At 37.3% G+C, this 143,160-nt stretch overlaps 9 protein-coding genes and 1 long non-coding RNA gene across 16 annotated transcripts in view; 3 read left to right on the top strand and 7 right to left on the bottom strand.

The window, feature by feature from the left end:
• Window positions 1-13,173, bottom strand: part of c23h12orf56 (chromosome 23 C12orf56 homolog) — a 21,686-nt gene extending 8,513 nt beyond the window's left edge. The window contains exons 1-7 of the mRNA XM_044344122.1: window positions 12,733-13,173; window positions 8,157-8,352; window positions 7,903-7,918; window positions 3,794-4,001; window positions 2,486-2,641; window positions 1,298-1,386; window positions 321-465 (exon numbers count right to left, since the gene is read on the bottom strand). Of these exons, the coding sequence (XP_044200057.1) occupies window positions 321-465; window positions 1,298-1,386; window positions 2,486-2,641; window positions 3,794-4,001; window positions 7,903-7,918; window positions 8,157-8,352; window positions 12,733-12,984 (1,062 nt within the window). The 5' untranslated portion in view covers window positions 12,985-13,173. The remainder of the gene's footprint in view (window positions 1-320; window positions 466-1,297; window positions 1,387-2,485; window positions 2,642-3,793; window positions 4,002-7,902; window positions 7,919-8,156; window positions 8,353-12,732) is intronic.
• A 3,264-nt stretch (window positions 13,174-16,437) lies between these two features.
• Window positions 16,438-25,882, bottom strand: LOC122975113. Its single transcript, XR_006400570.1, has 3 exons — window positions 25,735-25,882; window positions 23,467-23,639; window positions 16,438-17,129 (listed from the first exon to the last, which is right to left on the bottom strand). It is a non-coding gene; the product is annotated as an uncharacterized LOC122975113 (long non-coding RNA).
• LOC122975112 (CD9 antigen-like) lies at window positions 19,190-40,489 on the top strand. Of its 3 annotated transcripts, none has more exons than XM_044343330.1 (8): window positions 19,190-19,447; window positions 34,781-34,883; window positions 36,770-36,867; window positions 37,320-37,394; window positions 37,660-37,761; window positions 38,074-38,163; window positions 38,306-38,389; window positions 39,722-40,489. In XM_044343330.1, the coding sequence occupies exons 1-8, from the start codon at window positions 19,379-19,381 to the stop codon at window positions 39,785-39,787; spliced, it is 687 nt and encodes a 228-aa protein (XP_044199265.1). In that variant the 5' UTR covers window positions 19,190-19,378; the 3' UTR covers window positions 39,788-40,489. The 3 variants fall into 3 exon arrangements, with proteins under 3 accessions (XP_044199265.1, XP_044199267.1, XP_044199266.1); XM_044343332.1 differs by lacking the exon at window positions 19,190-19,447 and adding an exon at window positions 26,419-26,478; XM_044343331.1 differs by lacking the exon at window positions 19,190-19,447 and adding an exon at window positions 26,489-26,726.
• Window positions 40,490-41,895: 1,406 nt separating this feature from the next.
• cwf19l1 (CWF19 like cell cycle control factor 1) lies at window positions 41,896-52,080 on the bottom strand. The gene is made up of 14 exons (XM_044343328.1): window positions 51,972-52,080; window positions 50,770-50,854; window positions 50,535-50,619; window positions 48,610-48,711; window positions 48,312-48,526; window positions 47,128-47,243; window positions 46,590-46,674; window positions 46,324-46,476; window positions 46,044-46,227; window positions 45,800-45,879; window positions 44,591-44,800; window positions 43,957-44,076; window positions 43,229-43,326; window positions 41,896-43,094 (listed from the first exon to the last, which is right to left on the bottom strand). Exons 1-14 carry the CDS (start codon window positions 51,992-51,994, stop codon window positions 42,950-42,952), a joined length of 1,701 nt encoding a protein of 566 aa, XP_044199263.1. The 5' UTR covers window positions 51,995-52,080; the 3' UTR covers window positions 41,896-42,949.
• Window positions 52,081-53,306: 1,226 nt separating this feature from the next.
• Window positions 53,307-68,179, top strand: dmtf1 (cyclin D binding myb-like transcription factor 1). 2 transcript variants are annotated; one of them, XM_044343040.1, is made up of 17 exons: window positions 53,307-53,405; window positions 56,094-56,209; window positions 56,386-56,481; window positions 58,555-58,640; window positions 60,596-60,707; window positions 61,623-61,699; window positions 62,443-62,600; window positions 62,712-62,744; window positions 62,872-62,981; window positions 64,874-65,102; window positions 65,179-65,330; window positions 65,421-65,621; window positions 65,723-65,805; window positions 66,551-66,739; window positions 66,852-67,061; window positions 67,198-67,303; window positions 67,544-68,179. In XM_044343040.1, exons 2-17 carry the CDS (start codon window positions 56,101-56,103, stop codon window positions 67,576-67,578), a joined length of 1,986 nt encoding a protein of 661 aa, XP_044198975.1. In that variant the 5' UTR covers window positions 53,307-53,405; window positions 56,094-56,100; the 3' UTR covers window positions 67,579-68,179. The 2 variants fall into 2 exon arrangements, with proteins under 2 accessions (XP_044198975.1, XP_044198976.1); XM_044343041.1 differs by having other exon boundaries at window positions 65,729-65,805.
• A 2,490-nt stretch (window positions 68,180-70,669) lies between these two features.
• On the bottom strand, window positions 70,670-77,337 carry tmem243b (transmembrane protein 243, mitochondrial b). The gene is made up of 4 exons (XM_044343042.1): window positions 77,059-77,337; window positions 76,493-76,543; window positions 74,482-74,586; window positions 70,670-73,067 (listed from the first exon to the last, which is right to left on the bottom strand). Exons 1-4 carry the CDS (start codon window positions 77,134-77,136, stop codon window positions 72,948-72,950), a joined length of 354 nt encoding a protein of 117 aa, XP_044198977.1. The 5' UTR covers window positions 77,137-77,337; the 3' UTR covers window positions 70,670-72,947.
• Window positions 77,338-87,912: 10,575 nt separating this feature from the next.
• meig1 (meiosis/spermiogenesis associated 1) lies at window positions 87,913-90,704 on the bottom strand. Its single transcript, XM_044343950.1, has 3 exons — window positions 90,604-90,704; window positions 89,827-89,983; window positions 87,913-88,278 (listed from the first exon to the last, which is right to left on the bottom strand). The coding sequence occupies exons 2-3, from the start codon at window positions 89,971-89,973 to the stop codon at window positions 88,150-88,152; spliced, it is 276 nt and encodes a 91-aa protein (XP_044199885.1). The 5' UTR covers window positions 89,974-89,983; window positions 90,604-90,704; the 3' UTR covers window positions 87,913-88,149.
• Window positions 90,705-90,807: 103 nt separating this feature from the next.
• Window positions 90,808-99,336, top strand: dclre1c (DNA cross-link repair 1C, PSO2 homolog (S. cerevisiae)). The gene is made up of 15 exons (XM_044343949.1): window positions 90,808-91,214; window positions 91,369-91,420; window positions 91,969-92,053; window positions 92,219-92,278; window positions 92,417-92,472; window positions 92,789-92,890; window positions 93,901-93,973; window positions 94,300-94,440; window positions 94,569-94,670; window positions 95,504-95,640; window positions 95,951-96,005; window positions 96,312-96,400; window positions 96,822-96,919; window positions 97,857-97,943; window positions 98,063-99,336. The coding sequence occupies exons 1-15, from the start codon at window positions 91,106-91,108 to the stop codon at window positions 98,851-98,853; spliced, it is 2,037 nt and encodes a 678-aa protein (XP_044199884.1). The 5' UTR covers window positions 90,808-91,105; the 3' UTR covers window positions 98,854-99,336.
• Window positions 99,337-103,489: 4,153 nt separating this feature from the next.
• si:dkey-261e22.4 (overexpressed in colon carcinoma 1 protein homolog) lies at window positions 103,490-112,041 on the bottom strand. Of its 2 annotated transcripts, XM_044342611.1 has the most exons (6): window positions 111,279-112,041; window positions 108,226-108,250; window positions 108,012-108,047; window positions 107,835-107,911; window positions 105,321-105,387; window positions 103,490-104,129 (listed from the first exon to the last, which is right to left on the bottom strand). In XM_044342611.1, exons 1-5 carry the CDS (start codon window positions 111,346-111,348, stop codon window positions 105,338-105,340), a joined length of 258 nt encoding a protein of 85 aa, XP_044198546.1. In that variant the 5' UTR covers window positions 111,349-112,041; the 3' UTR covers window positions 103,490-104,129; window positions 105,321-105,337. The 2 variants fall into 2 exon arrangements, 1 of the variants encoding a protein (XP_044198546.1); XR_006400422.1 differs by lacking the exons at window positions 105,321-105,387; window positions 107,835-107,911; window positions 108,012-108,047; window positions 108,226-108,250; window positions 111,279-112,041 and adding an exon at window positions 104,960-105,314.
• A 9,045-nt stretch (window positions 112,042-121,086) lies between these two features.
• LOC122975494 (plexin-B2-like) overlaps window positions 121,087-143,160 on the bottom strand; it is a 212,901-nt gene continuing 190,827 nt past the window's right edge. For all 3 annotated transcript variants that reach the window (XM_044343944.1, XM_044343945.1, XM_044343946.1), the window contains 14 exons: window positions 141,905-142,086; window positions 141,624-141,690; window positions 140,133-140,279; window positions 139,832-139,909; window positions 139,398-139,476; window positions 138,334-138,434; window positions 136,610-136,691; window positions 135,386-135,537; window positions 134,080-134,240; window positions 132,376-132,523; window positions 130,786-130,850; window positions 130,384-130,459; window positions 128,750-128,824; window positions 121,087-127,828 (listed from right to left, as the gene is read on the bottom strand). In XM_044343944.1, the coding sequence (XP_044199879.1) occupies window positions 127,724-127,828; window positions 128,750-128,824; window positions 130,384-130,459; window positions 130,786-130,850; window positions 132,376-132,523; window positions 134,080-134,240; window positions 135,386-135,537; window positions 136,610-136,691; window positions 138,334-138,434; window positions 139,398-139,476; window positions 139,832-139,909; window positions 140,133-140,279; window positions 141,624-141,690; window positions 141,905-142,086 (1,518 nt within the window). In that variant the 3' untranslated portion in view covers window positions 121,087-127,723. The remainder of the gene's footprint in view (window positions 127,829-128,749; window positions 128,825-130,383; window positions 130,460-130,785; window positions 130,851-132,375; window positions 132,524-134,079; window positions 134,241-135,385; window positions 135,538-136,609; window positions 136,692-138,333; window positions 138,435-139,397; window positions 139,477-139,831; window positions 139,910-140,132; window positions 140,280-141,623; window positions 141,691-141,904; window positions 142,087-143,160) is intronic.

The following is a 143,160-nucleotide window of genomic DNA, read 5'->3' on the forward strand; positions in this document are numbered from 1 at the left end:
TCCTAAAAAAAAAAAAAAAAAAAAAGTCGTGATTCAAATGATTCATTTTCTGCCAATCAACTAATCAATTCATCTACTAATTGTTATAGCTTGACAGAAGTGTCTCAGGTTTACTGTCAGTATACCAGGAGAGTCTTGTGTCTTTAGTGCTTCTACTTCCAAAACTAATGAGTTGATGAGTTTTTGGCTTGAACAGGGTTCGCCAGGCAGAGGTAAAGGTTAGGTCAGGCATGTAGTGATGATGGGTAGGGGTTAGGGGCGGGGAATGTATGATGTCAGGAGGGTCCACAGAGGTACAAATGTGTTTTTAAACATCTCACCCTCCAGAAGACTCTGCGTAGCGCGATGTTGCGGTGAGCAGCAGTTCTCAGCTCCTGCAGCAGCAGATAGAGACTCTCCATACTGATCCCGTCCTCCAGGAGCTCAGAGCTCAGCTGACCAAACAGGTGAGCCGTCCGCTCCCAGCTGCTCATAAACACACAAACACACAGAGTTGTGTTTCCATCACTTCAGAGGACATTACATAAGGCTCTTTTATACAAAGATCATGCATTATATCCATAAAGAAGATCCAGCATTTGCTTTTTTACACTGAACCAAAAAAAGCTGTCATACAACAAATTAGCTTCCGGTCAGCTTCCTGTCCCGCCGTGCCAACTGTCCCTTTTACAAAAACGTCAATCTGACTCTGTGACTACCTCCGTAGCCGCCTTATTGGCAGAGCTAATAAGCCAACTCTGCCCCACAACTCCATGTCTGTACCTTTTATACAGAATGGCAAGCAATAAAAGCACAGCATCCCTGCCTTGAACAGGCTGTGTAAAAGGGACTATTGACTCACATTCATCTCCTGGAGACTTACTTTAACTTTACCTAAACCTTAAACCAAGTCTTCACCCTAACATTTGATGATTATCTTAATGAAATGATGCTTTTTTTGTCCCCAAAAATGGCAGCAAGTCCCCACAACGTGTGTAAATATGTGTAAATAATAATAATCTTTATTTAAGGAGCACTTTTCAGAGTTACAAAATGCTTCACACAAGGCAGAAAATTAAACTTGACAAATTATAGAAAATTTTTATTGATTATAAAAAGAGCAGAAAATCCAGTTTCGGTAAGATTGATCTCATCTCATCAACATGAATCATGTTCTTATGGATGAATAAACTGAACCTTTGATCTCAAAATAGCAGAATGAGAGGAAGGGCTTTAAAAGTCATCAGTAAGATCTTAAATCATCATTATGATACTGCCTCTGTTCCAGTACTGTTCTGTGTTACAGTAGTTTTGTTACCTGATGGCAGGAAGTTGCTTTCCAGGAGACGAGTCAGACAAAGCGCTGCACCTCCTTCTGTAGAGCGGGTCTAACAGCAAAGTGGACCTCTGAACACACACACACACACACACACACACACACACACACACACTCTTAACATCCTAATATGATAAAACAGGACAGCTGAGCATCTATTCTTAAACAAACTATAGGAGATGCATATTGTTTTCCATCATTAAGGCAGGTCATAAACTACTTTTATCTGTCAAAAAATCAATAAAAAGACCAAAACTAACAATAAGTTGATCCAAAGCCTGTTATATCTTATTCCTCTGTTTCTGTTCCTCAGTTGTTGTCCAAAAACTAGTAAAAACACGTCAATGAGTCACATCGCGTCACTGTTACGGTTACTTCATCACCATGAACACACACACACTGTAGTTTATTTTGACTTAATCCCAAACACACCGTCCTGCTGCTAGAAATACTCACTAGAGCACCAAATGTAGATTAATCCGCAGCTGAAAATAGTCCCCAATAAATGCACTATTTACACTTGTTTTAGTAACTTATGTTAAAAACTACAATGACCAGCTGTTTTAGGAAATTACTGAGCCTTTTTTAAAAATGAAACTATATATTTGTGCTGTTTTTTAATCCTGCAATAAATCATTTTTGAGGGAGGCAGCAGAAACAAGTAGTGAGCACAACAATGACATATCATTACCATTTAAGTTGATTATTATCACTCATGTGGAGTCGTGTTTCTGTTCACCTGGTGCATATAAGTCCAATATTCACTCTCTTTTAGCTCTGTTTTTGGTCTCCACCAACTCCTGAAGGAAATATCTGACTCTTTAGCTGCTAAATGCTCCACTATGTTCAGCAGCTAGTCTACAGCTAACTGTGTCTGTCTGCCGTTTGGTGCTGAGCAGGTAGTGTACAGTGGCTTTTTACATCTTTTTCTCTGAAAACAGCTGCCTGCTGCAACCGAAAACTACACTATGAGAGCCCTGAGAGTGAACCAAAACAGTAAAGATGCAGCCAGACAGATAAACAATGAGCTGAAACTCACTATAAAGCTCCATAAAGCCGAGAGGAGCTGCAGAGTCTCTGATAATTCTCTGTAGGTTCAGAATCTCAGTATAAAATCACAAAAAAAACCAAGCCAACTTATTCTTCATGTGTGTCTCCATCATCACTCACAATAATGTAACTGTTCCATGAGCTCTGCAGATGGAAGTAAAGTCTGGACGTCTGTGATACGGCGTAAAGATGCAGCTCGGCCTCCTTCTCCTCTCTGCTGTCCACACAGTCTCTTCTCAACAGACGAGAGAGAACTGAACCGATCCTCCTCGGTACCTGGAACATCACATCAACACATAAACACACACACACAGGCTTTCATCTTCAGTGCCATTTTGTTCAATGGCAACAAATGATTTGAACCAAAATGTACAAAGAGCTTTCAGGATGTGTAACACAGTCTCTGAAAGGAAGAACAATACTTTTTTGGCACTAAACTTTAGGAATACAAACATATTTTAACACTGTTTTTTTCCATTTAAGAAAATGTGCAAGTTTGTCTTAAAACAACAGTCAGGAGCCCAAATGAACAGTGAAGCATGTGTTTCTTGCTGTAATCATTCCTCCTGTTCATACTGACCATTAGAAGATGAATATCTTTCAACGTTACAGTCTTTTTAGTGCCAAAGTTCCTCTTTTTGTTACTATACTTCCACCGCAGCTCAACAGGGAAACACAAAGAGGGAATTTGATGCTAAAAAGACTGTAAATGTGTCAGATATCCACTTGATATGACTAACTCAGACTGCTGAAGACTCATATAAGCTTCACATCAACTTTTAAATGCATTTTGCACAAAACGACAGGAGGAAAACCTCTTTCACTGCTCATACGTCCTTTAAAATAAAGAACTTTGCCTAAATAAAAAATAGGCTTAAGTTTGAAAATTTTGATGAGGAAATGTTTGATTAAAGAATATGTTTACAAGCCTAACACAGTGAGGAAGTATTTGATGCTAACTTTTTCTTCTTGTTCCTTCAGTTGGATGTTTGAGTTTGTTTTCACATTCATCTGCTGAAAGTGGAAAGTTTCTCTGTGCTCACCTCAAATCTGAGTTTAAGTCGTGTACCTACAAGCAGGATTTGTGACATCACAACTAGTTTGGAGCCAAACGAGGGTCAGTAAACAACTTAAACAAGTGTGATGTGGAAACTTGAAACCTCCAGTACACAAACACTGAGAATGGACTTCACAGTGAAGGAGGAGACGTCTTGTGTCCAGCAAGAAAACTTTAGACTTTACATCTTGTGTTCAGCAGTTAAAGAATATTTTTTCATGCCCTAAAATATGTCCAGAGGGGATCTTTAATGAAAAACAGTCTTTTGGGCTTTATAAATATCATACTTAAGTCTGATGTGTTTGCTGGTAATTAAGATCTCACTTTAAACAGTGTTGATGTCAGTTAACAACCCGTCCATCCATGTGTACCTGGCCAGGCTCAGTCTTCCAGTCCAGCCTATGATCCGAGGGTGACAGAGGAGAGGTGGGGGAGCTGGCGGGGGAGTAGAGGGAGGGAGGTGTGGAGGGAGGCTGGGTGGGAGGGTGCGGGACCTTCAGGAGACCCAGCGTTTCGGAGTTCGGACAGGAGGCGGAACGTGTGGGCTTTGATACGTGAACCTCCTCTGTGACCTCTTCGCTGTAAAACAGGGAGAGGTGGAAGAGGGTAAAGAATAGGAAGGAGATGGATAAGATTAACATTCTTTTGTCATCAAATTACTTATTAATTCATCCAACAGTTGTGTTATCTGGTGTGTACCGAGCACAAAGCCTCACGTAGACTTCTAGTGTTGCTGACAGTGAACCTACAGGCTGCTCAGTCATTTGAACATAATGATTCAACAACTGTAAACTGCTTTCTTTGTCCCCAAAGATCATCCATTACTAGTTTGAATGTGTGTGTACGTGTCTTTAATGATGTCCCAGCGGTGAGCCAGATAAGCATGAGACGCTTTCCGCTGTTTACATCACACATACACATCAGTTTTACGGCGTTGTGGCCTTTGTTGTAACCAGGCAACAATTCAGTGTTCAGTGACAGTAAATCTGTTCCTCTCGTCTCTTCACAGCCCACAAACTGTTTCCTGATTGACAACACGGAGGAATTAAAGGAAGAATATAATCCCCACTAGACATGACAGTGTTTACAGAAGCACAACCCACTCTGCAGTACTAAAGAACTATGTATGAAGTCTAATGGTGCTTCTGGTTTTGCATTTTTAAAAGGTTCCATTTCTTAAATAAATAAATACTTTTGGTTGTTGATGCTTCTTTAACCCCTTCCTATTTCCACCTATTTAATCCTTAATAACATCTCTTGTAAACATCATGGTACTGTTGTTATTGGTATTAAACTGAAGACGACACTTGTACCATTATATTTTCCAGCATAAATTACTGAATCTATTCATCTCCATGAAAATTTTAGGACACTGAATAAACATTTTTTTCTAAAAAAAAATTAAAACCGTAAATTTTTTACTACTAAAATGACCTACTAAAATTAACAGAAAACAATTGACAGAAAATTAATCAGCGATTTAGATAATCAAATAATCATTTTTAGTCACTGCAGCTTCTCAAAACGGGAAGATTTGAAGCGTTTCTGTGTGATAATAAACCAAAAGTGACTGTTGATCACATAACACAAGACGTCACCATGGGCTCTAAGAAATTATAATATTCGTGCATTTTCAACAATTTTCTGACATTTTATGGACAAAACAATAAATCAGCAGATTCATCAATAATTAAATAGTTGCAGCTCTAATGGAAGACTTGGGGATGATGCGATGGCCATTTTCAAACATTTCGCAGATGCAACAATCAACCAATAAATTGAGAAAAATAATAAAACTTAATTGAAAATGAAAACTATTGTAAGTTGCAGCTGTAAAGATATAATATATTCTGTGTTTTAAGTCGATTTCTGTAATAAACAAATACATTTGGATCTCAGTCTAAAGACACAAACATGTAGAAGTTTGGTTTTGGATCACAGTACTTCTTTAAATTCCTCAGAGTTCACTGATAATAAACAGCAGGTAAATTGAGGTGAAACTTGTCTCTCTTTATTAAATAAGTCATGAGCTACTTGAGACACTGAAGAGGACGTTTATACAGTCTGGCAGAGTGAGGCCGCTTTCACTTAATGCATCATTTAGTTGTTTCCCAACTGAAAACAGAAGATGAGAATCTTCTGTTTCTTCTGTGAGGATCCTTTCTCCTCACACACACACACACACATAAAATGCTGGTATGTACATTTGTAAGCTCCTAAAGTTTAACCCTCAACCATCTTTCTCCTTCCCTCTTGTAGCCGTATGACAACAACAGCTGTAAAGGTTTTATAGATGAGAGTTTGTCTGTCTCCATGACTCCCAGACAGAAACTCTGCAGCACATTTTTGACAAACAGGAAAGGAAAAAAAAAAAAAAAATCAGACACATAAAGATCCACCATGAAGGGCAACTGGAAGTCTAAAGTGTCAAAAAAAACATCCTTTAGTTCTGAATAAAAACAGAGATTGATGGAATAATTTAGCATTTATTTCAAAATAGAGTTCAAGCAAGCAAGAATTCAGTCTTTAGATTGGACTCGTGAAACTTTTGACCTGTTGGTGGCGCTACAGGAAAAGTCGAAGGATCGGCAACGTCGTTAGGATTTAAAAACTGTTACACTTTTCGTAATTTATTTTTAATAAAAGTGCTGTGTAGTCTTTGTGACAGGTGCGTTGGTGGAGTAGCCACATACTCAATAAAAGATACTTTAATATATATACACGTTTCAGTCGACTTTCTTCAGGTATAATAAATAATAAAAGAAAAAATGAAAATAAAAAAATAAAAAATAAAAAGGGTTGATGTCTGTAACCATTGTCAATAAACAAATTGATCCATCTATAGAGGATCTGGGTCAATGGGTAGTTAGTAGTGAAGATGGTGGTAATCATACACTCACCGAGCACTTTATTAGGAACAGCTCTTCCATAAATTCTACTTTTATGAAGTTTTAAAAAAGGGACAAAATATTAGGGACACTTTTCAATATAATGCACTCCAGCACACCACCGATCCAAGATGAAAAAAACTGAGATTTGATTGGGGGGGGGTTTTTTGGCCATAAAATATGATAAAACTACAGATATTCAACTTACAGCAGCAGCTGATAAAGTTGAACACTGGAGCTAATTTGGACTTTATAGTTCAAAAGTAAAAGTGGAGCTTGAAGAGTTAAAGCCTTTTGTCATGTAGGAGCATCACCTACAGAAACTTCACTGTTCGACAGTAATCATTGGTTTTTCCCAAAATGAACTTCTTCTCTGTATTTTGTTTCAGTTGTGCTTTGGAGCAACAAACAAGTGATAGCATGACACAGAGGTCGTGTATTTAGCTATGTTGTCTTAAATCACATACTTCTGTACTTACACTTAACATTTTGAGTGCATAAGTGCGTTCACACTGAGAAGTATGGAAAAATGCACTGTGAGAACCCGGATGGTGCACTCAAAACGGTCAAAAAGTTGAGTGTGGAACTATGGACACTTCTCGCCCTCGATGGTCGCCATCTTGGCTACATAGCGGAAGGGGAGGGACCGCTTTTCAAACTGGAAATGGCGGCAAAGTACGTTGTAACTACGGTGAACATCGCCACATTATACAAATGTAAGTTATACATGTGTTTTTTAGCACTAAACACCACTATACTGTTGTCGGATATAAGCCATCAGTATGTTTTTTGGGTTAGTTTAGCAGTCTGTGATGATTTGGTAGCGATAACGATAATGCGAATGCTAACGCTAGCTAATGCTAATTTGTGATCGTCATTTTCGGTAAGTGCACAACGGCTGTGTTTGATTTGAGACAACACTATCCTGTCAAAATTTGCGCACTACGTCAGTAAGTACATAGTGTACACAGTGTACTACATGAAAGTGTACTAACAGAAGTATGTGATTTGAGACACAGCTAGAGTGTTTGGAATAGGGCTGGAACTAACAATGATTTTCATCATCGATAATTCGGTCGATTAGTTGTTTAGTCTATAAAATGTCAGAAAATGGTAAAACATGTTGATCAAGCCTCAAATGTCTTGTTTTGTCCCGAACAACAGTCAACAACCCAAAGATATTCAGTTTACTGTCATAGAGGACTAGAGAAACCAGAAATACTCACATTTGAGAAGCTGGAATCAGAGAATTTGGACATTTTCTTCTTAAAAAAATGACTCCAAAGGATTAATCAATTATCAAAATAGTTGGTAAATAATGTAATAGTTGACAACTAATCAGTTATCATCAGTAGAGACAGTGGCTGCAGCTGTAGTTTGAAAAGTTTCTATATGAACATTTTGACCCACCTTCATCCACAGAAGGAGCAAGATACAAACTTTCAGAGCATTTTTTTGGCGGAGTGTTCCTTTAAGAAGGTTAAAAAGTGAAAGCAACCACAGCAAGTCTCAGCTTCCATACATGGATATCATCTGACAAACCAGAGACCTGTGTGTGTGTGTGTATGTGTGTGTGTGAGTGTGATGCTCACCTGAGTGCAGGGTATCCTGTGGGGAAGATAAAGTTACAGTTAAAGATATCAAAGGAAAGAAACAAACAAATAAAGGACACACAAGCTTCAGTGCTGCAGATTTTCACTAAAAATAATCCAAGTAGGGGCTTTTTTTTTTATTACTGTCACATCTGATACTTCAACTAACTACTTCTAACTTCAACTGTTTTCTTACATTTCAACTGACAGTTTAACTGCTTTTTCCTGCTCATTGGACGACATTTGGTCTTTACCTTCTGAAGTGTGTGTTATTGTTGGGTAGTGGCTGTTCCTGCGAGACTGTGGAGATACGGGAGGGAGTCCCGCCCTCCCGTCTCTCCTCAGCCAATCACGGCCCTTCGCGGCAGGCTTTTCAGTGACGTAGGTGATTCGTATGTGCTGGCAGCGTTCCCTGTCCTTCCCGCTGAGGAAATCTGGGAGGTCATTGACCTGTACAGATGAAACAGAGAGAAACGATCTGGAGTCTGAACAGTTTTCACTCCAGTTTCATTGAGTTTGAAGATATGTTTTTTAAATTTCACTCTTTTTTTGCATCAACCTATACAGAATATGCAAGTACAGGATAGTACAGTATTAGTGCTAAAGCAATTCATTAAAGCAGCTATAATCAATATTTTTAATGTATGCAATGTCGATGTGTGAGAGGTTGTCGCTCATAGTGAATTATCAGCAACTCTGCAGCTCCTCTCGGCTTTATGGAGCTTTATAGTGAGTTTCAGCTCATTGTTTATCTGTCCGGCTGCAACTTTACTGTTCTGGTTCACTCTCAGCGTCTCATAGCGTCGTTTTCGGCCACAGCAGGCAGCTGCTTTCAAAGAAAAAGCTCTAAAAAGCCACTGTACACTACCTGCTTAGCAGCAACAGGCAAACAGACACAGTTAGCTGTAGACTAGCTGGTGAACATAGTGGAGCATTTAGCAGCTAGAGAGCCAGATATTTCCCTCAGGAGTCAGTAGAGAGCAAGAACAGAGCTTAAAGAGAGTGAATATTGGACTTACATTCACCAGGTGGACAGAAACACGACTCCAAATGAATGATAATGTTGCTCCGTAACTGCTGCTGTTTGCTAACAAGTTCGACATATCAACTTAAAAGCTGACGATATGTCAGAGTTGTGTTCACTACTTGTTTTCTGCTGAAAGCTTGTGGACAAAACATCATTTAATGCAGGTTTAAATAAATAAATTGTTGTTTGTTTTAAAAATGTCTTCATATATTTATCAGTTTCCTCTCTTATGTGTTTTTCTATTTATTTCAACATTTGTTTTCTTTCTCCTACGTGATAATTGGGCTTTCCTTTTTTCTTTACATTTCATAGACTGAACGAATTAACAGATTTTTAAAATAGTAATTAGCTGTAACTTTAAGTATAATGTAAGTATAATGATTTAAAAAAAAAAAAAAACAAAAAAAAAAAAACATTACAGGCAAAAATTTTAACTCTTTCCTCTATTTTGAGTATCTGCCAGAAGTGGATAACTCTAGAGGTGTTAGAGGAGGAGCAGAGCTGCAACGATTAGTTGATTAATCAATTAGTTGTCAGCTATTAAATTAATCACCGATTATTTTGATGATCAATTCATCATTTGGAGTCATTCTTTAAGAAACAAATGTCCAAATTCCCTGGTTCCAGCTTCTCAAATGTGAATATTTCCTGTTTTTTTTATTCCTCTCTATGACAGTAAATTAAATATCTTTGGGTTGTGAACTGTTGACATTTGAGGACATCATCTTGGGTTTTGGGAAACAGTGATCATCACTTTTTACCATAACAACTAATCAATTAATTGAGAAAGTAATTGACAGATTAATCAATAATGAAAATAAATCAATAGTTGCAGCCCTGATGAGGTTTTAGTGCAATTTTAATTAAGAGTTTTTCCACCCTGATAAGAAGAAAATCCGAGGGGAAGTCCTGATCCTCGTCTCTATATAAAAACGTAACACCTGCTGAAGCCACAGTTCAACACAGGCAGTAATCTGACAGTTTAAATGCAGGCAGGATTAACTCTGTGAGGAGGAAGTTAAACTTTTGACCCCTGACTTAAGTGACATAACATGAGACTAGATGGTAATTAGAGGCTTATGCCGCCACTCACAGACTCAGCTTCACTTTCAGATACTGCATGTTATGCAGGGTTAAATATTACGTAGCATTAAGCCATTTTAAGCCACTGGTAGTCTAGACTGGGTGATTCATTTGAAGTATAACCTAAAAATAGTGGTTTCCTGAGGAGTTAATTAAAGGTTAAAGGTTTTTATTTGTCTTAATTTGCAGAGATATGCAAACGGATTCCTTGTTCCTCGTCCACTTTTAACCTTAGAGGTCTGCAGGAGTCGTTTCTGTTGAGTAGGGCTGCAACTAACGATTACTACCGATTATTTTTCTCTTTTTTAGTTCATAAAATGTCAGAAAATGGTGACAATTATCTGTTAAAGTTTCTCCACAACCTATGTAAATGTTTTCAAATGTCTTGTTTTGTCTGACTAAAAGTCCAAAACCCAAATATATTCAGTTTAACATCATGTTCGACAAAGAAAAGCATCAAATCATCACATTTGAGAAACTCAAACTAGCTTATTTTTGCTTTTAAAAAAAAATGACTAATCAATTATCAAAATTGCTGCAGATTAATTGCTTAAAATCAACTACTTGTTTAGCTTTTCTGACATTCGACATTGACATCAGGAATATATTTAATTAGTTGAGAAATGAGAGCAAAGCGTCATGAAGTCCTGAAAAATTATAGGTATTTTAAAGTCACATCACCTGAACAGCTGGAAGATATTTAGACTTTTAGGTTTTTAAACAGGCAAAATAAAAACAATAAAAATAAGAATTACTGAAAGGAAGGTCAGGTCATCAAACTAATATAAAAGATAATAATCATACCAATGTGAAGAACAATGATATGCCGACTTTAAGGATCATTAAAATGTCCTGCAGGTAGTGCTAAAAAACACAATCGATGAACTTAAGTTCTTTGAGAAATTCACAATGTAGCACAAAGAAGTCGTAATATGTAACACATCAAGCTAGTTAAGCTGTAAAACCGAACACGTTCCTGCACGTGCTCAGTAGCGTCTGCCTTGCACAGAAGTACCCTCCGGAGACTGAAAACGTGATATTTATCAATGTGTTATTAATCTTTGGAGCCGTTTCTAAACGAACAAACGTGACCAAACTCTTCTTAATGAAGGAACATGTCACCCAGCGTAGCGGCGTGGCTCACGGACGTATTTTTAATAGTTTTTGGACAACAACGGAGGAATAAGATATATCAGGCTTTGATACACACACAATACTTTTTGGTTGAGCTCCAAACATGAGATTTGTTGACAACAAGAAAAATGTAGAAAATCACCAGACATGTCCCTTTAAAAAGTGAGAATAAAGCAGAGGAATGTCGCCTTTATCAATATCAAAGTAGGCGACTGAACTCCGGCTCACTGAGGGTCAGTTTCTTTATTTAAGTGATTTCAGTAAAGAACAATATCAGCTGAAACGATAAGAACATTTAATTATCTGATGCTAATAAGAGATCATTTTTTACACGTGTGATTTTGAACCTGTAAGTGATTGATCTGTAATCTAAAGAGTTTAACACGATCAAACAGCAGGAGACTGTTAGTACGTAAGCAGACGGCGTTACGTACAGCTAATTTGATTTGCTTCCGTCACAGTTAGAGCTTCAAAAACATTAATCTAAGAATTATGTTCTCGATGACTTGTTTTAATCTACAAAATGTCAGAAAAAATATATATATCTGCTAAATTAAGAAGCTGGAAGTAGAGAAGGTTTGCCATTTGTGTTTGAAAAATGTCTTGAACGATAATTAGTTAGATAATCAATTAGTAGTTGATCAACAGAATATTAATCAGCTACTATTTTGATAACTGATTCATCTTATAAATCTATAACAAAATGCCTGAAGGTCAATTACTGTCATTGGAAAATTCAGCTTTTACAAAAAAATTCTCAGAATATAGATCCACTTACTATCTCCATGACAACTGAGAAAAAAAACTCCCTGCTGAGGAAGCCCATGAGATGTGGTTGAAAGCTCTGGAAACATCAAATAAGCGGACCTTGTGCTGAGAATGTTTTGGCATAAAAGCTATTTGAAAACATCACCTTGGGATCTGGGAAACTGTGACAGACGTTTTTCACTATTTTTTTGACACTTTTAATGATTAATCAATTATTCAAGAAACTAATCAGTAGTTGCAGCCTTATTGATTATTTTTCTGGCAACCAACTTACAAGTTGGCATCAGTAAATTGTCTGTTTACCCCCAAAAGACTCCACAAAACTTAAAAATATCCAGTTCACCACTGAATTAGACAAAGAACATTTTTCAAGCAGCCATTTTTGCTTGAAAAATTAGTTAAACGATTAATCAATTGTCAAACCAGTTGCCGATAATTAGTCAGTTATTCAATTGGTTGACAGAAAATTAATTCATTAGCTATTTTGAGAGCCGATTGATGTTATATGTTTGTTTGTTTTTCAAATATAAAGCCAAAAGGTCAGTTTTTGACGTTGGAAAATGCAATTTGACAAAAAAAAAAAATCCTCAGCATAAAGATCCACTTACTATCTCCATGACAACTGAGCTACTCTCCCTGCTGAGGAAGACCATGAGAGGCAGCTGAAAGCTCTGGAAACATCAAGTAAGTGGAGCTTGTGCTGAGAAAATTTTGTCAAGAAGAATCTTTTCGACTTATTGATTATCGATTAAATTGTTTTATCTCTACAGTGCTCAATTAAGCAGCTTTAACTGTAAACTGACAAAGTAGAAACTCACCAGCTCGATGTCACGCACGCGCCTGAAGGTAACGGCCGTAGTGAGCGTGCGTGGCGGGTACTCGGCCAGGTACACGCGCTCGTCGCTCAGCACCACGTGCATGTACACCTTGTTGACGGTCTCCGAGATCACCACGCACGGTTCGTAGGCTCGGATCCGCTCGTACACCGTCCGCTCCGTGTTCCGCTTCAGGAAGGAGTCCAGTCTGATGTTCCTGCGGCAGAGGAGCACACCGGAGCCGGTCCGAGCCATGACGGTACCGGCCGGGGCACTGACGTTAACTTCCACTTCTGCACGAGGAGGCGGGTGATCCCCTGTCGCTTTCCATCAGCTGAGTTTAAACTTCAGATAGAGAAAAGCCACCGGGCAGGTGACGGTGCTCGTGGAGTCCCGTCAGCGCAAACAGCTCCCTGATTGGTCCGCGCAGAGGGACGCTGCTGATTGGCCAGAAGATAAAGGCTTATTTCATCATTTATAGGCAGCTCTGTGGTTGAGCAGGTGTCTTAGCGGTTTATTTAATGGATTGACATAGTTATATACTTGATTTTGAACATTTCTGTGTCTAATTTTGGCTTTTGCGCACAGTTGTCAGCTGTTAAATTAATTGACAACTATTCTGATAATTGATTAATCATTCAGAGTATTTTTTTTTAAAGAAAAAAAAGTCTAAATTCTCTGGTTCCAGCTCCCTAAATGTGAATATTTTCAGGTTTCTTAAGTCTTCTATGATGAACATGGTTATATACTTGATTTTGAACGTTTCGGTGCCTAATATGAGCTTTTCTGCACACATGCTCAGTCTGATTCAGTTAGAAAATCATTACCTAGAGTTTGTAACACTAAAAACATCCACTGTACTAGAGCTGCAACAATTAGTTGCTTAATTGATTAGTTGTCAACAACAAAAATTAATCACCAACTATTTTGATAAGAGATTAATCATTTGGAGTCATTTTTAAGAAAAAAATGTCCAAATTCTCTGATTCCAGCCTCTAAAATGTGAATATTTTCTGGTTTCTTCAGTCTTCTGTGACAGAAAACCGAATATCTTTGGGTTGTGGGCTGTTGGTCAGGATAAAAAAAGACATTTGAGGACGTCGCCTTGGTGTTTGGGAAACACAGATCAACATTTTTTACAATTTCCTGATTTTATAGACCAAATGACTGATCAGTGAATCAAGAAAATAATAGACAGATTAATTGATAATGTAAATAGTCATTAGATGCAGCCCTACACTTTACCTACAAATTAAACATAATAAAAATAATATAATGATACTTCTTTTTTTTTCAATATTTATTCAGCACTCTCACACACATTTCACTACTTGTATCCTGTTTACAATTTACAAAAGACAGTTTTACCTGGTTATAGACGTTGTTTGTTGTTGTCTCTATATGAATGTATCTATAATAGTGATATGTTTATGTTTAAGCTTCATTTGTCCTTGTTGTGGCTGTGTGTCTCAGTATATTTTCCTGAACGGTGTTGAGTGTATGTTGACGTGTGAGGCAGATAATAGTGTAGACATCGCCATCCAGTGGTGCTTTAAAGAACTGCAGAAATAAAACACAAGTAAATCTTTATCCTAACTTTCTGGATAATTCACTTTAAAGAACGGGTTCACCGCTTTTCAAGTCTGAGGGAGAAGGAGAAGATGCTATTTCAGGGATTCTAACAAGGTGAACTTGGCGAAAAGGTGTTTTTATTTATCTTAAAACATGTCAGGAGGGGATCTTTATTTTCATTAATGTGTCAAAAATGTTCTCAGTCACAGATTATCTTTTAGTAAAACAGCATCCCCACAATTCCCAGTTGTATTAACAAATGTACGTGTTATACGTGTTATTTTCAGCCCTAAAATTCAGAGTGAAGTCGAGGAAATGTTGTAGAATTTAAATTAAAAATGTATGCACGTGTGTGAGAACCCTGTATATGCATTTGTTTTTGATCATAAAAGTTAAAAGTTGCAGTTGAATAATATTAGTTTTCCCTTTTCTCTTCAAATTTGGGTCGCTAGAGGAGAACTTTTAAGAAGAGTATGTCTTTTGAATAAAGTCTGACAAGTCAATGTTGTTGCAGTTCCCAGTGTTTATCACTAGAGGGCCTCTTTACCCTCAGATGTCTCAAATCAATCAATCAATCAAACTATAGTTGCACGGCACCAGGTTAGAGCAATCACATGATCAGCCAATTTCATTTTCCCCTTTTCATTTAAAATAACCAACAAATCGATCCTCAAACCGCCTTCAAAGACCCAAATTAGCTGGATGAGAATTAACAGGATTATTTTAGCCTGATAACAGCATGTTAGCTTGAATTAGTTACGCAGCATTTGAAGAACTGCACTTTGGAACAACTGAAAGACTCCACAGGGGGCCGTCTTGGTTCTTATGGTGGACAAATAGGCTGCTGCAAGACCATAAAGTGCTCCAAAAACAGATAAAAGAGGTAAAAATCAATACAGAAACTGACAGGCAGCCAATGTAAGGATGTTAAAACAGGTGTTTGTCCTCTCCTGCAGTGCTCATCAGCATTTAGGCAGCAGAGTTCTGGATCAAATCCAACTGGTTTATATCTTTTTTTGGGTAGAATAAATAGGAAAGCTTAACAGTTGTCCATCCTGCTGGATATAAAAGCATAAATCGGACGTTTATTTGTATGTTATCAACATTATTCAGGCACCTTTCTGTTTGTTACTGAAATGAATAAATCATTGTGTCACTCTGAGACATTTTGGGTTGATGTGAAAACTGCAAAAATGTTGGAACATGTGATGCCATCTCCTTCGTCCTTCATCCTCCTTCACTGCCTCATCTTCCTCTCGATGACCCTTTCTGACACACACACAAACACACACACAAACACACGCACACACACACACACACACACATACACAGAGGCGGTGGCTGGAGCTTTGAAGGGGAGCTTTGTAAAGGGGTGCAGAGATGAACGCCGAGTTGTTTTGGAGACCAAAACACACAACACACACACACACAAACACCTACCCACAAACACACCCCAAACACACACACAAAAACACACACACACACACACACACACACACACACACACCATTGCAGGCGATGAAGGCAGTGTTGTTTTACACACTCAGTCTTTTATCCGCTCAGTAAGAAGACTGAGACACTATAGACACACAAACTAGGCTCCGACTAATCTGGGTTTCTGGGTTGAAGCTGCTGTTATTGCTGATATATTAAAAAATTGGCCTCAACAAAACTTCCTCTTCTTCTACACACTCATAAAAAAACTCATGATCAGAGTTTTTTTTAAATGCCTCTGAAATAGCTTTTGAGATTTGACACACAGGATGAAAAAGAAAAGGGATAAGATAATAACTCGAACATGAACTTTGAATCATAACATTTGTCACAGTTCGTTCTTGGTCTTGTAAACAGCAGCTTGACAAAGACAATACTCAACACAACTTACTTGCTTTTTCTGGAAGCTTTCAACCACATCTGGAGCTGCTCAGTTTTGAATAAATAAGCAAAATACAGATTATTGCTTTTGCTGTTAAGGCCTTACTGTGGGGTGTGTAATTTTGTGTACTTTACTTGACAAATGGTCATTGTTGTAAATATATATTTACTACATGCACAGCACATGGAGGCAATAATTATCTAACTTTACCCATATACCCATAAGATCAGGGGTTGTTTTGACCCAGTGATAGTGTTACTTTTATATTGCTGCTGGATTATTTACTCAGGTTAAACTATAGTATGGTTGCAAACTGTTTTAAACTCACATGTCACAATTTTTTACTGATTGTTAATAATAATTTTATCTTTTGCAGTTTTTAATGTCACTTACACATCATTTAGTTTAACTAAGAAAATCTGCAGCAGTGTGTTTAACATTGGGTCAAAAGAACCATGTTTTAGTTCTAACTTGGCTCAATTTTCAAACCCAGTGGGTTTTTAGTGTTTACATTTCTGGTTTTCAATATTATTTTTTTCAAATAGGTACAATTTTGAGCTTTGAAATTTGAACTTACTGGACATGAAATATGTGCCAAAGTAATGAAAACACTTTAAAGAGTACATATAGATGTGTACCATGTGGTGCAACACTAAAAAAGTGCTGCTCCACTATATAATCTGGGGGTTCTCGATCAATAATTAGATCAAATATCTACATCCCAACACTGTTCAGGCCAATATCAATCCCTTATATGTATCTCTGGATGCTTTTGGATATTTTTACTCTGTTTGGTTAAAACTGTCAGCGATATATTATTCCCATGGCTGTGGTGGTTCTGGTCAGCCTGGTCACACTGTACTCCTTCATCATCCTCATCATCACCAGTGTGTGTTTGTGTGCAGCTGCGAACAACAGTCGTGGGCTGACCGGTCACACTGTCGTCTTTGTTCTGCAGAAGAAAAACAGTCACATTTCCAACCAGAGAGGCAGAGAGAGAAAGAGAAAGAGAGAGAGAGAGAGAGAGAGAGAGAGAGAGAGAGAGAGAGAGAGAGAGAGAGAGAGAGAGAGAGAGAGAGAGAGAGAGAGAGAGAATATAGCCTCATCACACACACACACACACACACACAGACACACACTGGTTATAGTTGCTGTTGACTCTTGTGGTATTTTGAAGGCTGTTAAAATACAAAGATGTGACCATACCGTAACATTTTCCTGTCTTTTGCCTTCATTGTTTGCACTGAGAGGCATTATCCTTGGTGGAATTATATATATATTTACATCAAAGTGTACTTAAACACATTTAAAACCAACAGAAAGTGGGTAAGTAAGTTTATAAATGTGTAAAATAATGAATAAAATAAGATCAATTATAAAATAAATAAGAGAACCCACAACAACCACATACAAAACAGATGTCTATATCTATGTTCTGCAACAGAAGAGTGTCAAAATCTACTTTTTAGACATTAATAGTTTTATTTTATATTGAGTTCATTTGTTGTAAAGTTGTGTTTTATCAAACTGCACACATAATCTTAAGGTAGTAGGAGTACCCATTATCAATAGGTAATTGGTAATTATTTTCTCTGATATTCTTATTGTTAAATCTAGCCAATAAAATGCCAGTAAATAGAAAAAAAATTAGTCCTGAAACATAAGTGAATATATTCAGAGTTTACTAATTTGCAAATAGTCATATTTGAGAGGCTGATACCAGTAAATATTTAGCATTTTTGCTTCAAAATGGACTTAAATAATTCATCAGATATCAAAGTTGCTGCAGGTTAACTATCTGCAATCGGTTAACCATCTAATCATTTCATGTCTAGAGTATTAACCTGTACAGCAGGAATACTCAAATATAAGTCTAAGTCCATTTAATACATTTCCACTACATCAGAGGTCCAGTTAGGTTCATTGAATGATGAAATTTCAGTTCAAAAACTCCAGAACTCATGAAGAGCATCTCTGTATTATGTATTGTTATGTATTGAGGTGTGATGTCTCACTGGTGTAAATGTTTATTAGTGAGCTCTTCACTGTATTCATTGTTGAAACTGTTTGATTTTACATTTATCCTGCTGGAGTCTTGATATCAAGACTTCAACTGATTCAGTTTTGTGGTTCTTCTTCGTGTTTCTGGGATAGTTTTGTTTAAAACAGGCATGTTTGGTGTCGTAGTGGCGTTTTGTGTTCCTACTCTTCATTATGGACACTGTTTCATTACAAATGAAGCACAAAGGTCTTTCCTTGAGCAAAATGAACATGTATTTCTCAGTCCAGTTAACCTTAAATGCATTTTTTCAGTTTTTCACTGTCAACCTTCCTTTTTTTGTATCTGCTAGTTTTGAACAAGCCAATTTACCTCATCGACTGGAGCTCCTACACTCAACAACAACCTTACTAACTGTGGCGACTAGCAGGTGGCTGAATGATGACAGCTGAGTTGACATGAAAGTGGCATGTAACTCAAAAGCAGTGCAGGTCAGATTGTGGTTAAATTCTGTTCCTGGTCCAACTTAAATTGTAATCCAGTCCAGATCCAGACTGGAGTCTGCCTGTTGAGTATGTATGATGTACAGTATATGCTAGCTGGGGCCAACAGGGGCCCAAAAACAAACTTTTACCCCAGGGCCTCATTGAGGGTTGATCCGGACATGTTTATAGCCTTGGCTAACTGAAATATAAATTATATATATTATGGATAAATAATATTAGATGTATTTTAGTCAGCCTACTATATTTTTACACCGTTATAATCACATGATGTAGCTCATAGTGTCTTTCCTTTCCCTTTTCACTTTCTTTCTTTCACAATAGCCCACATTTTTGGACATTTTTCTCAATCAAAGAACATGTGCTTGGCTGTAAGAAGGACAAAAGAAGCAAAGAAACGCAAGAAAGAAAGCAAAAGGACAAAGTGGAGGACAGAAATCTCTCTATTTCTGTCTCTATTTGAGTGGGAGTTGAGCAGTCGATCGTCTCTGTTTTGCTCCCCAGCGGATCAGGCGCTCCTGCTCCGACTGACCCGAACACTGACGGAACCGACCGAGCGTAGCCGAGACGAGCGGAGCCGAACAAACCCGAGGCGAGCCGAGCCGAACAAACATCTAAAAAACCGGGCGAACAGGGAGCGATATACAGATATTTAACCCGTTTAAATTAATACAAAACACGTTAAAACACACAGCAGGAATGACGGCGCTCAGCAGCTGGGAGTTGTGCGTCAAGTACTCCCTCTTTATCTTTAATTTCTTCTTCTGGGTAAGTTACAAAATTAAAAAATATGTGTATGAGAACGTTTTTGTCACAATATTTTTACACGAATCCAGTCAAGTTACAAGGTTTGCTAGCTACTGTCTTTTTTTAAAATGAGTTAAAGAAAATCCACCTCAAATTATTTATTTTAATAGCTTTAGTTTGAGTCAAAATAACTAGATATCTTTAAACGTTACAGTCTTTTTAATGCCAAAGTCTCTCTTTTTTGTTACAATAGCTTAAGTAACCGTTAGCTTAGTTTAATCTGATTTTAGCTAACATTAATTTAACGCACGGTAAAAACTCGACAGACCTTTCTTTCTTTTTTTCAATCAAATCTAAACTTTTAAAGTTAATAATTGTTCCTATAGGGCACAACTGTATTTCTTCTTGGCTCTAAAACTGACAGTTTCATTAAAAATAGCACAATTTCATCTATGTGATTGATGCCGAATTGCACAACAACTTGCTGTTAGTTCAATGTGCTCTTTAGCTTGTAGTTAATGCTGAATGTACTTATACTAATAAGCAAAGAAACATTAAATTGACAGATTTCTGGACGGAGTTTGGCGTTTGAGACCTGTCAGTTCAGTTTATTCTCACATGTGAAATGGGACACTCTGATAAGCTATCTGAAGCTTAAGAACAGAGGCCCAGACACTAAGCAGATAGTATTTAAAATATGTGTTTGCTAACACGTTGTCTAAATTTAAAAACGTGCAGGTATTTTACAGTAACATTTACAACCTACAAAACACATAAGACTAACCTAAGATCCTAGAAAATACTACTAAATGGTCCCAAGACATTTATTCTATCAGTCTAAACATTGATTAGTAAGATACATTAAATAAATTATAAATTAAATTGACAGATTTCTGGATTGAGTTTGGTTTTTGAGACCTTTCAGTTAGTAGGTTTGGTGCAACAGAACAGAAGTATTTATTTTAAGATTTTCTGCAGATACACTACAACGTATGTGCAGTTTTCTGACACAAATCTGAACTTTTAAAGGCAATAACTGTTCCTACGTCAGGATTTAAGCCTCTTAACAGTACGTGCAGTTCTCTGACATGTACTAACACAATATGTGTCTTTATTCATATTATGTCAAAGTGAATGTATTACAAATGTGTATTGTTTCTATGGCTGGGTATCGGTACTGGGTATATAACCCACTACTCCAGTCAAGTGATACCTGCATTTGATCCTTTTTGCACCCAGATCTAGAAAAAAAATGACTATTTGTATGCTTTTGCTTGCAGCCAATCACCGCAGGCGTTCTTTGATTCAATGCGACGTGTGATTGGCTCACTACTGCAGCAGCCACATCCCGTACAGTCTGTTGTGATAATACTTCACTGCACAGCTTTGCAAAGTTATTTAATTAATATTTCAATAACTTGAACACTTTCAAAATGTATTAGTGTAAAAATCATTTGGATGGGGAGGAGTGGTGGCGTTTTACACAACTGACTGCTTCCATCCACACAATGGGTATCGAATCAAGTACTCTATTGGTATCACTTTAAGGATACTGGTATTGTTATTGGTTTTGGCTACCCAGCCCAACTGTTTCTGACTTATAGTCCAGAATTATTTAGTAATAAATTAGGTTGTAATTGCATTTGGCACGATTATGTTGTGAGAATGTTATCACTGTATAAAGCACAGCCTCACAATTGGACCTAAATCTTAAGTGGGGTTTTTGTTGTTGTTTTTTTGCATATAAATCACTCTTAATAAGGATAGTTATGTCCTTTGGTGGATTATTGGCTTGACAGGGTCGGTCTGTCTGGTATTCAGTGCAGCCATCTATTGTTGACATTTTCAGATAGAGGACTTTTCCACTAGGAAATACCGTGACCAAGCTAGGCTCACTGACAACATGCAGTCTAGTAGTTAGAAGTTGTCACAGGACTGCAGGCTCCTGTTCTGGTGCTTATTTGTTTTTTTTTGAAGGAAAACAAAAGAAAGAGAAGGTTAAAATCACAGTCAAGACCTCAGATACACAGAAAAAACATGTGTGAGTGATGTTGGACAGTGATGGAAGTACATTTACTCAAGTGCTGTACTTAAGTAGAATTTTTTCTTTTACAGTTTTGTACTTGTACTTTACTTGAGTATTTCCATTCCATGCTTTATACTTTAATTCCACTGTGTTTCAGAGGGTAATATTGTACTTTTATCTGCACTACATTGATTTCACAGCTACAGTTACTTTAGATCTGACATGTAAACAAGAGAATGGATGTTATATATACACATATTTAAATATTTATATTTTATATTTGTGATTAACATTGTTCATTCTTTTTCTGTTAATCAGTGTCAAAAAGTCACAAAAAATCCCCTTTGATTCAATGTTGTAACTTTTCACAGTTACTGTATATCAGTATATATATAATACTAATAACACTAAGTGTGGACAGTTTGCATAATAAGTACTTTTACTTTTGATACTTTGAGTAAATTTTACAATACTTTTTCTTGAGTAGGATCTTAAATGCAGGACTTTTCTGTGTAAAATGAGTAGTTTTATACTGTAGTTTTGCTACTTTTCCTTAAGTAAAAGATCTCAGTACATCTTCCACCACTGATGTTGGAAAACAATGTTTATTTTATTTTAATATTCTAGAGATAATTGCTCTATACCTCCTGGTGTCCGCCCTCCTACTGGCTTGTCCTTCAGTTTTTAGTGTCCCCCAAAAACTTAATCATGTTGTGAAGTGGTTCTTTGCTTGTGTGTTTACAGTGTTTCTGTATAGCTCAGAAGTGGTGCGTATGTTTTCCTCATTTGCTTGTATTTTCTTAAGTTGTAATGTGTTGAGCTCTCTCGGCCATCTTACGATTATAGCGTGCAATTTATTTATCTTTTTAGATACAATATAATTCACATGTGCACTGGGCTAAAAATAAAACATTAATCTGGATCATGAGGAATAAAATGTGATTGGTGCTCTGAAGTGGTGTGAGCTGCCTGCAGTCAGGACAAAGTTCAGTCTCTGTAGAGTACAACTTCACACCAGCGTTTGCTTGGTGTGAGATGTTTGCTGAAGTGCTAAACTTGAGTAGCGTAAACGTCTTTTTCAAACACTCTCTCCACTGTGGATAAAATTTCAAAAGTCATGGTATCAACTGTCATTTCTCCATTATGTGTTTATTGTCATATCTAAATGTTTATGCTGTCAGACGACATGTTTGCTTTGTTAGCCTTGGTTAGTGTTCATGAACTGTAGTTAAGTCTCTATTTTATGCTTTTACAGTCAGCTGACAGCAGAAACGGAAAGACGTGTCAATTAAGGCTGCAACTAACGATTATTTCATTAACCATTAATCTGCTGATTCTTTTCTCAATTCATTATTATTAATTGTTTTTTTTCTAGAAACTGTCTGAAAATAATGAAAAACATCCGTTATAATTTCTTAGAGCCTGAGCTGATGTCTTCAAATGTCTTGTTTTGTTGGATCAACAGTCCAGAACCCGTCTCTATCATGTATGACACATAATAGCTTTAAATCCTCCAAATTTTGGGGGCATTCTTCCTTTAAAAATGACTAAAACGATGATTCGATTATCAAAATAGTTGCAGATTAATCTAATTGTTGCAGCTGTATCAACACCTGCATTATATGTTTGGCAGCCGATCTATTCGCCATCCAGATGATAATGCAAAGTTTTGTTGTTTGCCAACTAAAAGAAGGCGAAGAGGAAGATATTTAACTGTTTTACTATTGTAGTTTTTGCTGTGAATGGCAAACTTTAGCAAAATTATAACCTATGATTTGTTGCTTGTGCTATTTATGGCAAAATGAAAGATTTCCATCTACAAAGTATCTTGAGTAAATGATTGGACTTTTTTGGGCTTGTGGTGGTTCAGATTAAGTACAACAGGGGGCGAGATTGAGGCCAATCTGTGATGAAGAGAAGTTGTGCAATCAGTGCTTCTCGTCTCTTTCTCCCTTTTCTAGATTTTCTTCAGTACTCTCTTGTGCCTCTGTTTTCTCCTTTGTCTTGAGCTCACCTTCCTCCTCTTGTTTTACTCCTTTTGTGTCGTCTTCCCTCTCCAACAATCTCCTCTCACTTTTCTCTTTATCTCCTCGTTTTTAAATGATTTTTAACACAAAGATACAGGTAGCAGGGTGACAGCATCCCATCATACTGACAGATGTAATAGATCATCACTCGTGGCATTTTCTAAAACAAACAGAGAGAAAGAAGGGAGGAAGCAGTGAAAGTGAGCGAGAGATGTGGGAGGCTTCAGCGGCTTGGAAACAAAGCTAGTGTTGTTGGTTTCACTGGGTCTACTGGGAGACGAGGGCAGCTCCAGTTACCTCAGCAAACAACACTGAACTCCTGTCCCAGGAGGAGTGTGTGTGTACGTGTGTGAACACACTTGTGAAGCTTTCAGTTCTCTCTTCTGCTTCTTGTTTGGTCTTAAATGATTCAAAACGAGGCAGAATGTCTGTCATTCATACTTCCTGTCTCTTTCTCTGTTATTGTCTCTTGTTACTGTCTGTCAGTATGCCTGTCAGACTTCCCAGAAACATACTCGATTGCCGGAAAATTCATTTGGATAACTGAGTCGTGGAAAAATTCTAATTATTCACTGTTTCCTGCCTCTCGAAACATGAGGATTTGCTGCCTTTCTCTGTTTTATATCATTGTAAATTAATATCTTTTGAGTTTTTAATTGCTGGTCAGACAGAAAAAGTTGTTCGAAGAGCATTTCTTATTATTTTCAGCAATTTTTTTTAGACTAAACACAGTTAATCGATTAATTATAAATGTTGTGGATATTTTGAGCTCCTCAGTGGAGAAGAGCGGACATGAGCCTTTGATGTCTTAAAGCTGAAAATGTTTATTGAAGCACTTGATCAAGCGAAGAACTGAAAACAGCGAACATCAAGGTGTTCTAGCCAAGATGCTGTCTCTTTCCATTCTGCTCTCTGAAAATCTGATCCTTGGTGATTAGATCAGTTGTTAGATCCCTGGTGATCCTGTTAGCATGTTAGCATGTTAGCATAGTGCTAACCAGCTGTACTGTTGTTAGATCCCTGATGATCCTGTTATCATGTTAGCATAGTGCTAACCAGCTGTACTGTTGTTAGATCCCTGATGATCCTGTTAGCATGTTAGCATAGTGCTAACCAGCTGTACTGTTGTTAGATCCCTGGTGATCCTGTTATCATGTTAGCATAGTGCTAACCAGCTGTACTGTTGTTAGAACCCTGATGATTCTGTTAGCATGTTAGCATAGTGCTAACCAGCTGTTTCTCAACATCTGACCACCAATCATCTGACCCTCAGCAGATCAGCCTACAATATGAGAAATTAGTCTAATTGGTTCACTAGTTTCTAAACAAGGAACTGCATTTTACCCGTGTTAGTTCAGGTCGCGTTGTGTGGAACTTCAGGTCACCGTCAGCACATTCTGGTTTGAATGTCTGACTGCGTCAATAGAATCTACGCATCCACCCATCTGTGTTGTCTAGGAAAGCCCTCTCCGACCTTGGTAACCATGGCAATGCTGATTCACCCTTTATCAGAGAGGTTTCTGCTTTCCCCAAAAACAGACAGAGAGGGTTCTGAATCACAGTGTGACCTCAAGGCCCAGACTTGACCCTATGTAACCCCTAAAGATGGAAAATTCCATAACAATAAAGATATCCAACAATGAAAATAATCGTTAATCACAGCCTTGCTCTAAGTAACAAAATGAAGAACAAAACTTTGATGAACTAGTAAATATGATAACACAAGATGTTTTACCTTTTGGCAAAAGCTAGTATTTATTAGCACATATTAGGTTAAATAAAGTGGAACTGCAACAGTTTGTTGATTTATCAATCAAAAGAGAATTAATTGGCAACTATTCTAATAATCAAACAATCGTTTTAGATATTTTTCAAGAAAATATAACAAACATTGATGGTTTCAGCTTCTCAGATGTGAAGATTTGCTGTTTTTCCTTCTTGTATATGACAATAAATTAAATATAATGGCCTCTGCAAAACTGTGAATGCCATTTTTTCACCATTTATTATCATTTCATAGATTAAACAGTTAAACGATTAAGGCAGAATAATCAATAATGAAATAATAATGTGATGTGTGTTGTGCAAGAATATCATTTTAATTCCAGTGTTGTCATTTTTCACCACATTGATGCTGCATGTTTTTAGGGCTCAGATTTCATTCTGTTCTTACAAAAAGACGTATCAGGACAAAGTTATCAGTGCATATTGACGTACTGATGTTATTATTCTTATTAGAAATTAAAAATGTTTACCAGATGTTGCATTCAAGTCCAGTTCAGAAGTTTGCTGTAGTGGTTTGAGTTTAATGATGATCAGACAGTATGTAGTAAATAGTAGTGATCGATGGGTACGGCAGTGATCAGACAGAGTAGTGATCAGTGGGCAGTGATCAGACGGGATGCAAATACAGCTGGGAACAAAAGGTAGGGGTGGGGGTGGGGAGAGACTTTAGGGTGTGACACACACACAGACAACGGGGCAGGAAGCTGCTCCCAGATGTCAGTAGATTAGCGAGTCTGCGCTGCTCCAAATGTTCTTCATCACAGATTAGTATTTAAATACATTTAGATCAATGAACAAAGTGTTCACATTTTATTTTAATGAAAGAATTGGTCACAGCTCTGTAGTTTACTGTAATTAAGATGTAGAAGAGACCCAAAATAAAGTCAGTAGTAGGATCTTGTAAAGTTTGTTGTATTGGGAAAGCAGTTTATATCCAAAGAAATGTGATGGTCACTGTATTTATTTATTATTTCCCATTATAAACCAGTGGTTCTCAGGTTTAATTCTTCAGAGCAGTGGTTGGTTTTCTAATTCACCTGCTTGTTAATTGTTTTCACCTGGTGTCCAAGGTGTAAAATCAGCAGAGCTCTGATTTACAGCCTCAGCCTCTTGGTGTTTGAACTTCACTGGAACAGACAGTACCGAGCACCTCCTTCCTCTCTCTCTCTCCACACACACAAGTCCCTCCCCTCTCACTTCCTAAGTATACCCAGGTGAGCCCAGCAAAGGGTGTGGCTCACACACACACACACACACACAAAAAAATCCTCCAGTTACCTCTACCTCTTTACTTCCCCACGGTTGTCACAGAGGACGGTTTAACTCTTCAACAGACAACACTTACATTTGGATTTCTCTCTCTCTTTAAAAAAAAACAAAACACCTAAATCTTGAACTTGGAGCCATGGGGGCACTGCAATGCATCAAATACCTGGTGTTTGTCTTCAACTTTCTCTTCTGGGTATGTAAGAGTCACTCAAACAGTGTTAGTTGTGGTTGATATGTGAGACTCTGGTTCACATTGTGAGCTGGTGTTTGAGGGATTTGGTTTGGTTTCGGTGATTGCGCAAGAAAGGAGCTCAGTGAGGAATGAAGATAAGATTGAAATGCTTGTTTGTTTCTCGTGTTGTTTGATAGCTCAGAGGCTGGATTGTTAACTGTTTGTATTGAATGTGACTGGAGGATAAATTCAGGTAAAAAAGCAGAAGTTAAAGCAAACTACTTTGAGAAAGTTTTAAGCTTTAGTTTTAGGTGGGACTCTTCGTTTAATCACTTTTCTAACATATAAACAACTTTTTTTTGGCACATTCTGCTCTTAAATGCCTGAATTGTTTCCTCCAGGTGAAAACTAGAGAATAATTAGTGAAGTTAATTCACCTGGTGTCGTCTGAGGAAATGGTGTCACTGGAAAAAGATATATATGTATTAATTAAAACACATGTAGTGTTCCTATTGTGAGGCTGCAGTTACAAAACATTTTCCTACAAAGTATTAATATTAAAAAGAGGAATTAAAGTAGCTCTGATCATTAGATTTAACAGTGAAGGAAAATAACAATTGGACATGGTGGATGAGTCAGTTTAATAACCTCTAAGAGCTGCTTTATCTTATTTGTCTCATTTATTATTTAATCAGGTGAAAAAGTTGCATCAAACACTGAATTATCAGTTTGTCTCCTGATAAATCTTTATGAAAGGCGACCTTAGAGCTGAAACAATCAATCAATCAATAGAAAATGACCTCTGGTTCCAGCTTCTCAGATGTGGTGATTTGCCTGCTTTTCTCTTGATGATGTCATTGGTCGGACAACACAGAGCACTTTGAAGATGTTGATTTGGCCTTTTGGGAAATTGTGAAAGGCATTTTCTGACATTTTTATAGACTTTAAAAATAAAAGAAAATAGTCGTTTGTTGCAGCGATAATTTGTCTAGTTTGTCTCTTTGCTTTTTTGTTAACTGTAATAATTCATAAAATCTGACTTAAGGATGTTTCTTGACCATCAGGCTTCACTGCTACATGTTACATGCTCCATGTAATCTACCACACAGCGTGATACTTGTTAAATATTGGCTTTATCTTAAAGGAATTTCCCCTCTGGTGATTCAGGGTGGCTCAACAGCGTGGTAGGCGGTCCATGCAGTATTGGCGCCTTTTTCTTTTTTTTTAAATACATTTTTTTATGAAAATCAAGAAGATTATGTGTCAGCCAAATGTAGCAGCAGTACCTGAAGAACAGCTTAAATGGCAAAATAGACAAAACATATTCATGTGTTTTTTTTAACTACCAAGCATCACCACTGAACATTGACTGTATAAAGATGGACGACGTGTCTCCACTTCCCTCCTCTATGCATAAGTGTAGCCAAAATATCTCCTTTTTCGGGAGCGGCTATTTCGCTTGTGCGACATCATTTGGAGCCAGAGTCTGGCATCACTCACGTCCATATTTATATATACAGTCAGTGGTGGCGGTTGGGATCCTCCGGAGCTGCTGGACAGGACCGGGAGTACCGCCAAACATTCAGTACACAGGCATTGAAATGTAAAACAAGAAGGGCTTACTTGCCATCCACCACACTAAACCTTGACAAAAAATTTTTTTGCCAAGCTAGCATAATTAGCTTAGCATAATAGGATGTTTCCCTCTCACTGTAACCCGCATACGTCTCCAGGTGTTGCAGATACAAAGAAAGCAATGTCACACCTGCATTCACAGAGGATTGGCAGTCAAACAAAGCAAACTGAAACTGTTATTTTTGGAAGTTATGTTACAGTTGCTTCCTGTTTTTCACATATGTGTCGTTAGATGATTTCAAAAGTGATTACTAGATAAGACATTTAGGTTTTTAATGGTGTTACTTGATTGTGTGAATCACTTGTTTGAGTTATTAGTTACTAAGAACTTTAACACACATAATTAGTGATGGATTTACTGGTGAAACACAGTCCTGATCACCATATTTAATACATTTCCTCTACAGATTGTAACTTTGGGTACATGCATATCAGTTTGAAGAGTCAGCTTTTTGTTGGTGCAGCTTTATGGAATCATATTTCCAATAAATAGAGATCTAATGTTAATGTGTGTTTATATTACGGGGGGATTAGGTCTGCCAAATCTAACTGTATATAACTGATTGCAAAAATGTCAAAGTCCTCAATGCCCCTCCTGTTTCAAAGACACACCTATCTACCTAAAAATCTGATCACACTGGAATAACCGGAGCCTTTTTTTACAATGTGTTGCCTGTATTTGAACATCTCGTCAGTCAAAGTCTGAGCCTAAAAGATAAACTGGGGTGTGACGTTCGCTGTAGAGAAAGTGGAAATTGTTGTTGGAAAATGTTAAAGTTGTGTTTTCTTATTGTGTGTGAAGTAATTTTGCTGTTTCACTCACAGATTTACTCCCAAATAATCCGCACTGCCTGCTGTATAATTACTGTGATTACCTGTTTCAGGGTATTGCTTAATGACTGTTTTGACATTTTGAGTCAGCGTGTGTGGACAAATGAGATGACAACAGTACAACTGAAGGATTAGTCTGATTTTTAGGGAGAAGTCTTTCCTCCAGAAACATAAACATGAGATTAGATGAGTTTATTTATTCCAAAACTTAATGACTTAGCTGTTGGTAGAAGAACTCGTTTTGTGAACCAACTTGGCTCCAAATGAAGATATATTTCCCAAGAGGATATTTCCTTTACCTGGAACTATTATAAGTTTTAGCTCTGTTTGTGTTGTAATGTCTTGTGCTCTTAAGGCGTTTTTTGACAACTTGCCAATCTACTGAAGCCTGCAAAAGCTGCTAAACCTCTCAGCAATAATTCATGTCTTTACTGTAGTTGCCTCTGTACTGCTAATGGTACTGCAGAGGTGCCTTTTTAGTGTGTTTTAATGAGAGCTAATGTGAACCTCAAGGGAGAAGAGTTGTTTTTCTTCCAGGATTTCTTAAGACGGTTCACTGCTGCCTTGACACAAACACCGTGACTCTCCTGAGTGTGTTTACTGCACGTTAACATCTACATCCTGTCTTTGGAGAGTAGGTAAAGCAAAAAGTAGCTGCTTTAAATAGATTGTTTTTCATGGCTTCAAAGTCAAAATACTGCTCTGTGCAATACCAGATAGAAGGATCTTTGTGCTAAGTTGGGCTAAAACGTCATTTACCTATTTCTGTAGTGATTTTAAATTGATTTTGATGTTCACGTTTGACTGGGTTTGATGGGAAATAAGTCCCAAAATGTGGCTTCCAAATGTAGTTTGGTGGTGGGTATATGATGGGGGTATAAGGGGTTGGGTTGGTACAGGCTGCTTTAGTTTGAGTTATTTTAGTAACGTAAAAACCCTGAACAGAGATGTTGATACATCTTGTTTCTGATTCACGTGGAGTCTCTGTTCTTTGTATGACAATTACTTATGTGCCCTGTAGCCTTACCAAACTACAGGGGAAAAATGACTTTTTAAAAAAATGATCAATCAATAGATTAGCTGTTTGATCTATAAATGTCCAAAAATGGTGAAAAATGTCAATCACTGTTGACCGAAGCCCAAGATGACGTCCTCAAATGTCTTATTTAGTCCTGAGCAACAGTCCACAACCCAAAGATACTCAGTTTCCTGTCATAGAGGACTAAAGAAACCAGAAAATATTCACATTTCAGAAGCTGGAATCAGAGAATTTCAATTTTTCACTTTTAAAAAAATGACTCAAAACGATTAATCAATTATCAAAATAGTCGTCGGTTAATTTTCTGTCAATTGACTAATCATCGCAGCTCGTTGCAGAAGCAATTAAATGATTGTTGAATTATTAATGTAGTAACAGAAGGACGATCTCTTTGTATTGTACTTCACACCTGATCTCTTACATTACTCACTTCTTAATGATGCTACATCCAAACTACTTCAGTGTTTTCGAACCCCTAAAACGGTGACGGACACCAACGTTTACTTCCTGATTGGCTCTTATCACTCATGACTTGTACTGTTACTTCCAGTAGGAGTTCCACTTTGTCATTGGTCCAAGCAAAGAAATCTTGTACTTTTCGCCATTGCTGTTCTTCCTCTGTGGTATTTTCTGCAAATAAGCAACCAACCACATAGTCAACAATCTGCTTCCTGTTTACACAGTATGCACAGTGTACGAACGGTCATGTGATGATGTGTTTTCAGGCATGTTAGTATGGACGGATATTATTTTAGTTTTTTAAAATGCCGTTTTAAAATGAAAACACATTAGCCTTAGTCTGTGTTCCATCAGTAGCGTCCTTCTCTCCCATTTTACCTGAATGCTGCACATGGCGTAAAAAGTCATAGTGTTTAGTTGTGCTGGTGCGATCGAACAAAGTGATGAGTTTAGTGTGAAACTAAATATTTAAAACACGATTCAACTGTCACTCAGCAGCTGCATCTGATAAAAACCAATGGCATATTGTTGAGGGAGTGAACTATAAATAAACTTATCACATTCATTGTAAAGCTCACAATAACTTTGACAAACATCATCCCGAGTTCAGCCACGGTTTCAGCTCGAGGCTACACGTGAAGGTCTCGACAGATGATGATGATGATGATGTGTGTCACCTTGACTGAACTATGACTCACTGACAAATCAGTCCTGTGTGTTTAGTCACAGTTTGTTTTCATGTTATGTGCAAAGGTGTGACAGTGAATAATCTGTCTTTCTGAAGCAGTTTATTAGATAATAGTGTGTTGAATGTGACTCACACTTAGTTGGAAACATTTGCCTTTAACTGCCAAAAGCGGCACTTTGGATCTAAAGCCAAGTGAAGAGTTGCTACTGGTGTTTTTCCCTCATTCTGCATCACCATTTAAATGTCTTGTTTATCATCCAAAATGAACCTAGTACCTTTTAAATTTAATTATGAAGTTTTTATTAAGAATAGTTGCATGTAATTACATCAAACACTGATAAAACAATGACATCTAACATATATTTTCTCTCCAGATACAAATTTTGATTATGTAGTACCTGTCTGATACGTGGAATACAGCTGTAAAGGCTATATTTAGGAGTTTAGTGTACTTGTGGTCATAGTATAAAATAGATTCTTTAAGACCTGATTTGTTCCTCTTTTGTTGAAGTTGCATCCTCCTCTTCTCTGATGTAGTGCAGACATCACTTTTAGGATATTATGCAGAAAAAGTCTTGTTTTATTCAACCAACAGTCTAAAACCCAAAGACATTCAGTTTATATATTACAGAGGACTAAGAAAACCAGAAAATATTCAAATTTCAGAGGCTTGAATCAGAGAATTTTAGCTATTTTTGCTTTTAATAAAATGACATTAACTATTAATTGTTTTCAAATAACTTTTAAACTAGTTTAAAATGATGTATAAGAAAGAAAAGCAATACATTTCCACATTTTCAAAAGCTGGAACAAGGGAACAAAGTTTCAAAATGGTTGCATCTCATTTTTCTGTTAATCAATAACTGACTCAGCTTTAGTTAAAGTCAAATAAAGTGTTACCTCAACATTTTATCTGAAAATCCCATATATCAATAAATCCCGTGTCTCCTAACTTGATTTTTGCTGTATTTCAGTGTTGCATGTTGTTTTGTGTGTTGTGCAGCTTTCAGATGAACATGTTTAGTCTTTTAAAATCTATATAACACAGACAGGAAGTGATCTTTGCCCCGCAGGGATCATTAAAGTTTGATGAAAGTTCAGGAGCATTGTGAACACTGTTAAGTGCTCGTCATGCTGTGAGCACGAATGTTTAACAATGGAGTTGTCGCTTTGTGGTTTCATCCGTGTCAAAGAAAGGTTTCCGTAAACTTCATACTGTGAAATTATTACAGCGTCGTCATGGTTTGAATACAAAGCAGAATATTGAAGATTGAAGGGCCGCAGCTAATGGTTATTTTCATTATCGAAAATAATCGTAATAATTACTTAAAGGTGACGTCTTCAAATTGCTTGTTTTGCCCAAACACGAGTCCACAACCCAGTTTGTTTGTTTTGTTTTTCAAATTCAAATTCAAATAAACTTTATTGGCATGACAGATCAGAAACCTATATTGCTAAAGCAGTACAGATGTTTTTTTTACAGATGTAATCACACAAACATTTACTACAGAGCTTGTTTCTCTCAGATTATGACAAGATTTAACATATTTTGCAGCTTTTACTGCACATTGACTTTTCTCCCCACATAGACAGTTTCTGAGGATCAGGGAGGTGGATAAGATCAGGATATATATATGATTTTATTTTTTTTTTTTAAAGAAAATCTCTCTACTGTCATGACAAAGAAAAGCATTAAAACATATTTTAGAAGCTAAAAGCAGCAAATAGTTTTACATATTTGCTTAGAAAATGACTGAAACGCTTACCTATCCCTTACTTTTCTATAGATGGACTAATTGTTGCAGCTCTAGATGATTGCTCATTACTTCCACTTCATGTCTGTGTAGGTGGTGTCTGGAAGGATTACGTCAACACTGAGTGTTTTTTACAAAAAAGTCATTAGTCATTTTTACGCTTCATGTCTGACTGAACTCACAACTCTCCCCTGATGCAGACACCAGTTCGAGGAAGGTATGCAGGAACAGTTGCTGGTTTGTCTGGAGAAGGTGGGAGCACATTGTTGTGATGGGACAGATATGTGTGTTTTTCTGTGTGTGTGTGTGTGTGTCCTCTGAGTCACGGTCAGCGGAGTGTAACGGGAAGGATCCTGAGGACATGTTGAGGCATAACGCTGCCAGTTAGCACCAACGCTAAACCCCCCTGTTGCACAACAACACAAATATCCGTATCACACTGCGGGACATTATGGAAGATGTTTGGGTAGCAACAAAGAGTTGATGTAAACTGTTTAGTGGTTGCTTAGGAGATACTGAGTCACTGTAGTGGATTGTCACCGTGGCGAACGCCAAGGGAGACGCACATAAACACACTATCACTAAACCTTCTGTCTGCTTTCATGCTTATTTTTGCCTTGTTTAACTTTTAAGTGTTTATACGTTCTGTGGTTTGTAAGCCTGGAGAATGTAAGGAACACCTAAACATACAACATCCATCATCTTTTAATGTTGTCTTGTTAAAACTGGAGGAGCTGCTGGTCGGTCAGGTTCCTGGGTGGGTCGGTCTGGTGTTGGGGGAGTGTAAGGCAGCGTGTTTGGCTTCATTCCTCAACACTAATCCATCCCAGGATGTTACATATTAACAGTTTTTAGCCGCACCTACGGATCGGCATGTCAGTCAGTTGGTCCACCACTTTTGTTACAGACTGAAATATTTAAAAAAATATATATATATAATAAATGTTGTACAGAGGATGAATCCTACTGATTTATCTTCTAGCGCCACCAGCAGGTTTGTGGATTTGAATAAAATGTGAAGTGTAATGACTTTGATCTCCAGACCTGATTAACATGCTCTGTACTTTGTTTTCATGTGTTGTCTATATGTAACGTGTACTACCCTCGTGTAAAGTGTACTGAGACTCTCTGTAACCTCTATTAGCAATCCATGATCTGTCAGTGTGTAATGTGTTGGTTGTGGCTCGTAGTGATGAATCTACAGAGACTCTGCAGCTCCTCTTGGCTTTACGGAGCTTTATAGTGAGTTTCAGCTCATTGTTTATCTGTCCGGCTGCAACTTTACTGTTCTGGTTCACTCTCAGTGCTCTCATAGTGTCGTTTTGGGCTGCAGCGGGCAGCTGTTTTCAGAGAAAAAGTTCTAAAAAGCTCCACCATACACCACACCTGCTCAGCACTAAACAGCAAACAGACACAGTTAGCTGTAGACTAGCTGGTGAACATTGTGGAGCATTTAGCAGCTAAAGAGTCAGATATTTCCCTCAGGAGTTGGTGGAGAGCAAAAACAGAGCTAAAAGAGAGAGAATATTGGACTTACATTCACCAGGTGGACAGAAACACGACTCCAAATGAATGATAATGTTGCTCCGTAACTTTCTGCTGAAAAGTAGTTGACAAAAACTGTGAAAAACTGAGTCTTTCATACGTGTTTTCTCTCTTTCTGTTTCAGCTGGCGGGTACAGGAGTGCTGGCTGTGGGTCTTTGGCTGCGTTTTGACTCCAGGACAGCAGGACTGTTTGAAGGAGAGGACTCACCTTCAGTCTTCTTCACTGGTAAAGACCTTTTTTGGATATTATGTCTTTACAGTTACACTGTTAGCATCATCCTATGACTTGCATCACACTGAGACACTGTGGAGTCCTGTTAGGTCAGCAGTGGAATAACTTACAGCTGTAAAGATGAGCTTCATTCATTGTTGTTGTTGTTGTTGTTGTTTTGTTTATTTAAATTCTAATCTGATTTCATTCGTTTACATCTTTCCTTTTTTCTTCTCAAATCTGAATATTTTCTCAGTCTTCTGTAGTTTTTGACCACTGGATGAACAAAACAAGACATTTAAAGATGAAGTCATGTTTTGTCTCTTGTGGGCATTTTTTGCTATTTACTGACTTTCTATTGACAACATAACAGTAATCGATGATGGAAACAATCATTAGTTGCATCTCTAATTGTTATGTCGTATTTTATTTTGGCAAATATATATATATTATAATTTTTCAATATTTACTGACATTTTAATTAATTAAAAAAAATCAAAAAAAATAAAGTTAGCTAATAGTTAGCTGCATTTTATGGACCAAACAAGCAATCGCAGCCCTAATAGGATCCAAAATAACCCTTATTATTTAGTTTTTTTAAATAACTTTATTGATAACACTCAGTATTTAACAGCACAGACGGACTTGGACGTTTGATTTGTCGTCTCATGTATTCGTCAGACGTCTGGATGTTGCTCCGGTATCAGTATCAGCAGGAACAATCTTGATTTTTTTTGAGAGACGGGTCTGCGGGGCGTTCACAGGGCAGCTGAGGCCACAGTTAGTCCCCAGCGAGGCGGCGGCGGCTCCTCCGGGCCGGGGACGAGCCCCTCCACACATAGCGTTCATTCTTCACTGGTAGACAGGGGACGTCTTTGTCTCTCGACTCGACTCTTGTGTTCTCCGAGGGGGAAAACTGTCACAGAAAGAAAGAGAGACTCGCTTCCTACCTTCTCTGTTTGTTTCGCTTCCATCACGCTGATAAGTGAAGCGGGGCAGTCGGAGGACAAACATCTTGATAACAGCTTGTGTGCGGTTCTTGTTATCCAACATTCATACTTTAAAAAAAACACATCAGGACAATAAAAATGTCGAGCCTGTAATGATGTATGATAGATTTTTATTGCTTTTACAGATGTTTCGTAACCATATCCAGACGGATTATCTGTGTTAGAGCTGCAACGATTAATCAATCAACAGTTGCTGCTTCCAGCTTCTCACATGGGAGGTTTTCTATGTTTTCTTTGCCTTCTGTGACAGTAACTGAATGTCTTTGGACTGTCGGTCAGACAAAACAAGACATTTAAAGACGTCATATTGAGCTGTTGGAGATTATAACGGGCATTTTTCACTTTAATGGCATTTTATAGGCAAAATGATTGATGTATTTAATAAATATAATGGTTAGTTGCAGCCGTTATCTGTGTGAATTGACGTTGTTTACAGGAGTAGAGTAACATCAGTAGCTGCATGCAAATATCTGATGCAAATGAACACATACGGGAAGCAAACAAGGTTGAACTGTAGGCAAATTATAAGAGCTGTGTGTGTGTTTGGGATGTTCATGATAATATGGAATAATTAATTAAAATATGAAGAACTTAATGACAGCAGCGACGAGCTTGGCTGAAGGTGACTATAACTCTAAAAGAAGCTGCATCACACAACAAAGAACGACGTCCGCTGTCGTCTTTTCATGTCTTTAAACGTTTGGAGGGAATCTTAAGTTACATAGTGAGCAGCTGCGCGCATTTTAGCATCAGTGGGGTCGTATTGATCACATCAATGACTCTGATTGGTTCATTTTTAAAGAGAACAGCAGCATCCTCAACACCTGCAGTATCATCACATTTTATCACCTGTCCCTAATGTGTGTGTGTGTGTGTGTGTGTGTGTTGTAGGTGTGTACATCCTGATCGCGGCAGGTGCTCTGATGATGGTCGTGGGCTTCCTGGGATGCTGCGGAGCCATCAAAGAGTCACCGTGCATGCTGGGATTGGTGAGTCGTTCCTTTCGCTTCAATGTAACGTAGATGTAGGTTGAACTCAACCTGAAGGAAGATTTTAACCCCTTCAATGAAACCCATGTGTGTGATGAAGATGATGTGCAGATTGAGCAGCGTAATGACAGAAATGTGTTGATTTTTAAATATGTGATGACGTAAAAAAGCAACAGAAGAACACAGAAAGAAAATGAATATAATGAACGATATAAAATATTCACCCAAAACAAAAATAAAGAAGTCAGTTATAACAAAACAGAAGATCTTTCATTCAACATTGTGTGACTGTGCAGGTGCTGCAGCTTTCTAGGCCTAAATATCCTTTTTTTTTATAACATCTTATCAAATATATTTAATCTTCAGCTTGTTTTAATGTTTTTAACCAATGAGTTGATCACCTGAAGCTCCACAAACATGCTGATAAAACTGCCTCTTTTCTTTTCTTTTAGTTCTTCCTCTTCCTGCTCATCATCTTCGCTGTGGAAGTGGCTGCTGGGATCTGGGGTCTCTCCAACAAGGACAGGGTACACACACACACACACACACACACACACACACACACGCGCAGCATCAGCCTCATTTCAATCTGAACAGTTACTGTATGTGAGCGCTAATGACTCGAATTAAAGAGTTTTTAATCAGACTTATTTTGATTAAATTGATCATACACACACACATTTTGGTTTTGTTGCTGGTTGGCAGAATCAATCAGTCAATCAATCAATCAGTAATTTTAATGGAGTTTGATTGTGTTTTTGTTTGTTTGTTTGTTTTTCCGTGTGTCTTCAGGTGGTGGAGGACATTACAGAGTTTTATAAGCAGACCTACAACAACTACAAAGACACCAAACAGGAAGCACTGAAGGAGACCCTCCGCCTCATCCACTTTGGGGTGAGAACACACGCACGCACACACACACACACACACACACACACACACACACACACACACACACACACACACACACCTGAGTGCCATACCTCCCCAACTCAAAACTAGGAACATTAAGAGGGATCAGTCATGTAGTAACGAGTGATCTGCTGCTTGTTGTTTTATTATATACTTGTCTTTATACAAATAAACATTAAAATAATAAGCAGAAGCTATAAGAACACATCTGATAATCAACCTTACGATTTGTGTGACGTCAGTATTTTTTCTCGGAGGAAGTAAAGTCGTGTCGGTCTCGTTTCCTCTTCACAGCTGGACTGCTGCGGCCCCACGGGGACGGTGATCGACGCCGCCAAAGATATCTGCCCCAAGAAGGAGGGTCTGGAGGTCCTCATCACCAAGGTAACACAACATACATACAGACAGGCTTAGACGGGGTTAAAGGTCACATGGAGACGTCAGATGTCGATATTCTGCACAGTTAAGCTTCAATATAAAAACACCTCTTTCCTTTTCCGGCTGTTTTTTTTTTTTTTTTTATCAGAGCTGTCCGACCGCCATCGACGAGATGTTCAACAACAGACTGCACATCATCGGCGGGGTCGGCATCGGTATCGGTGTCGTCATGGTGAGTCTGAGGACGATGCCAGACACAAATGGACACTTTCAGAACCTTAAAACGACTTTATCTTAATAACTTCCTGAATCCGTCTTTATATTACTGAATGATAAAAGTCACATTCAGCTCATGTTTCATTTCAGCTTTAAACAGAAACACTCAGGATGATCATCATCAATTAATCTGGAGATTATTTTGATCGTCATGTCTATAAAGTGTCAGAAAATAACAAAAACTGCCTGTTATAGAGTCAACAACGTCTTAATCATGTAAACTAGCAAACATTTGTTTTAAAAACTTACTAAAATGACTATTCAGTAATCAAAATAGTTGCAGATTGATCTTCTATCAACTAATCATTGCAGCTCTGGACACACTTTTAGTCATTTTTTTAAGGCAAAAATATTATTATAGTGTCAGAGAAGGAAAAGCAGCAAATTCTCCAATTTTAGGAGCTGCAACCATCAAAAGTTTCACATTTTTATTTAAATTACTGCACATGACATCACCACATTTATCAAACAAGAGCTGCAATCAATTAGTCGATCCAAAGAAAATCTGCAACTATTTTGATTATTATAATAAACTTTATCACCTTTCATACAAGAAATGCAGCTCAACATTTAAAGAAATTACAAAAATAGACATAAAACAAACATAAAAACAGATATAGAACGCTTTAATTAATGTGACATAAGATGGAAAGTAAAACCCATTTATTTATTTTTATGTTTTTATGTCAGTGAGACTATTATTTTATTTATTTATAATAAATGAAGCTGGAATTTTCAGACTCTCTCAGCGCCTGCAACCCTGCCAGAAAGATTTTGATAATTGATTTAAAGTCACGACATCATTCATGAAGCAAAAATGTGAAACATTTGATGGTTGCAGCTCCTAAAACTTCCTTCTCTTACAGCGAGATGAATCGAATATCTTTGGGTTCTTGACTAGAGCTGCAAAGATTTATTGATTTATTGTCAATAGACAATTAATCGTCAACTATTTAGAGAATTGCTTAATTGTTATTAGTAATTTGTAATTTAAAAAGCCTCTCAAATGAATATAATACAATACAAATGACTAGTTTCTGGTTTCTTTAGTCCTCTATGACAATAAACTGAAAATCTTTGGGTTGAAGACGTCATCTTGGGGTTTTGGGAAACATTAATCAACCTTTTTTTTCACCATTTTCTGACATTTTATTGACCAAACAACCAATAATTGACAGATTAATTGATAATGAAAATGATCTTTAGTTGCAGCTCTATAGATTAATGACTAATTGAAGTCTGCAGCATCTCTCGGTGATTAACGTGATCTTTCTCCTCTTCCTCACAGATCTTCGGGATGATCTTCAGCATGATGCTCTGCTGTGCCATTAAGAGGTCCAGAGACTATGTCTAGAAAAAAAAACAAAAAAAAACCTTCCATCTTTAACTTATATGTCCTCACTTTTACAACCTCTGCTTTAGAGTTTATATCACATAATAATCCACAACAGTCACCCTTTAGTCGGCTGCTTGGATCCATACAGGATGGCCACATCGACCTGTGACAGTATGGAGCCCGTGCAGAGACTCGTGTTAAATTGTTTTGGCTGTTTTCCACTCTGTATGGAGGTTTTATTTGTACCCAAAGTAAATTGAACAAAGGGCTGTCAATATAATGAATTTACATCCTACTTTTCATCACATCAGCACAGAACAGGTCGATCATCTGCAGGAAAAAAAAGACATTTATGACTCTGCTGCCCTCCGGAGGAGGAACGTCGCTCCTATTAACTCTCTTCTGTCGGCTCTTCACTGTCGGATAAAATCAACTTCAGTTCATTTTATGTAAAATGTGTTAAGGTTTTTTTTGCCCGTGGTGAGATGTGACTAACAGGCTCTTTGCAGCTAACTTAATTTTACTGTGCAACTTTTTTTTTCTTTTTTTTAATTTGTTTCCCTGAAGTTACATTTTAGATGCTTTTGATTTTTTTTTTTGTTTGTTTTTTTTATATATATATATAAAAGCAGAACTGTGGAGTTTTATGCAAATATTTTGACGAATGCAGTTCGCAAATATATCTTTAAAATGCCAAATAAATGAACTAATAAACACTGATTTGTGTTAGTGTTACTTTATAAAAGTTTTGGTGATTTTTCTCCTTAACTTAGTTTTCAAAAAGACACTTTTACACTGATGTCTTCACTCAGTGACTGATTTTTGATGCTTATTTTTTTTAATCAAATTTTTAAAGTTGAAAGTCGGTTGATGTTACTTGTAGCTGCTAAAAGTGTTTTGGTTTTACTGTGCAGGGAAAGTTTTGTGTTAATGGCTTAAAATCATAAGTTTTTCCTTTAAAGGGTTTAACAATCTGTACAAGATCTTTGATTATCTACAGTCCACAATTTACTCACAATCTATAGTTTTATCTTAAACCATCGTGGTTCTGTGGAGGAATGATGGTCGGTCCCGACTTTAAACATCTCAACTATCATTAAATTATATACAAACATTCATGACTCCAGAGGAAGAATCCTAAAAACGTTTGGTCCTCTGACTTCTGCTCCAGCGACAGACAGCATGAGACCGACGTTTGGTTTTGAGTGAAACGTCTCCACAGCTGGCGGACGGATCGACAAGAAATTAGGTCCAGATGTTCACGTTCCCGTCAGGACGGATCAGAATAATAACTTTTCATTTAGTGCCGATGTTCGGTTGGAGGCTTGTATCTGATTGAAAATGGATCTGAGAGTTAGATTCAAAATAATTGTATCTATATATAGAAGTACATATTTGTACTGGACTAAAATCCACAGACCTCATGGATTACAAGAACCCTTTATTGATAATTTATTAACATTTATTGTAACAGGTGACTGAAAGTTTTTTTGACTGTTTGTTAGAAATTGAGAAACTCGTGATTAATGACTTTTGAGGTTCTTCCTGATGAACTAAAGAGCTAAAAAAGAAAGTTTGATGCTGGAGGATTTTCCACAACCTGGCAACCCAAAATGTGTTAACACCCTATGAACGATCTATTAATCATGAATAAATTAACCATTAATAAACGCATATAATCATTTTATAAAGAATGATTCACCAGACTCATCGACTTGTACCAAAATATGTTTGTTTTTACGTTTTATATAAAAAATAATCTGATCTTTATAAAACCTAATAGCAGCGCTAACAACATGTGACATGTTGTTGGGTACATTTCTTTGACGTCGTAACGGCGGGAAACGAAAACTACGGCTGAAGTTTCTGAACGTCAACTTTTTGTTTTTGATCTTGTACCAAAACAGAAATATTTAGACTCTGATAGGACAAAGAAACTCACCGACCTATAAAACAAATACAATTTTACATTTTTAGAAGCAAATATTCAGAGAACTAAATGGTTCAAATGAGTAAAATATACAAATAAATGTTGGATTTTGGATATTTTGTTTCATGGTTCAAACTCCACTGTGGACAAGATGATGTTTCCTTCGTGGTTTTAATGAATAATTGGACACAAGAAACCCAAAATAAGAATTTAATTGTAGTTCATTTACAAAAACATTTAGAAAACAACTTTCTCTGGAGGGGGTGAAAACAAAAAAACCTCTATAGAAATGTATAGAAAAGGTTTCTAAGCTGCTGTACAGTAAATCTGTTTACAGTGTTTTTTTCTGTTCTTATCAAAAGTCTTTCTAAAGCCTCCGTATGTGTTGATTTAAACTTTATTTATCCATCGATTTTGTCACTTTTTAGACTTTCTGCAGAGACGTCTTGTTGTTAAATACTGGAAGTAATGATCACTTGAGCAGGAAAAATATAAAAAAAACTTTGAAAATTAAAACCAACAGTGAGATTTTTGGCTTCTTGTGAATTTCAACTTCACTTTGATGAACAAAAAGACTGAAAAGTGACAAGTTTGTTACATCATAAAGCGACAGGAAACCAAATTCGTATGTTTTGAAGTCATTTTTTTGTAGAATCAGAAACGTTTAAACGGAGACTTTCATGACTGTTTGCTGCAAAGATCTCAGTCAAGAAAAAAAACACTGGTATAAAACACCAGCACCTCATTTTAAAAGGAGACAGTTCCACATTTTGGGAAATACACTTTATCGCTAAAAGTGTAAAAACTCGACATTTTACGGGAGCTTACGTGACGGATTGTTGCGACATTTTTTGTCGATAAAATGTCAGAAAATAGAGAAAAACGCCTGTTATCATTTCTTACAGCACAAGGTGACATCCTGAAAAATCCAAAATCCAAACAGTTTAATATCAAGCAGTGTGTCTACATGCAGCTAAATAACCAGGTTACTCGTTTCCATGACAACTAAGAAAACAACTAACACGGTTACTCAAGTGCATGTAAACACACTGATGTAACGCTTCAAATCCTTTCATTTGGAAGAGAAATCAAATTAGTGTATTTCCCAAACTGTTTTAGGGATGAAAAAACAAAAAAACAGCATTCATTACAACAACAACAACGATCCTGCCTGTGTGTGTTTGTGTGTGTGTGTGTGTGTGTGTGTGTGTGTGTGTGTGTGTGTGTGTGTGTGTGTGTGTGTGTGCTCGTCAGTCGTCCCAGGCGAAGTCAAACGGCTGGAAGTCGTCTCTCAGCTTCCTGCAGCACTCCTCCTCTTCCTCTCGGGTCTGTTTACACTCCTTCCAGTCCGCTCGAGTCGGGATGTTCAGCAACGCCTCGCTGGCCAGAACCTCCCTACACACACACACACGCGCACACACACACACACACACACACACACACGCGCGCACACACACACAAACTTATTTATTACAGCTGAAGACATGAGGGTGTGTGTCTTCAGCGTTTAGTGTGAGATCTGTTCTCACCGTCCAAACTGCAGAGGAAAATGTTTCTGGATGCGGTAGAAGAGTTTCTCCCCCGAGTCCAACTCCACGTAGAAGTACGGTGTCCCAGGAGGAGCAATCTGAACACAAACAGACGGATGTTTTGAGCTTTTGTATTCACTAGAGGGGTGTGCACAAATACAAATACGTTATTAGGCAAAGCACAAATAGTGTTGTTGTTTTTTTTTTTTTAATGAATATTTGTTTAATGCAAATATTCTAAAAATTATTTGTTTTCGGGAAGAAAAAAAAAAAAACGTCAAATACCAGCGCACATGTCGGTCAGCAGGTCTCAATGAGGGGAGACACATCCACTTGCTAGGTTGTTTATTCATGAACACTTTAATTTTCTAAACTTAAAAGCCTAATAAAAACAAAAACAGGATTTTTAAGCCTCTTTCGACTTTTATTCAAATACAAATACAAATATTTTTGCTGCCTCAACAAATACAGATACAGATACTGGGCTCTCTGCACATCCCTAGTATTCACTATATTGTAAAAACTGGAAAAAAGCTGTAAACTTTTGGATTATGAGGGGAAAAAAAACAACCTTGTGAAGATAAATCAACTCTGATGTGTGTTTTTAGACCTGTGTTGTGTCCAGGTGTGTGTTTCTGTATATGTGTGTGTGTTTCTGTATACGTCTGTGTGTGTGTGTGTGTGTGTGTTTGTGTGTGTGTTTCTGTGTGTGTGTGTGTGTGTTTCACCTGTTTGAGGTCGGTGTGTTCAGGAATCTCCATCAGCTCCATCTGTTGCTCCTGAGCCTGAACCATGAACGCCTCCTTGATGTCCTCCGTGGTGCAGCGGTCCAACGGCACCGGAACCACCTGGAAAAAAAAAACCAAAACATGGACGCTCGTTAGATCCTGAAGGACCAGAATCTCTCTGACGAAGACATCAGTCACCCCAAACATTAATCTAAAATCCTAAAATGAGACAATTTGCTGCTTTTCTCTGTTTTATTTGATTATAAACTGAATATTTTTTGGTTTAGAACTGATGATCAGAAAAAGCAAAACGTTGTGAAAGGAACTTTTCACCCTCTTTACTTAATCGAAAATATTAATAAATAATGAAAATAATCAGTTGCAACCTTAGATGGCATTTAGTTTTATTTATTTGCACGTGTAAAATCAAATAAATTAAATAAAAAATAAAAATGCAGATTAGTGTGAGAAGGAAAAAGTACTTAATCATTACTTCCATTACTTTTACCTTAATATAAAATGATATTACGACTGTTAAAGAGACAGTACACAATATGTTATGATGAATAATAAACAAAAGAAATGCTAGATATCATTTTAATCCACATCCATAAGATACGACATGAATCTGTACCTGCAGCTGCAGATGTTGGCTCCTGTAGTTCCTCTCAAACAGCACGCAGCGCTCTCCTTTGCTCTTGTAGAAGCTCTTCAGGGCCGACTTGTACTTCTCCATCTCCTCCACCACCTCCGAGCTCAGCTCCACCACAGACTGGTAGTGACCGATGGGGAGGATCAGCACGTGGCGAGACGTCAGGCCGCCTTTAGCCAGAGCCAAGTAACACTGCAGAGAAATAATACTCTGGTTATACTGAGTTTATGATTATAGTCTCAACTACTATATGATTGTTATTATTCAACCAATCAACCAATCTGTGTTGATTCTTTAATGATAGCAGTTGTTCATCAGGATTAGTAGCCGTTTACTGACCACCAGATGGCGCCAAAGTAAGACGTTTTCAAACACTTTCTAGCTCCAAGTTATTAAATGTGATGATATAAATATTAAAACATAGACTTGAAGACAACACTCACATGTATTTTTCACATTTTTCCTGAACTAAAAACTTCCACTTTAACATTTTAATACTTTCATTCATATATATACTTTTCCATCTTTACAATGTTTTCCTTTTTTTCTCTCTTATTGTGATTATTATTGTTATTGCACATTAGATATTTAACTCCTCTAGAGCAGTGGTTCTCAAAGTGGGGTCCAGGGACCCTCAGAGGGCCTTGAGGGGGTTCCAGGGGGTCCTCAGCAACAAGGGGAATCATTTATTTTCACTATAATTCCATCCGTAAGTAATACAACGACACAATGTGTGACTATTTCAGTCATGGGTTTCTGTAATAAGACATCTGAAAGCAAAAATCTTATCAGATGGGGGTCCGTGGTCTAATTTGTGTCAGTTTAGGGGTCCTTGATGTAAAAAAGTTTGAGAACCTTTGGTCTCGAGTACGCCAACCCTGCATTTCACTGCATATGTTGAAAATATGTAAAGAGAACAGATGGTTCTGTCCTGAGAGAACCAGGAATCTCCAAAACATAACAAAACTTTTCAGCTAAGAAAAATAGATTTGTAGCATTTTTAGGCTAATCTGTTGTTTTGTTTTGTTTTGTTTTGTTTGTTTGTTTATTTTTAAGTTTATTTAGCTTCGGAAGCAGAGACATGTTCTCGACCCATAAAGGAACATTTGATCCTTCAGTTTATCTCATTGAATTCCAGTGTTTTTAATATATTTGACTGTGTATTCATTATTATCTGAGTGATGGACTCACATGTGATCCGATGCTGATGACGAGGTGTTTCTCCACCTGAGGACTGGCCAGACAGAACCAGCAGGGACCAGGAGGCTGAGCTGAACACGAGAAAAACACTAAATATTAAAATACTTTTCATTCTTCATTCACTTGTACCATTTTAACCCTTTAAACACCAGCAGCCCTTTTAGTTAGACTTTAATCTTCTGCTTCTTCTTTACAAACAGAAGTTCATCATGTTTTCCAGTCTGGTCGGACTCACGGTGCCGGCGAGGTTGTTTATGCTGATGCCCGTCTCCGTCCTGCTGCTGCTGGTCCCGGCCTCGTCCATCTCCCTCCCAGCGTCTCCCCTGCTGGTCTCCGTCTGAAGGTCTCTTCCTGCCGCGACCCCGAGGACCCCCGCCCTGCTTCTTGCTCAGGTCAAAGAAGAACTGATTGGTCGGCTCCTGAAGACAGAGAGAAGGTTTCAAACTCTTCAAAATGAAAAAAACACAGTTGATATAAAAACCCTTTTCACAGGAGAGGAAAAATAAGTATTTCACCTCCTCGGCTGCGGTGCCGAAGCCCGTCTTGTGCATCTCCGTCTTGTCTTTTCCGGAGCGTCTGTAGGGGTTTTCCGTCACGTCCTGCGGCTGCTTCACCAGCTCGGATGGATCCATGGTCTTCATGGGGATGATGTTGAAGGCGTACAGATACTGCAGAGACAGACAGACAGACGGCTCAGGATCTGACGGCTGTTCTACGATCCGTTCATCAAACTCTGACAACGCAAAACGAAAACTCTTTGCGATACAGACGACACACGAACCTTCTTCTTTGCGGGGTTGTTGACGGTTGCCAAGGCGATGAAGCGGCTGACATGCTGAGCGTTTTCCTGGAGAACAACATGATTCCTGAGAAGGGAAACGAAAACACATGTAGTAATACTGTTAAGGCTGACACAAAGTTTTATTGCAACTAACAATTATTTTCATTATTGATTAACCAGCCGACTATTTTCTCAGTTAATCAATTAGCTGTTTGGTCTATAAATGTCTTAAAATATCTTATTTTGTCCCGACCAACAGTTCAAAACCAAAAGATATTCAGTTTACTGTCATAGAGGACTAAAAAAACAGGAAAAAAAAAATCACATTTAGTAGAATTTGGGCATTATTTTCCATACAAATGACTGTTAATCAATTATCAAAACAGTTGGTGATTAATTAAGCTCTTAAAAAACAAAAAACCCACATTTTTGTAATTTATAAATGCGCATTTACTCCTAAATATCACATACACATGTTATGACTGCAGCAGGGAATCAGTTCTAGTGTACGAACATCTAAAAGTAAACACAGGTGCACCTGTATGGAAGTCTCTCGTAGTGAGCGCCCTCTAGTGCTGCGAAGTGGTAGCGCGGCTTCAGTTTGTCTGCAAGGTTGGCGACGGCGCCGCTCCCGCAGAACTTTGTGTTCACTTCCTGCAACAGATGAGACGAGACGAGACGAGACGAGAGTGAGGAAACACGTCCGGATCGAAGAGATACTGACGTGAGCTGCACAAACGGTTTCATTCATGTGATAAAAAGCAACTTTTAGAAACTTAAAAACACGTCTAGATTTTCAAATAAACTGTGGATCAGTATTAATGAGAATAGTGATTTTGTTCCGTTTCTCAATCATTTACGTCCAAAAGTGAAATGTTTTAAACCAAAATTAGGATGACTTAAAAAATATGAGGTTTTCCTCGCTGTAATCATTCCTCCTGTTCATACTGGCTGTTAAAAGATCCTTCAAATGTGATTTCAATGGAAGTGATGGAGGCCAAAATCCACAGTGTGTCCACACAGTCATTTAAAAGTGATGATGATGTGAAGCTTATATGAGGCTTCATCAGTCTGAGTTAGTCATATCAAGTGGATATCTGACACATTTACAGTCTTTTTAGCATCAAATTCCCTCTTTGTGTTTTCTCGGACAGTGTTTCCCTGTTGAGCTGCAGGTGGAAGTATAGTAACAAAAAGAGGAACTTTGGCACTAAAAAGACTGTAACGTTGAAAGATATCTACTTGATTTGACTCATTTGGACACTGAAGCTTCATATTAGCTTCAGATAAACTTTTAAATACATTTTTGCACAGAAGGAGGACTGTGGGTTTTGTCCTCCATCACTTACATTGTAAGGTCATTATGAAGGGATCTTCTAATGGTCAGTATGAACAGGAGGAATGATTACAGCAAGAAAAACATGTTTCATTGTTCATTTGGGATCGTGACTGTTGTTTTATGACACACTTGAAAAATTGTGAACTCGTCCTTTAAAGTAAAACATAAATTCAATCTTCCTTAGTGTGTAAAGTAGGTTTTTCATACAAAAAACGTTTTAATTAACTGTAATTAAATCCAGTTTTTGATCTTGTCTGTAATGAATCAGAAGAATTGCAAATGGCATCAGTTACAATAAACTGACTTAAAAACTCCACGCGTGAAACTTCGTCCATCCTTTTAAAAATAACTTTTAGATATTCTGGATTCTGACTCTAAGTTACCGGGTTGTTTCCGTAGTTCCACACCCCTCGAGGCCACTGTGACGTCAGCAGGATGTCGACTCCTCTGAACTTGGAGCTGCTGGTCAGCGGGGCGACGAGGGCCGACAGATCTTTGGACGTGAAGCAGTGAGCAGGGGCCGGCTCCTGAAGGGCCTCCCGACCGCTGACGTAGGCGATCTGTAAGCCCGACACGCCCGTGAACACGCCCCGCCGACCTGAAACACACACACACACACACGCGTTCAATAACGGGAACTTAAATGAACAAATCAAACCCTCCTGTGCAGCGGTGTCCTACCCAGGTACGTGATGTTTTCAGCCAGCTCGCAGCCGTCAGCGCTGGAGAAATTCTTCGCCGTGTCCTGGCTCGCTGCTCCGAGGATGTACGTGTGGATGGGAGCTGAAGGAGGACAAAAGAAGCAAAAACTGAAAACTTGTGATTTCTTCATCCAGAATCCAAAATTGATCAGTGTGTTTATGACTGTTGGACCGAGATATCTTTGTTTTCATAAAAATAAATCATTCTTCTTAGTTTTGCTGAACAAACTAATCTGTCTTAACAAAAAAATCTACCAACTGTAACTGCAATTCTTTTGATTCAAGTCCAAATTCTCTGATTGCAGAGAATTTGTATCTGGAGAGAAAATATATTTTAGATGTCATTGTTTTATCAGTGTTTGATGTAATTACATGCAACTATTCTTAATAAAAACTTCATAATAATTAAATTTAAAAGGTACTAGGTTCATTTTGGATGATAAACAAGATATTTAAATGGTGATGCAGAATGAGGGAAAAACACCAGTAGCAACTCTTCACTTGGCTTTAGATCCAAAGTGCCGCTTTTGGCAGTTAAAGGCAAATGTTTCCAACTAAGTGTGAGTCACATTCAACACACTATTGTCTAATAAACTGCTTCAAAAAGACAGATTATTCACTGTCACACCTTTGCACATAACATGAAAACATAATCTGTGACTAAACACACAGGACTGATTTGTCAGTGAGTCATAGTTCAGTCAAGGTGACACACATCATCATCATCATCATCATCATCATCATCATCATCATCATCATCTGTCGAGACCTTCACGTGTAGCCTCGAGCTGAAACCGCGGCTGAACTCGGGATGATGTTTGTCAAAGTTATTGTGAGCTTTACAATGAATGTGATAAGTTTATTTATAGTTCACTCCCTCGACAATATGCCATTGGTTTTTATCAGATGCAGCTGCTGAGTGACAGTTGAATCGTGTTTTAAATATTTAGTTTCACACTAAACTCATCACTTTGTTCGATCGCACCAGCACAACTAAACACTACGACTTTTTACGCCATGTGCAGCATTCAAGTAAAATGGGAGAGAAGGACGCTACTGATGGAACACAGACTAAGGCTAATGTGTTTTCATTTTAAAACGGCATTTTAAAAAACTAAAATAATATCCGTCCATACTGACATGCCTGAAAACACATCATCACATGACCGTTCGTACACTGTGCATACTGTGTAAACAGGAAGCAGATTGTTGACTATGTGGTTGGTTGCTTAGTTGCAGAAAATACCACAGAGGAAGAACAGCAATGGCGAAAAGTACAAGATTTCTTTGCTTGGACCAATGACAAAGTGGAACTCCGACTGGAAGTAACAGAACAAGTCATGAGTGATAAGAGCCAATCAGGAAGCAAACGTTGGTGTCCGTCACCGTTTTAGGGGTTCGAAAACGCTGAAGTAGTTTGGATGTAGCATCATTAAGAAGTGAGTAATGTAAGAGATCAGGTGTGAAGTACAATACAAAGAGATCGTCCTTCTGTTACTACATTAATAATTCAACAATCATTTAATTGCTTCTGCAACGAGCTGCGATGATTAGTCAATCGACAGAAAATTAACCGACGACTATTTTGATAATTGATTAATCGTTTTGAGTCATTTTTTTAAAAATGAAAAATTGAAATTCTCTGATTCCAGCTTCTGAAATGTGAATATTTTCTGGTTTCTTTAGTCCTCTATGACAGTAAACTGAGTATCTTTGGGGTTGTGGATAAAACAAGACATTTGAAGACGTCATCTTGAACGCTGTGATCAACATCTTTCACCATTTTCTGACATTTTATGGAACAAACAACTAATCAAGAGAATAATCGACAGGTTAATCGATAATGAAAATAACGGTTAGTTGCAGCCCTACATCTATGGCTACTTTTCTAGCAGTTGTTCGTACCTTTCTTGGCTCCAGTCTTGTACTGCTGCCACTCGGCTTCGGCCTCCGGCGTCGTTCCAAAAAACTCTCCGACACACAGCAGCAGCTGCAGAGAAACAACAACAACAAACTGGACGGTAGATAACGTGATAACTACTGAACATTTCACCGACTCCAGGCTGAGTCGTGTCTGTAAAAAGGACACAGAGATATTTCAGATTCAGGGCGTGATGCTGCGGCTTTATGACCGACTCACGTCAAACTGTCCGGTCTTCTTCTGGATGGTCTGGACTCGGTTGAACAGAGCGTTCAGTCTGCCTTCAACATCCCCACATGCCAGGCTGGAAACAAACACGCACTTTAATGCTTTTATATCAACTTATATCAACAATACCTCATAGGATATTAACAACAATGACACTAAATACATATACAGGCACTCTACTCATCAGCATAATATAATAACATTCGTTTGAAGAAGTATTCAAGAGTCCAAATAACTTGTGGCTGGTTTCTTTCTCTCCCTTATGTTTTTCTCACAGCCTAAATAAAACTTTAATGGTGCTTTACTCCTCATTAAAGATGTACATTTGGGTGTTTTAAACCAAAATGTGCCTTTCATCAATAACATTTAAAACAACTGTAACAGACCCGGTTGTCAGTCCAACAGCTTGTTAGTGAATCAGACTAAAAGTTTCTTAAGATTAATGAAATTTGGTGGATTAAATGTGTGCCGAGTTTTTCAGTCCCATCTACTAATATTGATTACGTACTGACATTACGTCCTACCTTGTTTATAAATGTGCTGATAATTTATTTAATCTTAATTTAGCACATTTTTGAATGAGGTTCGGTGCGTCCTACCATGTTTATAAAATGGGCAGATTATTAATTTAATCTTAATTGATCACATTTTGAGCCCTACATAGTTTATAAACGTGCAGACGACTCATTTAATCGTAATTAAGCAAACAACAGCAAAATAGCAAATACTCCCACGTTGTTTACTAATGTGCCGATGCATAATTTAATCTCAGTTTCACACATTTTCGAGTCCTAGCTTGTTTATAAACGTGCAAGTTATTAATTAAATCTTAATCTAACACAGTTGAGTCGTACCTTGTTTATAAATGTGCAGGTTAATTTAATCTAAATTTAGCATATTTTTGAATGAGGTTTGGTGCGTCGTGTGTCGGTTGTTGTTGGATCTTTGCTGCAATTAAAACAACTGGTTCTGTATTTCAAACACGAGCTGAAACGGTTAAGAAACTCTACCTATTGAGGTTTATTTACATTTTTTTAAAGAAATAATGTGTTTTATTAGACAACCAAATCTAAAATGCAGCCAGTCGCATCAAGCTTTAAGATAAAATAGAAATAAAAACCGCCACAGATTAAACCACAACGATATTAAAGCGATTAAAGCCACAGGTGAAGTATTAGTAAAGTATAACTTACACTCTCACTGGCTGTTCTCCCATTTCTTTTGGCTAAATTACAGCAGACAAATGTTAAAATGTGTAATTTGTACTTTTCGAGCTTGAAGGTTCAGTACGTCGCTAATAAAGGTCCGACAGAAATGACAGTGGAACCTTTGACAAAGTGTCCGTCTCCCCATAATCAGGCTTCGTTTACTCATAAAACGTCGCTGCTGAATAAACACCACAAATATGTGTAATTAATTTATTTTTTTAGCATCTATTTATCATTATTTAAGTTAATAAAAATATAGTGAAGTCAGGTTGCTACCAGGAGAGATTTTAGAGCGGACAGCGTGGTTGCCAGGTTTGATTCTTTATACGCAAATTTAATTGTTTTGGATTAAAGACAAATAATTAAACACTAAAACAACATAATCTTAACTCATGATATCCTTACCAGCTTTTTAAGGAGCTTTCATCTCAGTCTTCATCAGTAATCTTAGATTATTTTGTCAAACTTCTATTTCCGAGGTCAAGAACGACTTTGATACTAAATAAAACACATTTCTTAAAAATATATATTATTATTGTTATTATTTCTTTAAATAGTGCTTCTGAAAATGTATTTTTACCTTATTCCCTTTATTCAGTTTGAATCAATCTGTCTGCATGTGGTTGGATGTTTTATTATTTTCTATTCAATTCTGGCAGGCGAGCAGGTTTTCAAATAGGCTCAAAAAATAAGTCAGTAAGAATGCAAGCTAAATTCATTTTGAAATACATGAATGATGTTTTATAAAATTAAAAATAAAATAGAATATCTGGACCGCAGCCAATGAAAAGTCAGAATATCTATAGACCTATCTCAAGACCAGTTTCTATTTTCAGACTTTATATTTTATTGTATTTGATTGTTTATTATTCAAATTAAACTTTAGGAAGCACGTACTCATACTTTTTCTGTTGTAGCTCCTAAAGTAAAAATAAAACTCAATTGCATAAGTTGAATGTTATCAAATTAAATAAAACATGTATTTTCAAATAATAATGACACCAGTGGTTGAAGAAGTACTCAGATCCTTTATTTAAGTAAAATTACCAATACAGCAACGTAAAAATACTCCATTACAAGTAGAAGTCCTGCATAAAAAATCCAACTACAGTAAAAGTACATAAGTATTATGAGCTTGATGTAGTTACAGTATTGCAGTAAAAGTAGTGGTTGTGTCAATCTGATTGATATATTATTATATGGAACAGAAATACTCAAGTAAAATACAAGTACCTCAAAATTGTACTTAAGTACAGCACTTGAGCAAATGTACTTAGTTACTTTCCACCACTAACTGCCGTTTTACGGATAATTCTGTTACCTGGCAACCGGCCGGGCCTCTCGCGCACGGCCGTTGCTGCATCCTGGCACTTTACCTCCATCCTGGTAACTCACAAGTCCCCGGACCAAAAACAGGAAGTAAGTATCCAAATCATTGGTAAAATTCACTTTCTGTTTGGTAGTCGAAGCGCGCGGGGGGCTCAGGGTGGCAAAAAATCGCCACAAAACCGAGAATAAAGCGTCAGATCAGCGTCAAACCCGCACAGACGCCATAAGCTTCACCTTGTCGACTTAACATGGCGCCGGAGATTTTTCGTCTTTCGTTGAGCTGGCGAGCTCGCTGGATGCTAACAGTTAGCATTGTTGTGCATTCAAAACAAGTAGTCATCAAGACTTAAACATCATGAAACTAAAGGGGTTTTTTTGGTCTTAACATCACGTAAAGTGACGCATCCATCTTTGCGCTGAATCCAAATGTTTTCAATAGCTGCATTGCACCTTTACGCCAAACTGCATTTATAAATATAACAATTTAACATATATCTTGATAACTGGCAGAAATGCATTCACCATCTATTGTTACTCGACTTTACACCTGTAATAGATCATCCATCTTCTCGTTCGGGATGCCAGTGGTGGAAATTAACTAAGTACATTTACTCAAGTACTGTTCTTAAGTACAATTTTGTGGTATTTGTACTTTACTTGAGTATTTCCATGTGATGCTACTTTATACTTCCACTCCACTACATTACGGCAGTACTTAAACTACATCAAGCTCATAATACTGATGTACTTTTACTGCAATACTTTAACTATGTCAAGCTCATAATACTTATGTACTTTTATTTAAGTAGGATTTTTCATGCAGGACTTTTACTTGTAATGCAGTATTTTTACATTGCTGTATTTGTACTGTAGTAAAGGATCTGAGTACTTCCTCCTCCACTGCTGGATACATACTGTACCAACAAGCACAACATATTTCAAGGTTTTTTATCCAAACTTCTGGCTGTAGCGACTATATTTTGTTTCCACTGAACAACACAGTAGTTTTATTTAGATTCTATTGAAATGACTTGTTTGTGGATCATTTCTAACCCTAATGTACCAGTCCCATCTATCAATATGTGATCATTAGATACATTATATTATCAACTTGTCTGTTTTTTGTTTGTTTTGTTATTTCCAAATAAACATTTCTCATAGTTTTGTATTACTGCCCTGAAACTAGAATATATTAGTGTTTGTGTATCTTTTACTCTTGTCAGCACAGAAACATTTTGATATACTGAAGAATGAGACGAAAATAAGCATCATCACAAACAAAAATCAGGACAAACTACAGGGTTTATTTTTCTGCTGTATATCAGACAGTGTTGGTGGTGGTTATCCAACAAGGTTAATGATGATGTTAAAGATGATAATCAGCCCCAATTTAACAAATAGCAGAAACAAACCATCTAACTCTCTTTCTTTTGAAATGGAGAACTGTAGAAAAGCAGCCAGCTGTTCTGTCGACGCCCTAAAATTTAGGACCTCCAATATGGCCGCCGGAGAAATATCAAATAATATAGAACTGTGGTTCCCAACACCTTAAAGCAAAATACTTCGGCCTCTTCATTAGGGCTGCAACTAATGATTATTTTCATTATTGATTAATTGATTAGTTGTTTGGTCGATAAAATGTCAGAAGATGTTGAAAAATGTCGATCGCTGTTTCCCAAAGCCCAAGGTGACGTCTTCAAATGTCTTGTTTTGTCCACAACTAAAAAAAAATTCAGTTTACTGTCACAGACGACAAAATAAACCAGAAAATATTCATATTTTGAGAAGCTGGAATCAGAGAATTTGGACATTTTCTTTCTAATAAAATGACTCCAAATGAATAATCGATTGCAGCTCTACTCCTCATCATTTTTTTACCATTTGTGACCAATTCAATCAAAGACAAATTATGTCTCCTTATTTATCAGAATAATATGGAGAGTCCCAAACAAGTACAATTATTCAATAATAATTTACAAGAAAATAAACAAAGATTTAAAGAGGAAGTCTGAAAAAATTAAGCATAAATTTATGAAGCATAAGTATTTTTTTTTTTCTATAAATAATCTTGTAACCTTTCAAATGTGTCTTGAGACCCGAACCAGTGATACAGAATTAATCTTATAGAAAAGATATTTGTAAAAAAAAAAAACTATTACAAGAAACTGGTGTAAAGCTGATCCTCCAGATAAAGATCAGTGGTTTGAGATTGTCCAGGATATCTGTTCAATGGAAACGTTGACCCACCTCAAGAGTTAAAGGAAGTATTTTTGACATGAACTGTGAAGTGAATCATTTACATGAAACATGAAGTATTTACAAGTTATTATATGGAATAAATGGAAAAGAGAACGTCTGTCATGTTTAGTCTGTTTAGTGTTATATTGTATGTATATAACTCATGCTGTTAAATTATCATAATGGTCAAAATCATCAGAATGTATAAAATAGTTTCAATAAACATTTATTCAACACTTACAGTAAATATGTTAAGTTGTAAATAATTTTTTAAAACTATTTTTCCACAAAATTATGTATATTTTAATTTTAAAAAAAACTTGAGATTTTCCAACCACATAAACAGTGTCATGACTTTTGCTGACATTCTGTAATTCAGGTGTATCAGATTTTTGTTTCTGCCAGTTCTGCTTTTCCTCTCATTGACCATGTGTTCATTGAACGAGTGGAGAAACGTTAATGTTCTTCCCTTCCTGTTAGTGCACAGAGCCGCGGCTGTGAAATGAGACCCAGCAGTTCATCCGTTGTATTTATTTCCAGGTGAACGATGAGCTCGGCAGCAGAGGACGAGGACGCTGCGGCGCTGGAAACCGTCAACTCCGTCACGCTCACTCAGGACAGCGATGGAAGCATCATACTGCACTGTCCTCCCAACGGTGGGTTAACACACACACACACACACACACCTTTCAGTGTCTCTTTGCCTGCCTAATTTATCCTTTTTACACTCCTGCTGCTGTTACAGACATTTTTTTACTTTTTTAAGCCAGTTTTTCTCCAGTATTTTATGTAAACAAACATAAGTATGTATTAAGAACCTGTGTGTGTGTAGATGAGGACTCTGAGCCCCTTCAGAAGAAACTTCGTCTCTCCACGGACGAACAGGAAGACTCAGAAACACCACAGTTCTCTGTGGTCACCTTACCAAGTAAGACACACACATTTTGTACTTGTATACTTGTAAGAAGCCTCACTAACATAATGCCCACCTCAACCTTAAACCTGCTGACTGATTTTTTTTGGCCACTTGGGGGCAGCAGAAACACAAAACTGACATATCATCAGCTTTTAAGTAGATATGTTGAACTTGTTAGCAAACAGTTGCTTATTTCCACATCCAGCAGTTACGGAGCAACATTATCATTCATGTGGAGTCGTGTTTCTGTCCACCTGGTGAATGTAAGTCCAATATTCACTCTCTTTTAGCTCTGTTTTTGCTCTCTACCAACTCCTGAGGGAAATATCTGGTTCTTTAGCTGCTAAATGCTCCACTATGTTCACCAGCTAGTCTACAGCTAACTGTGTCTGTTTGGTGCTGAGCAGGTAGTGTACAGTGGCTTTTTAGCTTTCTGCCTGCTGCGGCCCAAAACGATGCTATGAGAGCGCTGAGAGTGAACCAGAACAGTAAAGTTGCAGCCGGACAGATAAACAATGAGTTCAAACTCAATATAAAGCTCCGTAAAGCTGACAGGAGCTGCAGAGTCTCTGATAATTCTCTGTAGGTTCATCACTATGAGCTACGACCAACATATTACACACTGACAGATCATGCAGTGTTATTAGAAAAAATATTGATTATATATTGATATATATTGATTTAAGTAAACCTATTTTCTAACCAAGTTTTAACCCTCAAACAGCTCTTTTAAGAAGTGATGACCAGACAAATTATTAATATAAGTAAAATTAAAACTACAGACGTTCTTCTTCTCAATATTCACCACCTCACTTGGTGCAATAATCCGGTCCCATGGTTCCTCATACCACTGCTATGCTGATGATACCCAGCTCTTCCTGTCTTTTCTGCCAGAAGACCACGCAGTCTCGGCTTGGATCTCGTCATGCCTTGCTGATATATCGGCATTGATGAAAGAACGCAACCTTCAACTTAACCCCCTAAAGACTGAGCTCCTTGTCATCCCAGCCAGTCCCTCTATACAACAAAACATCAGCATCCTGCTCGAATCAGCCCAACTCATTCCCACAAAGTCTTCCTGAAACTTGGGTGTCATGATCGATGACCAACTAACCTTTAAGGTTCACGTGGCCTTAATTTCTCGGTCTTGCCCTGTACAACATCAGGAAGATCAGACCCTACCTGTCTGAGCATGCAGCACAACTCCTGGTACAGACTCTCGTAATATCACACATCGACTACTACAACTCTTTACTGGCAGGCCTCCCCGCGTGTACGTTCAAACCTCTGCAGATGATCCAGAACAACTAAAACACCTCCCGTCCACCTGAACTCCCTCATTCAGGTCTACACTCCCTCCCGCTCACTACGCTCTACCAATGAAAGGCACCTGGTACCACAACAGGGCCCTAAGTCGCTAGTCAGACTCTTCTCTTCTGTAGATTCCTGGTGGTGGAACGAGTTACCAAACTCTGTTGGATCTGCAGAGTCTCTCTCAATCTTTAAGAAAAGACTTAAGACCCAGCTCTATCACAAACACCTCTGCACTTGATGGACTGAAGAAAACAAACAAACAAACAAAAAAAAACTAAGCTTCTGTGCATTCTATGTATTGTCTCTGTGCACCGCCTGTCGGCACCTACGTCCTACTGGACTTGGACTTAGCTTTATGGCACTTACTCGCATTGTTCTCTCCTGACTAGATCCTTGCTTGTGTTGTTTCAGCTCTCAGATGTACGTTGCTTTGGATAAAGCATCTGCTAAATGAAACTGTAAAATGTAAATTGTATTTGTAGATGTGTACCAGACTTAATTTTAGTAATAAAATAATAAGTTTATACATACATATTGGTGATTATAATTAGTTTTGAGTGTTAGTTTTCTCAAATTGTGTTGTCTAATTTCTAATTCATAAATAAAACAACTAAACATCATGTTTTATAGTCTAAATTCAGTTTAATAGATCTGAAGATATTTACTTTTAGGGCTGGAGCCACTTATCAGTTTCTTGATAATTGTTTAATGGGTAAATAAACACAACATACTCTCAATGTAACTGTTTCTTCTCTCTCTCTGTCTTCTCAGTGTCGGAGAACGATGAGAGCTTCGAGGTGACGATGACGGCCACAGCAGACGGAGATCTTTCTGAGGAGGGTGTTGCTCAGATTCAGGTACAGTTTTTTCCTTCTTCTCCTTCTTCTTCTTCTTCTTCTTTTTCTACCTCTGTCTTTGTCTGTACACTTTCATTTTGATTTTACCTCCCAAAAAACTTAATGTCACTGAATAAAGCAACATTTCGACCCTCCTGGTGGTCAACATGACAAAGAGCAAAGAACATACAGACACCAAAATAGTTACTTCGAGCTGACATTATATACACTATACAATTAATGATAGGACTCGATACATAATAGATAAGATAAAATTCATTATCTGTAACTGAAAACTCAAAAAGAAAAATTCTTGTAATAAAAAAAACAACAACAAAATATATCCTGAATTAGTGAAATACAGCATAACAAGATAAACTTGTCACAAACAAATGCAACTTTATACAGAACCAGTCACAGTGTTTGTTTATAATAACTCTTTAATGGTGCGGCGCAGAAATAAATGTCAGTTTAAGCAAGTAAACAAAGAAGTTTAGGCTTTTTAAGTAAGCATAAGTAAGTATAAGCATGAAGTAGTGAAAGTAATTAAAAGTAAGTATAAGCATGGAGTAGTAAAAGTAATTAAAAGTAAGTTTAAGTAAGTATAAGCATAAAGTAGTAAAAGTAATTAAAAACATAAGTATAAGCATTAAGTAGTAAAAGTAATTAAAAGTAAGTATAAGTAAGTATAAGCATTAAGTAGTAAAAGTAATTAAAAGTAAGTTTAAGTAAGTATAAGCATTAAGTAGTAAAAGTACTTTAAAGTAAGTATAAGTAAGTATAAGCATGAAGTAGTAAAAGTAATTAAAAGCATAAGTATAAGCATGAAGTAGTAAAAGTAATTAAAAGTAAGTTTAAGTAAGTATAAACATGAAGTAGTAAAAGTAATTAAAAGTAAGCATAAGTAAGTATAAGCATGAAGTAGTAAAAGTAATTAAAAGTAAGTTTAAGTAAGTATGAGCATGAAGTAGTAAAAGTAATTAAAAGTAAGCATAAGTAAGTATAAGCATGAAGTAGTAAAAGTAATTAAAAGCATAAGTATAAGCATGAAGTAGTAAAAGTAATTAAAAGTAAGTTTAAGTAAGTATAAGCATTAAGTAGTAAAAGTACTTTAAAGTAAGTATAAGTAAGTATAAGCATGAAGTAGTAAAAGTAATTAAAAGCATAAGTATAAGCATGAAGTAGTAAAAGTAATTAAAAGTAAGTTTAAGTAAGTATAAGCATGAAGTAGTAAAAGTAATTAAAAGTAAGCATAAGTAAGTATAAGCATGAAGTAGTAAAAGTAATTAAAAGTAAGTTTAAGTAAGTATAAGCATGAAGTAGTAAAAGTAATTAAAAGTAAGCATAAGTAAGTATAAGCATGAAGTAGTAAAAGTAATTAAAAGTAAGCATAAGTAAGTATAAGCATGAAGTAGTAAAAGTAATTAAAAGTAAGTTTAAGTAAGTATAAGCATGAAGTAGTAAAAGTAATTAAAAGTAAGTTTAAGTAAGTATAAGCATGAAGTAGTAAAAGTAATTAAAAATAAGTATAAATGTAAATCAGTGATAAGGCAGTTTCCTGCTACAACAAAGGCAGCCACCAGTTAGTCCGACTGGCGGTGAGATGTCAAAGACATAAGCAAAGCACAGTACATAATATAAACAGCAGAAACGTCAGATAGGTCGGACCGCCTTGTTTAACTATATATCTAATAAATGTTACAGTTACGGCTGAAAACGACAACAGAAATAAACAAGTTTGCTGATTTCTCATTTCTCCGCAATTCAAATCAACTGCCAGCTGTTTACCTGAAAGTGACTGTTGTTGTTGTTAGCGAGACGTCACAGTGATTCGGTCTATAAAGACTAAAGGGCTACTTCACATTACTAGAAAACATTTTATTCTGAAAAGTACCTCTTTGTGTGTTTATGTGTGTGTGTGTGTGTGTGTGTGTGTGTGTGTGTGTGTGTTTATGTGTGTGTGTGTGTGTGTGTAGATCCTGCAGGAGGAGGAGGAGTCGCTCTCCCCCGGTGAGAAGACAGAGGTTTCACCCGTCAGTCAGGCCTGGTTTACGACTAAAGAAGACAAAGATACGCTGGCTAACAAGGGTACAAACTCACACACTACATACTCACACTAGGTCCTGATCATTACATCATCATGGCCGATGTTATCAGCAGAGTATAGATAGATATATTATATATATAGATATATTAGTATCAGCATGAGTTTCCTCTTTGCCACGATGTCATGAAAGCATAAAGAACATTTTCAGTATTAAGAATAAAGCAACTGTCAACTAGAGGTGACGCTTTGTATGTGACGCTCATCCACATGTCCCACTTTAATGAACAATCAGTAACGCTACATACGTAGTTAACGTAGCCTGTGTGTGTCCCAAACCATCAACTACATACACTGACTCCATTTACACATCCTTCTCAATGAAAATAATGTTGAAAAATGAGTCGATACTTTAAATAAACGTTCCTGTAACTTGGAAAACAGATACGCAAAAACAGTCTGTTTAAGCAAAAACTTTGGCAAAGTTTTACTGAAGTAGAAAAAAAACATCTCAAAGGTAAAAAGTGTCTAATTAACCTCTGACAGAGATGTTACAGATGTGTATCTAGTGACAGTTTAGTGTTGTAAAAACATTATTTTTTCATAGATTCTTGTCTCTTGCTGCTCTGTGTTAGTTTTCTCCACATGCTGGTGCAGGTTTGGTTCAGCTGTAACCTTAATTACGTGAGTTATCTACAAAATCTGTAACAGAAAGCATTTGAAATTTAGTGATGTTCAATACTTTAACTTAAAAAAAAAAGTAGTTCTGCTTAAACGTATTCCTGCAGCACGGAGAGACGGAGCGATACAGGAGGAAAAAGTAAGAAGATAAATGACAGATTTCAACAGAAAAGACAAAAACAACAGCTGATGAAGATGTTAACAGGCAGGTCAGAGAAACAGAAACATTCTGCAGAGTTTAATCATTTCTTTAAAAAAAAACATTTCTTCCTCTTTAGGTCATAAGTGGAAGCAGGGAATGTGGTCTAAAGAGGAGATCGATATTCTCATGAGCAACATCGATCGATATGTGAAGGTAAGTTTTTTTCACCATCTTGGTTTTTACTTTTCTCTCTTTCTTTTTTTTTTAACCTTTGTTTTTTCAGGAGAGTGTTGCTGAGAGGAAGCATCACTTTTTACCCTCACACACTTACACATATTAACGGTTTTTATGCATATTTTCATTTTGCATGAAAAAAAACAGTGGAAACGTCAGAAATTAGAAAGTAAAAGTTGTAAAAGATCTGTGTGGAGCGATGAGGAGTTTCTCAAATTAATACATGAAACAAACAGAAATGTCGTATTTCCGTCACGTTTTTCCATCGTTTGATATTTGTCTACCGCTCTTTTAATGACTCCTAATATTCACACAACAGTATTGGATGTTAATTCGCATTTTCTTTTGCAGATTTTGTGAAAAATTTGGTAAATATTTAATAATAATAATAATGATAATAATACATTTTATTTGGAGGCGCCTTTCATGTCACCCAAGGTCACCTTACAAGAAATAAAAGCATAAAAGAATTAAAAAAAACATCAATTAAAACAAAACATTAGCATAAAAACAGGTGATGTGCATAGTGTCCAGTTATAGAGAGTATGCCAGTTTGAACAGGTGAGCTTTGAGGTGGGACTTAAATGAGGTGATGGAGTCTGACTGTCTTATATGTGGGGGGAGAGAGTTCATTTGTGCTACATGTGGATGTAAACCTGACATGTGTGTGTGCGTGCGTGCGTGCGTGTGTGTGTGTGTGTGTGTGTGTGTGTGTGTGTCAGGGCAGAGGCATCGAGGACCCAGCAGAGATCATTTTTGAGATGTCTAAAGAGGAGAGGAAGGATTTTTACCGCTCAGTGGCGTGGGGGTTAAACAGGCCGCTGTTCGCCGTCTACAGACGAGTTCTACGTATGTACGACAACCGAAACCACGTCGGCAAGTGAGTGCAGGAGGGGATGATGATGATGATGAGGAGGAGATGAAGAAGAGGGGGAGAGACGTCTGTGTTGTCTAATGGTAACAGAATCCATTATTCTCTCGTTTTTTTCAGGTACACTCCAGACGAGATAGAGAAACTAAAAACGTGAGTAAAACTTCAACGTGTCTTTAATGCAAAAAAAGTCATCTATAATCTCTCTATATATATAACATATATCTATATATGTTTTTAATATTTATCAGTTTATTGTTTATTTCTGATGTGTGTTCAGGCTGAGAGAGAAACACGGCAACGACTGGGCAACTATCGGAGCAGCTCTGGGTCGCAGCGCCTCCTCTGTTAAAGACCGCTGCCGACTGATGAAGGACACGTGCAACACAGGTACGAATCCTTAATGAACAGTCTGAAAGTTTGGGAACAAACATCCTGTTCCAATCTGTAGAGGAAACTGATGAGCAGTGAAGTAACTAAGTACTCAAGTACTGTACTTAAGTATAATTTTGAGGTACTTGTATTTTACTTGAGTATTTCCATGTGATGCTACTTTATACTTCCACTCCACTACATTTATTTGACACAATGGATAATATAACAAGCTTTTAAAATACAACACCTTGTTAAAGATGAAACCAGTGGTTTCCAACCTTTTTGTCTTTTGACGTCTTACAAAAAGCAGTGTGTAGTCGGGGTCACATTTCACATGTCTATGAGTTGTTAACAGCTCCACCAAATAGTGATTTTTCCCTCTAAACTTCTCACATGCTTTCATTTCAATAAATGTTCAAATGATCCAATATTTCAGCAAAAATCAAAGATTAGAGAAAAAGTCCAAAAACTGAAAACAGATTTGTGTATCAGAACTTTGTTTTTTCTTCTTTCCTCTCCCATTAATCATCTCACGACCCCTCAGATTTATCTGCTGACCCTTTGGAGGGGCCCAACCCCTAGGTTGGGAACCACTGGACTAAACTAGCTAACTGTATATAAAGTAGTGTAAACTAGCTCCACCTCCAGCAGCTACAACAGTAACATGCTGCTCTAACACTGATGCTTCACTATTAATAATCTAATGATGTCATATATAATAATATATCAGTTAGAGGGACCAAACCACTACTTTTACTGCAATACTTTAACTACATCAAGCTCATAATACTTATGTACTTTTACTGCAATACTTTAACTACATCAAGCTCATAATACTTATGTACTTTTACTGCAATACTTTAACTACATCAAGCTCATAATACTTATGTACTTTTACTGCAATACTTTAACTACATCAAGCTCATAATACTTATGTACTTTTACTGCAATACTTTAACTACATCAAGCTCATAATACTTATGTACTTTTACTGTAGGAGGATTTTTCATGCAGGACTTTTACTTTTTGTGGAGTATTTTCAACAACATTTTCCTGCACAGTCGCTACTTTGTCTACACTTTACTGCAGTGCCAGTTACTTTATATCATGTACATTAATCTGTATGTTTCCATTGATTGTGCATCCAGTGAACTGAGAGTCTGTTGACAGTCGCTTTGGTTGACGTGTGATTCTGATGCACATCCTGGGTAACATCTGTGACAGCTGCTTTACTCTCAGGGGAACGGCGGTTAAAACAGAAGCTGTCTGTCGGAGTTTGTTACAATCTGATCTCAGTAACGACTGTTAATGTATTTAACAGTTATTATAACACCTGTAAAGCAGAGTGATACATGTAATAGTTAAAAGTCCCAGCGCTCTATATCAGCATCCCTAAAATATCAGACTGTTCCTTTAACTGAAATCAAAATATTCCATTTGTGGATTGTAAAACAAAACAAATTAATAAATGATCATAAACTCAGGCTGTTTAACTGTAATATGAAGTTATAAAAGAGACAATATGACCAGATTTCATCCAAGTATTACTTTAAGTAATATTTGGATTTTTTGGGATCTTAATGACATGATAAGCACATATAGAAAGTATACAGGTGGATTTTACAGTTTAACCTCCGAGTTTCACTTCCTCATGTTCTTAAAAGCTGTTAGAAAAACTGACAGACTGTAACCGTAGTAAAATTTTAGGGAAAATCTCTGCATGTTTGTAATTTTCTTGTTCTTTCTTTTTATTGTTTTCTGGTTTCAGTACAAAATGATTTTATTAATATATATTTATAGATACTGAATGTTGTAAACTCATTGACTTTTAATTGAATCCTTGTATGTTTGTTTGTTTTTCACATATAATTCACTCGTTTTTGTTTGTGTGTGTTTCTTTCTATCAGGTAAGTGGAGCGAGGAAGAGGAGAGACGGCTGGCTGAGGTGGTGTACGAGATGGCGGGCGTGACGCCGGGCTCTGCGGTCACGGGCGGCGTCTCCTGGGCGTCGGTCGCCGACCAGGTTCGCACGCGCTCAGAGAAACAGTGTCGGTCGAAATGGCTGAACTACCTGAACTGGAAACACAGCGGAGGGACGGAGTGGACGAAGGAGGACGACCTGAACCTCACACGCAGGTACGGAGTGTGCGTGCGTGCGTGTGTGTGTTATGATTCCACTCTATAAGCTACATGAACGACTGTGTGTTTTTAGGATTTTGGAGCTGCAGGTGGAGGATGAGAATGAAATCAAGTGGGAGGATCTTGCAGGCGGGTGGAGCAGCGTCCGATCGCCCCAGTGGCTGCGATCCAAGTGGTGGAGCATCAAGAGACAAGTAGCCAATCACAAGGAGATTCCCTTCGGCGGTAAACACACACACACACACACACACAAGGATCCAGTCTGCTGTGGAAACAAAAACAAGTTGTCAACTGTGTGTGTGTGTCAATGTTCAGTCCTCCTGAAGGCTCTCCACGAGGTGATGGCGTCCTCGCAGACGGCAGCCGGACCAGGAAGTCCCTCCTCGTCCTCGCTGCAGATCCGACTCACCCGGTTGGAGGAGAGCGGCGGCGGCGGCGGCGGCGGCAGCCCCGCCCCCAGCTCCGTGGCGGCGCTGCAGATTCCCGTACAGATCCCGCTGCAGATCACACACCTGGGTGAGACACACTGCGCCGTCTGTTTGCTTTAACTCGACATAAGACTCCAGCTATGTGTGCTGGACTGAACTTGATCCTGATTCTGGTTTTCTCTTCGTAAGCTTCAGATTCTTCAGCAGCAGCCAGCGACAGTGAAACCATCACTCTGAACACAGGAGCCCTGCAGACCTTCGAGATCCTGCCTGTGAGCACTTCACACAATGATCCAGCCAATACGTTGTATTATATGTTAAACCTGCTGTTAGCTGGAAGTTTGCAGCAGAAGTCAGAACATCTACATTTGACAAAACATCTTTAAGTATTCACGGTTTGGCAGGTGTCCTCTAAAATAATGTACAGTTAGATTCAACCAATATTTAGTTTTTTATTTCTATTAATTCATTTAAGAATACAGGACTTTTGGCAAAATACCTCATATGTTTCCTCTGTGCTGTCAGACTACTGATGTAAAAGTAGATTTGCTGCTGATCTACTTTCTTCAGGGGCCAAATGTTTTTTGCTGCAGGGCCAGATTTGGCCCACGGACCACCATTTTCCTACCGCTCATGTACAGTATCAAGACACCTTGAACACAGTTCCAGTCTGTTGTATAACTGCTCTTATAAACTTGAGCAAAATGTAAATATCTTATAATGTAAACTAAACTAAACTTCATGCTACTTTAACAGCGAAGGCTCAGTGAATTAACGAGTAGCGTAATGTTGAAGTTAATCAGTGGCCTCGTTAACAATAAGCATGAAAACTCAGGACATCCTGTAACAATAGTGACAATTACAGCCAGATTAATTGATACAGTTATCAATATTTGAGAGTAAAAGACAATCTGATAATCACATATTGGCTGATGATCTATCGGTCTGTCTCTAATAAGAAAACATACTTTATTATTAAAACCGACTAAAATGTTGTTGTTGTTTTTTGATTTTCAGTCGTTCCACCTGCAGCCCACCGGCACCCCGGGGACCTACTACCTCCAGACGACGTCCAATCAGAGCCTGCCGCTCAGCCTCTCCACCAGTCAGGGCCTTCCTCTCAGCTTAGCCAATAACAGCACAGTTACCCTGACGACAGGCTCTTCGCCGTCATCACATGAACACATCATCCTTCACAGCCTGTCGGTCAGTGACGAAGATTTCAGCCTTTTTCTGGTGTTGATTATTACACACTAACACTAAATTCCTGTATTTGTGGGGTTTTGTTTGTTTGTTTGTTTGTTTTTTCCCTCCTCAGACGGACGGCCTCTGCTCCAGCGATGGCGTCATCATCCAAACCGTCACCTCTGACCCCGCCTCCTCAGATCCTCTCAGCCAATCACAGCTGGTCGCAGAGACGGAGGGGCGGGGCCAGGACGACCACCTCGATGCCACAAGTCTCCTGGAGGGTTCGGAGAGCGTCGTCACGGAAACTCAGGAGTCAATGGCTGATGGCTTCACTGACAAGGTATTTCAGTCATTTATCCAAATATTTAATTCAGATTTAACACAAACACAAACAAGGTCGGATACTGAAGATATTAAAACGCAGGAAGTTAAACTGTGTCTGTGTCTGTGTGTGTGTGTGTGTGTGTGTGTGTCAGGAGCTGAGTTCCCCCTCAGTGGAGGGTCCAGTGGTGCATTCTGGGATCACATCTGGCAGCGCCGTCCTGATTGTCTCGCCGCCCAACATCAGCAGCACCCTGACAGGTAACACAAACCTGATAGGTGCAGGTAACGATAAAACATTTCAATACAAGAGAACAAAACTCTCTAATCTCTTAGTTTGGGGAATATAAATATATTTTTACCCTTTTTTTGTTCACAAAACTGCTCATCAGCTGTGTTGAGTCCTTTTTTCTACATGAATCAGAAAGCAGCAGAAAACACCTGAGAGAGAAACCCTGACTTGAATCTGGACGTCTCTCTCTCTCTCGTCTCTGTCCTCAGATCCCATCTTGGAGAACCAGGAAGGCTCCGACTAATCCGAGACCCTCATCACGGCTGATGTTGTGAAAGGACTGACTACAGCTTGGTGAAATCGCTGCTGACCAGGTCGATACCGACGACGATGACAGCACACATCTGCACGGTGTGTTGATCTGTGAGTTAAAGTCACTGACCTCCCAGACTCCCTTCCTGTGTTAAACCAGGAAGTAAACATTTTTAAAACCTACTTGTGCGACTGTAAGTGAAACAGAACTCGGCCCCTGGATGAAATGTGAATGCACGGCCATCGGCGGACATTTTTACGGCTCCCTGCGGCGCCACAGAGACTCTAAAGGCTGTGATGGATGGATGTAATAATGGACACTCTTGAGTTTTCTTCAGGCGCAAACATGAACTGACCCTTAAAACAACCATGATCGTAAGTACGTAGAATTATGTAAACATCTGTGTCACAAAAACATGAAGGTAAAATTCTAAATGGCAACTTGGATCAGTCCAATTTTATCATGGATCATGTGATTTAAAAAGTTGTCTTTCGCTTTCTATTAAAGGATCAGTGTTTAGGATTTAGTGGCATCTAGCATCCTCCAAGCATGAAGGAAAGGCCCTCTCTAGATCCGGTGTTTGGTTTGTCCATTCTGGGCTACTGTAGAAACATGGCGGGCTCCATGGAAGAGGATCCGCTCCCTCTGTAGATATAAAGGCTCATTCTAAGGTAACGAAAACACAACGATTCTTATTTTCAGAAGATTACACAATAATTAAAACATACTTTTGAATATTATATTCTATTTCTGCCAAGTCTGTTCTGCTAGATGCTACTAAATTCTACACACTGCACCTTTAAATTATTACGAGGTTGTATGGAAGACCAAATCTGTCATGGGAAAAAAAAAATCCAACACTATAAGTTATTTTCTCATAATTATGACTTATTATCTCATTATGTTGCAGTTTACTTACAGTCCCCCTATTCAGTATTTATAAGCAGTATATAACTATAACACACTGTAATTAGTTATTAGCAGATATGTGTGTTTATTAATGTATTTGTCAACAACTAACTTCTCCTGTGGACATTAACACGTGGAGGCTGCTGTCTAAACAGATCAAGAATCACAATATAGTTATAATAATGTAAAATATGTCGTCATAGGAGAAGTTATATTTTACAGTGTAAATTAATAAACACTTAAGTCTTTATAATAAAACACATAAGTCCTTATATCTGCTAACAACTGCATTATAGTGTGTTAAAAAAGTCATAATTATGAGGAAAATTTTCATGTAAATGGCAGAAGTTGGCTTCCATACTGAGCAGATATTTATGAACAATGTTAAATTAAAATGCAAACTGGGCATTTGAATGATGTCATTGTTTTTATAAAAGACTGAATGGAGAAAAAAACAACTGCATTTTCATCTGAATTACATCACAATTAAAATTTCAGTATCATAAAAAGTCTGAATGAAACTTTTTTTTTAAAAAGTCGCCCCTATTTAACATTTATAAACAATATAAACAATATAGTAAAACAGTTATAATATAAAATATGCAGAATGTATCATTTCAAATACTGTACATTAATAAAATATAAAATAATTTATTAAATGTTTATAAGTTTATAAAAGCTAAGTTGGGGACCTTAAGTGGCACCGTTGTTTCTTCTTCTGGTTCCATTTAACATCTGTACCCAATTAAAAAAAAAAGCAAGGAGACAGTGAGGATACACAATTATTTATTCCATAAAATATTAAATAAAAAAGAAACACATGGCTTTGACAATCCTAAAGTCGTGGCGAGGTCGACTCCGCAGTTTCTTCAGCATTAAGCTCTTTGTCAGTCGCTGTCAGTTTTTTTACTGTAAATGTCACTTTTTTCACTGCAGGTCGTCTGTAAACGAAGCCGCAGTCGCAGAAAAAAAACGAGGAAACAATCGCGGTTTAGACTTTAAAGCTACAATCCGCAGCGAGTTCAGTTTGAAATGATCCACCTTCAAAAACCCACAAACCCCGTCAGGTGACGTCACACAACGAGCCGGATGTTTTCTATCATAAAGATACTGAAGAGATGATGAGACTACGTTAACTGATCTGATGAAAAGACCAAATTAATGAGCATTTTCTTTAATAAAACTGTATTTGTTGGAGCCTCAGATCGAATAAAGACATCGGAAAGTATTGAGAGACTAAAATAATTGTTGTTTTTGGTCTTTTCATGAGAAGAAAGCAGCCTCTTCCTTTAATATCTAAGTCTGATGAGTCTAGTTTTCTTTGGAAGTTAAGTTTCCTGCGACCAAAACCTGACAGAGTTTCTATTTGTGCAGATATATACTGTACATGATTATAAAAAGGGTTTGAATGACTTGAGAGGGATCTTTCTCTCTGTTGCAGCCCTACAGTGTGATTGATTCTTGGCTTTAAGAGCTGAAACGATTAGTAAAGTGACAGAAAATTAATTATTTAAGCAAGTTTTTTAAAGCGAGAATGCGAAATGTGAATATTTGCTGGTTTTCTTTGTCTTTTTTTGTGATGGTTAATAATCTTTTTTTAATTTAAAATTTAGCTTTTTAAACAGTTTTAACCGAGCAATTAATCAAGAAAATAAGTCATTTTGTCCAACTTGTGCTGAGGTACCTTTTTATTTTCATGTTGTTGGTGTTTTTGTTTCCTTCATTAAGCAACTACACAAACTTCAGAGTGTTTTTTTTTTTTTCTAAACGTGCAACCGTGCTGAGCTAAATAGACCTAAAAGTACCGAAACGTTTCCGTGATTCTTATTCTTAAAAACAAAGAGAGAACTCAAACGTTAAAGCTACTCGGCGCTACGGTGACGAGTGAGAAGCTCAGCTCTCGAGGAGGTTTGTAAATGGCAGAATTATTACAGACGCGTCAACGTGATACTGAAACTTGTGAGGATCTGTTTGTGCTGTGCAGCTTCAGTGTCAAAAAAAGCCACGAGGAACGTTCCCATTCATTATCATTGGTGCTACAGCTGGCCTGAGTGTGTGAGTGTGTGTGTGAGTGTGTGTGTGTATGTATGGCTTAGACAAAAGTGTGATTCAGCTAGTGCAAGAATTGGCAGTCAGTCAGTGTACTTCAGCATTTAAACGAGTTTCTATTAAAAAAAAAAAAAAAAAAAAAATCCTCTTAGCGAGACATGATTTGGAAAAAAAAGTTAATTAATTCCAACCATCAGATGAGCTGCAAGAGCAGAAAAAGCAGCGACAGAAAGAAAGAAAGAACATACAAACTGTTTGCATATATTTGCCACAGAGCCCTGATGCTTCTGCTATTGCTGTGTCAGCTAGTTTGTACTACAGTCTACAGTACTGAAGGGGGGGGGGCTCCATCAACCCCCCCGTTCTGCTTCACTCAGTGTGTTTACATGCTCATAATTAAAGGAAAAATCCACCCTGTTAAAATCCGAACAGTTAAAAAAGTTGTTTTTTCCCGTGTGACTGATTCAGTGATTCGTGCAGCAGCTACAAAATTCAGTTTGATAGCAGAAAACGTTTCCAGAAATCTAAAAATAATCGTCAGTTATGAAGCGAGTCGCTAAGATTCGAAGAGCGACACACAAAAAAAAAAAAATACAACAACAAAACACAAGAAGAGAATCGACCGGAGCCCGCAGCGGCCTCAAGAGTCCAAAGCAGCTGATGTGGATGGACTGAAGGCTACAGAGTCACCATCATAATGACGTCATCAGAGCATCATAATGACGTCACACACACACACACGCGCGCGGAGCGAATCTAAAGGTGCATTCAGGAGGTTTTTGTTAACTCGTAATGTCAAAAAAATGTCCAGTTTGTCACCAAGAAGCTCCAGTTAAATGCCTCAGATAGGCGTAAAATACCTTTAATGAACTTAACTTGTATTAGCTTCATTAACAGTATCCAGAGTTAGCTGTTAGCAGCTCCAATGTACCTACATATGTATATAAAGCTGCAGCAATTAGCTAATTAATAGATTAGCTGATTGGTAACTATTTTGATAACTGATTAATCATTTTTCAAGTAAAAATGCAAAAATGTTCCTTAGTTGAAGACTCTGAAATGTTAAAATAGAAACTGTGAATTTAATATTTGGGGGATTTGATTGTTGGTTGGACAAAATAAGACGTTTAAAGACGTCACCGTAGAGTCCAGACTGCTGTGATGTGACGTTTTTCACCTGTTTCTGATCTTTTATTGATTAAATGATGATAGAATAATCCTTCCATGCAGCGCCGGACGTACAGAAACTAACGCTGGTTTACTTTGATGCTGAAGAAAACTTATAAACATGATGATTCTCAGGTGAGTTCATGATGATGATGATGATGATGATGATGATGATCTAAGTCTCACTGAATGTTTAGAGCTGCAACAATTTGTCAATTAGTTGCCAACTTTTAAATTAATCACCAACTATTTTGATGATCGAATTGTTTTGAGTCATTTTTTAAGGAAAAAAATGTCCAAATTCTCTGATTCCAGCTTCTTAAGTATAAATATTTCTGATTTCTTTGTGACAGTAAACTGAATATCTTTGGTTTGTGGACAAAACAAGACATTTGAGGACGTCATCTTGGGTTTTGGGAAACACTGATCGACATTTTTCACCATTTTATAAACCAAACAACCGATCGATTAACAGAGAAAAAGTATCGACAATGAAAATAACGCGTTAGCTGCAGCGCGAGTCCAGTTCATGTGAACGTGGTGACAGTTTCTGATTTAACGAGTCTCTCTGAATGCACCTTTTATACAAGCAGGCAGCAGGTTTGAGGATCTACCGGTCGCTCTTATCCGAGTTCGGAGGAACGTTCGGAACGATTGTGAAAAACAGACTCTGAAGGCAGCGTTGCTCGTAATGTCTTGATTACGTGACATGATTAAGATGTTGGTATAATATTTTAGTAATCCTCTCTTCATGACAGTTGTTTAAAGATATAAATAAAGTTAATCGGAAGGGCGGATTTTTCCTGAACTCGTTCTTAAGTGCTTGTTGTTGTTGTGCCTGTAAATACTTTATGTGCATGTAAACACACCTGTTTGACTCACAGTTCATCCTCCAGCCGTGTGTCTCCAGGCCTCCTCACATCATGATTCCTACACTGTGACATCATGTGTTCAGCACCAACAAGTCTGACAGTTTTCATCCCACTGGAACCATTAAGTCTCACTGGTTTTTTGTTGTTTTTTTTTTTGGTCCGAGAGTCTCCAGTCTGCCGTGCTGGCAGTCAGGTGGGAAATTCATTCAAGTTAGCTTGTGATGAGTTTTTTTAGTTTGTTTTGGTCTTTCTCTGTTGGTCCGTCTTTCTCTCCGTGTCCCCTCGTGTGTTTCCGTCTGTCAAGGCCATGTCTTCCCTTCTTCTTCTTCTTCTTCCTCCTCCTCCTCTTCCTCGCCCCTGCCTTTACCTGACATCGTGGAAGTAGAGGTTGGCACATAGACACAGCAGCACGATGGACGCCAGCATGTAGTAGATCAGATTCCTGAATTTAGGCTCCAGATCGCCCTGCCGGTACCAGAATATCTGAGGAGGACAAACATGAATCAACGTCTTTGTTTTTCTCTTTTCAGGAGAAATTCTGCTGAAACTGGAGATTCAACGATTAGTCGATCGACAGAAAATTAATCAGCAATTATGTGAAAAAGCAAAAATTCTCTGATATAAATGAATATTTTCTGTTTTCTTTAGTCCTCTATGACAGTAAACTGAATATCTTTGACACTGATCGACATTTTTCACCATTTTCAGATATTTTATAGACGAAACAATAAATCCATTCAGAGAAAATCATCTGACAGATTAATCGATGATGAAAATAATCGTTGGTTGCTTCCACTATCAAGAAAATTGATTATTTTTATTACCAATTAATCTGAGGATTATTTTTTTTTACCATTTATTGTTTAATCGTTTAGTCCAAAAATGTCTGAAAATAGTGAAAAATGCCCTTCACAGTTTCCCAGAGCCCGATGAAATGTATTCAGATTGCTTATATCTGAGATTAATCAATATAATAATGTGTCTGAAAGATGTGAAGAAATGTTTTCAGACTGATTGTTCTGTCGGATCAAAGCTTAAAATGCAAAAATGTTTAATTAAAAATGAAACAAAACAGTTTAAAAGCAGCAAGTCATCAAATGTCCTCGTTAAAATAACAAACTATTAATCAACTGTCAAACTTGCTAACTTAGTTGATTGACTAATGATTGATAAACAGTTGACTAATTGTTTCAGCTCTGGATGCAACACTACTGTGAAAAGACAAAGTTGTCCTCTTCAAATTCAATATTTATCTCTTCATTAAATATTTTAAAATAAATACTGATTAAATACTTTCTAAATGAAGCTCTTCACCAATAACTGGCATAAAAATACAAACAGATGTAAAAGTTGTGTAACTGTTGCTGTGTGTGAACAGCTGAGTGTTATCACAGAGACAATACACAGTGAAGCAAATAAAATAAATACAAAGATGTGTTGTTACCTTCAGAACTATTTTAAATGACACATCTGCAGAAAAGTGCCTTTACTCACATTTTGTTTCTTATAACAGAAGAAAACCTGCTGTGTAGCTTTTAATTGTTCTGCTACACAAGACCTCTTAATAAACAGCAGAGAAGTGTTTAATAACCTGCCAATAACTTTAATAGAAAGCTCTAGATTGTCATTCTAAATCTCTCCTATTTTTATAAGTTATTATAAATACTGAAAATATATATTGAGCTTTAAAGAAGAAAAACTAGTTTCATACTGATCAGCTGTACAACAAATATGTCATTATTCAAGCTGCAGCGTGTCCATCGTATCAGAGCTGGAACAGCGACTGGAGCAGATCTAACGTGATAAAAAAAGGAAAATATCATCATTTATGAAAGTGTGTGTGTGTGTGTGTGTGTGTGTGTGTGTGTGTGTGTGTGTGTGTGTGTGTGTGTGTTACCAGCACTATGGTGGATCCACAGGCTAACAGGATGCACACGGCAAAGAAGACATTAAGCGGTCGTGGAGGCAGCGAGGGGAACACAAACGAGCTGATCACAGTCACCTGGAAGACGTAAAGAGAACAAACGTTAAAGAAACTTAAATATTAAAAACGTTCAGTTTCCAAAACTGAAAACTTCACATCATGAGTTTTCTAGAGCAGCAAAATATATTTGACACCTGAAGATCAGGACAGCTGCAGTCTAACAGGAACGTCTCAGTACGTGTCTGCAAAGAGCTTTTTATTACCGAGCAGAACGAGAGTTTTTATTCAACCTGGAACTTTCACCTTAATGTGAAGTTTTACCAGGTCGGGATTAGTCAGACTGTCGTGTAAAAGTGATTCAGGGGTTTGTCAAACATGAGGCCGATGTCCCAGACGGCCCACATCTTTAAAATCTCCTCTTAAAACATTATTTTATAGGAAAGCTTTTATCAATATTTAATATGTTGCTGTGTTTTCAATCAGTTAAAGCTTTCGTACAGGTTGATGCAGTTCAAAGTGCTTCACAGATGACGGACAAGACAGAACAAACACAAACAGTAAAACTATTTAAGAGTAATAAAAAAAACCTTTGGAACAAACATTATAGAGGTTATAAAAACACCTTGATCGACCTTTGTCTTAAAACTGGAACTTTTATCTACATTTGATTCTCAGATCTGAGGTGTTCTGGTGCAGAATAAAAAGGTTAAAATAAAAACCATGAAGAGATTTAAAAGTAATCAACAGGATCTTTAATTGAATTCTGACACAAATAAGGAATAAATATAAAGTTTAGTGTTTGTAGGAAGTCTTGCTGTTGCATTTTGCACCAGCTGGCGACTGTTCAACAACTAAATAATGAAGTAATCTAGACGAGATGAACAAAAGTTGTTCAACCTGTTTTTTTGTAAACATCAACATTTAACATGTTTCTCGTCTGAAAGCAGCTCATGAAGAACAGCAGACAGTGTTTGGAGGTTTTGAGTGATTCACTACAGAAAGTCAGCAGGAAGTGCAACAACAAAAAAAAAAAAAAAGAAACTCCACTTTTCATTCTGCAGAAGAAGAAGTAAAAACAGTTGAATCATTGTATTAGCTGCAAACACCCTTTTCCTCTTCAGCCACTGGTCAAAGTCAGTAGATTTCCAGGTTTTTTTTTTTTACAGACTCGAGTGATTTTCAACATGAAAAACTCCAAACATGATGAGATTAATGTGTGTCGGTCTCACCAAGCCGCATTTAAGACCCTTTTAATACCGACTAATTAACATTCTGACACTATAAATCAGTGGAATCAGATTATAAAACATCAGGAAATCAATTATTTAAAAAAAAAGGAGCCTTGATGTGTTGAGTAAATCAAATATGTGACTAACACTTTGCATAACGACTTCTAAAAGAAGAGTCATGTCATCTGCATGTAAGACGTTTAATCCCCGACGTCAGATCAATTATAAGCATTCTAGACTTAAAAGGGAACCCGGCACACCCTGTCTAATGGTGATAGTAGAGAAATAACTCAACGCATTCCTCATACAAGCACATAACTGCATTTTTTTTGAAGTTACGGAGCAGTTCAGAACTATTTGTCCCGTAACTCTTTTGGACTGGTCGGTTCTCTCGTCATGTGATCGTACAGCGGTCTAAGAAAAACTGCTGCTCGTTTCAAATAAAACAGATTTAATGCTGAAAGCAAACAGATTAAATTCATTTAAAAATGGATGAAACTGCTTGAGGAAAGAAGCATTTTGACACACGAGGACACAGAAGCAGCTTTGGATTCATTTTTGATTTGTATTTCACAAAAAGTGATTCAGAAAAGCTGCAGTTAAAGATGACAGCGCTTCCTCGACTTGTATTCTGGTGCTTTAAGTAGTAAAACTGCCCCTTAAAGTGTCATAATCAGGAGGATCGATCATATAAACTGAATATTAACAGACTAACACATGATACACAAGTGATGGTGCAGAAGATTTGTACTCACTAAAACAACCACAGACGTAAATCCCCCCACCGCCAGGTTGATGATTCGATCCTGTGAGGAAAAAGACACGTCGGTTTATTACAAATCAGCATTAAAAGATGCTTTAACTGATAAACATTCAACAGATGGTGGCGTCCTGGTGGGTTAGACGTCAGTGGGGATTCAAGCGTGTTGTTTAAGGTATGAAGCACCCGATTTGCACCTGGTGATAACATGTGATCTGTATCTGGATAATTAATATGCACTGGTGTGTTTTCAGTGTATTTTTGAGCCTGAAATGGGATTTTATTTATGCAAAATGCACATTTTTCTTCCTTAAATTGATTTATTGTTCTGATCAAAGAGCAGCAGAGGTCGTACGGGACACCGATAGTGTCTTTGTCCTCATATTAAACACAATTTTTCACATTTTTGCACTGAAAAAGAATTAGTGACACCTATACTGAGCAAAGGCACAAAATGCATAACAACCAGGATTTAACAGATATCAGCTGAGCTTGAACACACACACACACACACACACACACACACACACACACACACACACACTTCCTCCAGGTTCCTACCCGTGCCGAGGTCTCCCCGAACAGAGGTCTGTTGTCCAGGCCGCTGGTGCCGTACGTCCTGGTGGTGAAGTCATCCATGGCCGGCTCGGCAGACACACGCTCAGCTCCGACCTCTCGCCTCTCAGCAGCGCCGCCTCCTGGAGACGCCGGGCCAGTGCCGCATGCTAGCCAGCTAGCTTCCGGCTAGCTCCCCGTGCGCAGTGTCAGGGAGGCTGTCAACAGTCTGATGGGTACATGATGGCGGACGACTCTGCTGGCCAGGAAGGCTTATAAACGTACCTGTGAGACAAAGACACAGTTATATGTTTGAATTACAGGAAACGTGGGAGGAAAAAAAAAAAACCCAAACTGTCATAAAAACTCCCTCAATAACAACAACAGCAGCAGGAGTTTATGCAACATCCTGTCTGGATTGTAAAACAATAGAAACTCAGTTTTACTTAACTGCTGCATTTCATTTGAGTTTGAAGATCAAAGCAATAAAGAGAACTGAGTCAAATCACATCTGCTGTTGAAACGCAACGTTTCCTCTGATGAAGAGACGATTCATTCATGAGCTTCACTTGATCTTTCACTTCTACATTTATTTACCATTAAAAAAAAACTCATCAGTCTCATATTGTTGTTGTTTTTGTTTTACTTGTCTCTGTTTGGAACTTTCTTCTATTATATTTATTTTTGTTGACATTTATTTTGACAATTTTCAAAAATTATTTTCATTGTATGTATTTATTGTTTCTTTTCGTACATAAAACATTCATTTTTTTCCTTATTTTCTGATGTTTATGATTAATTTTCTTATTGTACGACCTTGTTCTGCTTGTTTAATTGATATGTGATTATTGTATATTTTCGGGGGGTGACACAACTATACTTGCTCAGACTATAACTTCTTTTAATTGATTAGTTGGTTAACAGTTAACTATTTTGATAATCCATTAGTCGTTGAGGTCATTTATCAATCAAAAATGCTAAATATCTGCAACAAGGCTGCTAACTAACAATTACTTTCATTATCGATTAATCTGTCGATTATTTTCTTGATGAATCCATTAGTCGTTCGATCTGTAAAATGTCAGAAAATGATGAAACATGACGTCTTCAGATCCTGATCAACAGTCCACAACCCAGAAATATTCAGTTTACTGTCACAGAGGACTAAAGAAAACAGAAAATATTCACATTTGAGAAGCTGGAACCAGAGAATTTTAGCATTTGCTCTTAAAAAAAAGACTCAAAACAATTAATCATAATAATCGATTAATCGTTGCAGCTCAAATTTGCAATTTTGGACTGTTGGTGGGACAAAACAAGACATCTGGAGACGTTATTTTGCACTCTGGGAAATAGTGATGAATAGATTTTTATCACATTTTTGACATTTTTCAGACAATCAATTAATTAAAAAAAAAAAACAATAGATTAACTGATAATCAAACTGAACACCAACAAAAAAGTGTTTTTTAATCAAGTTTATGACATTTTATAGTCTATTAATCATCAGTGGATTAACTGACACTCAGAATAATTGTTAGTTGCAACTCTTATTGTTATTATTTTGTGTGGAAGCCAACAGGAACCTTAATAACAAATAAAGAGAGAAAGTTCTGGTTTGTCTACAAAGCATTAAGACACTGATCAGTGTTTTTCTCACGAGTGAAGGTGGTTTTTTTCTTTCATCTGATTAAAACACTTCCTCTATTTTCAGGTGCGGTAAAACCCACAAAGTTCCATCTTCTAAGAAAAAAAAAAAGAAGAAAAAAAAGAAGAGTGCAAACGATGACGAGAGCCGTTTAAAAAGAGGAAGCTGAAATCAGAACAAACTCTGACATCTTTGTACTGATTCAGCCACAGTGTAAAAGTTTTTTTTTTTTGTCCAACAATCTGAAGCTTCAACCTGTTATTTCTAAACCTAAACTCCCAACAAAACCTGGATTATTATTACTTTTATTTGTGGAGTTTAATGCAAGTTTTGTATATGATCTACAAGCAGAAAGTTGCTGTTGAATGAAGACAATCTCAGGCTGCATGACTAAACTAAACTACAAGAAAAAACCCTTTTCTCCACCGAGCGTTAAAGGGGAATCACCAGAAGAAAGCAACCTTTAGTACTGAGAGTCCTGATCTAATGCTATTAATGTGTGAAACAAGCTGTGAAATACATTCTGCTACTGTACATTCTCATTTTTAATACTCCCAAACTTCTCTGGACAATCTCTCAACTTTCTTTAATCTTGATTACAACTCTCAGAAATCCAAGATATTTCCAGAAATGACAGAACCAGGCTGCAGAGAGCATTAATAGGTCAAAGCTTGGGGAAAGTTTAGGCTCAGCTCAGTTTTGCACAGCTGCTCATGTTTACACTTAATCTCATTTATTTTATTTTTTTTTTTTCTTCAGGGAAGATCATGAAGCACACAACAGTAGAGGCGACTGTACAGGAGACGGAGACGACAACAACACCTCTAGAGAAGAAACACCTCTCACATCAGTTTCACACCACGTCTTCACGCAGGTTTTAAACAACAACGAGCGTTTTTCACAAAGACGGCAGCTGTGGTCGCTTCTTCCTTTCTGGGTCAGAAGGCAGCGGGAAAGGAAATAAAACCCTCGCAGAGCTTTCTCAGCAGAAAACACACCGTGGAAAACAAGAGCTTCATTATAAACTAGCATTAAACTGGCCCAGAGCTACATTCCTCCAGAGCCTTGTGATCCACTAGGCTCCTTAGAAGAGACCCCACGACTTAACCCAGCTAAGAAGAAAAATATTTGGTTCACGTGTGAGCCGACAGCACGACTCACAGTGTAATGATAACCTTCATAAAACCTTTATAAAACATTAAGATTGTTGACAGATTACTGGATAATGAAAATAATCATCTATATTATAATAATACCTTGAAACGTCAAAACAGTAGATTAAAAAAATGTTCACTACAAGTTCTGATAAATGTCTCCAACACTCTATAAATCATCATGTATTCATAGTAAAAAAGCAAAAACCTGTGATTTCTTGGCATTTTTACATAAAAAATTGACTCAAACAATTAACTGATTATCAAAATTGTTGCTAATTTACTCATATATCAACTGATCGTTTGAGCTCTGCAATGAATTCTCACCAAAAATAAAATAACATGAACGGTTTATGCAAAAAATAATACCTTACCATTTACAGTGGTGGAAAGTGAGTAAGTAGTACATTTACTAAAGTACTGTACTTAAGTACAGTTTTGAAATACTTGTACTTTACTTGAGTATTTCCATGTGATGCTACTTTATACTCCACTACATTTCAGAGGGAAATATTAGTGGATACTTTCTTTCCACTACATTTATTTGACAGTTTTAGTTACTTTTCAGATGAAGATTTGACACAATGGATAATATAACAAGCTTTTAAAATACAACACATTGTTACAGACATAAACCACTACTTTTACTGTAATACTTTAACTACATCAAGCTGATAATACGTACTAGTGCTGGGCGGTATGACCAAAAATTTGTATCACTGTATTTTTTGAGATTCAGGCGGTTTCACGGTATATTGCGTTTTTGTTTTTTTACATTTCTGGGCCTTTGTATAAGTTTATACTCCCTTATTCTACTGTCAGGAGTACAACCAGTTTACATGAATCGCTTCAAAAGTTTGTTTCTGAGTCTGAATGAAAATAAACACAGGAACTAGCCACCTGTAGCGTCATTACAGCTAACTGCGTAGAGATCTACATTTGCTATCCGGGGCTGACCGAACCACCCACATATTCATCCGCCGGTTTGTTTTCTTGTATGAGGCTGACTTTCACCGCGGTTAGACTGTAAGGAAACTAACTGCAATGATGGATTATGATGGATTTTTTAAAAAAATTTGCAGACATTAACCATTTTATTTCACCAACTAAGTTACTACTTCTCTAGCATGAATAGATGCTGAGTTATAAACAGCCAAACTGCCCTGGATGTAGTTTGCTACGCAGTTAGCTATAACACAGCTACAGGCAGCTAGTTCCTGTGTTATTTTTGTTCAAACCCACAAACTTTTGAAGTGATTCATGTAAAAATCATGTTTATTTGTAAAGCAGTAGGAGGCTGATGGAGGTTGCCCCAGTAACTGTCACTATACGTGAGGCCTCGTTTGCACGAATCTCAATCTGAATCTCCAGAATCTCGATAACAGAGCTACCTGGCTAGCCTAGCGAGCTGTACCCAGCACGCCGTTCGGCAGTGTAATTTTGTAAATGTACAATTATTAGGGTGACAAATTGTTTATGTGTCACAAATTGTTGTAGCCATGGTGTTTTACCCTGTTAAAGAGAGTTGTGGGATATTAACTGTTGCGTTATAAAGTTATAACCGTTAGTAAGAAGGTTAATAGGTCTCCCTCTCAATAAACTCTACACAGCTTCCCCTGACTGTAACGTTCTTTGCTGCAATTACATATTTTATTGCCTATTGAATAGTTATGCTATGCACCAGTATAGCAGTATATGACAAATTCATATCATATGGGAAATTGAAACTGGTCTGCCAGATGAATTGGTATACCGCCCAGCACTATTATGTACTTTTACTTAAGCAAAGGATCTAAATACTTCTTCAACCACTGGCCATTTGTAAAGATTGTATTCAGGAGATTTCAAAACATTTCAACGACCTGGTTTAAGTTGCATTTGACGTGATTCAGCCATTACAACCCAATACAGAATTGGTTCAACCCCACATTACCCTCACCTGTGTGTAGCAACAGTGTGTACCGAGCACTGTAAATAAATTGAAGTCAAGAATAAAAACCCTGGAGTTTAAAAAACGGGTTCACAATTTTTCACAAGTGTGCCTTAAAACAGCAGTCAGGTGTCCATATGAACGCTGTAAGAGGTTTTCCTCGCTGTAATCATCCCTCCTGTTCATACTGGCTATTAAAAAATCCTTCAAATGTGCTTTCAATGTAAATGATGGGGGGTCAAAAACGCATTTAAAAGTTTTTCTCAAGCTTATATGAGGATTCAGCAGTCTGAGTTAGTCATATCAAGTGATATCTGCCAGATTTACAGTCTTTGGAATCAAATTACCTCTTTGTGTTTCCTCAGACATTGTTTCCCTGATGAGCTTTTCTGCAAAATTACATTTTTGCACAGGAGGAGGACTGTGGATTTTGTCCCCCATCACTTACATTGTAAGTGTATTATGAAGGGATCTTCTAATAGTCAGTATGAACAGGAGGAATGATTACAGCATGAAAAACTGGTTTTACATCTTCATTTGGGCTCCTGACTGTTGTTTTAAGACATACTTGGAAAACTTGCGAACCCGTCCTTTAATGTAAGTTTACTCTAACAGAAGATATCCACTCAAAACATGATCAGCATGTCAAGAGATCCCTGAATGACAACAGCTGACACAGCCAGATACCATTTCTGTGACATCTTACTTCAATCTTATGACCACTATTAGCTTCATTACCTTGCTAGCGATGCTAAGCAAACACCTTTAACTTTAACCCAAACAGCTTGTTAGCCGTGTATGTTATTGCCGCAGGCTAAACGCAAGAAAACCAACCATATGTTACCGTAAAGTGAAGAATAAGGCACCATATATTGATTACAACACTACCAACCAGGTATAAAACGACGACTCCAAACGATAACACTAAAGCTAACCTGAGCTTTAGTCGTTACAAGGCCAACTGTAAGGTAGATTGACTTGCTAACGACGCTAAGCTAACCATTCAAGACAGCTCGAGAAGAGCCAAGTAAACAGATAATATAAGTCAAAGTTTCTACTATCTCAACCTCCCAAATTTGACAGCACACTTGCCTTATAGCGTCCGTGTTGACTCCGCTGGAAACATAACTTCAGAAAAGCCGTTAGGGTCACGTATGAGTTAAAGGGAATAAGCCCGGTAGCTTCAGTTCAAGCCGTTAAAGGCGAGTTCAGTTACGACGCTGAAGTTCGTTTCACATTCGTAGGTTAAGGGAAAAAGTAAAGGGAAACACAAATAATGATTGTCTAGTGGCTGGGCTGACTCTCCATTTTTTCCACCACTTGCATTTATGGAAAAAGAGTTAGACCGATTTATGTTAATTTATTTAATTTTTGAAAACTTTATTTATTGTATTATTTATGTTGTATTATTTACAATTAATTTATTTTCTTATTTTTGTTAGTTTTATTGTGTGGTTTTGTTTTTTGTTTGTGTTTTTCTTTTGTTTGTTTGTTTGTTTGTTCAATAAAGTATTTGAAAAAAAGCTTGAGTTTCGTAGGTTAAGGGAAAAGTAAAGGAAAACACAAATTACGATACTTAGCGGTAGATTCTCCATTTTTTCACCACTAACACTTGTGGAAAAAGAATTAGACTGATTTACGTTCATCTAATTTATTGTCTTACTTTGAATAGTTTTACTGTATGGGTTTTTTGTTTTTCTTTTGTTTATTTTTTCAATAAAGCATTATAAAAAGGTTCCGATTCATGAGGAGAAAAGTAAAGGGAAACACAAAACACAAATAATGATATTTAGTGGCTGATTCTCTTTTTTTTTTCATCACTTACACTTTTTTTAAAAAAGTGGTTTGTGACCGCTTTATGGTTTTTTTGTACTTAATTGTATTATTTGTGTTGGATTATTTACAATTTATATATTTCAATTTATTTGTTGTATGGTTTTGTTTTGTTTTTTTCTTTTCTTTGTTTGATTGGTTTGATTGGCCTGATTTGTGTGTTTGGTAACATGTGCAGCTAAGACCGAGATAACTTGCAGCACATGATCAAGATGGCGAGTAGAGTCATTGGGTGTGACCAGATGTCAGCTGCTCAGCTGTGTAAAGACCTCATTCTAAGCTGAACGCATCCTCAGTGACCCTACTCACCTCTACACAACAGGTTCCAACTAAGCTATCAGGGCAAAGGAAGGATTCTGCAAAGGGAAATAAAAACAACCAGGTTTAGCGAAGTCTTTTGTTCCTTCAATTAGACTGATAATGAGAGGGACAGTACAAAACAGGATTTGATGGTATTTTGGCCAGGGCTGTGTGCAATGGTAATCTTTGTGCAATACTTGTCTTGTACAATATATTTTATTTTACTTTATTAGTTGGTTCCTAAGCTGATGCAGAGTTTTGTTTCTTAGGGATCACGTAGTCCACTGTATATGAAGTATGTATCTGTCTCTACATTAGTGTGTGTATCAGTGTATGCTAGAGTGAGGGTGCTTGGAAATGCTCTGTGTGTGTGTGTGTGTGTGTGTGTGTGTGTGTGTGTGTGTGTGTTTGTTTGTGTGCCTGTCATTGACTCCTTTTGGGGACAAATTTTAGACCAGTTAATTGGGGACGGCTTGTCCAATCGGGGGCAAAAGCCATGTCCCCAATTGGGAGACATGGTTGATTTTTCGGTCAGGGGTTAAAGTTAAAGTCAGGATAAGCCTCCAGGAAATTAATGTAAGTCTATGGCACATGACCAGGTTTTTAATACCATGGTTGACTTGCCTTGTTGTTTGTAAATTTATTGTTCAATAGAGCATTTTTAAAAAAAAAAAAAAAAAAAGCTTCTGATTCAGGATTAAGGAAAAAGTTATGGGAAACATAAATATTGATATTTAATAAAGAAACCCACTTTCTGATTTGTGAAACCTTTACTTTGCTTGTGACAAAAGCAAAAACAGTGATTTCACTGCTTTTCTTTTTACCACATCCAGACCACATTAGACCAAGTCCAGATCCAGATCAAAAACCACCATAGACCACATCTGGACTAGATGAACAAGACAACTCCAGATATTGTTTAAAAGTCTAAGTATAGTGTTTTTTCATTTGGATCTGGTCTAATGTGGTCTGCATGAAGGGGGAAAACAGAGAAATCGCCCTTTTTTCTTTTTCATAAGTAAATAAAGGTTTCACAAATCTGAAAGTGGGTTTAAACAGCATTAAGGCTCTTGCTACAACTCTAACACTTTTTCCATAAGTGTAAGTGGTGAAAAAAACAGAGACTCATCTGTTAAAAATCACTATTTATGTTTCCCTTTACTTTCCCCTTAGCCTCCAATTGGAAGCTAACTTCAGCATCTTAGTTCTTAGTATTACTGTTGAGCCGACCAGCAGCTTGTCAAAACTCCATTCAATAATCAAACAATTTAAGAGTGAAAGCCAATCTGGAAAAGCAGTGTTTCCACTTTTTAAATGACTCTAAACACTTCAAATACGAAGCTGCAGTGTACAGTCAGACAACAATATGGCTTAGATCATAGGGGAGAATTATTTCACCAAGTTTTCAGCTGTTAAAGGTGAGTTCACTGTTGCAGAGACAACACTTGCAGGTTCACTGATGCACAAGCAGTTTGCCAGTTCCATTCAAAAATCAATCAGCTTAGTAGTGCACACTAGTAGGCAGAAGTATCCCATTTTTAATCACTCACTCACAGTGGTGGAAGAGGTATTCAGATCCTTTACATATATGAAAGTATCAATACAACAATGTAAAAATACTCCAAGTACAAGTAGAGCCCAACCAATATATATATATATATATATATATATATATATATATATATATATATATATATATATATATATATATATATATATATATATATATATATATATATACACACACACATACATACATACATACATACACATATATTATACATACACACATATATTAAACTCGAATTTAAAAGAGGATCAAATATACATAAAATGCTGCCTATATAACTTTAAATATATATGTAACTTTAAACTTTAAATATATGTGTATATGTATATGTATGTATATATCTATATGTGTGTGTGTGTATATATATATATATATATATATATATATATCAGCGAATATCAGACAACATATACACCAATACTGATATATCTGGGATATCCCAATATCGGCCAACCAATATATCGGTCAGGCTCTAATTACAAGTAAAAGTCCTTTAAGAAAAACTTAAGTAAAAGTACATAAGTATTAGCAGCACAAATGTAGTTGAAGTATTGCAGTAAAAGTAGTGGTTTGGTCCCTCTGACTGATATATGATTATATATGACATCATTAGATTAATACTGAAGCATCAGTGTTAGAGCAGCATGTTACTGTTCTAGTTACTGTTGTAGCTGCCGGATAGCTCCACTCTTTGCTGAAATGTGCCCCTGACTACACACTGCTTTTTGTAAGACGTCATAAGCCAAAAAGGTTGGAAACGACATGGTTTAATCTTTAACAATGTGTTGTATTTTAAAAGCTTCTTATATTATCCATTGTGTCAAATCTTCATCTGAAAAGTAACTAAAGCTGCCAAATTTCCCTCTGAAATGTTGTGGAGTAGCAGTATAAAGTAGCATCAAATGAAGTACTAAAGTAAGTACAAGTACATCAAAATTGTACAGTACAGTACTGGACTAAATGTACTTTTTATAAACTATAAACTACCAACTTTTAGAGCAAGTTAACATCAGCTTGTTTACATTTATTAACAAAATTCCACCACTCCGAAAGAGGCGAGCCAAGTCTTTTAAACTTACTTATTTATACGAATGAGCAATGTTGGTGATTTATATGTAAACCCATATCAAACATGGGAGTCACAGAACAATTCTAGACAATCCTAATCCTCCTTTTTTTACTGCGACAAGTGAAGTAGCTTCATAAACTTGCAAGAATACATTAAATCGTCCAAATTGTGAACAGAGTTTGGCATGAGGACCAATGGCTGTGTTTCTGTAAGTTAAAGACTACAACAGCTATGCAAAGAATTAAAAAGCGACCTTACATACATTGAAAGAGAAAAGTAAGTATAGTATTCGGCATTACTCACCTGCCTTGGTGTCCCAGGGTTGTCTGTGGTACTGCTGGGTGCAGTCACATCAGCTTGTACATTTTTCTATGTAGCACCGGCTCGAGGTCAACTTTCTTAAGCATAAATCTCTCATTCCTCAGGCAGCTAAATAAAGCGATATGTCCTTGATCCTGGAGGAAAAAAACTCAGAGATCTGAGAGCCAGTGGGGTCCATACGTACATTAATCTCCCCTCATGTTACCATCACATGAGGAGAGTGTGACAGACGCAGCGATTAATCCCAGCAAAAGAAAACTTCAGTCACATTTTAAAAAAAAGGGTCATGAATGTTACAGTGAGTGAGCATGAAAAATCTCTCCTCGTTAAACCTTGTAGCTTCATATAGAAAAGTGTTGCAATGATGTAATTAAAACTGAAATGACTTAACTCATGACAATCTCATAAAACTTGTTCAGTGCTGCCAGAACATGACTCAGGCTAACATGACTTGGTTGTTTAACTAGCCCAACTGAAACAAAGGAACGATTATAATTTATAATTATATATAATTTATCATTTATATGTATATATATGTGTGTGTATATATATATAGATATATATAGATATATATATATAAAATCCTGAAATTAAAATCCAGCCTTTATCCATCCTCTTCCCAACTGAAGCTCCTTTAAATTTTGTAGGATTTAATACAGAGTAATCCCCCTGTAGTTCCACCTCTGTCTTCTTTTAAACTATTATCTTTTTATAGCTCTGACAAATAAAGATAAGTATAAATAAAAAAAATAAAGCAGATTAAAACAACAGTTAAACTGATTCTTCAACAGCTCAACTAGATTTTAACGCATTAGATAAACAGGGTTCTGTGCATTACTATTATCTCTGTCTATTTGTAGTCAAATTTCTTAGTGAGGCTCAAAAAGTTCAATATTTACCTTGTATTCTCACATTTTTATCCACATTCTGTGCTTTTTTTAGTGTAGTGACATTGTTTTTGAATGTTTTAGAGATGTCAAATTAAAGGGGCAACCTTGTTATTTTTGGTGCGACAAACTTCAGTAAAAGTTTAGATAAAAACAGAGTGAGTCAGACTTTAATGATTTTTAGGTGAACTATTCCTCTACCAAAACCATACAAGGGAATAATCACATTCACTCTGTGGAAGACAATAAAATCACTAATACAAAAGAAACACAATAACACATCTGGTCTCTACAAAGCAAAACAGAAAGGCCATCTTGTTATAACATAACGATAAATGGGACGGGAAGGCTGGATCCTCAGAGGATGAGACAGTTCAGAAACACTTTAGTACGCATAAACTCTGACTTTGTGGACATCAAGGTCCTGACATTCTCTCTTCCTGCTGTAGTAGAAAAATGTGTCATCTCGACGTTGGAGCTTCTTCACAAAGCCGCTGTCTGGCCACTTCTCAATCTGAGACAGAAACAAAAAAGATATTAAATATAAAATGTATTTATAACTGACTATGCCTCTTACTTACTCGAACTCCTGAATCCTTTATGTGGCGCACCTCTTTGGAGCTCTTTATTGTGTAATTCAAAAAAAAAGAAGAAAAGGACCCAATATCACTTCTAACCAATGACTTCCTGTTTGTTTTTTAGGTACTGTACATCAGACACAGCAGGTCTTTTAATTCCACTATTAAAAAAGATTAATTTGCTACTGTTGTATGGAAGTACCAGCCTGACAATATTACTGCCAAACACAATATCACTGAATGAGTGTAATCAACAGTTACTCCAGTTGTGTATTCTAAGTTTCACAAAATCTAAGATGTTTTTATAACCGTTTTTATTTTCATTCAGAGCATCTGCTTCTTGTGTCCTGAACAAAAATCTAAAATACCAAAATTGTCTCTTCTAGTGCAAGTCTGTCTGTTATGAGTTTACATTTACAATATTCCTGACACAATAACATAAGCAACATAAATAAACATTTCTTCCTGTGTTGTGTACACACCAGTGGTGGAAGAGGTATTCCAATCCTTTACTTTAGAAAAAGTACCAACACAGCAATATAAAAATACTCCATTACAAGTAAAAGTCCTGCATGAAAAATCCTACTACAGTAAAAGTACATAAGTATTATGAGCTTGATGTAGTTAAAGTATTGTAGTAAAAGTAGTGGTTTGGTCCCTCTGACTGATATATTATTATATATGACATCATTAGATTATTAATAGTGAAGCATCAGTGTTAGAGCAGCATGTTACTGTTGTAGCTGCTGGAGGTGGAGCTAGTTTACACTACTTTATATACAGTTAGCTAGTTTAGTCCACTGGTTCCCAACCTAGGGGTCGAGGCCCTCCAAAGGGTCAGCAGATAAATCTGAGGGGTTGTGAGATGATTAATGGGAGAGGAAAGAAGAAAAAACAAAGTTCTGATACACAAATCTGTTTTCAGTTTTTGGACTTTTTCTCTAATCTTTGATTTTTGCTGAAATATTGGATCATTTGAACATTTATTGAAATGAAAGCATGTGAGAAGTTTAGAGGGAAAAATCACTATTTGGTGGAGCTGTTAACAACTCATAGACATGTGAAATGTGACCCCGACTACACACTGCTTTTTGTAAGACGTCAAAAGCCAAAAAGGTTGGAAACCACTGGTTTCATCTTTAACAATGTGTTGTATTTTAAAAGCTTGTTATATTATCCATTGTGTCAAATCTTCATGTGAAAAGTAACTAAAGCTGTTAAATTAATGTAGTGGAGTAGAAAGTACAATATTTCCCTCTGAAATGTAGTGGAGTGGAAGTATAAAGTAGCATCACATGGAAATACTCAAGTAAAGTACAAGTACATCAAAAATGTACTTAAGTACAGTACTTGAGTAAATGTACTCAGTTACTTTCCACCACTAGTGCACAGTCAGATCCCCTGCTTGATAAAGAAAAGTAGGTGAACACTGATCGTATTTCTGAATCAATGGCACAACTACACATTCAAATCAGAATATTTACCAAAGCCCCCTGTTTGACTTGTATGTATTCCAGTTCGTCTCTGTAGCCGGCCTGTTGAAATCTGAACAGGTTTTCCACCTCGACAGTCCATTCTCTGGCTTTGCTCATGGACTTTGGCTTGGAGTTGTTATGAGTAATACAGGCCATAGTGGTGAAGCTGAAAGATATCACAGAAATGCACAGTTTCTTAAATTCCTGGTTAACAGACTTGTCCCTGATGACTAACAAGACATGACAAGAAAATGCCTTATAACTCGGTTGTTTTGCTCTATTCTTGATTTTTCTGTAGAATCAGTGTTGGGGGTAACTCACTTAACATATTATAAAATGTTCTGGAAAAATATGAATGATTCACAAAGCAGCACTTATGGTTAAAAAATAAATCTAATTAAGTGATATTCAGATTGAATTTCAGCATATATTCGACATATATTGGCAGAGGAAGACTGCGAGTGTCACAATCTTGCTAGTTATAAAAAGTGACATTTTACAAGAATAAGCGCTGCTTGATGGATTACAATGTATGCCGAACGAAAGAATTGACGCTAAAATTGTGCTTAATCTGAAAGAAAATGATATTATGTCAACATATTTGTCAAATTAGTAGCGATACTTTAAAATACAACACTCTTGAGTGGAGTTTCGTGCGTGTCGGACTACTAAGACGAAAAGTAACCTGCTCTTGCTTTTATAACGTCAATTGCTCACAGTAAAATATACTCACATGTTTTACACATTTCCTCAATAATTTCTGAAAAGTTAAAACACTTAACTTACATTATTTTTGTCAAATAAATGGCTTGAAAAGACTTTTTTTTCCAAACGGCAGTTAGAAAACGGTTGTACAGCTTCTTTTTGGTTGCCTGGTTACCGTGAACTTTCTTCTTCTATGTTGGATGACAGAGGACCAAAAGCGACCGTTAGATGGCGCCAAATGACACGGCAGAAAGTTGACAGCAGAGAAATGAAGAAACTGACAACTTTGCTGCATTATAGTCGGTATTATTAAACAAATATTTGAAGAAAGGAAGCATGGAAACTATAATTTGTTGTTTTTCATTCGAATTGTCAAAAAAGCGTAAGAATACTGGAGTATTTACTGACAGCAGATGGCGGTAAGTGCACCTGAACTGCCGTAAAAGGAGCGTAGAAGAAGAAGAGGAGGGCGGGACAAACAAACGTTAATGATGTTATCATAATATGCTCTCTCCGCATAAAACATCTCTTAGTTCATTTTAGACTGTTATACCTCTGAAAGGGTGGGCTCTGAAAGGGTAAGATGAGTTCATTTGCAGGTCGAATGAAGGAGTATCCTACAGTTTCCCTGGACCGGTTCGACCGGGAGAATTTACATGCCAGGGCATATTTCCTCTCCCACTGTCACAAAGGTAAGCTCGGTTGTTAGCTATAGCATCATCAACCTGTTTATGTTGTGTATATGAAGTCACATTGACAATTACCATTTTAAAACCCTTCTAGCAACAGATAATGACAGTTTTCCCCGCTACTAATCTGTTTTATCTCTGTCATCGCTTTCAACAGATCACATGAAAGGACTGAAAGGACCAATACTGAAGAGAAAACTGCAGTTCAGGTGAAGATAGTTGGAGTTTAATTGATACCAAGGACAAGTTAACAGTTTTAAACCAACAGTCAGGAGCCCAAATGAACATTTAAACATGTTTTTCATGCTGTAATCATTCCTCCTGTTCATACTGACCATTAGAAGATCCCTTCATAATGCGCTTACAATGCAAGTGATGGAAGACACATCACTTATTCTGGCACATTTCCATGGATGTTACAAGTAAAAATAAAGCAAATTCTTTGAGAAACATATGTAGAAAGAAAATATACTACGATTTGTATGATAAATCTATCATTTTAAGTATTTTCTATCCTACTGTAACAATCAGATTCCCTCCTCTGTACAGTAAAACAGATTCATAACTTATTGAATTTGGTGTATCCTGAATTGTAGACCCAAACAAAGATTACAACTAGACAAATAAGTAACTATAATTTCTGCACTTCCAGTAAAAGCAATCATTTTATGAGAGCTATAAACATGACAATACAATAATATTATAATATATGATTAAATTTGTCTCTATCGGCTTGATATTGTGTTCTCTTTTCCAGTCGAACAGTCAGGCTGTACTGCTCCTTCGTGACCAAAGAGCTTCTGCTGAGCAATCCCAAATATGCTTTCTGGGAGGAATACATTGTAAGTCCTCTCTATTACTGTCATTTTCATTGTTTATGCTGGAGAGGGCATGGAATACAGGTGATAATTAGGAGTATAGCAGTCATTTCTTACTTTTCTTCAGTAAATTTCAATATTTAGCATACTTAAGTATGTCTTTCTTTCCTGATAAATGATCTCTTTTAGGCTCCTTTAGAGCTGGAGAGCCCAACTCAGATTTCTCTGGTGGATGAGGCATCAGGAGAGGTAAAAAAAAAACTGAGGATTTCCTAACTTTCCCCAAATTAAATCCTTGCAGCTCGTCAGTTTTATAATTATAAATGTCCTACTAACTTTCTAACAGATTTTTTTTTTTGCCCATCTTGTCTGGTGTTTGTTTGACAGAAAGAAGATATTGTGGTAACATTGCTTCCTGCGGGCCACTGTCCCGGCTCTGTTATGTAAGTCACACCATCTTTGTCTTTGTTTACATGTGATGCTGCAACACAACATGCAAGAAAAAATAATAAATAATGATAAAATTATAAAATGTGCAATTCTTGATTCCCTCTTCAGACATCAATATTTTCTCTATTTTATGACATTTTATAGACCAAAAAACTATTTAATGGTTAGTTATGGCCCTACGATATATAGAAAAAAAAGGTTATATTCTGTTGCAAAAAGTTAAACTATTTTTATTTATCTCTTTTAAAATAATTGTTAAGACATCTGATGGAAAAGTCAAAGCATGAACTGGTGTGTGTCTGCGTGTAGGTTCCTGTTCGAGGGTTCCCAGGGAAACGTGTTGTATACAGGAGACTTCAGGTTGGCTGCTGGAGACGCCTCGAGAATAGAACATCTGCACTCTGGCAGCAGGTTGGTGCTCTTGAACATCTTCACTGTTTTCTGTTCTAGAGAACCAGATAGTAAACCTTTAAGATTTGAGATTAGTCGGTTTCAGATCATTTCCATCACAAGTGTATCTAATAGGACTTAAAAGAGAAAAAGCCTGTCTAGATATAACAAATAATACATTATAGCAAAGTAAAGCCCAACAATCAAATCGCAAGACACAAAAATAAGTCGTCATACAAACATAAACCTACTTAAATCTTCCTAAATAAACCTACCAGGCACAATCGACCTCTGACTTCTATAGATCACGGTTCACTATATTCAAAAAGAGGTGTTGCTCTTTATTGTAGGTGGGCGAGTTAACCAGACGTGTGTACATTTGACACACCGACCAGTTAGTCTTTATCCATGAAGTATTTCTTCTTGTAACACTGAAAAATACCGTCTGAAAACATTTCTGATGAAACATAAATCTCACCTTTGTGTCGCTTATGCAAATAACTTTTCGAGTGCAGCGTCTTCTGTCGCCACAAGGGGCAACAATGAGCCCGTTCCACACCTGAAAACAAACCTGAACAGAAAAGAGAGATTTACTGTTTTCAAACTAGTTTTTTGTCTCTCAAGACTTCAGAGATGGATCAGGACTAACTGGTTGGTTTGACTTTTCGGCCCACGTGAGGAAATAAACTTTATTTTAGCAAGTAAGCTGTACCCACATAATCTTTATAAACTATGTATCTCATCTGCCTGTTGTCATGTTTGGTCCACAAATAACGTCTAAATACACAAACATGTGGCTAGAAACTTGAAAAGCATGTCAGTTTAGTAATGAAATAAATCAATAGTCTGATAAGGTATTTGTATATGCTGAACATCTGTCTCTAAAGCTGTTGAACACTGTTCTGTCTAAATCTTATTTTTAAGACTCTGAATGAGTCTTGAATGTTGTGATGTTCTTTGTCTTGTTGTTCTATTTTCTTCATCACAGTTCGTTTAGCTGATGCTGGTTTTTTTTCATGTTTCACATACAGAGTGAAAGATATTCAGACTATTTATCTGGACTCCACCTTCTATGACCCACGATTCTACCAAATTCCTACTCGAGTAAGTTTTTGGGGGGATGGGAATGGCACAAAACAGGACATTTAAAGACGAAACCTTGGGATTTAGGAAACTTGGATGAGCATTTTTCACAATTTTATTAGACATTTTATAGACCAAACAATTAATCACTTATTTAAGAAAATTAATAATTTGTTTCAGCTCTAATAGAAAATCGTACAAAGGGCAGAGAAGAACAGATCACCTGGTGTGAACCTTGTGATAAAACACATCAGTTTTCCTGTTATTTTAATATGTATTAGAACCATTGTGATGATTATAGAACATATAATTTGTGTGTGTGTGTGTGTGTGTGTGTGTGTGTGCAGGAGGTTTGTCTGAACGGTATCTCAGAGCTGGTTGGAAACTGGATCAGTCAGAGTTCGTATCACGTCGTGTGGCTCAACTGTAAAGCTGCGTACGGATACGAATACCTGTTTACCAACCTGGGAGAGCAGTTCAACACACAGGTAAACAAACAAAAACACACATCTGTACACGTATCTTACATGTCCTTTCATGCACACGTAAGTACAGTTTGTGTAAAGATCTCCTGCTTTACATGTTTACATATTTAGTTGTGTAATTATACTCTCAGATCCACGTGAAGAATCTGGCGATGTTCAAGAAGATGCCGGAGATCCTGAGCTACGTCACGACCGACCGCAGGACGCAGATCCATGCGTGTCGACACCCGAAGGTCCCGCTTCACATCTCACACACACACTCAGGGTTTCTCTCAAGTTATTCAGAGCCAGAAGTCGACACAGGGATATCTGGTCTTCAGATTTCATATCTATGAGAAGTAGATGTGGGTCGTATGATGATGAAAAGCTGGGACAGTAGGGATGCCCAGAGGAGAGAATGAGCAGTATGAATACATTTTACTCCAGTTGATGAGTGTAAGTGCAATAAAACCTTTGTGAGTAAAGAGGCAATAAGAGATGAAGTTGAAACATCTGTTCTGCAAGCTTGAATTTGCAGAAAAGTGATATTTTTCACTACTTTTCCTGTAATCTCCCGTCCACCATCAGTATGTTTTACACTTATTCTTGTCAGAGCTAATAGCAAATTACCAGCAGTAGACTTCAGATTTGTTTCCATTCAGATATTATCGAGTTTAAATAGTAACTTTGGTGTTGTTGCTCTAGAAAAATGAATCGATTGTCCCTATAGGACAGTCATGGCATTTATTTTGTCCAGATCCCAGAAAGTTAAAAATGTCATGAACAATTTTTTGTCTAAAAAAATATAAGATTGAGTCCTGATACATTTATTTCAACAAGTTCATAATCCTAAAAAAAACAAACAGTATTATAGTATTAAGTTAAGTTAAGCGCGTCATCTGTTTCAACATATACACACACATCTGGCCGCTCGGTAGTTTAGATATTTCTACTGCTTCATAGCTCTGGATAAAAGTGTCCTTTGTCAATTCATTCATTGATCGCTTGTGTGTGTGTGTGTGTGTGTGTGTGTGTGTGTGTGTGTGTGTGTGTGTGTGTGTGTGTGTGTGTGTGTGTGTGTGTGTAGGATGAGGAGTTTTTCCAAGGCAACAGGCTGCCGTGTGGCTGTACGGCCTCTGACGGGACTCCTCTTCGCATCATCAGCATCAAACCGTCAACCATGTGGTTCGGAGAGAGAATGAAGAAAACCAACGTTATAATAAAGTAAGATCAGGTTCAAATGAGTCAGAGTTTGTGGAAACATGAACTCCTGTCAAGGTCTCAGGTGGATAATGTCTTATAGATAATCAATTAGTCAAGCAGAAGACGCTTGCACTTACAGGACAGGAAGAAGGAACGATTAAAGCGAGAAAAACATGTTTCAGTGTTAATTTGGGCTCCTGACTGTTGTTTTAAGACAGACTTGAACAACAGTGAACACGTCCTTTAAAGAAGAGTTCATTATATCATCATTAATCACATGACGTTTGGTGTACGAGAGCTAAATGTGCCTTTTTCTTGTTGTTTCTTTCAGGACAGGAGGCAGTTCCTTCAGAGCCTGCTTCAGTTTCCACTCCTCCTACTCAGAGGTACTTCTTTCTTTCTTTCTTTTAATTTCAATTATTAAACCAGAATCATGTGACTGTGGTTACACATAAACATGCAGGAGTCTTATAGAAGCTTGTATTGAGAATCAACTGCTCCACATTTATGTAGTCTGTTTGATCTCAGTCAGTGTCACACAGGACATCTGTTAGAATACGTAAAGCTCAGCTAATCTTTCATTCTCTTCTTCTTTACTACAAATACCTTAACTGTTTTTAACAAGTAGATTTAATTCATGTCTTTGTTTATCTGCTCATACACACATCATATATGTTCCCCTTCAATTTCAGATCAAAGACTTCCTCTCTTACCTCCAGCCAGTCAACATCTACCCCAGTGTTATCCCTATGGGTCGGACGTTAACTGAGGTTACACAGATGTGAGTGAAGTTTCATTTATTTTCATTCTGCAATCTGAAATTTTTAGCGACGGATGTTAAAGTTTTATTCTCATTTCTTTATTTAGCAAAACATGTCAAGCTATGTTAAGATGACTATGAAAGTTAAAAATTATTTTGATAATTGAAGAATTGTTTCTGTAATTTTTTTTTAAGCAAAAACACCAAATATTTCCTCGTTTCAGCTTCTCAGTTGTGAGGATTTGCTGCTTTTCTTCATCTTCTGTGATAGTAAAGTGAATATTTTTGGGTTTGGACTGTTGGTCAAGGCCAATTGATGAGTTTAAAAACATAAATAAATAAATATAATGTGATAACATTTCATCAGTGATACATATATTGATTATAATAATGAATTTTGCCTTTAAAAAGTGTTTAACAGCTGCAATAACATTGACTCCAGGTTGAAGCTGATGTGCAGGAATTGGTCTGATCAAACAGCGTTCATATACAAACCTCTGGGAGTCCTCAAACGCACCATGGCGGAGCGACCTACCCATGGTAAGACACACACACACACACACACACACACACACACACACACACACACACACACACACACACACACACACAACCATGGCAGCTGCTCTACACAGCAACACATCTGTAACTACCTCTGTAGCTGTGATGCTTGTTTCCAGGTCACCGTGTGGTGTATGAAGTGTAAACTGTGCTTCACGGAAACTAGATCAACTTTCTACTGTTAGTGCATTTTGTCTGATGAAACACATTTTATATTCAAAACACAGAGTTTGGTCTTCCCAGGTGAAAATTTTATAGCAAGTTTCAGCTCGTTGTTTATCTGTCCGGCTGCAACTTTACTGTTTTGGTTCACTCTCAGGGCTCTCATAGCGTCGTTTTGGGCTGCAGCAGGCAGCTGTTTTCAGAGTAAAAGCTCTAAAAAGCCACTGTACACTACCTGCTCAGCACCAAAACAAACAGACACAGTTAGCTGTAGACTAGCTGGTGAACATAGTGGAGCATTTAGCAGCTAAAGAGCCAGATATTTCCCCCAGGACTTGGTAGAGAGTAAAAACAGAGCTAAAAGAGAGTGAATATTGGACTTATATTCACCGGGTGGACAGAAACACGACAAGTTCAACACATCAGCTTAATAGGTGATGATGTGTCAGTGTTGTGTTCACTACTGTGGACAAAAAAAATCACTTAGTGCAGGTTTTAAAGCCAAATACACACAACTAAAACTCTGAAATGGAGATAAAAAGACACATCTGAAGTATAAAATACCAGCTGAGAATGAATTCAGATCAGCACTGAAAGATATTTAATATTCAAAAATCTTTATTTCAGATGTACCGAAGATGACATTTTAGGAGATGATATGTGACATTTCATCACCACTCAATGATCAATATCAGCTTTGTAAACGAACAAACTATTTTATCAGTCTAACGGTTGTCATGACGTCTAATTAAAGATTCAGACAGCGATGACGGGCTGTTTGACGGGCTGGATCTGGCACCAGTGAGGAAGAAGATGGGACTGAATCCAGAAATAGAAAATGGTGCATGAACTTCTTCTTTTTTTAGCATTATGTCTTCTTTTTTTGAAGTCTCAGGTATGAATTGTATTGATTATTATTAACTAAACTGTTAATTTTCTTTTCTGATCTGTCAGTTTTAGTGAAAGCTCCTCTGAAAACAGCGCCTCCTGTGTCTGTGGCCGAGTCTCTACCTCTGACGGTCACAGACTCGCAGCCTGTTGCACGTAACTATGTGGACTGCACCGAGTCCAATGATGAAGAGGAGGATGGTGATGAGGAGGAGGAGCAGCAGCAGCAGGAGGAGGAGGAGGGAAAAGGGGATACGAACCAGACGAAGGAGGAGGTGAACATGACGATAAATGAAAGCGAGAAGAATAAAGAACCTGAGAAAAAGAAGACTGAGGTCGAAGGATGCGGCTCCTCTAATCCTCCGCAGTGGGAGGACTTCTTCACCACGGAGATGCTGAGTGACAGCCAGAACAGCCTCAACAGCCAACCACAATCCTGCTGCTCTGTCACGAGCCCCTCCCCCTCCGTCATGACCGGTTCCCAGACTCCAGATCTGTTCAGCGATAACGAAGAAAACCCGGACACCAACGAAAACTTCAGTCTGACCCTGTCCGCCTCTCTGTCAAATCATTCCTCCCAGAACCAGGACTTACCCGACACTTTGATCCTCCAACCAGAGCAGAGGGGGCGGGAACAAGGAGATTTAAGGACCGATGCGATGTCTCAGGAGATGGAGAGCGACAGCCAAAAGGTCCGGTCCGAGCCGGAGGAGCTCTCGGAGTCCCAGGTGTCGTCGGACTTTGATATTCCCTCCACGCCAGAGTCGAAAATGCCACGACCGGATGAACTGTCGCAGCTGTACAGGAAGCTGGCGTCAGGAGAGGAAGTGGTCATCAGAAAAGGAAGTCAGGGCTTTGCGTGACTGAAGGGAACATTAAAGGAAGTTTTTGATCAACTACATTCCTCATATTCGTCCGCAGTAGATCGTAGGCTGCGGACAAGGTACGAATTAATTTCCTAGCAATGCAAATCGCAATGTATTCAAACTGTGAGCAAAGGTTTAGGTTGAATAAATGCAGCTTCTTCTGCACATTATATTGTTTTGATGAGTAAAAATAGCCTGTTCGGAAGTGCTCGAACCTTAAAACTGCACTAACTGATTTTTTTGGCCACTTGGTGGCAACTGAAATAAGCTTGTAAACCCAACACTGAGATGTTATTACCTTGAAGTTAATATGAAGAACTTGTTAAAGAGGACGTATCATGCACATTTCCAGGTCTATGTTTATATTCTGGGGCTCTACTTGAATTTATTCGCATGATTTCCCGTTAAAACTTTATTTATCTTATACTGGTCCTTTAAGCAGCCCCTCAGTTCAGCCTCTGTTTGAAACAGGCTGTTTTAGCTCCTGTCTCTTTAAGGCCTGCCTCCCAATGACCCCACTCTGTTCTGATTGGTCAGCTTCAGGAAGCTTCTGCAGGCTACGTAAACAAACAATAGTAGTAGGGTTTCACTTCTTTTTCTCATTCATTACTTGAAACATAAACTATCTGTACATGTTCAAGCCTGAAATCCAATGTAGAGGGAACTTTGCAAGCTGAAGCCCTGAGTTTTGACTGTCAGGCAGCATTTTTACATCCATTCACCTCAAGTTTTGAAACTTTGACATCATAACAGTATAAAAATAACAGAAAATCACAAAAAGCATGATATGTCCCCTTTAAATACAACCCGTCATTACTTGGTGAGCCATAAATTAAACTTCTTCGGTTGATCATCTCTCTTGTTATAAAGTTAAATGAGTCACTGATGGTGTTGCTCACAGTGTGAATACATCGTTACCTCACTTATATACTGCAATACTTCAGGTTTATACTACATGTACACTATGAGCTTCTATAATACCTTACATGCCTTACAAGCGACACCATTCCTATCAAGCTTCAGTCTGACCTCCAAACCACACAAACCTCAGTATGTAAAGCAACACACACACACACACACAGTTCATTCCAATGCACTTTAGGTTCATCTGTGCCCTACATGTATTAAGGCACCTGCACACTTTTTCGTTGACAGTTTGTGGTTTGTTCTGCTGAACACTTGTCTTCATTGTGAAGTGGGTCGAGTAAGTGGAAGAACTTTTGTATCAAAGCAGAACTTTTGTTTCCTAAACTAAAATAAAAATATTTAATTTCAACTGAAGAGCTTTTTTTTTGGTTTGTTTGACTTTATACTAATGAAAACCTTTTCATATATTCAACCAATAAAACCAAACATTTTTTGGATAATTGCAAATGATTGGTCATGAAAAATACTCCAGAGCCTTCAGAAACACATATTACAACTTCTGACTTCACTACTGTCTTTTAGAGCCTGATTTGAGGCAAATATAAATATTTGAGAGTTGAAAAATTAGACACCAATATAAGGACCAATATTCAATTTTAACTATAAATCCATAACATGAACAGTTACTTATCTGATGAGCTTTTGATAAAGATTTCTTTTTTTTAATGGTTATTACAGAATTGCTGCCATAATATTTACACTAAGCTGAACATTTTACAGATGAAAATAAAATTGCAACTGTATGGAAGAATAAAAAGGCCTGAATAAAAAATAATTTCAGTGGAAAATTCATGTCACAACGAAAAACAATTCAATGAGTTTTAAAGTCAAATGGCTTAATAGTAATTTTTTTTGTTTTTCATTTCATTATGACAGTAAATGCAGATATAAAATATAAAGAGAAAATTATATGTGTATTTCACTGAGGTTGGTTTGTTTTGATTTAGACATTGTAAATCTTCCATATAAGTGCTCCTTGGTGCTATACAGCTATATAGTGATGATATTGCAGTTTCTTGTTACTTTAGGCCGACATGCAGTATGTGCCAATACTGATATTTGTTGATTCAATACTATAATCTGGTTGATTAATCTGTCGAACCTTTTATCATCAGGAAAAAAAGGGTTTTTTTACCCTGTTTTAGTAAAGAAAAAAGTTTTTTTTTTCTGCTTCTCATTTTTCTTAATTTGGTGCTTTTTGGTGGTTGAATATGAAAACTACACACTTTGTCTGATTTTGTCCCAACTTTGGTCGTCAGTGTTCACACAAACCTCTCTGTATTTCCATCTTTTAATTATGGGAAATAATAATAATAATAATTCCAATCTGGTTGAAAGTTTGTGAGCTTTTCAGACTTTCAAAGATTAATTTTTCACATATGGCTTTAACTTCTCCCGCAGGTCTTTGTGTTTATCTACTTTTCTTTTAACTAGTCAAGACAATTTATCAAACCAAATCTTATGCTATCGGGGGAGTTAGTGTTTTATCTTTAAATATGACAAAATATTTAATTTCTTATCACAAAAGCATCGGTTGATTTGAGAGAAAACTACTAAAACAGAGAAGCAGCATTGTGGGAAAAAGACTTTACTTTCCTCCTTTTCTCTTCCAGCAATTAAAAAACTTTTTTTTTTTTGTAAGACAAGAGAACAAAAACATTTACAGGCACTACAAGTCCGTCTGAGCGAGATAATTACTGAAACAGCACAAATGTAACAAAGAGTAGATCATTTCCTTAATTCACTTCAACTTTGTGAACAAATCTGATCCACAGTTGGTTTCACAGCAGCCTTGTTCTTAGTGTAAACCAAATTACACACAAATTAAACTTGTTTTAACGTCAATTATGCTGTTTTTCCAGTGACACTCATTTCCTTCCTCCATTCTTAACTTCACATCACTTCCAACAGGCAGAAATCCGTTTGCCCTGTATTGCATCATTACATAAGACTTTTGTAACCAGTGTTTTTATTACAATAACTCAAATGATGTGTTACAGATTCAAGGTACAGATGAGGGTAAATGTGATAAAAAGGCAGGAGTGTAAATGTTCTTAACTAATGAGTTCTGATTTGTGAATTTCATGGCTGAAACTTGTCATTTGTATACAATCAAATGATTGTGACTTGATGCTGCTACACTCTAACTTTAGAGTTCAATTAGAGTTTTTAGCTTAGTTGGCTGAATGTGAGCAGACTTTACAAATTAGAATCGAATCTTTATTGTCCTCCAGGATGGACAACATGCATTTAATTTAGACTCTTTTGTTTCAACTTAATTTAAAACTGTCAATTGTGATTTACAAGAGCTGGCGTCAAACTGTGTTACAAGTGCTTGTACTGAGGCCGAGCAACATGTGAAAGGATGTTCATGTGTAGCAAAAATAGGCCTTTAGTCCACATATATATCTCTTATGTGTTACAGGATATAGCTAGCGTGTTTCTGTATTTTTCTTAATGTCGACAAATCTCATGTTTGGAGCGAAACCAACAATGAACTGATCTCCTAACTAGTATTGTTTTTTCCAAAGTCTGATATATCTTATTCCTCCGTTGTTGTCTAAAAACTATTAAAAACACATCAGTGAGTCACACCGCTGCATTGGGCGACATGTTCCTTCATTATGAAGAGTTTGGTCATGTTGGTCTGTTTAGAAACGGCTCCAAAGACTAATAACAGCGATCACGTTTTCAGTCTCAGGAGAGTAGTTCTGTGCAAGGCAGACATGACTGAGCATGTGCGGGAATGTGGTTCTGTTTACAGCTTCACTAGCTTGTTGTGCTACATATCACAACCTCTTGACTTCATACTAAATTATAAATTTCTCAAAGAGCTATGCTCAGTGGTGTCTGCCTTACACAGAACTACTCTCCGGAGACTGAAAACGTGATCGCTGTTATTAGTCTCTTCATAATGACGGAACATGTCACCCAGTGGAGCGCTGTGACTCATTAACATGTTTTTAATAGTTTTTGAACAACAACGGAGGTCTACGACACAGAGGAATAAGATATATCAGGCTCTGGAGACACACACAATACTAGTTAGTAGGATGAGTTCATTGATGATTCCTTGACAGAAAGAAAAACACAGAAAATTACCAGCCATATTCTTTAACATTGTGTCTAGATTTTAACTTTATACCAGGAAATTTAATCTCTCGAAAGCAAGTAGTTACAAATCTATCAACTCCTGACCAGCGGTGTTAACCCTGCAGCATTACACGCTTGTACAATCCAAATCACCACAGTACCTCCAGTTGAACCGTAACCTCTCTCCATTTACAGTCCCTGTAGCCTACATGTGTATGACATGATATGGTTTAGTTAAGCAACGTCCTAAACAACCAGCATGGCTCGTGAGTTCACCTTGAGCACAAAAACGACTCTCTGTTCAGTAACAAACACGCAGCTTTTTCGTTTCTTCGCCGTGTAAATGCCCCATGGAGAAATACAGTTCACTGACGTCATCTCACAGCAGGAGCCACTTTATGTATACTGTATGCCCCGGAGGACCGAGAGCGTGCAGGTTTTCACTCCAAACACACCGAACTACAGGTGAGTTTAGGTGAGGTCAAACATTAACCCTAACATTAACGGTTTTGTTTGACTGTATTTTACTCTCTTGTATTATGTTACTATTTGATAGCTATGGTTAGTTCAGCTAGCTAAGTTAACAGCTCAAACAAACTTAAACAACATAACAAAGCACTGAAACAATTTTATTGGTCGCAATATACACTGTATGCATTTGATTTGTGTGACTATGTCTTCTTTGATTGGATTAAAATGTAAATATTCTTCCCGTTTTGTTTGCCTGCTTTATTTTACCTAATGTCTTAGAGTGGACGGGAATGAATTACCGTAAGTGTTGCAATATAGGATGCAATATAAAAAGAATGTGGGAGGAGAGTAAAGTGGCCCCTTGGACTACTACTTCTGGTGCCCTTGCTTGCAGCATGCCAATGAAGCCAAATGAAGCTCACCCAGTCGGATCCTCTGGTGAAGTCGATGGATGAGATAAAAATCTGCAGCGTCTTGGCACACCTTCATCTTTATAAACATCAAACTGTCTCTGTTTTATAAAGCGTGAGTCCAGGTTGACATCTGCTTCCATAAAAGCACAGAAGTCTATAACCAGTTCGGCTCCACAGTCAGTCAAACCGGGTGTAGTTGGTCCCATTACAGAGGACGCTGAGAGAGGAGATTGGCTCCGCTGGGTGCTGCTGCTGCTGTTTCCCATCTGAGACTTCCTGATGACAACACTGAGGATCTGACGGTCGCCTGGAGAATTTCTTCTTCTCACACGACAAACTCCCTCCTGACATATCATTCTTCTGTCACACCTTTCAGTTCACAGAGAGGCAGAGAAGACAGCGGCGTGATACATTTCCAGGAATTAGACAGTGTTTAACTGGTTAAAAGTGATGGAAAATAATTTGATTTAACAACTTGATGTAGAAACATAAACACAGTTAAGTACATTGTGACTGCATGATAAGTATTATAACGTAGGGCTGCAACTAAGTCCTTTATTTTATCAATTCATTGTTTGGTCCATAAAATGTCAGAAAATGGTCAAAAATGTCAATCAGTGTTTCCCAAAGCTCAAGATGACATCCTCAAATGTCTTCTTTTGTTCACAACCCAAAGATATTCAGTTTACTGTCATAGAAACCCGAAAATATTCACATTTAAGAAGCTGGAATCAGAGAATTTGGAAATTTTCAATTAATCAAGTATCAAAATAGTTGGCAATTAATTTTATAGTTGGCAACTAATCGATTAATCGGTGCAGCTCTGATATAATGACTGCATAAATGGCAAAATGAACAAAACACACAAGTGATTAGATGAAATATTCACTTATTTACATTGTAAGATTTTTCATTGGATTAATCTTCTTAAAATACAAAATAAGTAAAGAATATTTGGGAAATTATGCATTTTGAAGCCTAAAACAAGTAAAAACACTGGTGTGTTCCTTTAAGACAGTTGTTCCAAAGGTTTTTAGCCATGCTAGCAAGGCTCCACCGATAGCAATGTTGGTCTACATACAAAATAACGTTAGTTAGCTTAGCATACTCGGATATTTCCTTCTCACTGTGAACTGCATGAATCCTACTAACTCTAAAACACACATATTTCTCCAGATACGCAGATAAAACACACTTACATTCACAAAGGATTAACAGTTAAGTCTACAAAGCTTTAAGTCTCTGTTAGCTGTTATTTTTGGAAGTTATGTTACGACTTGTGATGCTAACAATCACTTCCTGTTTACATATTTGGATGCGTCTTATTGGACAGCGCTGCAGATGTTGCCTAGCAACCGGTTTACGCAGTACTGAAGTTTAAACTGACGAACGACTTTACGCACAAATTTATTGATGGATTTACAGACAAGTGAAATGAGGAAAATGAGCTTTAACCACTGACATGACATCATAGCGCTCATTAATGTGAGAAACTGGAGGAGGTCGTGACACACACACACACACACACACACACACACACACACACACACACACACAGACCTGGATCTTCATTAAAATTAGAGGCTGTTCCCCCACAGCGGCTTCCTGAGGGAGTCTCTCTCATTCTCTGTGGAGGACAGTTCCAATAATTAGCTCACACACACACACACACACATATCAAATATTAAACTAAATTCTTTTTTTACCACTAATGAAATATGAAATACATATACAGTACTTACATTGATACATGCAACACATAATAGTATCACAAAGATAAAGAATAAACAACACAAACACACAGTCTGTGTAGTGATCATCAGTATTTTCTCTCTCCCATGCTCTCATGACCCTGGAGACTCAACAGGAAATTGAAGCTGTGTGTGTGTGTGTGTGTGTGTGTGTGTGTGTGTGTGTGTGTGTGTGTGTGTGTGTGTGTGGAGGTTATTGGGAATTGGATATGTAGTATTATACTCTCACGTAGGCATGCTGTCTCACACCAAAAGCAGAAATTAAACACAAGCACACGTGTTAACTGAAGAAACAATCTGACTTAAGTCTTGTTTTTCATTCTTAGATGAAAAGATCGATAACAGTTTCTTGTCTGTGATTGTTTTCAAATCCCTCAGTTTCGTTTGCTTTGGTCTAAATCAGCGGATGAGTTGTTTAACTTGTCCTCAGGAGAAATTATACTGCAGCGAATTTGCAGATCTATTCAATCTTTCATTTAGATTAAGACATTTTAATTTTAAGTCAAGCAAGTGTTTCTCCCCCTGTGAAGAAAGACAGAAGACTATCTGTTCATGATTCGTCACATGTAAATTTTGTTCGTAAGAGAAAATTCTACAAACAAGTTGCAACTTAAGAACAAATCTGTTGGTATGAGCTGTTCTTGCATGAGACCCAATGAAACTTTGCTATTGCTGATTAGCAGAGAAGGATTTCCGTCAGTATTTTGACTCTATGAAGGATTTCGTCAGCTCTGCAGCTCTATTTTGGACAATATCACATTTTGAATTACTGCCTACATGGCAGCTTTTATGGGGTTAATTTTGAAATGTGATTTGTGTCTAAAATCACAGTTTGTATTATTATCTTTTGGTTTGCGTTTCTTATTTTTGGTTTGCGTTTCTTATTTTTGGTTTGTGATTCTTGTTGGATGTTTCACTGTACAGAATGATGTATGTGCAGAGTCTGTTTTCATATTCATCTACTGAAAATGGAAAGTTTCTCTGAGTTTAAGGGGTCTATGAGCAGGATTTGTGACATCACAGCTAGTTTGGAGCCAGTCGTGGTCCAGTATGCAACGTACACAAGTGTAATGTGGAAACTTGAAGTGGATTTTACAGTGAAGTAGGAGACATCTTGTGTCCAGCTGTTAAACTCCTGAAATGAAATATATTTAAATATTCATAGATTCTGGATTTTTCAATGAGTGAAAAGGAGTAGATGTCATTTTTAAAGTTTTTAACATGGTAATTATACTTTTTTGGGTGGAAAATATCACACACACATTATTGCTCCAAACAGAGTATTTTTATGTATTAATACATGTCTAGAGGGGATCTTTAGATTTCAACTTTTAGGGAGGGCTAACATCTGAGGTCTGTGGTCATTTCCTGGGATATGATGGACAGTTTATTGGACCAATAGAAGCGCAGCAGAGAGAATCCCCACCCCTGAAACATTTGTCCGTTTATTATAATGACCAAACTCAAAAAATATCTGTCTTTATATAACACTGATGTGCCAATATGTGTGTGGAAACGGGTCTTGCTCGCTGTAATAATTCTTACTCTCCATACTGACCATGAAGCAGTTCTCTCTGAATGAGACTACACTGTAAAAGAGATGAAGTTCAGCAGCCTCTTTCAGCTAAATCAAGTCAATATATTCCAAAGTTACACCATTTAATATGAAATTCTCTGTTTTTGTTTTTCTTGTACGTTCCTTGCCGAGCTGCGGCGGAGGGATACATTCTTGTGGTCGCTTGTCGATGTGTTGCTGGAATCAGCTTTTTCCTAACATATTACAGAGTAAACCACATACAGTACTATGTTTTTATTTACACTAAGTTGTTATAAGTTGTTCATGTCAGACGCAGGAGCAGGTCGAGGTGGTCTGGAGGACAAGAACAGTTAGAGATCGACCCTGAAAACTCAAAGAGTCAAATCGGTTTGTTACAAAAATATTAGTGTCCAAAATTACAGACTCCAGCTATCTAGTTTTCTCTGAGCGTCTCGAGTAGTAAAAACCGGATAACATCAGCAGACTTACACACCACTAGCAGAATGTATCCCTCCGCCACAGATCATAGATCAGTCCATGGAAACAGGAAGTGGTTAATTTTCTAATAAACAGACTGTAACTTTAGGAGATACAAACTCAATTAAGCAAACTAAGACAGTCTTGAAAAAAACCTGAACCTCTCCTTTAATGCAAGCTGTGATTTTAGATTTGGATGGTTTGTGACGGCATGTTTACATTTTAATTAAGGGACAAAATTAACCTCATAATCTTTTGTTAATTTTTGTTCTTCAGTACGTGCAAAAAATGTGTTTGTGTGTGTTTTACCTCTTAGTGATCCTATCTGTACTTGAGGAATGTTGCTCAGGTCTGTAGGCAAACCCACGTAGACGCCTCCATAATTCCTACGTACACAAACACACGCGCACACGCATGCACAAATGAGATCATGTTTATAAATATATTTGATATATAAACAGATATTAACTCAACTGAATGACTCACTTCCGTTTGTCGTCATCTGGCACAGAGTCTTCTGATCTGTCAACACACACACACACACATAAAATTAAAACCCGCTGTGTGTATTGAAGTCAGTCGCTGCAGGTTTACAGAAAACATCAGAGAAAGGTCAAACGACAATGACACGTTTTAACATCAGAACCTCTTTGTAAATGTTTTTTTTATGTGTGTTAAAAGGTGTAAAATGAACTTTTACCCTTTTGATGAAGACTCAGCACGACCTGAGGTCACAAAAAGACAGATGAATGAGATGAATCGTTGGCAAATTGTTCATTTACTTTTCTATTGATTGACAGTTTATTCACAGTTAAACTAATCATTCATAGCTGCTATCATCCACCTCTGACTGCATTAACATGATATCAATGCAACATACAGCATAAGAAGTTGTATTAGGCAAAAGTAGCATTAAAAAACAAAGAAAAACCGAAGGAATACACCAAGTGAATCAAGAAATCCACAGGTAAATCATGGTGACAGTGTAAGCTTGTATACAGCCAAACATTACGGATTTCATACAAATTATTATTCGAATGATAATCTGTAAGTTTGTGCATAAAGTCTCTTAAGTTCTTAGTAACTACTAAAAGATACTATAAGAGAATTATATTGCCAATCCTTTGTGAATGTAGGTCTGAGTTTGTTTTTATTTGTGTGTTTTAGAATTAACAGTATTCATTTAGTTTACAGTGAGGGAAATATCTGATTATGCTAAGCTAACCAACGTTATTTGGTAATTTAGTCGAACATTATGGCAAACTTTTGTTAATTTCGGTGAAATGTAAAGCGTCAGGTCAGATATATCGACCATATATGAGGGGCGGCTGTGGCTCAGAGGTAGAGCGGGTCGTCCACCAATCAGAAGATCAGCAGCTTGATCCCCAGCTCCTCCAGTGTCCTTGGGCAAGATACTGAACCCCAAGTTACTCCTGAAAGTTGTGCCATCAGTGTGTGTTTGTGTGTGTGAATGATTAGCTTCTCCCCCTTGCATGGCAGCATATGAATGTGTGTGTGAATGGGTGAATGGTGACATGTAGTGTAAAGCACTTTGACTGGTCAGAAGACTGGAAACACGCTACATAAATGCAGCCAATTTACCATATTCCATATTACCTCTTTTACTCTTCAGTCTAAATGGCTCAGATATTAGCAAGCTAACGTTAGCTTTGTCAATTGGTTCATTCAGCTAGCTAACGCAACAGTTCCACCTGTCAGTAGCTGTAAATATTTAGTTAGCCTACAACTCATCTCTACATAACATGCAACCAGTTTTAATTTAGTGATGTGTAAATCTACACTTAGTAAACACTGACACTATAATGAGGCTAAGTTTGAACTTAGAAACAGCTGCTGCAACCGGCTCCTGGAACATATCATATATATAGTTCAGATGTATAGATTTAAGTATAAAAAGTTTTAAATTAGTCTATTAAAAGTCTGTAAAAGTTAACAGCTGCCTGTGCCTAATTAGTACCTATACTAATGTCCTGCAAGTGTTGTACGAAGCAAATGACGCACTGATTATTATTGATTGAGGGCTTTACCAGTAGTGGGGCTATAAATGTTTAGTTTATCCTGAAAGTGTCTAAAGTTCATCCTCTATGAAACATACTACATTGTAAACTTCTCAAAGATCTTCAGTAGAAAGTCAAGAGGTTGTGATATGTAGCAAACAAGCTAGCAAAGCTGTAAACAACATGTGCAGGAACCACCATGCTCATTGGCATCTGTCTTACACAGAACTACTCTCCTGAGACTGAAAACATGATGCTGTTATTAGTCTTTGGAGCCGTTTCTAAACAAACTAACATGAACAAACTCTTTATAATGAAGGAACATGTCACCCAGTGCAGCGCTGTGACTCACTGAAGTGTTTTTAATAGTTTTTGGACAACAACAGAGAAATACGATATATCAGGCTTTAGATACACACACAATACTTGTATGTAGATCAGTTCATTGTTGGTTTGACTCCAAACATGAAATTGCTCACTGCAGTGATATACAGGTGTACTCTAGGGCCCCCTGACCTCACTGTTGGGTGTGGTTGGTTAAAATATTGCTTTTCAGCCCATTTCCAGGTCTATATTTATATTCTGGCGGCTCTAATGGAATATCTTTGCATGATTTACAGTTAAAAACTTCTTATTTATCTTCTACTGGTCCTTTATGCAGCCCCTCAGTTCAGCCTCTGTCTGAAACAGGCTGTTTTAGCTCCTGTCTCTTTAAGCCCCCCCCCCCCCCCCCCCCCCCCCAATGAGCCCACTCTGTTCTGATTGGTCAGCTTCAGTAAGCTTCTTCCTGCTCCGGAGGCTACGTAAACAAACAGTAGTAGCAGGATTTCACTTCTTTTTCCCATTCTTCACTCAAAATGGAAACTTCTTAAATACATCCGTACATGTTCGAGCCTGAATCTGATCCGAAATATGCGAGTGGACAACACGAACAACATATGGAACAACCTCAGCAACGAAGGCTACGACGAAGGACGTCATCACGAGAAGGAAATAGAGGTAACTTTGCAAATGAAGCGTTCAGAGCAGGTTGAAGTCACCTCAAGTTTTGGATCTTTGACCATTTTAACATTAACATCCATCATTGTCACAGTATATAAATGACAGACACAAAAAGCATGACATGTCCCTTTAAAGTTACTCTTTAATACCACATAGAGGACAATTTAACACCTGTTTCAGAATTATCTTCATTGGCCAAGTATGTTTAAGCTTACAAGGAATTTGACTTTGGTTTAGTGGCTCTCAATGTATTCACACACAATACAACACAACAATCTTAGTTTGTAGACTTTTTAATACCTTATAAGACCAAATTCAATGCTTGTTATTACTTTTCATGACCTGCAGATACCCTGTTATTTTCAAAGCAGTGTGGCAGTCCGGCAATTTAACAAAACATTAAATATTTAATATAAAAAATGTATTCCAAGTATGAAACAATCAAACATTTTATCATGCCCTAAAAGGTGGTTTATAATATGAATAACAGGAAACATTTATATGAAAAATATTACACACACACACAAATGCTTCATCTCCTCTTGTGTTTACCTGCGTTTCTATGGTCAAAAACAATACTGGCTGGGCATTTGACAGCATTATTAGATATAAAAAGTTATTAAAATAAGTTTGATACGCCTTAAAAGAGAGAAAACACACTTTAAATCTGTTTCTATCTCGTACATGCTGCTAGATAACTCGGAAACGCACAAACACACTCGCAGTTTCTCACCTCCTGTGCTGCTGCTGCTGCTGCTGTTGTTATTGTTGGTGTAGGTTGGAGAGGAATTTCCACATCCCATCTCTTATCTATAAAACCTCAGAGGAAGAGGAAGAACGAATGAGAGAAAGAAAAAAAAAATACCAGAGATAAGCTAAAGAATGACAGGTACGAGGAGTTAGAAATAAAGGTGAAGAGAGACTACGAACGTCTTTCTTTTCCTCTCTGTGTCTATCTACTGTACCTCTCTGCATGGAGGAAGAATTAAAATGACGCCAAGAAAAGAGAGGAGGGGGAGAAGAGGGGGGAAGGGAGGGAAACTGCGAAGAGGGAGAGAGAAGCAAAGTGTGTTCACCCCTGCTGTTGAGGGAGCAGAGCCTCTCTCTCGAGTGTGTGTGTGTGTGTTTCTGTGCGTGTCTCGTGCTTTGAAATCCCTGCACAATTTGAGGGAAGTAGATCAAAGTCAGCTAGAATTGATTTAATTGGTGCATTTCAGCCCAAATACAGCAGAAGTGGATTTGGAGTGGGATTAGGGGAGAGCAACGACAGAAGAATCAGTTTTTTTTTGAGTTTTCAATTTTTTAAAGGTGCAGTACGATGCTGGGAAGTTTGAGGGCTGTGTTGCTGCAGAATTCCCGAATTTAGACATATAAATATGACAAAATGTTACGTTTTTTGGGGGAGTTTTTCAATTTTTTAAAAGTTTAAAAGTTGCAGTACATATTGCTGGGAAGTTCCAGTGTTGTGTTGCCTCAGTTTACTTGAGTTCAGACATCTAAATATAACAAACTTTCGATTTTTTGGGTTCTTTGGTTTTACAACACAGGATTGCACAATTACACGCAGCCAGCCTCCGCAGCACACACACAGAAAACGTGTAACAATATTTAAATATTTTAAAAGAGAATAAAACAATATATTAGGCAATAAAATAGAACAAAGTATATAAAAGTAGCACTAAAGGAAGAAATAAAAAAGAATATATACACTTATACGGTATATTCTCTGCCATAAATTCTACTTTTACGAAGCTTATACATTTTCAGTTTTTGTTGTTTTTGTCAGAAAGGTGATAATTCTACTTCCTGTTTATTATTGAGGTGGTTGTGGTGTACTAGAGTGCATTATATTGAAAAGTGTTCCTGATATTTTAACGTACATGAGGGTGTCAATCTCAATCTGCTGACAATAAAGTAAAGCTTGTTTTACGGTTTCTTTTCAGACTTGATCACATCTAAGAAGAACACTACCTATATGTCGACTATAATTAGAGGTGTCACCAGGCAACTTCACAAATCCTGTGAGAACACAAATTCCCATGTGATGCTGCACCAGAACAATGAATAATTAGCTCATTGATGCTGCAGTTTGCACCTATAAAAGGTGAAGAAACTGAGGAAAAATTACACATCTGGGTGATATAAGAGGAGAGAGCAACAAGGTTTTTGTCATTTTAAAGGTTTTGAGATATCTTTGGAGCAAATGGACAAACAAGTGGTAACTGACTTTGAAAAACGATTGCGGGAAATGTAATATGTGTGTCCGCAGCACTACATATGCAATAAGTGTAAACAACACCAGTGTTCTCCTTCAAAGCAGCAAGTGAAGCTTCATTTTCAACTCTTTTTCAGACTTTTTTGTTTCTTTCTGCCAACTGAGGAGCCAGAAAGAATCAAGAAGTTTATCTACATACCTGTTCACATTAGCAATCCTGACTGATACTGGATTTCCCGGTACAATATCAATATTTGAGTAAAATTAATCTGTATACTCTATGTACCAATATAATTTTTTCATTAAAAGAGAACTCCACACAGCCACAGTAGTGCTCTCCAACACATGGAAACACACTGATGCATAAAATCAGTGAGTTCCCCTTTAACACAATATAAAAACTTGATATCTTGTGTGTATGTGTGTGGGTGGCATGAATCATTTTAAGGAGAGGAAGGAGGCCGATTAACAATTTAAAAAGTAAGTCTGAGACGTGACAGAGGAACAGAACGTTTTTTTTTTCTACGCTACAAAATCTATTATCATCAACCAATCACAGATGAGAATCTGCTGTTAACATGCTTTTGCAAAGTACAGTTCAATTAAGAAATAAAAATGGAATTAATGCACAGCAGAGTGTCCATTTCGATTAGTTGTTTGGTCTATAAAATGTCAGAAAATGAAGAAAAACGTTTCCCAAAAAAAGTCTCAAATATCTTGCACCAGCTAGCTTATCGTTAGCTAAGTGACGCAAGACTTTGAGGCTCTGATTTGGCTCTTTGTCTGCTTTGAGATACAAGATAAACTTCTGTTCAACTGTGTTTAACTTATAAAACTTGACTTTATCACTATGGAAGTTGCCTCAGAGCTTTTCAGACTGTTTGTCGCTTCACCATCAGCAGCGAGAGAATTACAAGCTAATATGCTGCTACATGTTAGCTGAGGTTACTTCTTCAGGTTCTCTGTAGAAAAAGGCAGCGGCAATCAATACCGATGTGCATAATAATTCCATACCAACAATAAACAGATTATTGACACAGAGGAATCTGCACCAATAACCACTTCCTGTTAGGTTAGTTGTGAAACCATTTCATTCATCTAATTTGTTTGTGCTTTGTTGCAATTGTTAAGACTTTTTGAGAATAGCAACCATTAGATTTAACATTGTTTAACCACGTTTAATTATATCATATTTAGATATATTGCCTATATATGTAAGGCTATTTCATTTATATAAATTGTTTGTCCTTGTTTGACCTTAAAAATGGCCTAGTAGCCTGCAAACTGCTACCATTTTAGGCTACATCATTTTTTTATAAATATAATATCAAATATGAAATAGCCATTCTTCTAATAATCATTTCCTGTCCTGACCCAACCATTAATATACTTTTCTTGATGCATTCTTGATGTTTTCATAGCAACCTCAATCTAACTAATCTTGCATAGTGCAGGTGGCTGTTTCTGGATTTAATCCAAGAGGTTGGGTAGTATAGAAATACAGCATCTGGACCCCCCCACCCCCCGCCAATGATGTATCTTTCCAAGTTTGTGCCCCCATTTTAAAACATATAGATCATACAGAACAAATAGATTTTTCCTATCATATGTTTTGAATAAAAATATGTGTAATATCTGGACAGTACATCAAAAATGCTCCCTAACAAACACAAATTGGCAAAAAGTCTGATGAAGACGGTGTTGTTTTATAAGGCCAGAGACAGGTTGAGTGGGTCAACTGACCACAAATAATGTTCATTTTATTATGAACAAATATTAGTGCTACTAAAGTTCTCCCCCACACCCCTCCTCCTACTGGAACAACTCACTCCAAGCTTATGCTGATTAAGGTGTGACATACAGTGTTCCCACATCGTTTAATTTCCCTAAAAAGATAAGGGAAGAGACCTGTAGCACAGCGCTAACTCTCACATTATTTCTGTTAAAAGAATATCATGGAGAGAGTAATAAGGTGGTTAAAATGTTCATGCACTGCAATATCTTTTTGAGTACCTGCTGAAGTGATACCATTTATCAGTGTAAAGCTGCTATCGGATCACAGACAGGCTCTAACTGGTTTCATAATTAAACACAGCAGCACAGATGCTGTAAATCCCAGCGTCTCCACATTTCTACAGATCAGCTGACTGAACAGATTACTGTGTGATGTAGAAACACATATATGTGGGGAAACAGAGAGTTCACTGATGCTACTTTTTGCTTTAAACACATTAATTAACTGTTTAGGAAAATGTTTTACATGTATTATCTTAAAATGAAGTTCTACTTGGTTTTAATTCATAGCTGACCTGCTCATATTGACTCCTTCATCTTTCTCTTCAAAACTAAAATGGTTGTTGGGATGGATGTTGTGGTCATTCATTATCAAGCTCTGCAAAAAATTACTGACACCTCCAGTGCAGTGATTGTTTGGCTTCACTCAACTTTTAATTGTGTATGTTTTTGAGGTACTTGTACTTTACTTGAGTATTTCCATGTGATGCTACTTTATACTTCCACTCCACTACATGTCAGAGGGAAATATTGTACTTTCTACTCCATTACATTTATTTGACAGCTTCAGTCACTTTTCAGATGAAGATTTGACACAATAGATAATATAACAAGCTTTTAAAATACAACACATTGTTAAAGATGAAACCAGTGGTTTCCAACCTTTTTGTCTTTTGACGTCTTACAAAAAGCAGTGTGTAGTCGGGGTCACATTTCACATGTCTATGAGTTGTTAACAGCTCCACTAAATAGTGATTTTTCCCTCTAAACTTCTCACATGCTTTCATTTCAATAAATGTTCAAATGATCCAATATTTCAGCAAAAATCAAAGATTAGAGAAAAAGTCCAAAAACTGAAAACAGATTTGTGTATCAGAACTTTGTTTTTTCTTCTTTCCTCTCCCATTAATCATCTCACCACCCCTCAGATTTATCTGCTGACCCTTTGGAGGGGCCCGACCCCTAGGTTGGGAACCACTGGACTAAACTAGCTAACTGTATATAAAGTAGTGTAAACTAGCTCCACCTCCAGCAGCTACAACAGTAACATGCTGCTCTAACACTGATGCTTCACTATTAATAATCTAATGATGTCATATATAATAATATATCAGTCAGAGGGACCAAACCACTACTTTTACTGCAATACTTTAACTACATCAAGCTCATAATACTTATGTACTTTTACTGCAATACTTTAACTACATCAAGCTCATAATACTTATGTACTTTTACTGCAATACTTTAACTACATCAAGCTCATAATACTTATGTACTTTTACTGCAATACTTTAACTACATCAAGCTCATAATATTTATGTACTTTTACTGCAATACTTTAACTACATCAAGCTCATAATACTTATACTATACTAATCCTAGTATTGATTAATCTGCTGAATATTTTTCAGATTAATTGATTAGTCGTTTTGTCTATAAAATGTCTGTTTTCTGGCACGTTTCCAAAGAGCAGATGTTTGTGACTTTACCTGAGTGGTGGTCCAACTGATCGACTGACATTTAATATCCTAAAAACCTGCTTCCTGTGATAAGATTAATTAAAGATTAATTAAAGATTTTTTTATTTTCCCCTGGACTCAAAAAAGATCTCTTAGTTGCTATAGCGCCCCCTCCAGGGCAATTAAGATTTTTTTTAATTGAATTGTCTGTGATTGGATGATAATAACAGACTTTGTGTTTCCATCTGACAGCTGAAGGTGAAGAACCAGCATCACTAAAAGAAAACGATCTGTTCCTCTGTTACGTCTCAGACTTACTTTTTAAATTGTTCACCGGCCTCCTTCCTCTTCTTAAAATGACTCATGCCACCTACACACACGCACACTTGCCCCCCTCGGCTACAGTCCCCTCAATCGCAGGGTAAAGCAAAGCGACACTCAGAGTATAACTGATTGTTCTCGCCACTTCCAGCAGGAAGTGAAAATAACATCTGGCCACATTTTGAGAGGTTTTTTTCCCCCATGAAACACAGTTTCAACTCTCTGTAAGGTAGAGGATGTAAACATGATTTTGGAGCTTTAAAACAAAACAGATGAATTGGTCAGGATATAATAATATAATATCTAGATAATTGTTTTTTAAAAAAGACAGTTGGTTGAGTTTCTCTTTATTTTAATCTTAATTATTTATTGCACTATACATCTATTGGTTTTATGTCTTTTGTAAAGCATTTTGTAACTTGTTTCACACATAAAGTTACTGTCATTACATTATTATTTAACATACAGGGTCTTAATTTGTTGGTCATGATGCTGATGCTTTTGTTTTTTGTTGCATTAAGAAATTATTTTTTCTCTTAACCTTCTCTAAATCTTCCGTCTCAGACCCGGCTGAACAGACCCCTCCTGTAGCGGTGGGGGGCTGTTCTGAAGGACATCAGACCATCAACAGGCCAGCCGCCTCCTACGGGCCTGATGATGGGCTTAAAGCAGGCGAGAGCAAAGAAAGCAAGGAAGAGGAGAAAAGAGCTAAAATTAAGAATTAAAAAAAAGGATAAAACAAGCAGACAAACAAATATTAAAAGGAAGGGAAAAACAAAAATAAATACAGAAAATTCTCCCCTGACCTGCCCGCCCCTGATCCACCCCGGCGCCTCTTTGTCTTTGGAGCCCAACCAGAGATGCCCTCCAAGAGCATTGAAGCTATGTTATTATTTATTTATTTATTATTATTTATTATATCCCCCCTTTATACTCTCTCTCCCCTCTATATCTTTCATACAGACCCCCCCCCACACCTACCTAAACAAATGCGTGCTACAATAAGAAAATCTAAGCCAAACATTTTGCCTTTTTTGTTTGTTTGCTTGTTTGCTCTTTCGTCATTTCTGTTGTTATTGTTGCTGCTGTTTTGCCTTTTTTCTCTCTTTTTGTTTTGGTTTGTTTGAGTCTAGTTCTTTTGCTCTGTCATATGTTGCTTGTTTTCATATTGGTCACTTGTATTACATTATAAATTTTGTCTAATCTTGGTTTATTTGCATGTTTCTTAATGTACAGGTTTGTGGGCTATGTAAACTGATCTTGGGCTGTGTTACCTGACAGGAAGGTGTTGTCATTTTGATACGAACAGCAGACTTTCTGTTATTTTGGGATGAGTTTGAAAGTAGTTTGACACTTTTAAGACAAAACAAAAGCAACTTCCATTTTCTTAAAGCCTCTGAGAACGTATTTTCTCAAACATTTTATTACATTTTTTGTGCAACAATCCAAGTTTTGTGATATTTGAATCAAAATCTGATGACAGTTACGACGTGGTTTGCTAATATTATCCCATTACTGTCAATCAAACCTGATCAAACCACATCTACACGGTCCTGATGAAGCTGATTCACTGTTTTGATGTTAAATAGAGAGTCTTTATACTCTGACATGTCTCAAGATTTACATGTGTTTTTTAAATGTATTTATTTTTTACTGTAATCTGGGAAGTAAAACCTGTTTATAAGCTGCAGTGAGGCAGCAGCTTTATCCAATTTCACTGATTTATAGCTCCACACTGTTGTCTTCACAGCCTGCAACTTTACCTGAATGCAGCAGCCAGAAAGTGCTCAGTTTGTAAAGTTATTGTTGTTATAAAAGAAGGATGTAATGAATCTGAGACAAATGAAGAGACAGACAAAGAAAACCCAACAAACAGGACAGAAAACAACAACACAGGATGTTTGAGTTGTGGCTTTTTAAAGCTGTAGTTCCTCATTAACAACACAAAGAGGCAGTGTTGTCATATATTTATCTCTACATACTGCATCAATAACCACCTGAAAATCAGAGTAAGAGGACAGAAATACCAGATGTAACAAGTATTATAACAGTTTAGTCTAAACATACTGTAGTAAAAACAAGATCTATCAACTTAAATACACAGTTTACTTTAAATATCAGTTATGCTCTTACTCAGCATTCCTCTAATAAACAACTTTAAGGCCAAAGTAGTAAAAATGCAAACAGAATTAAGTGCAAATAGTACAAATACGTGCCAAACTCTGCTGAAATATCAACTCATGTTAGTCAAGTTGAAGTCCTGCAAAGAACAACTAATTCTCAGTGTTACTACGTGTGATAAAATCATCTGTTCAGTGCAGAAAAACACAGATGTGGTCAGTTTAAGTGTCACTCTTTTCCAGACAGAAACCTTCATTTCCAGCATCTCTAAACTTAAACTGATTCAAAACACAAAGGAGGAAAAATTGTCATTCAAAACAAAACAAATCTTCATCAATAAAACATTTTTTGCTTACAGAGAAACCAATTACCACCTATGAATTTGAATTTGCTGTTTTGCAAAGCTGAATATCTTTCAAACATGTGAGCAGATATCCTTGAATAATCAGTGTCTATGAATCATAAACAGCAGGCTCCTGGCTGAGTAAAGCTCGGTGGATGCTGCGTGTCCTTGCCTCGGGCTGCTGAAGTGTATCAGTGTTTTTGTCAGTTTAACAGTTTTCTGCTTTGAAAAAAACCAGACAGGACTTCCTCTCTCTAATACTTGAATAAATGAGGTGGCACATGGATACTCAAATCTGATTATTCCACCGAAGCTCTTTCTCTCTCAGTGTGACTGGATGTCCTCACAGCTGTCGTTCACACACGCAGATTTCCATCGTTGCAACTTTAAACGGAATTTTAAAGCCAAAAATTGATGTTTTGGTTAGTTCAGAAGACATTTAGGCTTCTGATTTAAGTTCCAATAAAACAGATTTTAGGTTTTAAAAGAATAAAAGAACAAAAAATAGTTTTTGGAGGATCATTCTATTGGTTAGTTCATACATGACATAATCAGTAATTGTCGATCATACATTAATACCTTTCATACACTATGTTGAGAGATAGTATAGAGTGAGAGACAGAATATGAAAAAGTTTTTCTGTTACGTCCTCGTGTTTTTCTTTTTGTTGTTTTCTTAAATGTTGTAAAATGTGTTTTCTAAAATATGTTCGGAAAAGTTGTGTTTTCAGGAGAAAGGATACACACAATGCATTTTGGTGAGTAACACTGAATGTAAACATAACTCTCATAACCCTTTAATACATCTCAAATTAAAGCTGGTATTAAAAAATATCTGACCACTAGGGGGCAGAAAGACAAACAAACTTGACATATCAAGTTATTCTGGCTGTAACTTTAGCAAAGAGTGTTGATCAGCAGGATTAAACCATAGACTGTATAAAAATATGGAAGTAGTTACCGTGACGTCACCCGTTGGTTTCTGAAGAGCGGTTTTGAAGCTCAAAGTGAGCCGCTCCGGCCGTCGCCATCTTGGCAGTGCGTGATGCTGCCTAACTCCCAGCCAATCAAAAATGGGCAAAGAGGCAGGCCGAATGGCTGAAACAAGCCACCTAGTGGCTGGCGGACCTGTCACTCAAAGCAGCCATGTCCTTCATTATGCATAACTTTACGGTTTAATAGAATTTAAATGGGCGAGTTATAAAAAAATTCACCCCCCGTACAGTTGTCAGGAAAGGGGAAATTAGCTTTAGAGACCAAAACTGTTTTTTGTACCAGGCTGTAAACATGTTTATTTCTGCTGTAAAGTTGGGAATTTTAACATGGGGGTCTATGGGGATTGACTCGCTTTTGGAGTCTTAAGTGGTCATTCAAGGAACTGCAGTTTTTGGCACTTCCGCATTGGCTTCATTTTACAGCCCCAGAGGTTGCTGCTTGGATTAAACATTAAACTTTTAGAAAGAATGCATTTTGGTGAGTAACACTGAATGTAAACATAACTCTCATAACCCTTTAATACATCTCAAATTAAAGCTGTATTTAAAAATATCTGACCACTAGGGGGCAGAAAGACAAACAAACTTGACATATCAAGTTATTCTGGCTGTAACTTTAGCAGAGAGTGTTGATCAGCAGGATTAAACATTAAACTTTTAGATACATCAATGTTATAAGATACACCTCAATGCAAAAACGTACACCGATCCAGTCGCATTCCTTACGCTTTGCACGATAAAAGACATGTAGATGTCAAAGTTATAACCAAGCAAGACGTTGTAGAAAAGTAAAAATGTTTTAGGTTATATAATAATGTGGTGTCAGGAGCTGTTGAATGCTGTCAAAACAACAATTATCTGTAACTTATTTTACACCAAATTTAGCTGTTTTAATCTAGACGGGATTTTAAGTGCTGTTACAATAGATATAAAACTGTATTATATCATAAAATAATATATTATTTCAGTGATTTTGACAACTGTGAACTGAGATTGTGGACTTGACATCGTAACCGTGATTCACTGCGATGGAGGAGAAATGAAACAGACAAATAAATTAAAAATACCTTTTTGTTCATATAAACATCTTTTATTGGATATTTGGAATTCCCAGATCTGGATTTTTCCGCCCACTTCTCCACTTCCTTAGAAGAGTCACCGATTTGGGCTTCAGTCCAGTCCAGACCAGTTAAGACCAGTTGGTTACTGGTAGTGCTGATTCTGTCCATTTCAAAGTCTACACTTGGTCCAGTCCATCCAAACCATTGTTTCCGACAATGATGTTACAAGAATAAACAATGGGAAAGTTTTGATGTACAAACTGTTATACAATGATATAATAACCTTTGTGATGTTGGTACAAACATCAGTACCGGAGGGCATTTTTCTGTGTAACATTCAAAACCTCCCAAAACTGTACTTTTCTTGTGCTGTAATAAAACAATATTTCAAATATGCTTCAGTTTTACAACATAAAAACACATAGATCCTCAATCAGCGGACAAATAAATCTACAGTGAAGGCTCAGTTCCCTGTGCTGGTCCTTCATCCAGTCATGAACACATTAATGATATTTTATTCTCTTGTACCTCTGGAAACCACTCAACTAAAGATCATATACGCAGTTTGAAGTATTTAGCATGACAGCCACATTCACACATTCACTTACAGTAGCTGTTTTGAAGCGTGGGGATATATATGGGGATAACATCTGACTGAGGAATCAACAGTTTTGCACCAAAGAAATTTTCCTCTATTCATGATTCACAATATCAACAACACCAGTGGTGGAAGAAGTACTCTGATCTTTTGCTTAAGTAAAAGTAGCAATACCACAGTGTACAATTACTCCATTACAAGTAAAATTCCTGCATATAAGATCCTAAAAAAAGTACAGAAGTGTTATAAAGCTAAATAGCTAAATTTACTTTAAGTATTAAAAGTAAAAGTACTCGTTCTGTAGGAAATCTGCCCCTGTGACTGTGACTGATAGCAGCCAGGTATGGGAAAGAAGAAAAACAAAGTTCTTCCTCACAAAGTTTGATTCATTTTTCTCAAAACATTGCTTTTTTTAATGAAATATTGGTAAGTTTTACCTCACTGGGCCTCAGACAGCTAACAACTCAAACATCTGTAACATGACAGCCACAACTACACACAGAGGTCACAAGCCAAAATGTTTAGGAACTAATGGTTTAATCTCTGACATTTTTTTTGTATTTTATGAGTTTATATGAAAGGTAGCTTCAGCTGTCAAATAAAGCTAGTGGAGTAGAAAGTACAATACTTCCCTCTGAATTGTAGTGGAGTAGAAGTACAAAGTAGCATAAAATGAAAATACCCAAGTACAAGTACCTAAAAACTATACTTAAGTACAGTACTTGAGTAAATGTACTTGGTTACTTTCCAACACTGGACAATACTGACAAAGTTATTGATGAAATCTTTCCTCAAAGTCCTTTCCTTTAGGTTATTTAAGAGTACACTAACTGCATTTGTGGGCGTGAAATGTCGAAGCATGCAGCAACATGAATTCGGTTGCAAACACAATTGTGCAGATCAATTCAGGCAGAAACGATCTGCCATCTTGTATATTGCATTCACTCATAGAGGGACAAAATCTCGCTAACTGTCCTTGCTAGCCTTTGTTCCACTAGCATCTGTAACACAGTGGGTTTCCTCAAAAAGCATTTGTTTCTCCATAATTCTTCATTTTGGCACGTGGAGTTTTCTGTCCATATTTGTATCTTTACTTAAAAAAACATGAGATAATGTTTATTTTTGTGACTCAACTCTTACAGCTCACATGAGACTTTAGCGCCAGTAGCTAATGCCATGTACACATCATGTGGGAAGGATGACAGAAATCGAAAAGATTGCTGATGACGATGTTTATCACTTGCTAACGTTCAAGACGTTTGTGTGATTGCATAGTTGGTCGTGTGAGGGTTAAAAATACTGTGCATTGACAATGTAGCTCAATTTGTTCATTATAGTTCGACATTTTGGGACACTTATTTGCTTTCTTTACTAATATTTAGACGATTGATACCACTGAAACATCTGTAAGTAGTAGGTTAAGTGAGCTAAGCTACTGGCCAGGAGGTGATTTAGCTTAGTTTAGCATATTAACATCAAACAAAGAAGTACAAAATGTTAATTAGTGAACTTTACACTTCTTTGTAGGCCTCTTTTTGAACTTAAGACATGCATTAGCTATGCTAGCCTTTCCCCCCTGCCTCCAGTCTTTACGCTAAGCTATAGCTAATCGTCTCCTAGTTTGTCAAACTCTTGGCAAGAAAGTGAAATAGCTAAAAATTCCCAAAATGTCTAAGTATTCTTTTAAATTTGGTTTTAAATACCTTGAAAATTGACTTTAGTGGACATGAAGTCTCCATTTTTGTAGGCATCATTTAGCACACAGTTGAATATTTCAGAGAAATCAGTTCCTGTTGTAAATTCATCTTGGTTATTGACTTGAATCGTATTTTCAAGTTGAAAGTAGTAATTGCACCAACGTCAACATGATATAAATGTGGCATACGGGAATATGAGGGGATCAAAGCAATGTTGCTTGTTAAAATGGAAATGTTACTATCCAAAACCATTTTTCAGCTTTTCAGAAAGACAGATGAAATAAACTCTTTGTGTAAAAATAAAACCACTGAGTTACAGAGGCTAGCGTAAAAGAGGTTAGCTTGGAGACGGGACGTATCCCTTCATGGGCCTGATTTCGTCCGTCATTATATTCTGTCATTAGGCAGCAGGACTGTCGGTTACCGGCTATGTGAGCATTAAGCACAATTTGTATTCATTTATATATTTATCTCCAGTTTGTATTTAACATTATTTACAGTAATTATTATTCTTGAACTGTAAATCACCTTGCATTTGCACATACTCTATCTATAGTGATGGCTCTCGGTAGTAGTTCTGGTGTCTTCACTTCACTGCTGTGTTTTTATTGTTTATTCTTGTGTGCACTGGTGTTTTGTATGTGTCGTATAAGCTGCTGGATGCCTAAATTTCCCTCGGGATCAATAAAGTTTCTATCTAACTCTATCTACCTGCACTTCATCTGTGTAAATGGTTTTTTGAACTCTACAGATCCGTATCATCGACATTAAACCTATTGTATGGGTGATGTATAGTGTGATAGTGTGACAGACTAAATTTCTTTTTGTACATTCCATTAAAACCTCTTGACAACTTCCCCCTCTTTAAAATACCTTTCTAACAGCACCTGCTTTCCGTTGTGATCTTCCAGTTAAGAGCAACAATTGTAAAAACTTCCACAACAAACATGCAGTAAACCAGTCATAAACCTGTATGTGCTTCATCACCTTTTTTTTTTTTTGGCTTCTTTTCCTTCCAATTCTACTTTCACTTCTCCTCTTTAAGGCACTCGCTGGTGGCAAAGAGAAGGCAGAAAGAAGCTAGTGTTGGAAGGTAAATAGAGATAGAGACGTATTTTTAAGGGATAAATTGAGTAAAATATTGTTCTTAATGTGAGTTTACATGAATCAGATGTCTCATATTTTACAATTTATAAAGTATATTTGTAGTGTGATTGAGCTCTTATGTCAGCAACACAATGTGAAATGTATTTAAACATCTAAAAAAAGCTGGTGACACACTGAATTCTGTGAAAGGCCCTCTGACATCTTAATATCAGTACCAGCACCGAAAACCTCCAAAAAATGTTTCACATTTCAATATTTTTTTATAAAAGTACCACCAGATTATTAAATACACAATAATTTGTTCCCCTTATTTCTGTCTACACTCGTCAGACACACAATTTAAATGACAGTCCATGCTTGGGAAATAACACACATAACAGATTCTTGAAGTCATTTGGCACCAAAGTGGCTTTCATAAATACATTTCTGAGAGAGAAATGCCCAGGAGAAACTTGAGAAGTTAAAAAAAAACCCCAAAAAAACACTAAGATGCAGGATTCAGTCTTTGTCAGTTGTATCTGGAGGTCTTGCGGTGCCAAATTCTGATCAAAACCTTGCAGTTTTTCCATCCACAGTTTAAGGAATTCAAGAGATGAGTACAAAGATACAGCACCAGCCTGAAGGTCATATTGCTTCAGAATTCAAAGATGCAGTTTGTAAGATTTGACACCTAAGAGGAATCAATAACTTCAGTGAAAAAACCCTTACAACATAAAGACAAAATCTCTCTTTCCCAGTAGTCAAGCAGCTCATCATCCAACTTACAAACTGCATATTTCATCTTTGATGCTAACTCAAGCACTACATAAAGCACGTCGTCTGGGCTCAGAAGGCAAAGAATGATGCACATATATACAACAGTGACAATGATTAATATGTAGTGTAAGAGAAGTAAATGAGTACATTTATACTTCTGTGGTGTAACAGCACTTAACAAACCCAAAGACTGCTGCAGATCTTTTTAAAACTTGGTCCAAATATCACTTGTTTGAGTGGTTGATCATATAATTAATCATGTAGTTTATGTAAAATGTTTTTCTCCAATATTTCTCTAATAGTTGACATAAACATATTTTTGTCACTCTGCTGTGTGGATTTTCGAAAAATAGTTGTTGAAAAAATTAGTTCTTTTAAGTTTTGGAAATGTTTTTGACTTTCCTTTAGCTGGATGATGCATTTAATTTTTTTTTTGCATTTTGCATTTTTCCTGCCGGTCTCTGACAAGGTTTGTGCAAGTTTCAGCAAGCCAAAAACAAATCTCAACAAAAATAAACCAGTCTATTTCTTATAAAGAAGTCTCATTAACATTTCTTACCATTCAAGGGGCAAAATAAGGCAGAAGCTTGGTAACAATAATCTGCAAAAAAGTACAAAAAATGTTTTTATGTGAAAAATTAGATATTTTTTTGATCAAAACATTGTCATATCCGTGTAGAATTACAAAAACTGGGAATGAGATAGCAATGTGCAGGTGCTTTTTAATATTTTTGTGCAGAATAAGGAGGACACCAGGATATTAACTGGTTCGGGGCGTTCAGTTTGTTTGTGTGTTCTTAGAAAACAGTATTAATACTGAATGAATTATCCAGGTGAAATAAAGTAAAATGTGTCTTGTAAAGCTGATAAGATGCATATTGCACAGGGGTGACGAGATGGAAGAAAACTGAATTTAACACATTTTAACACCTTAACTTTTGATTTATTTTAAGCCTTTTTGAAGGATCCATGGATACTCTGTCTTCAGAAGACACTTAACTCATTTCCTCTCATGTGTGCAGTTAAACAGAGCAAAATAGAAAAAAAAAAAAAAATTCAATTTACTATGCTGCACTACGTAGAAGGAATATTGCAAAAGTTGTCCAATTACACAAATTATAAAAACAAATCACACTGTAAAATAAAAATGTTTGGCTGTTTAGAGCACATGATTAGGCAGTCATGATTTTCCACAGGAAGTAAAAACAAGCTGGTCCAGAGTGGTGTTGATAACTATTAAACTGCATGTTCGCTCACACACATACAGGATATGACACGATGGACCACCCTGATTAACACTTTACAAAAGAAAACAAGTGGCACTAATCAGTCCATTAAAAAGATAAATCATCATGTATATGTGAATGAAAAGGCTCTGTTTACAGCCTGCATACAAAGAATAATACTAGATTGAACCATAGACTCAACAGAGTGATCTTACTCAGCTGTGATTTGAGTTAACAGCACAATGTCATCAGCATAGAAACACATAACTGCAGCGCATGGAAACATTTCGCCATGATACAAGAAAAGTTTGTGTTGCTATTTGATTTTGGGAGAAAACTCAAAACTCATCGTACCCTGAATTCACTCTGAATTGACAAAACCAAGACCCCTGATTGGCCAGTGGTGTGTACCATAGTGGGTTTTCATTGGTTGATTATTTTAATTTTAGCTCACTTAAAAAGGTAAAAGTTCTTCCAAGCAGCTTTAGAATGAACCCATTCTCTGTTGCTGACTTGAGATCAGATTCCCTCGTAACCATTGAGCACAGAAACAGAAAAACTGACCTCAGATCAGCAAAAGGTGCAAAATCACCTCACAGTTAATAGACTTTGCTTTAACACGAGAAAAGAAAAGTGGTCACAAAGCGTCCTGAAGCTGCTGTTCTTCCAATCCAAGTGACAAAAAGGAAATATTTGGTAATGTCTCACTACTTCACGTAAATTCTTCAATTATCCAAAAATCTTCAATCTTCATTCCTTGCGTGGCACTTTCTTTCTCAGTCCGTACATGGTAAAATTAAACTTTGTGGTGAAGCAGAGGCCAAACACAGATAAACATCGTCCAGCTAGGTCCGAGTACACAAACTGAACAGCCATTAAAAAAATAACCCTTTGATTTTACAGAGTGATATCTCCCATGTTACACGCCATTTTGAATCCCTCCTTGGTATTTGTTTTGGGATGCCAAGTGGAAATACGCCATTCAAACGTAGAAGGTATGAGCGCTTCAGTTTCCGCCACTCTGGGCTTATTTTAACACTTCATTTGTCCAAAAATCTCCACTCGCTAGTCCCATAACTCTTCCCCCTTCAGTCCTTATATGGTCAACAGCTTCCTGTGTCTCCACTAGCCCCTCCCACTTCAGTCCGTCAAACATTCGGTAGAGTCCGCAAGCTCGTCCTCCTTTGAGTCCTTAAATGGAAAACGTCATCTTGTGTTTTAGTAGCCGTTAGCTCCTCCCCCTGACCTCCTCCATGAGGACAGAGGTCAAAGGTCGGTGACTTTGTTCTCCAGGGCAGCAGCGATCTGTTGGAGGCGGAGGGTGAGCTGTTTATTCTGGGCTGCTGGGTCCTCGTCCAGCGACTGGATGATCTGCAGGAAACAACAATAAAAATTTAAATTTTCCATACTTTTTTACTAAAGTTTGACTGATTTAATAAACAACTTATTAGTTTTCAGCAGACAGAACAATTCGATTCAACAAATAAAAGATACACAGTGTCCACAGTGGGGGTTGGATTTATAGATTCAATTATGCTGAAAATGATCAATATAATCTGCTTTTGGTTAGTTTTGGACTCAAGAGGACCATATTTCTTTTGTACAAAATGCCTGATTTGAAAGAGACTGTTTTTTGACTCGGTTTTAAAAGTCTAACACAGATTAAATCAGACAGTTTGCCTAAAGCTGATTCACTTTCATCACACTTATATTTTCATCTCACTGGATAACTTTATTAAATTTATAATTAAAATTTAAAAAATGAACAGTTTTACTCTTTTTAGTGAAGTGAAAAACCCTCTGAGTAAGTACAACTAGGCTAAATATCAAGCATTTGGTGCAATCTACTGTAGTTGCTAATTGCTTTTTAAGTCCTTGGACACTTAAACTCTTGTTAAAAACTGACCCCTTCATGCTCATGTGTTAAATCAGATTGTGATGAACAAGAATCATTTCAAGTTAAGATTTTACAGTGTTTGTTTTACAATAACTATCTGTTGGCTAATCAATAAAAAATGCATCATATTTATCAGGTTGATGATACCAAAAAACAAACAAACACCTATATATATATGTAGGTAAAAGAGGTAAAATTGCATTTGTATACTGGGAACTCAATGGAACATCTTTTGCTTTTGCTTCTGTTAAGTTATTATGATGAAATAAAGAAAGTATACCGCTGACAGAAACTCAATCCACAAGTATCATTGCATTTATTTTTCATATCTCAGATTCCCCTCTAGAAATTTCACTGAACAAAATAATGTTTGAAAGTGGAAAGACATGTCTCACCACATCATAGTACTTGCTGGCATACTGGTAGAGCTGATGTAAGGCCACCTGGGTGTTCAATTTGTCTGTGTGTTGCTGCAGAAGAAAAAGAAGAGTTTATATGTGAACACAGTTAAAATCCTCTCAGAAGGCAGAAATCAAGGGATTTTACAGAAACATTTTAAAATATTGCTAAAATGTATGATTGATAGTTTTATTTCTATTAGAAGGTTGAAAAAAAAGCAAACTTTGTTCACATTAAAGAGAAATTCGTCTGTACTCGCCTTGTGTCAGACTTTAATCATAAAACATAAACAAAGAAATTCAATTGGCAAAATATCCACAATGGACCTGATCATATTTACAACTGAAATATACATTCAGGCAATACCTGATTATACACATAATTAAACACTAAAGTAATTTAAAGATAAAGCAGCTGGTAAAATTAATTATTCTGTGTAGGGTTAATTCTGTGTTTAGCTCGCCAGCTCTTGGCAGGTAAACATACACATTTATTTTGGACAAAACTGACAACATTTCATTAAGTATAAAGAGGAATTTTTTCAGTGTAAAGCTAAATCTTAAAGGACAGATTCACAATTTTTCAAGTCCGTCTTAAAACAGCAGTCAGGTGTCCATAGTAACAGTGAAAGAGGTTTTCCTCGCTGTAATCATTCCTCCTGTTCATACTGGATATTAAAAGATCCTTCAAATGTGCTTTCAATGGAAGTGATGGAGGCCAAAATCCACAGTGTGTCCACACAGTCATTTAGTGAAAAATGCATTTAAAAGTTCATCTAAAGCTAATATGAAGCTTCAGCCGTCCAAATGAGTCAAACAAAGTGGATATCTGTGTGTGGCTGTGGCTCAGGAGGTAGAGTGGGTCGTCCATTAATCGGAAGATCGGCGGTTCGATTCCCGGCTCCTCCGGTCCGCATGTAGATGTGTCCTTGGGCAAGATACTTAACCTTGAATTGCTCCTGATGGCTGTGCCATCAGTGTGTGAATGATTAGATTTCCTTTGATGGGCAGGTTGCGTCTGGATTCAGCTTATGAATGTGATTCGTAGTGTAAAAGCGCTTTGAGTGGTCAGAAGACTAGAAAGGTGCTATACAAGTACAGTCCATTTACCATCTTCCAGTCCTTCTTGTACAAAATTCCCTCTTTGTGTTTCCCTGTTGAGCTGCAGGTGGAAGTATAGTAACAAAAAGAGGGACTTTGGCACTAAAAAGACTGTAACGTTGAAAGATATCTACTTGATTTGACTCATTTGGACGCTGAAGCTTCATATTAGCTTCAGATAAACTTTAAAATACATTAAAAATACTTTCAAATACATACATTGTAAGTGCATTATGAAGGGATCTTCTAATGGTCAGTATGAACAGGGGGAATGATTACAGCAAGAAAAACATGTTCATTTGGGCTCCTGACTGTTGTTTTAAGACAGACTTGATTTTACATCTTTATTTTCATATTATTTCTTGATTGTCTATAATTAAGCACTATAAATTGAACCATTTAAATTCTATCCATAGTTTCATCCTTTGGAGTGCCTTAAACCTTATAGTGTAGTTACCACACATGTGTACACATGTTCAACAAAAGTAGAGTAAAAGTTACATCACACACACACAGACGGTGGTTCATACCCTGGAAACCTCAGCGAGATGTGTGTTCATGTCCTGGTCACTGACTGAAACCATCTGTCTGATGCCCTTGTAGTAACTGAAGAGAACAAACATGCAGTCTTTGTTTCAAAAAAATTCAAAACATCTCAAAATGATCAAATTTTTTAGATGTTACAATAGATTGACAGATATTTTTAACTTATTAAATATGTCTTTGACACTGAAATGAAAATGTTTGCCACTACTTTATCATTATTAACATGCTGCTGTCACAAACTTTAACACATTTTCAGATTTATAAATTGGACTTTTTACTGTAAAATGCAAACTTCTTTGACTGATGGATCTCTAAAAACACAGTCCCAAATGCAATCACACACACACATTTGTTCATTTTTTGTGTATTTAGTGTAACAAACTCACTCGTCCACCATCTTCTTGTACGTTGAAATCTCTTTTGCATAGAGCAGCTTGTTGCTGGGTGACTCCTACAGCGAGAGAGAGAAAAAAAACAACAGATTAAAGATTTTTTGGTATTTTCAAGGCTTCTTAAAATCATCTTAATCAGCAAAAAAGCAAAACTTTGTTCTGTGTCAAGTTAGGATGTTTTACAGAGAAGGAGAATCCTCCCTTGGATCCTCCTGCTCCGTTAATTATCATCAGTCTGTGATGTTTGAACAGTCCAGGGGTTTATTTGGTGATTAAGTGCTGTAATTAACTCTTGTGCCGCAGCCACTCTCTCCATCAGCCTGCCTCCTCGTCTGCTGCACTGACATCCTGCGTGCCAGTAAAGCAGTAAGAGCTTTTTTTTTTTTTTACTTAAACATACACTCTCATTTTGCTTAAGTAGCTCCCAAAACCTCCTAATTTTAATACAGATGATGATGTTTTTGGCTTTATTGAAACAAACAAAACAGCAAAAAGCGATCGTGATGATGGAAGTGATGAATAATTTTGTTGTTTGTCGAGCAAAAGAGGAGAAAAACATTCTTTTATTGTGGCGTTCAGTGTGAAATGTGCAACTTTTCAGAAATATTTACATGTGTACACAACACCGTCAGATTTATCCATCACAGTGTGAATGTGGTGTAAAACGTGATTGTTTGTTTGGTTATTATAAACAAGGATTATTGGCTCAACTTCACTCCTTGCATATTTTTTTGGGGCTCATTTTTGTGTCCAATTATAATATAGTTCTTCCTGAGTTGGGGAAACATGATTAAATATAAACATAAAGTAGAATTATCACCTTTCTGACAATGTCAACAAAAAACTGAAAGCTTCGTAAAAGTAGAATTTATAGCAGCGCCGTTGTATTGGATTGCATTAGATTGTACATGTGTTCCTAATAAAGTGGCCGGTGAGTGTATATGACTCCACTTCTCCTCCGCACAGACAGTTTGTCATCATAACAACAAATGCATATTGGTTTATAAAGATATGCAGCGAGAGGAGAAGAGAATGCATTATCCTGCTCAGACAGTCTGCGTTCTCTGTTAAAGCTGCTGTGTAATTCATCCCAGCAGCTATTAGCGAACTGGACACAAACGGTTCATTTAGAGCTCATTTAAGGAAATGGTTAATTATTACTCAGCTCTGTCAGCACTTAAAACTCAATTACACCTTACTGTCCTCAGTCTTTCTGTGCTGAACTTCCATTTCTGTCTGCTCTTACCTGCTATCTTGCTACTGCAGACTGATTTATGTGCTTCTGCTTTGCATGTTTCAGTTGGCGTCTTAACAATGCAGCACATTCTTATTTAGTTCTATTAACATGAATATCCTTCATTTTATTGTTGTGCATGTTCTGTATTATGAGCTTCTGTGTTGCATGTTGTAAATTGTACCTGTTGTTATGCATGCTTATATACGATCTCAATAACTTCAGCTCTCTATTTCAGCCTCGCTCACACCGTAACGATGTAACTTCTCTCCTCACATCTCGATTTAAGACGCCCGAGGACATAAATATTAGTTTTTTTTATTAGTCTATTTTGGCTTCTGTGAACTGACTCTGCTGAGTTTGTGCTCCGTCTTGGTGCAGGCGTCCATGAAGGTCTGAGCGATGACGTGCAGCGACGCGTCCACCACCTCCGTCACGTGGACGTCGAAGATGAAGTGGGGGTTCCTCAGGATGTTCACCCAGTACCGCAGAGGCAAACTGAGGACGCACAGAGAGAGATCAAGACTTATCAAAAGTAATTAATGAAACGTTTAAACAGTTTGCAAAAATATGCTTCTTTTTTTGAGGCTTTAAATTCTAAACTTTTTCAGATTTTTTTTTTTTTTTTTTAAAGGACCTGCTGACACTTTTTCCCCTTCGCTTCCCTCCTGCCTCCACCCTTTCATCTCCTCGTGCCGTCTCTTCCCTCACAGACCATAACCCTCGTCAATAATTCACTACAACCGATGAATATTTCATCGTCCGACTTGTTTGTGTGTGTGTGTGTCTTCCTGGTTGATTGACAGGCTGAGCTCAAGGCCAGTTTGAAAGAAGTTAGAGGGGAGGAGAAAAAAAAAAAAAAAAGGAGCAATCTCTGTGTCTCTCCATCTGTCTCCATTTTCTCCCTTCTTCTTCTTCTTTTCTGCTCTGTCATCATTTATCCGTCCTGATAACAGCCTGCCAATTAAATCAGGCTTTTATGTGGCCGACTGCCTGATTTAGCTGTGAGGAGGACATAATTACACTAGTTTAGTTGATGAGGTATAACACACACACACACACACACACACACACACACACACACACAGCTTGAGAAGCAGTATAATGATTTCTCTTAGCAGGTTTTCTTTGCAGGTCCTATCTCCAGCTGAGATTCAGAGAGGCTTTGAAGAGAAGCTGGAAGACACTGAATCAGTTAAAGAGACAAATATCAATCCGTCAGAGTCGTTTTACTGACAGGATGATCGACACCAGGAGGTCTGTATGAAGTCTGAGGAGAGTTTTAAACTCACATTTATAGCTGGTGCTTAAAAAAATGTTTTTGTTTTTTTGCTATCTGGATACTGATCACACACACAGATGCTTTTGTGTTTTTCACTAATTTTACACCTTGTACTGTCAATAGAGCTGCAACATTTAGCTGGTTACTCACTCAGTCAGTCAGCTGATTAATTGTTTAGTCTTTTATGAAGCAAAAATGCTAAAAATTGTCTGGTTCCAGCTTCTTAAATGTGAGGATTTGCTGCTTCTCTCTGTTTCATATCATCATAAACTGGATATCTTTGGGTTTTTGACTGTTGGTCGGTTGGTCGATGTCACCTTGATCTCTGAGATGCTGTACAGGGAATTTTCTGATCTTCTTCTTGACAATACATGAACTCAAAAAACTCAATGTCTGAATTTCTTTCTATTACACAGACTAAACAATTCAAGAAACTATTGACAGATAATCCATTATGAAAGTAATAAATAGCAGCCCTAAACATTGAGAATTGTTAAAATTCCATGATTTTTATCGGGTTTATTTGTTTTCATGCTTATCAATAAAACAAAGGTGTCACTCTGGTTGAAATATAATAATTTATAATCATTTTGTGGTGATTTGATTGAAACTGACAGATCTGCTGATGTTGTTCAGGGTGACAGTGTGAATAAACTCCCGACAGAAGTGCTTGTCGGTGGGTTAAACAGCGTCTGACATCCCGCCCCCCTCCCCCCCCCCCGCTTCCTGTATCTTTCTGACGTCGGAGCTGAAGTGGCGTGCGCTGCTGTACCTGTTAGTCTTCCAGATGTGGAGCGTCTCCTCGTCTACGTTGTCGTGTCTCTGCGCCTGTTCATCCAGGAAGTCAAAGAAGTATTTGACGGCGGGAGGGACGGCGGAACTCGAGCACAAGACGCTACGGAAGAAATCGTCCACGAACTGCTGCAAAGTGCCCTGCAACACACACACACACACACACACACACACACACTATGAATGACCAATTATTGATCAGAGAAATATGACTGCGAGTGTTCATCATGTTATGACAGAAGGATAGAGGTGAACAGATTTTATGTTTGTTAGTGTGCAGATTATTTTGTCCTGATAGTTTCTCTTCACAACAACAAAAAGATTTTATGTCAGACGACAAACACAGTAAGCTGATCTGTTGGTCTTAAAATCAACTTTCTTCATTTTCTGTCAAAAGAAAAGTCAACTCTCCAAACTTGCAAAGTACATAATTTTAACATCAATATTACCACACAAACGTATAATCACTGCAAACAAACAAGACGATTACTGAGAAGATCAGCGGCCTCCGTAAAGCTTCTGTCAATGTGTCACCGAGCAGCAAAAAATAACGATTTGTTTACTGCACAGAGGAACACGCAGCACCTGCAGCAGCCAAAAAGGAATGTGTGTTTTGGCCATTAGCGAAAGTACATGCTAAGAGGAGAAAAATGAAATGATTTCAGTCGGATTTGCATGAAAGAAGAAGCAGAATTATCCCCCCCTCCCTCCAGGACCTGCACGCCTGCAGGACCCTGGCTGACCCCTCGTACCCTGCACATAAACGTTTTGAAACACTCCCTTCTGGCGAGCGGCTGCGGTCTGTCGGGACCGAAACATCTCACCACAAGAACAGTTTCTTCTCGACTACAGCTGGTGTCATCAGTGAGGCACGCGACCCCCGCTGACACTTTATCCCTCACGCAGACATCACACGTTATAAAAACATCACCGTCTGCACATCTGTGAATCCACCGAATCCAACGTGTTGCGTCACATTCACACAGTTCTTTATATCATTACATGTGCTGTTTATAATGTGAACATTCACACTTTCCCTGCCGATATTTTTTAAACTGACAGCTCTTTTTACTCACTTAAAGCATTGTTTTTACTTACTAATATGGTTAAATTGTGTTTGTCTTTTGTGGTGACTGCGTTTTCTTTTACCTTCTATTTTTTGATTGTAATCTTGCCTTTTTTCTTAGTGCCACCATCATTACACCAGACCACACACACACACACACACACACACACACACACGCACACACACACACACACACACACACACACACGTGCTGTTGTACCTTGACAGACAGCAGCCTGGTCAGATAGATCTCAGTGATGGCTTTGGTCATCGCCTTGTCCTTCATGCTGCCTCTCTTCGACTTGCCCTCGTCGATTTCGTCTGCCGGTCTCACCAGGTGGAAAGTGTTGTCGTCCTCCAGCAGGGCGTTTTCTGACAGAGAAAGAGAAACACGGGTTGTTTAAACCAAACTTTTTTTCTTTATGGGATCCCTATTTTACCATCCATCTTCACCCTCTGCCCCTGCAGCTCGCAGGGTTTCATACTTTCATTTGCAGTATTTCTCTTTTTCTTTTTCTTTCTGACAGATTCAGTGTTCTCTCCTCTCTGATGCTTGGACATTTTTCCATTTGCTCTTTGGTTGTTTTAACCAGGTAATGCAGGACTTTGCTATTTAACTAGCTTGCTACATTAGCTTAGCAGAATTAAGGCTCTGTGAATACAGCTTATGCGCACGCCTACTTTAATTCTATATCTTTATTTAGACAAATAAAGGAATTTAATGCTGAAAAACTGTGCTCCTGTGTGCTCTTGACAGCAGGAATAGAGAGAGCATAAAATCTGAGAACAAAATCAGTTTAAAACTCTCCGATCCATCAAGAAAAATGAGTTTATTCAGGTGAAAATCTGAGCCTCACCAAAACACTGTGCAAGAAGAACCTTTTAAATGTTGATCAAGTAAAAATAAGTATTAGCAGAGAGTTTTTCTGTCTGTTTAATGTGGTAAAAATATTATTATGTTATCTTGTCAGTTGCAGAATTATCGTTATAAGATTTCAGATGAGATGAAAGAACTTTAAGTTGAGAATTTTTAGATTTTGTTTAAATTATTTTCCTCTGAATTGTTTATAATGAAAACTTTATTGTTTTATCACCTGCCATCAAACACAATATAGGAGGATTTTCACCTTTTCAGTAATTCCGAAAAATAAATTTTGGTTGTTAAGCTGAAACGAGGCTGTTTTTTTAGAGTTTATTTAAAATTTTGATATATAAGATTTTTACCTGACAACATTAATATCTTATGAGCTCATCTTGTGTTCAATGTAAAGTCAGAAGCTGCAAATAATCAGTAACTACAATAATTAGATGAATGTAGTGCAGGAAAGGGATTTGACCTCTTAAAATGGAAAAAACTGGAGTATAAGAGCATTAAAACTATATTTTAATACAGAACCTGAGTATACGTGTGTGTGTGTGTGTGTGTGTGTGTGTGTATACATACTCTCTTCATAGCTGTCTTGGTGCTGGTGGAACGACTGTGTGTGTAAAACTCTGGACAGAACCAACGTGGCATTATCCCGAACCTGGAAGACAAGAAATCGTTGACATCAGTGACTTAGAGACAGCGTTTGATTCCCACAGACATGGAGGAGGACTTTGTGTCCGAGCAGGTTTCTCGATAAATCTTTTTCTTTAAATGTCAGTGGGGCGACTGAAGGACTGTTTTAGTGTCTGTTGGTTTTTCATGCGGCGTGGTGAGGACGAGTCTCATGTGGCTCGACATTTCGGGTTCGGGTTGTTTCAGCGCCGCAGAAAAGGTCTGAGCTCCACACACAGAGACGAGGATGATTAAAAACATCCAAACTGTGAAGCAGGACCGTAAACCTCCGTCTCCTGCTGCTCTCCAGTGACTGCTGACAAAGGCTGAAACGTGTTAAATAAAGTGATATATAGTCTTCTATACAGACAGTATAGGATCATATCAGATGACCCTTACGCACTTAAAGGGGACATATCATGCTCATTTATATACTGTTATAAAGTCGGATGTTAAACATGGTCAAAGCTCCAAAACTTAACATGAACGTATGTAAAGATGCTCCCTGCAAGTCAAAACTCAGGGCTTCAACCTGCTCTGCACGTTTGCAAGGTTACCTCTACTTCCTCCTCGTGATGACATCAGATTGTTCACACATGCCCACTAACGGCCGTTTGTTACGTAGTCTACGGTTGTTCCATATGTTGTTCACTCTCATATTTCAGACTTGATTCGGGTTCGATGTATTTGAGAAGTTTATATTTTGAGTAAAGAAAAAGGAGAAGAAGTGAAGTTATTGTTTGTTTACATAGCCTCCAGGGCCAGAGGAAGCTGACCAATCAGAACAGAGTGGGATCATCAGGAGGCGGGGCCTTAAAGAGACAGGAGCTAAAACGGCCTGTTTCAGACAGAGGCTGAACTGAGGGGCTGCATAAAGGAGCAGTATAAGATAAATAAGGAGTTTTATTTAACTGGAAATCATGCAAATATACTCCAGTAGAGCCCCAGAATATAAATATAGACCTGGAAATGTGCGTGATACGTCCTCTTTAAAAAAAAAACAAACATGCATTATACAAATTCAGCTTCTAATCTTTTCTTACTGACTGATCACTGACTTATTATCTTTGAATAAAACTTTATGGATACTCGTATTGGACAGTTATTCAGTCACTAAGTTAACCAGCGTATTACATATTTTTATTAAGGTCACATGACCACAGAAGTGCAAAGAAGCCGTTTCTTCCAACACTTTTATTACTACACAGCGTAGTTGTGTAAAAACTAAACTCTTATTAGAAATCTTAAGTATGAAAACTTGTTATGAAACAGATGTATATTTTTAATATGTTATATTTGTATATTGTATACGTTATTATACAGTTATATCAAACCACAGCTTACATGTGGAGTGGATATCGGTCTTTTATGAAAAAAGGCATCTTCTGCATCTGATGAAGGTGTCATTATTTTGGTTTTAATATCAGAAATCTGACCAGAGAAACGTCTCTACCCAACACTCAGCAAATAAACCTAAAATAATCTAATTAGTTTAGAGACTTTTCAAACACAGTGAAGATAAAATTCTCAGGAAAAGACTGAATTATTGCAACATGTTGGAACTTTTGGAATATCATCATTAAAAAAAACACACACACACACACACACCCACACACAACTGAACTTACATTGTAATGAGCCAAAGTGTTGAGTCTCTTCCAGCGTCCTTCTTTCTGGGAGGTCAGGTCGAGGTCGGACAGGATCTGACCGGTGGAGCCCGGACGCCACTCTGCAGACGAACGAGACAGGAATCATGAAAGAAAGACGACTATACCCTACTCTTCTTCTTTTTTATTAAAAACAAAACATTCAAGACATCTACTGTTCAGAACAACACATGTAAGATATTTTAAGTAACAGTAAATAAGTTAAATCACTGTAATATAAACATAAAACTGTACATAAATACAGTAACTCTGTGAGGTGACTATCAGGAGACGAGGACATAAAGTTTTAACTGTGAGCTAAACTGGTTTTCATCCTTATATCAGTTGTTTCATACTGTTATATAAAAGTGCATCATTTGGATTGTGAACTGGCTCTGAAACCAAGGCAACCACATCCTGCCCATTAACAACTGGACCTTCTGAAAAACAGATATGTGTGAAGAAATTTTCATATATGTGTCATATATAAAAATGCTCCTTTTTTCATATATATATATCATGTGTGAAATGTTCCTTATACAAGCAGCTGTCTTCTTCCTGGTTGACAGCGCTAAAGTAAACAATCTTATAGTGATGTTGCTGTGGCGTTTCACTGGTTCTACACCGGCACTTTGAACATCCATATCTCCTGGAGTTCCTGAATTGATGAGCTCAAGATTTCTATGACAACATGCTTATTAATACGATGAGGCGCCAAAGATTTCACCACGATTGTCAACTTTCGTCTCCAACAGTTCAGAATCACGCAGTGTACAGACGCCTTTACATCCTGTCATCTGTAATATCTATTTAAAGATTAACTAAGTAGAAGTACGAGACATTTGACTCAACCAGACGACCTTCTCATTTAACCTCCGTAGTTCCTCCTCTGACCTCTACAAGGCGACAAACTCTATATCACATTCACACAAGAAGAGGGTGCAAACTTTTTCCTGTCTGACATGATAAACCCTGTTCGAGTTTTTTAAATATATGTGTATGTTTAATGGTGTGTGTGTGTGTGTGTGTGTGTGTGTGTTTCTTACCCAGAGCGACACTCTCCACCTTCGGCCTTTGCGAGTACGGCAGATTCCTGTAGACTTGATCGATGATCTTCTCTTTTACCTGGAGAGACGAAAATGTTATTAATTTTACGTTTGCAAACCCGAAACCTAAAATTACACTTTACAACATCGCCAGTGTATCCAGTAACAGCTGATTATTTACTTGTTCTGACCTCCAGCTGTCTGATTTAAAACCAGTCTCATGGCAGAATTATAATTTGATCAACTTTATAAACTAAAGGTAAATCACTATCTGATGAAACTGACCGGTGCTTCAGAATGATACTTAAAAAGACTTAAATGGACTTAATTGGTGCAGCGATCTCTTCATATATAGATGACAACATGTATTAAAAGGTTACCTGAGACCCAAAATGAGAAAATGTTCTGAAACATTTGAAAGAAAACTGACTCACCTGAGAGATGGTGTCACAGTTCAACACTTTGACTGGAGTCACGTCGGGTCCTTCCCCGTGCACCAACACCTGCAGAGTCTGACGGGACAAACACACACTCGTCAGTCACACACTAATCTTGACAGCACAGATGTGACGGCGGGGGAAACATGACAGACAGGCAATGTTTTTGGCATCAAACGATTTTTAAATACTGAAAAAGAACAAAAAAACTAACAAAAATAGTCCAAATAAATCCTCTAAAGTCTTTATAAATGCACCTTGTTTAACCTCTACGCTGAAGTTGTGTGTATTTACTAACCAGTACAGAGTACTCAACGTCGTCTCCCAGCAGTCCCGTGTCGTTCAGTGTGTATTTGGCTTTCTTCATCTTGGCGTCCACCGGGCCCTTCTCCACCTGATGCTTCAAAGCTTTGAACAGTTTGTATAAAGGTTCTCCTGCTGTGTCCTACAACAAGGACATAAAAACATGGAGGTTATGCATGTGCTGATTTGAAATGAGCCTTTTATTAATATTGATTTTGACGCTGCACCAGTAAATGTTAAACCTGCAACAACTGATTTTTTGGCCCTTAGTCACATATATATCATCACCTTTAAAGTTGATATGTTTAACTTGTTAGCAAACAGTTGTTTATTTCCACATCCAGCAGTTACGGAGCAACATTATCATTCATTTAGAGTCGTGTTTCTGTCCACCTGGTGAATGTAAGTCCAATATTCACTCTCTTTTAGCTCTGTTTTTGGTCTCCACCAACTCCTGAGGGAAATATCTGGCTTTAGCTGCGAAATGCTCCACTATGTTCACCAGCTAATCTACAGCTAACTGTGCCACTTGTTGACATAATGACGTCATGTCACACACGTCAACGACAAGCATGGCTGGTCGGCTCCACGGTGGAAGAGTTAGTTCCAAAATAGGGAGTGACTTCAGTAGTTTAGAAGTGGTTTGGTGACAAAAGATCAGATGTACAACAAACCACGCTAATATGTAAGGAGTGCAAGAAGACTGTAACAACAAAATGGGGCAATACAATAAACTTATTTCACCACCTCAAGCAGAGGCACTTGGTCGAGTATGAGGAGAGCCAAAAATCCTGCGAGGAGTATTTTGTCTTACCGTCAAGAATATCATTATCGCAGAAATATTGTGATATTATTTAGGGCCATATCGCTCACCTGAGAGTGAACCAAAGCAGTAAAGTTGCAGCTAAACAATGAGCTGAAACTCACTATAAAGCTCTGTAAAGTTGATTTTTCTGCCACTAGTTCTGTTTTCAGTGGAGACTTTAGAACAGACTCAACAACATTTCAAAACCCTAAATCAATATTTGACAGCTGTGTTCCTCGTCTATCACTTTTTGGTGTGTTTTTATTGTATTTTGTGTGTCGTATTTCCATTTAATTCTTTGTTAATTGTCTTTATTTCCCACTTCAATGTGTTTTCCATGACGTGAAGAACTGCCTCTGTGTTTGAAAGGTGCTCTAGACATGAGAATGACTCAGCAAACATATTAGCTGCTGCTGTCAGTATCAACTGTCCAAAAAGCCCAAAACTCAACACAGAAACACCAGGTACACCGAGGTTTCAACAAGCGAGATGCAGAGCAAAGTTGTTTTTTTTGGTGTCAATTATAACCGAAGGATAGACGAAGACCAGCGCAGGAGAAGAAAGAGAGAGAAGAGTAAAAGCTAGGCGAGAGAAATAGATCGAAGAGAAAAGGAAATAAAAACAAAATCGAAGGACGGGGGGGGGGAACAACAGAATAATAACTGAAAGAATCGGTGTTACCCTGAGGAACTGATAGAGACAGATGGACATCCAATTACAGAGCATCCTCTCCACCACCGTCTCCGACCTAGATACACACACCAGACACAAGATAAACAACATGACTGTCTTGAGCTCAAGCACAGAAGCCTGTAGAGCCCATTATAAACTGATATTTAAAGTTTGTTTACTTGTAATCATGGAGTAATTACAGCCTGAATACATGCAATGTACATAAAATGTGTCATCATATGTATTAAAAACACGATTCTGTGTTCACATTCTAGGGCGGTTTTTCTCACCTCCTCAGCATGAGTTTGGGGTTTTTGTTCTGCACGTGTTCGTCCATCAGCTCCAGCAGCAGCGTCCTCGTGATGTCGGTGTAATACTCCAGTTTGCCGTGCAGCGCCACCGTCAGCAGGGAGGCGAAATAACCCCGAGCCCTGGCGTTGAAGTCCGGACGACTCTCCAACGTGTGGATGAACTAGACGCAGAAAATGTAAAAAAAAAATTAAAGGTGCAAGCAGCGTTGGTTGGGATATCGCACTCTGGCCTGTCGGGATCAGATTATTTTGCTTTTTAAAAATGAGGGACATTTATATAATTGTGGTGTGCTTTTATTTTGAAAGACAGAAAAATACTCATATATTTGAATGGAGAGTGTGAGCGAACCCACACCTTTTTGAACATTTACTGCTTCCACATAGTTTTAGATACAAACTTCATTTGAACTTTAAATGAGTCACGAGACTTTGACCTACAAATCTTGAATTTACATGTTTTTTCTATCTTTTATTGTTTTTGAGATATTAGAGTGTGAGTTTTAAAGTCTTTTCTTGCTCCTCCTGTGATTTTATAATGAGTGTGTATTGCGGAATGTTTCACAGCACTGAGGGAGTGACATCACCAGGAGCAGTTGGAGAGGAGGATTTTAGAGAACGCTTCTTGTGAAATATCCTCATAAATCCCATGACTTTGGCCAAATCTAACATTAAAAATCATATTTTAGTAGGAAATTTCGTGGCGAATCCATTGATACAGGTTTGAAAGTGGTCAGACTTATAGTTTAGACGTCAGAAGCCTCTGTTTGACACAAAGTTCATGCCTCCCCATTGCTTTACATTGTAAGCTGTGATGTGGCACTGCAACTTTCAGGGCTTATAAAATCCAAACCATTAAAGCTATTACAAAGTTTTTAACAGCTTTTTTTCAGCATAGTGTCATAAGTCATCTATTTAAGTTTGAAGCCAATACCATTAACGCCCTCGTAGGAGATAGCATTTGTTCGGGGCAAAGTCTTATTTTGAAAGGCTAATTGTGGACTTCCTGTTGGATTTAGGTCAGGGGTGTCAGTGATGACTACAATGATTTGTAGGTCTTGATGAGACAAATAAGTCGGTTTTAGTTTGATCTCTCTACGACATTCCTACGGGCCGTGGCGTCCCATTTTAGTTACATAGGTGGTGCTAGAGAGCACATTTTGGCACTTTAGGGGTTTAATTTTTACATTTTATCAAATTTTTCACCAGACCTGATGTGCATGCCAAATTTGGTGAGT

The sequence above is a fragment of the Thunnus albacares genome, chromosome 23, assembly GCF_914725855.1.
Source record: "Thunnus albacares chromosome 23, fThuAlb1.1, whole genome shotgun sequence".
Classification (NCBI taxonomy): domain Eukaryota; kingdom Metazoa; phylum Chordata; class Actinopteri; order Scombriformes; family Scombridae; genus Thunnus; species Thunnus albacares.

What these genes read in the sequence shown, in the direction of transcription:
- tmem243b (XM_044343042.1), bottom strand. Translation starts at nt 77,136, where the DNA reads ATGGATGACTTCACCACCAGGACGTACGGCACCAGCGGCCTGGACAAC. An exon ending in TCGGGGAGACCTCGGCACGG is followed by an intron (nt 76,544 to 77,058) that starts GTAGGAACCTGG and finishes TTTTCCTCACAG; the next exon opens with GATCGAATCATCAACCTGGC. An exon ending in TTACGTCTGTGGTTGTTTTA is followed by an intron (nt 74,587 to 76,492) that starts GTGAGTACAAAT and finishes TACGTCTTCCAG; the next exon opens with GTGACTGTGATCAGCTCGTT.
- LOC122975112 (XM_044343330.1), top strand. Translation starts at nt 19,379, where the DNA reads ATGACGGCGCTCAGCAGCTGGGAGTTGTGCGTCAAGTACTCCCTCTTT. An exon ending in TCTTTAATTTCTTCTTCTGG is followed by an intron (nt 19,448 to 34,780) that starts GTAAGTTACAAA and finishes TTTCTGTTTCAG; the next exon opens with CTGGCGGGTACAGGAGTGCT. An exon ending in TCGGTATCGGTGTCGTCATG is followed by an intron (nt 38,390 to 39,721) that starts GTGAGTCTGAGG and finishes TCTTCCTCACAG; the next exon opens with ATCTTCGGGATGATCTTCAG.
- si:dkey-261e22.4 (XM_044342611.1), bottom strand. Translation starts at nt 111,348, where the DNA reads ATGGGATGTGGAAATTCCTCTCCAACCTACACCAACAATAACAACAGC. An exon ending in GCTGAGTCTTCATCAAAAGG is followed by an intron (nt 108,048 to 108,225) that starts GTAAAAGTTCAT and finishes GTGTGTTGACAG; the next exon opens with ATCAGAAGACTCTGTGCCAG. An exon ending in CCAGATGACGACAAACGGAA is followed by an intron (nt 107,912 to 108,011) that starts GTGAGTCATTCA and finishes TTGTGTACGTAG; the next exon opens with GAATTATGGAGGCGTCTACG.
- dmtf1 (XM_044343040.1), top strand. Translation starts at nt 56,101, where the DNA reads ATGAGCTCGGCAGCAGAGGACGAGGACGCTGCGGCGCTGGAAACCGTC. An exon ending in ACTGCACTGTCCTCCCAACG is followed by an intron (nt 56,210 to 56,385) that starts GTGGGTTAACAC and finishes GTGTGTGTGTAG; the next exon opens with ATGAGGACTCTGAGCCCCTT. An exon ending in AACCGAAACCACGTCGGCAA is followed by an intron (nt 62,601 to 62,711) that starts GTGAGTGCAGGA and finishes CGTTTTTTTCAG; the next exon opens with GTACACTCCAGACGAGATAG.
- dclre1c (XM_044343949.1), top strand. Translation starts at nt 91,106, where the DNA reads ATGAGTTCATTTGCAGGTCGAATGAAGGAGTATCCTACAGTTTCCCTG. An exon ending in AAGAGAAAACTGCAGTTCAG is followed by an intron (nt 91,421 to 91,968) that starts GTGAAGATAGTT and finishes TCTCTTTTCCAG; the next exon opens with TCGAACAGTCAGGCTGTACT. An exon ending in TGGATGAGGCATCAGGAGAG is followed by an intron (nt 92,279 to 92,416) that starts GTAAAAAAAAAA and finishes TTTGTTTGACAG; the next exon opens with AAAGAAGATATTGTGGTAAC.
- meig1 (XM_044343950.1), bottom strand. Translation starts at nt 89,973, where the DNA reads ATGGCCTGTATTACTCATAACAACTCCAAGCCAAAGTCCATGAGCAAA. An exon ending in AAGTCAAACAGGGGGCTTTG is followed by an intron (nt 88,279 to 89,826) that starts GTAAATATTCTG and finishes TTTCTGTCTCAG; the next exon opens with ATTGAGAAGTGGCCAGACAG.
- cwf19l1 (XM_044343328.1), bottom strand. Translation starts at nt 51,994, where the DNA reads ATGGGAGAACAGCCAGTGAGAGT. An exon ending in GGAGAACAGCCAGTGAGAGT is followed by an intron (nt 50,855 to 51,971) that starts GTAAGTTATACT and finishes GTTTGTTTCCAG; the next exon opens with CCTGGCATGTGGGGATGTTG. An exon ending in GCCAACATCTGCAGCTGCAG is followed by an intron (nt 44,077 to 44,590) that starts GTACAGATTCAT and finishes TTTTTTTTCCAG; the next exon opens with GTGGTTCCGGTGCCGTTGGA.